Source organism: Loxodonta africana, chromosome X (genome assembly GCF_030014295.1).
Source record: "Loxodonta africana isolate mLoxAfr1 chromosome X, mLoxAfr1.hap2, whole genome shotgun sequence".
NCBI classification, from domain to species: Eukaryota; Metazoa; Chordata; class Mammalia; order Proboscidea; family Elephantidae; genus Loxodonta; species Loxodonta africana.
In genome coordinates this window covers 124,334,718-124,470,437 of record NC_087369.1, presented here as the reverse complement: position 1 = coordinate 124,470,437, position 135,720 = coordinate 124,334,718, and the positions used below count along the sequence as shown (strand labels likewise).

The window sequence follows — 135,720 nt, the reverse complement described above, 5'->3', positions numbered from 1 at the left end:
ACTGCGGGTGCGTGAGAAAGGACCCAGATGCCCTGGTTCCCAGCATACTGGATCACCCTGTGTCAGTTCAACAAGGTATTTATTGAGCTCCTGCAGTGTGTGTGCCCAACACTGTGCAATGAGTTCTTATAGGGAAAATGGGCCAAGTAGGGGACAAAAACAGCCCCTGCTTCGTCATCATCATCACCGAACCCCAAGAACCCTACGCTACAGCCACGAGGCTACTCAGAGCTGCCAGACACGTAGGGCTCTTTTGTGCTCTGTGCTTTCGCTAGCATTATGTGCTCTGCTTGGAACGGACTGCCATTTCTTCTCTGCTAATCCTTAAAGGCCCAGCTCAAAGGTTACCTCCTCTATGAAGCCTTCCCTGACTCCCAAACAAGAGTTAGGCACACTGGCCAGTGGCCCCATAGAAACTGTCATATGGCGCTTAACTTGTTTATTTTGAATCAGTTAACTAGGTGCCACGCACTGTTCTTTCCTCCTATCTCTTCTCCTTTCTCTGTATTCTACACAGGTTGTTCCCAGATCTTGACCACGTAAGATTCTTTTTAAAAACACAAGAGGGCCAACTTTTTTTTTGGCCAAATGAAGAGAATTTTTTTAAAAACTACCTACTACTGTTTCATATATAAGGAAGCATATTTTCATAGAAAAGGATAAAGGCATACTCTTTCAATAAAAAATAATTCTTTACATTAAATAAATTTACCGGTATGGAAAAATTCATTACACTGAACCTTGAGGAAAGCATAGTACCAAAGTAGGTGGAAAGAAGGACGATAGGCATTCCAGGTGAAAGAACGCAGGAAGAAGGAAGGAGAAAGGGGGCAGAGAAAGTGGGGAGTTGTCACGTAAATAAGCCCCATTCAGTCTTAAACTTTGGGACTTGCCCTACCAATGCAACTTTTAATGTGGAAAACAACCCATCAACCACTTCTTTAAAATTTATATATTGTCTTACTTCAGTTACTTAATTACCTAACTGTAAAGCGTGGTTGTCTTCTTTCATTTAGATTGCAAGAAAGGTAGGTTGCATTGTGAATGCGGCTTTCAAAATGTATCCTTTGTCAATATCTAATGGGGCTGACCGATTTAAAAATCAATGAAAGTGAGGGTGGTGGCGGTTTGACTTATGGTCCCCAATGCCTCAATCTCCAAGGGTCTGGGGCTAGTGAGACTGGATGGGCTTGGTTTAGTGCCTACAAACAAGAAACTCAAGTGTCCAAATGCTGCATAATAATGAAGGTACTCAGGTAGTAGCACCAGAAACTGTTAATAGGAAGCTAACAAAAGAGTCTAAACATATTTTTTTTTACATAGAATTGTTGTTAGGTGCCGTCGAGTCGGTTCCTGCTCATACCAACCCTATAGGACAGAGTAGAACTGTCCCATATGGTTTCCAAGGAGCAGCTGGTGGATTCAAACTGCCGACTTTCTGGTTAGCAGCGTGACTCTTAACTACTGCGCCACCAGGACTCCTGGGCTACTATAGGTGAGTGCTTCTTCAAATTGGAGTCTGATGTCACAGTCTTGGTGTTTACTGCAAGTAGGTTGTACTTTTGCATTTAAGGCACGTTGTGGAACATCTGGATGAACACATTATAACTACCCGCTGCTATATAGTTTAGGACCTCATTAAATGAACATTAATTTGTTTTGTTTTGCATACAATTTGTAAATTTGCCTTGGTGCTAAATTTGTATAAGAGCTTTATGAACATACAGACCTTATAGTTTTATGTTTGTTTACATTTAGGAAATATAAAAAATTTAGGCAAATGCGTGGGTCTGAGAGAATGCTTTTCCTTTAAATTAAAGAGGTCCCTCCATATATTTCTCAGTTGAGAAACACTGATATAGATACTGACGGTAATGCAAAGAGTATGTACATTGTATTTATAAAGTTTATTTAAATGTATGGTTGTTAGGTGCCATGAAATTTATTTTCAATGCATAGCAGTGCCCTGTGACAGAGTAGAACTGTCCCATAGGGTTTCTAGACTGTAATCTTTATGCGAGCAGATGGCCAGATCTTTCTCCAGCAGAGCCACTGGGTAGGTTCAAACCTCTGACGGTTCAGTTAGCAGCCAAGCGCTTAACTGTTGCACCACCAAACCCCAAAACCAAACTTATTGCCCATGAGTCAATTCCAACTCATAGAGACCCTATAGGACAGAGTAGAACTGTCCCATAGGGTTTCCAAGGCTGTAAATCTTTAAGGAAGCAGACTGCCGCATCTTTCTCCCGTGCAGTGGCTGGTGGGTTCGAACCCCCAACCTTTCAGTTAGCAGCCAAGCGCTTAACCACTGCACCACCAGGGCTCCTTGTTGCACCACCACCGCACCTTAAATATGTGGTAATAATGCACTAATGCATCTTTACCAAGTTCATAACCTTTAGAAGCTGATGACTGCATGTGCATCCCCCCTTCTTGCTCCGCTTTAATTTGCTTGGTTTGCCCCCTTGGGTGCACCGAGTCTGAATGGATTTGCCCGTTCCACCAAGATCTTTCCTAATTTCTGTTTCTCTGAACATGCATATACAGTAGTTCCATCTTTTCTGAAGGGCTAGGCCTAGGAGGAAATCTGGGGTGATCTGCCTACTTCAAATGCGTAATTTATCTTCCAGAGAGCTGGTAGGCTGTGGGAAAACTGACTGAGATTGACAATTGTCCACCAACCTTTATCATTTTGTTTACTGTTGGATAGATAAATATTGGAATTGACTTAATGATCTATGATCTAACCTTTGTAATTTTTTCATGTGATTGATTGATGGTGGCAAAGTTTTAATTTATATTCTCACCAACATCTATTTATCTATCTATTTATCTGTATAAACTTTGCCCCCATCAGTCACACCAAGTTTCCATCTATGGTTGTTTCAACCTGCAAGTTCCCAGTGGTGGTTGTTTCAGTCTCCCTAAATGTCAGGCTTTTCTGCTCTTTCTGCCGTATGACCATTTGTTGGATCATTTGACAAGACACAGCACTGCGAAGCAAATATTAAAAGAAGGGTTATGATCAGAATTACCTTTCAGCCCGGAGCCAAGAGCAACCATATTACACCAAGACAATAGATTCCATCCCCAGTCTGTAAAGTGCACAGAACTAGCTATGGGGTCTTTTGCCAAATTACCCGGTTTTCTTGTTTTTTTTATTTACTTCCTGGGTCTTTTGAGTAATTTTTTTTATTTTGTTTTGTTTTAACTTTATTGTGCTTTAGGTGAAAGTGTTACCGAGGGCCCCTTCCTTGGCTGAACCCAACTGGTTTTGTGCCACTCAATAAGACTATTGAGGCATCCCGAAGTCACACAAGCAAATTTATTTTGCCAGCAGCGAACAAAAGGAAACAATAAGGGCTAGAACCTTCAGAGAGACTGTCTCTCCGATTTGCCTAAGAGCCAAGTGTTTAAGGGTTTCAACAAGGAGGGGTCTTGATGTTTATTAATTAGGTTCTTGGGGGAAGGGTGGGGATTCCTGAGAAGGGGTTGGGTTATGCAAATGAAGGTGCACACACAGAACTTCTTCAAGATGGAAGTCCTTTGGTTCCCCTTGACATAACTCATTATGGGATGTGACGCAGGTGTGCTGGTTCCCTTTGTCACGTCTCCCCCTTCAGCAGGCATGGGAAGGACAGTGGTTGCTCTTACTTTTGCAAACACTCTGCACTTGTGGCGTCCTGCAAGCTCTGCCTGAACAGTTTATTTGCAACACCGCACAGACAGAACATTTTGCCCCAGAGGGCCCGTGTGTTCTGTTCTCTCCAGGAGGTAGGTTATGGTTGCACCAGGCTATTTATTCCACTCTCTGTCCTGCTTGCCCTTTTCCCAGCCTATGTGCAAAAAAGGGGAAGGGGGATGGGCCCTGCTCCAGCCTAGCTCTGTCTAAAAGTTTTGTTTTAGTAATATTAAAGATCTCAGAGAGGTCTGCAGCAATGTAAGTACAAAAATCTCCTCCTAAAACGGCCCACACTCCCCCTCAAGAAGCCAGTCTTATATCTATGGCAGCAGTTTTGAACTACTGCGTGTCCAATTTCATTAACTTCTCAGGCAAGAAATTCTATAGCCTTAGTGGCTGTATTGGAGTCGAGTCACTGAGTGGTGCAAACAGTTAACATGCTCAACTGCTAGCCAAAAAGTTAACTGTTCAAGTTTACCATGAGGTGCCTCAGAAGAAAGGCCTGGCAATCTACTTCCCCAAAAATCAGCCATTGAAAACCCTATGGAGCTCAGTTCTACTCTGACCTGCATGGGGTTGCCACGAGTCAGAGTCAACTAGATAGCAATTGATTAGTCAGTTGGTGGTTGTATTAGTTTCCTGAGGCTGCCATGGCAAATTACCACAAGCTTAGTGGCTGAAAACAACAGAAATTTATTCTCTCACAATTCTGGGGGCCAGAAGACCAAAATCTTTTGGGGCTGCACTCCCTCCGGGGGCTCTAGGGGAGAATTCATTCTTTGCCTTTTTTAGCTTCTGGTGGTGGCCTAGCATTCCTGGGCTTGTGGTCACATCACTCAAATCTTTGCCTCCATCTCCACATCACTTTCTCTGTGTGTCTGTAAAATATCCCTCTGCCTCATTCTTATAAGGACACTTGCCATTGAGTTTAGGGCCCATCTGGATAATCCAGGATAAACTCCTTCTCTCAAAATCCTTAACTTAATCAATTTTTTTTGCCATATAAGAAAATATTCACTCTTTTACCATATAAGGTAATATTCACGGGTCCCAGGAATTAGGAAATAGACAGATCTTTTGGGAGTCACCATTCAGCCCATTATACTGACATTGTCTAAACTGCTTGCCCTTCTCAGAACCGTAGCATGTAGGATTTGCTCTACTTTCCTGGCCTATTATAAACTTGAAATGCAGAGGCCTGAGGAAAGAAGAAACAAATACAGAATTCCCATAGAGTAGTTGGAGTTTCAGTTCTTGAATCAGGACCTGTTGTTGTTGTTGTTGTTTTCTTTTTAGAATTAAATTATTTACTGATCCACTTTCCTTGAGGACAAACCAATGGCCCAGAATGGACACTGGGTGATGTTGGAAACGATTCCAACGATAAAGCCAAATCACAAAGCTTTAGACAAAATGTCTGTAAGGAAAATGATTAAGCCCATTTTCAACGAGGAAAGTGAATGTTAAATCTGATTTACAAAAAATGAATGAACATAATTTTTATAAAGGAAAAAATCTTGAGATACGACGTAATGATCCAGAGACATAATATATATACTCTACCACAAATATACCAAGCATTCAGGAAAAATACCTACAAAGAGACTATTAAGTAAAGAGATTCAGTAAATTTGGAACAGGTTTTAAACATCTGTATTTTAATAAGACTCCATAAGCAAGTCTGATGTTCACCCCCAGCTGAAAACCAGCGGTCTAGAAGATGCTAGATTAAAATTAAAAAGTAAGGTTGTGGCCAACGTAACAATTAAAATAATTACTGAATTACGACCGATAACACTAGACTATTGTTGCCTAATATCATTAGGCAAAGCGCCACCAGGACTCTGATAACTGGAAATATCATGGAGAGTGAGGGCATTGAGAAATCTCTAGGTATTTTCCAAGCAGCATACAATTTGGAAAATAGTTATATTAGTAACATTTTGCCCATACAAATTCCATCTACCTTAGGCTGAGTATCTCTTCTGATTTGACCACTCTTCCCATGCAGCTCATCAATAGTAGCGAATCAAATAAATAATCATTTCTAGCACTTTTCTTTTTATAAGCTGAAAGAATGTCTTTGTGATTTTCCAGGGGCCCACTGGAAAATCTCAGAGATGGTTTTAACTGCAAAAGATATACTGAAAGTTATTTATTTCACTTCAGATTTAGGACTCAATCTTAGGAAGGAAAAGAAATCAAAAGTTGTCAAGAGGAAAAAAAAAGTTGTCAGGAGATCTGGACACAAGATACGATTATGGGTGACTGAGAAACGATATGTGGCTACTCATTTGAAAGTGACAATAAAGCTTTAAAAATACACCTGTAGGGTAACATGATCATCAAGAACCTTAGCTTTTCACATGAGAAAGCTTCGCTTCCTTACATAATCGGCATAATCAATTCTGGTAAAACATGCCATCTTTTCTATCTAAGCAGATTATACAAAATAACCCTTCATATTGTAGGTGAAGGAATAAGCGGTAAACCAAGGAAACAAACTCATCAAAATTGAGTATACTTTGCTAAGATTGTGGCATATTTCCTAGCTTCTCAGACTCCGTATTTGTACATACTATAATATTAAGTACATAACATTCCCGTTTCCACTACTTTGGAAACCACGGTGCCGTAGTGGTTAAAAGCTACAGCTGCTAATCAAAAGGTCGGCAGTTCGAATCCTCCAGGCGCTCCTTGGACACCCTAGGGGCAGTTCTACTCTGTCTTATAGGGTCGCTATGAGTCGGAATCGACTCGACAGCAATGGGTTTGGTTCCCCCCGCCCCCCCCCCCACTTCATACATCCTTTCAGGTTTTGTCCTTTGCCATTCTGTATTCTGGAACAACTCATCCTTTCACATTAGGAGAAATCTATTATCTTTTTCCCTTAGCAAAAATATATTTCATTACCTTGCTTATGAAGTTGTACCTCTTTCCCAAGATTCCTCATGTTATTGTTGTTAGTTGTTGTCCAATCGATTCTGACTTATGGCGACCCCATGTGTTGCAGAATAGAACTACCCCATAGGATTTTCTTGGCTGTAAATGGAAACAAATCTCCAGGCCTTTTCTTCTACAGTACCATTGGGTGGTACTTTAGGTTAACAGTGGAGTGCAAACCGTTTGCACCACCTAGGGACCTTTAGATTCCTCATAAACCAAACCAAAACCCATTGCCGTCAAGTTGATTCCAACTCACAGTGACCCTATAGTACAGAGTAGAACTGCCCCATAGGGTTTCCAAGGCTGTAAATCTTTACAGAAGCAGACTGCCACATCTTTCTCCCACAGAGTGGCTGGTGCGTTTGAACCCCTGACCTTTTGGTTAGCAGCCTAGCATTTTAACAACTGTGCCACCAGGGCTCAGATCGCTCATAGTAGGTGTGTGTTTGCATATATTATTTATAACTTTTAACCAAAGGAACTTTCTTTTACAGAGAAAACTGAGAGGATGGGTAATTGTCAACTGTCATACAACAGCATTTTAGCAGACTAGCAGAACTCATGAATACATGTAACAATGCTCTACATACTACAATCACTGTTACACTTAATCTGAATAATGATTTAATTTGGTTAAACACAAATTTACATTCTTCATAAAGAAATGATCCACCAGTCGCATGGTTTGTGGAAATAATAAGAGCTTAAATATAGTATACAGTACATAGTATGTGCATAGTAAATATTGTGTGCCATCGAATCGATTCCAACGTACAGTGATCCAACGTGACAGAATAGAACTGCCCCGGAGGGTTTCCTAGGCTGTAATCTTTATGGAGGAGCCCTGGTGACATAGTGGTTAAGAGCTCGGCTGCTAACCAAAAGGTCGGCAGTTCAAATCCACCAGCTGCTCCTTGGAAATGCTATCGGGCAGTTCTGCTGTGTTCTGTGGGGTCGCTATGAGTCTGAACTGACTCAACAGCACCTTACAATAACAACAGTCTTTGTGGGAGCAGATTGCCAGATATGCAGTTTCTCCCTGGGTGGGTTCAAACTGCTGACCTTTCAGCTAGCAGCCAAGCTGCTTAACCACTGTGCTACCAGGGCTTCTGCTTAGAAAGTATTTCTTATATTTTTTATTGCAGAGAGATCAAGTCAGACATAGTCTGACGTGGTCTCAGTGGAAAGGGAAGAAGTGTATTCTGGATTGTTGGGGGGCATTTTTTAGCTATCTAAATATGACTTGATTGAATAGGCCACAATATAGTTGTTTCGGGGGAAGAGATGAGAGATTATCATCATTAATTGGGATAACTGCACCACCAACCTGATTTGATGCTTAAGATTGTCTGAGCTATACCCATAAAACTAGGTTTCTGGGTGGCGGCAGTTCGGACTAACTCAGGTTGGCTGTTTGAACTCACTCAGCAGCGGCAAGGAAGAAAACCCTGCTGGTCTGCTTCCGTAAGGATTACAGCCAAGAAAACCCTATGGAGCAGTTCTACACTGCAACACATGGGGTGGCCCAAGAAAACTCTATGGAGCAGTTCTACTCTGTAATATATGGGGTCGCCATTAGTCAGAATTGACACCACAGCAACAGTGTGGTTTTGTTTTTAACCCATACAGCTGCAACCTAATTTGTTAGTGTACTGGGAAACTATGGTTTCCATTAATAATACACTTGAAACTTCCTAGCCTCACAAAAGTGGAGTGAAGGCCCTTTTTCTGTGCTCCTATACCATTTTCCTGAAGTTGCCTGCTTACCTGTACAGGTAGTCCCCGACTTAGGACAGGGTTCCGTTCCAACAACTCCGACGTCAGTCAGTTCTAACGTACATTGAATACCTCATTTCTTTTTTTTTAGTTTTCATTATTATTGCCTTTTATTATCAGTATCTTTATAAATACGATCTTTATTTGTCTTTGGGGGTTGGATATATTACATATAAACCTAAAGATATATTTCAATACATGTTGTATTATTGTTAGGTGCCATCAAGTCCGTTCTGACTCTTAGCGACCCTGTGTACGACAGAACAAAATCCATACATACGTAGAAAATACACGAATCATAAAAATTCACTCCGATGATGAAGAAGAGTTACGCAACATTGGCATTTTGCCAGTTGCAATAAAAACTCCACTTGTGGAAGGTTCTGGATCATCTGGATTATCCCTGGGAATGGGGGTGGCATTTCTAGTCAGAAAATTAGTGAAAGTTGCCTGTATGGTCCTTTCCCTTTTTTCTTCATATATTTCATGGTAACATCTCTCTGCTTCCCGAATCTGCCTATTGACTTTAGCAAAGCGATCAGCATTTGGATCCATGTTTCCAAGCAACTGAATTGAAGTCCCTGATTTATTTAGAAAAAACTCCAGCTAATCCCTCCACTGTAAAGTTACTGATGATAAGATGTACAAAACCAAAAACAAACGGTCATAAGTGTGGTTTGCCATAACTCAAATACATCATAAGTCGGGGACTACCTGTATATGCCATTCTGTCATCTCCCAGCCTCACTCCACCTCCTTCTTCAAGCCAGGGACCATCAATTATTCAGCTCTTACTGGTCAGTGCTAGCATAGGCCTTGGTACAGACTTGGGTGATCAATTAATTTGGGTTGAAATAAATAAATGAGTAATAATGTTCACCACTTCAGGCCTTTCTTAGACTTTCCTCCTCGTAACCTATCATCAGCTGAGATTTCCATTCATTCTTCCTTCAGGAAATAAACATCCGTTGCGTGTATACTCTTGTACTGTATAAGGCCCTGGAAATACAAAAAAGATGTGACATACTATAAAATTTACAATCTAGGTAAGGATACAGATATGTTTTAAAAAATGTGGCAGAGTCTACTAGTTGCCTATTCCATACCTTTTCTTCTAAGTAATAAAATATTAATTTTGTTGGGGGATGCCCATGTGCCTAGCTGAAAAAACTTAATTTCCCATCCTCCTCTGCAGATAGGAGTGCTCATATGATTAATAAGGCCAGTGGTTTGTGAGTAGAAGTTGTGAGGCTTCCTAGAAAGCCCCATAATTTCACATGTGAGTGTGCACATGCATGCATGGGGTGCTGGAGGGGAGGTGTGTTGTGTATAAGGCTATCTCAAGCTGGAAGGCCATTTTACATTGCCTTCTTTCTTATTATCCTTGCCTGGGATATGGATGTGATGGCTGGAGCTACAGCAACTGACTCGTCACACTGAGGCAACTTTGAGTTTGGAAGGCGGAGCTTGGGCTTGGAAGACATAGCAGAAAGATGAAAGTAACCACCATAACGATATGGAACTGCCTACCTTTGGCAGTTTTCTTTTATGTGATAGAAACATAATGGGTTTCCTAATAACAGCTGTAAAAATAGTGTGGTAGAGGCCTTTGACCTCCTCATCTAATTTCACAAGGGGAAGGAGGGAGAATCATCACCAGCATCAGCCCAAGGTTGACATACCTCCTCTCTCCAAACTTTTTAGCAAATCTGGCACCAGCTATCCCTCCCATGGTACGCTCTACTTCTCTGCTGGGTTCAATAATTCGTTGCAATGGCCACATAGAACTCACAGACAATACTCACAGTTACGAGGTTTATTAGGGAAGTAACAGGTTACAATTCAGGATCAGGAACAATTCATGATATAGCTCTTCAATCAAGACAGCCTCTTCTCAGCTGTGCTTGCAGGCAGGCCTCTCTCTGGCCCTCAGTCCTTCAGCCCCTGGACCGGCCTTTGCCCTGCTCAGGCAAATGTTACAAAGGTTTTGATTATTAATAGATGTTTGCAGTTGTTTCTTCTCATTTTGAGTCATGCCACATCAGCAAATGAAGGTCCCAAAAGGTCAGCTCCACTTGGAGGAGGCAGCTCTTCTGCAGTCGTCTTTTGAGTGCCTTCCAACCTAGGGGGCTCGTCTTCCTGCACTATATCAGACAGTGTTCTGCTGCCATTCGTAAGGTTTTCACTGGCTAATTCTTTTCACAAGTAGACCTCCGGGTCCTTCTTCCAAGTCTGTCTTAGCCTGGAAGCTCAGCTGAAACCTGTCCTCCATGGGTGACCCTGCTGGTATCTGAATACCGGTGGCACAGCTTCCAGCATCACAGCCACACACAAGCTCCCTGTACAAACTGACAGACATGTGGGGGCAATGAGGATTATGTTGTGGTTATTATGCTAATGAGGCAGGATTAGGGTGTATCTTGAGTCAATCTCTTTTGAGATATAAAAGAGATTAAACAAGCAAGCTAGAGAAGCAGAGATGGGGGAAGAGAGATGCCAAGCCACATGAAGATCGCCCAGGAGCAGAAGCTGAAGGGACAAGGACCTTCCTCCAGAACCAGCAGAGAAAGCCTTCCCCTAGAGCTGGCACCCTGAATTCTGACTTCTAGCCTCCTAAACTGTGAGAAAATACATTTCTGTTTGTTAAAGCTACCCACTTATGGTATTTCTGTTATAGCAGCACTAGATAACTAAGACACTCAGCCTCATTTTTTTTAAATAATATTTTATTGTGTTTTCAGTGAAGGTTTACACAACAGTTTAGGTTCCTGTTCAACAGTTTCTACACAAATTTTTCAGTGACATTGGTTGCCTTCTTCACAATGTGTGAACATTCTCATCATTTCTGTTCTGCTTGTTCCGTTTCCATTAATCTAGTTTCCCTGCCCCCTTACATTCTCATCTTTGTTTTTAATCATTGGCCATTTGGTTTCATATAGGTGATTTTTTAAAGGAGCACAGAATCAGCCTCATTTCAATTTGTGTTAGGTCATATGTCCCAGTTTGGTTTGAGGAGCCCTGTCCAGTTGCATCTTAATTCACCCCCAGCTTTCTCATAGATGGATATGACTGCTTTGTCTACAACGAGGAATCAACACCCACAGCTACTGAGGGATGGACGTATCTGCCTCATAAAGGAGGCCTGATGGTATATAGTACGGAAACACTGTCATATATGTGTTAGGGCCCAGATGTAAAAATGGCATGAGGCAGCATCTGACGTCCTCTATCTTCACAAGGAGGAAGGAGAATCAAGATCAATAGCCCAAGGCTGATTCCTATGCAGAGGAGGTCAGACATGACTTCTCTCTCCACCATCTTTACTAATTCTGACACCAACCATCCATCCCACAGTACTCTTTACTTCTCTGCTGGGTTCAATAACTCATTATAATGGCCACACAGAACTCACAGACAATACTCATGATTATGGGGTTTATTTGGGAAGTAACAGTTTACAGTTCAGGCTCAGGAAAACTCAGGATACAGTTCTCCCATCAGGACAGCATCTTTTCAGCTGCGCCCACAGGCACACCCCTCTCTGGCCCTAGTCCTTTGCCCTGCTCAGGCAAGTGTTACAAAGCTCTTTTAGCTCTGCCAACAAATGCCCAGAGGCACCCCACTCCATCAATAAGCCTTGGCCCAAAGTCACTCACCTTTCTTGCTCTGTGAGGCAGGGAGCCCACCACACCATCTCCTGCCAGTCTTTCCTGCTGTCGTTTCTCTGCCACTGCTTCTCGCCATCTTCAGTGTTATAGCTCTCTCTCTCCGTCTCCTGGTTTCAGGAGGGATCCCGGGTCCAAAGGTCATGCTCTTCTCTTGGTTCTCCTTCCTTGATGATGGTGGGATCCTCTCTTTGCTCTGGAATTGGCTCTCATTTAAGCTTAGCAGGATGGCAAAACTGATCACTCCCTTTGGTGGGCCACAATTACAATGTCTACACAGCCCTGCCCAATCACCTGGGTGGGAGTTACAAGACCATGACGAGAAAGGCCACACAAAAGCGATCCACTGCAAGACACTAGATCAACCCTTCAGAAACCTACACTATAACTGAAACATACTACTGAAAACACTGCAGAAACCTGAATACCTAAACCATGCATGACACTGGTTCTAAAATAATATGTTCAGAGGACAACTAGTGTTGCTAGGAACACATCTCCCTTTCTGGCACTGGGTTTAGGAACACCCTCTCCCTCACATACCCCCTTTGCTAAGCAGCAGCAGCTGGTGGTGGCTGCTGTGATCAGGGCAAGGTGCCCGGTGGTGAAGGAACTGGGTTGGCTAGAAGAATTGAAGGCAGATGAAGTCTCTGGCATGGCGATATGGGGTTTGGGGTGAAAGGAGCTGTAAGAGCCAGGGTCAATAGTTTGTGTCTGAGACCCACTTCTCAATCTTTCTCTTTCTTTACTTCTACTGGCTCTAGAGACACCCTTTTTGTTTGTCGTTCCCCTGCCAACACTTTTTGTTTTGTTCCAGAATTTCTATCTTTCCTGGCATCTGTAACTGGACTTTTTGTAACTTTACCCCTGCGCTAAACATTTTCTAACAGGTTGACAGCTAGAAAAGATGGAGATAATTCAGTAAAAAGCTTTCCCATGCTATCCTGCTCCTTTTTATTTTTAAATTTCGCCACGTTAAGTAGATCAAACTCAGATACCGGTGTTATTGTTGGATAATGGAGAAAAAAAAAAGGCAAGAAATTGATTCATCTGCAACTGAAGCCCAAGTTCTAAAGTACCAAGTGGGAGTGAAGGAGAGCATCAGGGAACTACAAAAGCGGTACTGGGGTGAGGACAAGGCAGTCCTAGATTTACTGCAGCAAACAGGAGGATTTTCCTCCTCCTCCCTCCCCTGTTCCTTCATCATCACCAGTCCTTCCTCTGAAAACACCATTGTTGACTGGCTGAGGATAAAGTGAGAAGTACTGGGTGTGGAGCAAGATCCTGGGTACTATAGGCTCTGAGGGAAGGAAGGGAATTCCTTTTTTGTTTTCATCTTGGAAAGAGGGAATTCCCCTGTGCCCTTGGGCTGAGGTAGTAATACCTGGTTCCAGGGACTGCTAATATGGAAGTCATAAATATTACCACTTTGGCTGAAGTCAGAATAGTACTATTAAAGTGTTTTTTGGTACAGTTAAAGAAAATGCCCCCTCCCCTGTTTAAACTTAACTCTTAACCCTTCATAGAAACTAAAAACTTGTAATAAAGACAGTTCTGGGAAATCTTTAAATAATTAGATAAGCCATAGCTAGTCTATAGAATACGGACGCGAAGACTTAATAAGTCAATCCAAGCCACTTCCTGCCTATTAAGTGACTGACAACTAATTACACTAAAATCTGCGAAAACCAGAACCTGTGTAAGGCAGAAACCTGTTAGAGGAGGAAAACGTGAATATTTTCCATTAAAATGGGCGATAGAAAAGTGGTAAGACCATACCCTGTCAAAGGCCAAAAACTTGCAAGACCTGGAAAAACAAGGTGGTTCCCTCCAGTTCCGGCTCTCACAGCTTTCACTGTATTGTAAATTTCCCTTCTGGGAAACCTCCTAACAGTTTATACTGTATATAAGCTAATTAAAATTGGAATGTGACGAGCTCATCTCTTTGGAGGAGTGCTCCCTGTTCACAAAATTTTTTTTCTGCCCAGTAAAACCTTTTAACTCTAATTGACTTATTGATCAGATTTTTTTTCTTTTGACAGTACCGTCCTCAAATAGGCACAAAATCTTTTATAATATCCAAGCTTTACAGACTGGAGGGGTGAGGTAACGATCCTGCATCTTTATTCCCTGTGGCCTCGGGCAGTACAGGCAGTAATGGGGTCTATGTGGCACAGTGGGGGCAGTAAGTGAGCTGATTATGACCATTGATATTTTAGTCATCCCCCTTGCTGCCAGCCTTCAGGGGAGAGATCCTTGCTTTATTACCTGCTGCCCTTCTGCCTCTGAGGAGAACCCAACCTTCTTGACCTGCATGGATATTGGAGCAACTCTTAGAAAAAAAAGAACACTTGAAAAGAATTTAGGGCCTTTTTCCTCAGTGATATTTGAAAGGCAACAAGACAGATCTAAGTTGAAATCTTGGTTCCATTTCTTACTAGCTCTGTGACCATCAGGAAGTTATTGAGTTAATCTCTTATCTGACTGACCTGAGCTTTCTTAGCTCCTTTAAAAAATAAAATAAAAAAAGAAGGGAGGAAGGTATCTTAGTCATCTAGTGCTGCTATAACAGAAATACCACAAGTGGATGGCTTTAACAAAGAGGAATTTATTCTCTCACAGTCTAGGAGGCTAGAAGTGCAAATTCAGGGTGCCAGCTCCAGGGGAAGGCTTTCTTTCTTTGTTGACTCTGGGGGGAGGTCCTTGTCATCAGTCTTCCCCAGTCAAGGAGCTTCTCCTGGCTCTTGTTTCTTGGTGGTATGAGGTCCCCATGTCTCTCTGCTCGCTTCTCTCTTTTATATCTCAAAAGAGATTGGCTTAAGACACAACCTAATCTTGTAGATTGAGTCCTGCCTCATCAACATAACTGCCACTGATCCCACCTCATTAACATCATAGACGTAAGATTTGCAACACATAGGAAAAATCCTCAGAAGACAAAATGGACAATCACAGAATACTGGGAATCACGGCCTAGACAAGTTGACGGATATTTGGGAGGGACACACTTCAGCCCATGACAGGAGGACAATACTTGTAACTATCACCAAAGAGTTATTGTGAGGATTAAACAAGCAAACAAAAAATGGGTTTAAAACACTTAGCAAAGTGTCTGGTAAATAGATATGCAAATGTTAGCCATTATTATTATTTACTACTTACTAGCCAGAGGTTTTACATGAGAAGGAATTAACATTCAAGCCAATAATTATAATTTCTATTTCAATATACTGCTTAATTCTGTGCCAGGCAATGTTTTTGGTGCTTCTCACATATGAACTTTTAAAATGCTAACTGCAACCCTAGAGGTAGGTACTCTTTTTATATCCATTCTATACATGAGAAGGACAAGGAATAGAGTGCTCAAATACTTTGTCCAGTGTTACGAATTGATTTGTGTCTCCCCCCAAATATGTGCTGGAATCCTAACCCCTATACCTGTGCATACTGTGCTGGAATACTCGTTCGTTAGAAGCAACGATGATGAGACTTCATCTTATGTACTTTGGACATGTTAGGAGGGACCAGTCCCTGGAGGACATCATGCTTGGTACAGTAGAGGGCCAGCAAAAGAGAGGAAGACCCTCAATGAGATGGATTGACACAGTGGCTGCAACAGTGGGCTCAGGCATAACAACGATTGTGAGGATGGTGCAGGACCGGGCTGTGTTTCGTTCTGTGGTACATAGGGTCACTATGAGTCAGAACTGACTTGATGACACCTAATAACAATGAATAAAAAAAAATTTTTTTTTCCCTGTGGATGTAATTCCACTTGGGAATAGGGTTTTCTTTGTTATGTTATCAGTGTAGGGTGTTTCCTAAACCTAACCACTACTGAGTTTTAAAAAGAGCAGATTAGACACAGGAGAAATCACATGCAGAAGGAAGGAGACTGATGCTGTCTGAAGACAAAGGAGGCAGACGAATCTGCAAGCCCAGGATCTCTGGCTACTAGAGGCTGAAATAGACAAGGCAGTACCTCCTCCTAGATCCTCATGTTGAATTTGGACTTCTAGCTTCCTAAACTGTGAGAAAATAGATTTCTGTTTGTCATGGATTGAATCGTGTCCCCCAAAAATACGTGTATCAATTTGGCTAGGCCATGATTCCCAGTACTGTGTGATCCTCCACCATTTTGTCATCTGATGTGATTTTCCTGTGTTGTAAATCCTGTCTTTTGTGTGGTTAAATCCTGTCTTTATGATGTTGATGAGATACGATTAGCAGCAGTTATGTTAATGAGGCAGGACTCAATCTACAAGATTGGATTGTGTCTTGAGCCAATCTCTTTTGAGATGTAAAAGAGAGACCCGAGCAGAGAGACATGGGGGCCCAAGTCCTGATCAAGGCCGATACCTCAGATCATACGTGGTGACCCGCTGAATTTAATCTTTTTTTTTTTTTAGTCAGTGGAGGAAAAGAAACTAACCATGATTCCCTCAGTAAGGGCGAGTGAACAGGGAAGAGCCCAGCGCCGAATCCCCAGCCCAAGGTGGGGCACAGGAAATGTAGCACAGGGAAGACCCACTCCCTGTCACCACTTGTAGGGGACCTCATACCAGCAAGAAAGCAGCGCTGAGAGCAGAGCATGACCTTCGGACCGGAGACTCCTGCACAGAGAGCTCTTAGACTGGGGAAGATTGATGACAAGGACCTTCCTCCAGAGCCAACAGAGAGGAAACCTTCCCCTGGAGCTGGCACAATGAATTTGGAGTTCTAGCCTCCTAGATTGTGAGAGAGTAAGTTTCTTTTTGTTAAACCCATTCACTTGTGGTATTTCTGTTATAGCAGTACTAGATAACTAAGACACTATTCTTTAAAGTGACAAAATCGTTTTGATTCTCCTGGAATCCAGATTTCTAGGTTCATGGAATTGGGGTGACCCACATAGTCTATCCACCGTTAGGTGTCTTTTTTGGACCTTGAAGGAACTGGTTCCCTGGAGTTACCTTCAGGTCAAACCAATAGCTTTGTAAGCAGCTTAGCAGAGAGCGTTTTGCCTTAGGCATTGAGTTCTTTTGGAAAATTATGTGCAGCCAGCTTTGAGAATCAGGAACGTCAGGGTCTGACTAGAGGCTGTTTTAGGATGCATGGCATGTCCTTGGTGACTGTTTCTATAACCTGCCCTGCACTTTGATGCTATCTTTTTGAGAAATCAATGTAACAATGACCTATAAGACCTGTTTTCACTGTCCCCTCTTAGGACAGCCTTCTCTGATTCATATCTACTCACAATATATTCCTTTACACTAATTTTTGGTGTTTCTCTAAGCAATTTAGGTTTTTGACAAATATACCCAATTGTGGCAAGTGGGGATTCAAACCCAGAAAGTTCAGGTTTTCAAAGTCTGTGCTCTTTACCATTGCAGTATGCAGATAAAGAGTGAGACTAGAACCAAAAGGAGATGGGGAATGCAGAGTAGAGAATGGACACAGGTTCAAGGTGAACAGGTCAGAAACTGCAAACTGAGAGTTTGGGTTGGTCCAGCATCATCATGGACTGTTTACCTAAATAAGTTAGCTCCTATTTTAAGTGACTGATAAGCTTGCAAGTCAACTTACAATCAAATTGAGAAAATGTTCAATATACGACTATGACTATAGGGTTGCTATGAGCCTGAACTGACTCGACGACAATGGGTTTTGGATTGAAGAGGACAGGTTTGGTCTTGTCTTTTACCAGAGAAATGACAATTCTGGGCAATAACTTAAACTGATATCTTTCTTTTGTTGTTGCAGTTGTTAGTCCACTAAATCTTTTGCCCTTATGCTGAAAGCCTACTTGAGCATAAAGTGCTATCTTTCAGACCTGAGGGTGATCTCCTATTTCTCTAAAAATATTCAGGAAACTGAGGCTAATATTAGCCACCTGGGGTCCGTGCCCTGGAGCAGTCGAGCCATTGAAATGTACTCCAAGTTAGAAAGAGTGCGAAAGTTTATTCAAGAGATGTATATATATATATATCACTGGGGACCCGGCAGCAACACAGGCTGCTCTCTATGGAGTCCCAAAGAGCAATTTTTACACCAGCTTATATATAATTTTGGCCAGGATTACCTAATGTTTTTAAGCACATGGCCCACAGATGGTCATATACATCACAAAACAACTACAAGAAACGATTAAACTAAAGATATGCATGTCAGACATCTGCACTCTGTATGTTTGTAACAGGCTGAAAAAAACTTACATAAGAATCTCTTGGCTAGTGGAACTGGCCTGCCAAGTCCACTCTGACTTAGACAAGGAGCAAGAAAGAAAGATGCAGATCAAAAGCCCCAGGCAGCCTTCCTGGCTGCCATCTTGCAGGCTGAAGGCCATTTCTCAGAACAAAGAAGAGGAGAGAGACCAAGGCCACAGGAGCCAAGAGGGCTCTGCACCCCTTTGGAAGAGACCAGTGCAACTGGTGCAATAAAAAATGCTAATAGATGACTTAGAGTATCATTATGGCATTAGTTATATCAAGGTTTCAATCGCCCATTTTGAGTAGGAGAAAACATGTTGCAAAGTATTAGGGTCACACTAACATGAGATGGGGGGCGGGGAAAACTTGTAGTTTCCAAGGGTGATGAAAGCCAGACACCTGTTTGACTACGTGCCCGTTAAAACCAACCAACCAACCCGTTGCGTTTGAGTCAGTTCTGACTCATAACGACCCTGTAAGGACAGAGTAGAGCTGCCCCACTGGGTTTCATGGAGCGCCTGGTGAATTCGAACTGCCGACCTTTTGGTTAGCAGCTGTAGCTCCTAACCACTATGCCACCAGGGTTTCATGACTACGTGCATTTGGGGAAATAACTACCTGGAGCTCCCAACCAAGCAGTCAGTGTGCAAGAGGGCGGCGATGGTCAACGAACGCGAAAGGGTTAATACGGGAGTTGTGGCGGGGGGGGAGAGAGCAGAGGCGAAGGGGACTGTGGGAGCTCCGTTGTACGTCACTCCGTGGGCACCTGGGAAATGTGCAGTGTTCGTCTCTATAATGGCCGCCCTTTGGTAAGCGAGATGGGCGGGGGAGGGTCGGGCCCCCACCACGGCCGCTGCTCTCGGAAGCCGTCGGCCTCCGCCGGGAGAGCGGAGGAGGCGGAGGTGTGTAGCAGGTCTTACGGGCTGAGAGCGAAGGAACTGCACGTAGGCATGTCCTGCCCCCTGCCTTGCAGGGGTAGGGGAACGGAAGTGAGAGGACGGGGGGAACGGAGAGACTGATGGACCTGGTGGCGAGAATTGATGACGTCGTCTAGGATTAAGGGGATACGCAACTTTGTTGTGTGTGTGTATGTTGACGTTGAGATGTGTGAATCTTCTAGTTATTTGGTGTTGGGAACAGGCTGAGGCTAAGGGAGAGGCGGCGACAGATGAAAGTAAAATCAGCAGGACGAAAACGTGTCATCAGCCAGACACCAGCACATCTGAGTTGTTCCTACAAGGGATGATTTTCTTGTAGCGACCTGGGCCCCTGGTTTCAGATTTTGCTTTTAATGAGTTGGTTGATTTTCTTTAACAAATGAGCAAGTACTTGCTCTTCGTCGATACTGCATAGAGGCTCTAGATGAGGAGAGGAATTAGTCAGCCTTCATTCTAGACATTTTCAGCCTGGCACTTGCTACCCGGAGTCCCTGGGTGGTGCAAACGTGTTAACACCTTGGCTGCTAACCAAAAGGTTGGAGGTTTGAGCCCACCCAGAGGAGCCTTAGAAAATGGGCCTGGCGATCTACTTCTGAAAAATTAGCCATTGAAGCCCCCCTGTGGAGCACAGTTCTACTCTGACACACTTGGGGTCGCTTGAGTCAGAGTTGACTCAATGGCAACTGCTATCTGCATTTGGAGATGGGCGATTACAATATAAGGAGATAGAAGATGTACTAGGGTGCCATCAAACTCACTTGGGGGTGGGGTATGGGATGATTCTTTTTTTTCAATAATTTTTATTGTGCTTTAAGTGAAAGTTTACAAATCAAGTCAGTCTGTCACATATAAGCTTATATGCACCTTACTACATACTCCCATTTACTCTCCCCCTAATGAGTCAGCCTGCTCCCTCCTTCCAGTCTCTCCTTTCATGACCGCTTTGCCAGCTTCTAACCCCCTCTACCCTGCCATTGGGATAATTCTTTGTTGTGATTTTACATATATTTTCAATATAAAATAAGGACAAGACTATGTGCAATGTTTTTCCATGCACATTCCCGTTTAGCACAGGTGCAGCTGCCTGGAGAACTGAGTAGTACTTAAGGCCTAAACTAGTTTATTTCTGGTGAGAGCTTTTGCCTATCACACTGGCACTTCCAGGATCTCGGTGGGACAGTTTCACCCGAGCGCAAGGCCTCTCCTGGCAAATAGACCATCAAGCTCTGGGTAGGACTATAGTGCCAGACTCGCAGGCTCTCTGGCCTAAGCATTTGAACCATTTCTGTGCCAGGACTTTGGTTTTCCAGTAAACTCAGTTCACAGGAGGGAATTGTGCACCCACCAGAAATCCTAAGCAAACTTTTTTTAAAGCTTCTGGATCATCAAACATGCTGCTATGGTCACTAGTTTACCAGAGAAACAACAGTGTGGTAAACCAAAACCAAACCAAAACCCACTGCCATCGATTCCAACTCACAGAGACCCTATAGGACAGAGCAGAACTGTCCCGTAGGGTTTCCAAGGAGCGCCTGGCAGATTCAAACTTCTGACCTTTTGGTTAGCAGCCATAGCACTTAACCACTGCGCCACCAGGTGTGGTAGACAATCTGAATCAGTGGTTCTTAAACTGTAGTGTCATTTTGCTGGGTCACCCACAGAGTTGCTGATTCAGTTGGTCTAGGGTGGGCCCTGGAATTTACATTTCTAACAAGTTACCAGGAGACTCTGATGCCTCTGGTCCTGGAAAACTACTAGTCTAAACACAACTAACAATAGCAAACCTGAAAGGACATCTATAGGGAAGGCTAGGCACACACTTCTAAAGGTCAAGGGCGTCTGAATTAAGCCTCCATAGATATGGAAAGGAGCCCTGGTGGCACAGTGGTTAAACGTTCAGCTACTAACCAAAAGGTTGGCAGTTCGAATCCACCAGCTGCTCCTTTGAAACTCTATGGGGGCAGTTCTACTCTGTCCTATAGGGTGTGCTATGAGTCAGAATCAACTCAATGGCAATGGGTTTGGTTTTCTTTTTAGATATGGAATGGAGTCCTTGGGTGGTGCAAACGGTTATTGTGCTCAGGCTAATGTGCTTAGCTGCTAACTGAAAGGTTGAAGGTTCGAGTCCACCTAGAAGCACCTGGGAGAAAGGCCTGGCAATCTACTTCCAAAAAAATCAACCATTGGAAACCCTATAGAGCGCAGTTCTACTCTGACACACATGGGGTCCCATGAGTCAGAATTAACTTTACAGCAACTGATAGATATGAAATAAAATGGCTTTGTTTTTGTTGCTTGTACGTTTTAGATGGTTATGCAAAGGTGAATCTTCCTGAACTAAACAAAGCAAGGTTTGCATCAGCTTTTTCTTGAACAGTAGGTGTTGGAGTGCCTTGTACCATAAATTTTTTAAAAAAACACAAACTGGCTATTTTCTATTCCAGTTCTTTGCTGAGTTATATCCAAGTAGCTCATATCCCCACTTTTTTTTTATTGTGTTCTCACCAGAAAAAAGATGGGAGTGCTCCTAATTTCTAGTAATAAAATTATATTTGAAGTTTAAAAAAATAAATAAGCAGTTGTGACAATCTGATCCAGAAAAATTAGTATAAGGAGCCAGAATTGAGAAGGTGTGATTGAAACCTCCTCCCTCCTCATAGGAATAATCAGTTTATTCACTCTAGAACACAGAGAATCAAAAATCCTACTGTGTCAGTGCTTATCTTGAAGCCTTCCTTTAAGAATTGGCCCTAAACAGTCTCCTGGAGGGTAGCAGTCCATGGTTTAAGGTGCCCTCAGCCCCTTCCAGGAACTTGAAAAAGACCAGGACACATTTTCAGAAATGTCAATGCTGGATCCCAAATCTCTCCCCCAGGCCAGTTACAAACAAAACAAATGAAACCCCAAAACCAAACACACAGACACTGCAAACAACAAAAAAAAATCCAAACTGGCCTGGGACTGTTGTGAGTCTCTGCAGGGGCCAGCAAATGCTAGAATGGCCAGTGCCGTGAATGTTTCAGAAATATTAAGAATCTAATCATGCCTACATTCTGAGAGAGTCAGTAGGATACTCACACACATGACTCTTGAAAATTAACTTTTGCACATGGTTGGTGAGCCTCTCACTTGCACTTGTGCACTGATCCCGCCACCTTGATTTAGGAAATAATATTGAAATCATTATTCCCTGTCCTTGAGCATAGAGCATATGACCCAGCTGGAGCTGTGCTCACAGGGACACATCAACTGGGCCCTGAGGTATAAAGACAATACCAAACCAAAAACCAAACCTGCTGCCATTGAGTCCATTCTGACTCATAGCAACCGTAGAGGACAGAATAGAACTGCCCCATAGGGTTCCCAAGGAGAGCCTGGTGGATCTGAACATTGCCAACTTTTTGGTTAGCAGCCATAGCTCTTAGCCACTACGGCCACCAGGGTTTCCATAAAGACAATAGCTAGGATAATCTTGGAAAATATCTTTTAGGGAACGTTTCATATAAGCCAATCAAACAGAACACAAAAGACTTTCCACTCTTATCTTTTTCCATTAGCATTTAGTGAATAGATTTGTTAGACCAGTGAAGACCCTCCTGACATTACTGAAACCTGTACCAATGATTGTTAAGAAATACTTCAAAATGCAGGATCACAGTTCTAGCCAATCTGTGAAAAGGTGAAGCTTTCAGTGGTTTTGCCCATTTGTAATGTTAATATATACGGATGATTCTGTACGGATTCCTCGGACTCGGGCACATGGGGTTGTGGCAGCGTGCTTGTCCGTTTTCCCACTTTTGTCTGTTCTGTAATATTTCCTTGGACTCGGGCAGACATAGCTCTGGCGGCATGCTTGTCCGCTTCCCACTTTTGCCTTTTTGAATATGTGCCAAATAAAACTTTTTTTTGCTTTACTAAAATTTGTGATGTTTTTACCCTACAGCACCCTCCATGCTACTTCTCATCTCTACCTAATCCACACCTGGTCTTACAGGTGGCACAACTTTCTATAAAATGTGGGGAGAGAAAAAGAAATATAACAAACCTACGTTGGTTTGACTATGCAGCATGATTTCCTAAATAGGAATGATTTAATTTTGTTGCATGAACACTCAGTATCTCAGGGACCCGGAGAGTGAACAGATACTAAAGAGAATTGTGGACGTGTGTGTCAGAGCAACAAATAACAGGATTACACCAAAGTTCAAGTTCAGGTGGGATTGTTTTCAACCCAATTTCTCGCTAGTTACAGCTGGCTCCCTGAAAAACTTTAAATTAGTGTATCTCTAAGCTGAAGTGGAAGGAGCCCTGGAGGTGCAGTTGTTAAAAAGCTCAACTGCTAACCAAAAGTTTGGTGGTTCTGTTACTAGAGAATGGCCTCTGTTTTTGTCTTTGGTGTAGGAAAGAAATCAAACACTGAGACAGATAGTGCCAAACGAGCAGAGGTTTATTAGCAATCACAGGATTAGTAGTAAAAGTACACTTGACTAGGAGGTGTCAAGCGGACTACTCAGGTAAAGAGAGAATCTGAGAGCCCCATAGTCCTTTTCTTAGGGTTTTATACCCTTCTTGTCTCTTAATCTGTCTCTGTTAACATTGAAAGGCCAGGACAGGACTGTCTATGGAGACTGTTTCTTTAGTTTAAGGTTTAACTATGTAGGGACCATCTCATTGAGGAATGTCACCACCCCCTGCCACTTCCTCTTCCCAAGTGCAAGCTCTCCCCCGCCCTTACATCTTTCCCCCCTCAAGTGCCATTCTCCTAAATCTTTGGGGTTGTTGAAGGGGGGTGGTCTGTCTTCTGTAGCTACTTCTTGCTGTCACTGGGGCGTAGAGCTGGCCCTAGGAGAGGCACTTGTTCCCTAATGGGGGATTTGCTTGACTCCGGGAGCCGAGGATGGAAGCGCTGGGCAGCTCGATCCAAAGGGCTTTCAGGACTTGTATTATTTGATGAAGTCTGAATTACAGCCATTTGTAATTGAAACTTTTGTAACCTGGAGGATACAAAACAAGTTAGTATTTTAAAGAGGCAGGGCCCAAATAGTAAAAGAAGAGTCAAAGACATTAAAGGGCCAAAGAATGGTGTTTTCTTGGGGCCCTTGGTCTACAGTAGCCAGTTTATTGAAATTGGTAGGTTTTATTTTGTAGGCTTTTATTATCTCAACCAGGCACACTAACATGTGGTCTCTCGCCTGTCTCCCTCCTTGGGTATTATAATCCCATCACGGGTCTATGCCTGGGACTGCAGCGGCACCCTTGGGGTAGGCCTGTTGGTTTTGTATATATAGCCCATCTGCAAATTGTCTGGCTGTCTCGGTGAGATTTAATCTTTCTCCCTGGGTGATTGAGTGGTTGCAGATTATCTTATGTCTTTCCAACCCAAATCAAAGGTGTTAAGTTCTTAAATTTTTCTATATAGTTGTTAGGGTCGTCAGAGAAACTTCTTAGCTCTGTTTTTAGTTTTCTTAAGTCTTGTATTGAAAGAGGAACCTGCACCCTGACTCATCTATTAGGGCCAGCCACTTCTTGAAGGGGGCACAGGTAAGGTGGTGAAGGTGCTGTGGGCGAGGAATTGGAGTAGGGAGGAGTAGAAGGAACAGACATTTCTTTAGTATTTAAGGATGGGGTTGCAGGGTTGGTAGGGTTTGGGTCTAAGGTGTCTATTGTTTGGTTTGTAACGATGGCGAGAACTGCAGGGTCTATCTTACACTTTTTACACAATTCTGGATTTTCCCTTAAGGCCATAAAAACCTGGACATCAGGGACCACTGTCCATTTGCCTTGTGTCCGGCAAAACAGATCTAGCTGAAGGATCGTATGATAATTCAAACTTCCCTGTTGTGGCCAAATCTATTTCCCAGTTTGTTTTGAGGCCACGTAGTGTTACAAAAGAAGACTAATCTCCTTCTCTTCAGGGTTTGAGGGTCAAACCTGTCCCGATTTTTGAGGATACATCCCAGAGGCAAGGCTGGTGGTACTGAGTTTTGGTTTCCCATCTGGAAAGAAACAGAGTGAGTCATGGGGGTAGGACATCTCCTGTGCCCCCTGTGTTAAATCACTGCCCAGAGAAGGCGTCCCTTCTCACGCCTGGGCTTCCAGAATTAACTAGTCTTACTGTGTAGCCTGCACCTGAAGTTTCTTGCCTAGAAACTTCCTACTGCCTCCGTCCTAGGGGTCTTTGCTTACATTTGGGCTTCCAGAATTAACTTGTCTTACTGTGTTTTTTTTTTTTTACTGTGTAGCCTGCCCTGAAGTTTCTTGCTTAGAAACTTCCTACTGTGTTGGGCTTCCAGAAGTAACTAGTCTTACTGTGTAGCCCGCACCTGAAGTTTCTTGCCTAGAAACTTCTACTGCCTCTGTCTCAGGGGCCCTTGTTCTTGCCTATGTCTGCCGTCTTGGCGGGACATGAACCTATGTATTTGTTGATGTCCTTGTTCTGCCAAGAAAATAATTATCGCATACCCTGCTAGCCATTTTAGGGTGGGGGTCCTTTGTGCCGCTGTCTGGGAAGCCTTCATTTTATTGGCAAACTTTACTATCCATTGAAGCTGATACCTTGATTGTCTCGCCCCCTGACACACTGCATAATCTTGGGGGTCCCTTGGAATTGGGCGGAGGAGATGATTTAGCATTTGTGGGAACCCCTCTTCTGTCCATACCCAAGAAGGGGTAATCTTATTATTTTCTGGGTCCCTCCCTTCCTTTTCTCTGCAGAGCCAGCAAACCCATTCCTCATGTCTGCCCCTCTCTGTATACTTTATGAATTGTTCTTGCACGCTGAAAGAGGGAATCAGGGCACGGAGGGCTGTCATAAAGTAGACTCCTGTAGCCCACTTCTTTGTATACTCTCGGACATTCAAATTCTTTGTGAGGGGGGTAACAGATATAGCTTTAGTTAGTCTAATGAATAACCTTAAGATTCTTGATTCAATGAGGCAGACCAGAGTGTCCCTATTCATTCTTTTATAACATGAAAGCAGGAGGAGCTGATCAAGGAAAGGCCGCCTGTGTTTAGCTTCACAATGGCGGTATAAACAGGAAAGGGACAGAGGTTCTTCACTGGAAAAATTATCCCTTAGCCTATCACAAATACAGCACTGATCCCTTTTGCAAAGCACACACGGAGGATATAGATGTAAGTAGGTTAGCCAGAAGTTGGGTGGGGCTGAGAGGTGCAAAAGGTAGGTGGATGACTGGTCCCTTAAAGAGACTCGCCGACTTGGCATGACTATTGCTGAGGTTAGCAGGGGACAGGTGTTCTGGGTCAAAAATGTGCTACTTTGTGAGCGGGACTCCTAGAGGCTGTGACCCCTCTAGTCAGCCAGCGCTTCTCTAACGTGTTTCAGGTTCTCTTCTGGTTGTCTAAGACAGGGCACTCAGAGCACTGGATGACCAATCCTTATGCGTGCTCCCCGGACGAACCTGATTGTTAATTAAGTGAAGTTGGAAGTCCCTGTGAGGCCTCTGCATGTCTCGGGTTTCCTCCTCGAAGCGGAGCGAGGAAGTGTCTCTTTTCTTCAGAGTCTTAAAGAATTAGACACTCACTATTACCGTATTCTTGTTAATAGTCAGACCAAGTACAGGCAAATCTTTCTAGACTTCTCAGACCTCTCTCTCAAGAAGAAACAAAACACACACACACAGAGGTAGGGATACCTTGGTGCTGGGCTGGAAAGAAAGAGAGCCTGTGCTCTGAGGCGGACTCACCACTTCCCGGACGAAAGGGTAGGAAGCTTGTGATCCAAGTCACGGCACCAGAATATGTTACCGGAGAATGGCCTCGGTTCTTGTCTTCGGTGTAGGAAAGAATTCAAACACTGAGACAAATAGTGCCAAGTGAGCAGAGGTATATTAGCAAGCAGAGGGTTAGTAGTAAAAGTACACTTGACTAGGAAGGGTTTTCAAGGCTGCAATCTTCACAGAAGCAGACTGCCACATCTTTCTCCCTCGGAGTGGCTAGTGGGTTCAAACTGCTGACCTTTTGGTTAGCAGCCTACCGCTTAACCACTGAACCTCCAGGGCTCCTTGAGAAGTGTAAAAGGGCAGGAAAAAAAGGGTAATTGTCATAATTAATGTTACATTTTATCTTTGCACAATAAGATTAGAAGAAAAATGAAGAACTCCTTGGCAAGAGGAGGAGGAGGCAGAAATGTTCTGGAATCCAGTATTTGCTACTGAAGAGCCAGTTATCCTGTGTATCCCTATTGTTTTCCCACAGCAGAGGCTTAGGCACCATTATGCCTGAAGCCATGTTGCCCTTAGGTCCTGTGACTGTTGCCGGCAGGAGAGTTCTTGCCGCTGCTGTAGGGATAATCTTTCTGCACTTGATTAGGGGATTTGGAGGAAACCTGGAGGATTTACCTAATTTGATACATATTTTAACTATAGGGCCATTTAATAGCTTCTCGAACTCTAAGGAATTAATATAATTGTCTTCTAAATCCAAAGTCTGACTGAAAGCTGAGGTTCAGGGGATCAGAAATGACCTTGGCAAGAAATGTGTTCTCTGATGTTAAGATCTTTAGAGGAGCCATCAATGCCCTCTAGCCAAAGAACACCAGGAACCCACCTGTGGTTGAACAAGTTGGGTTTTTTACGCATTGCACCAAGGGAGAATGCACACCATGGGAAGCCCCGGGGGCATCTCAGTAGAAGGGGTTAGAAAAGATTTATTACAGCATTTGTTCTCGTGTCAGGTGATTTGGGGAAGGATTTAAAGAACTGGAGTTTTGCTATGGATTTGGATTTTGTCAGGAAGTGGGGTGATTCTATGATTGGGTATCTTAATGAGCCTTATTTAGAAGGACAATAGACTAGAATGAGGATAATTCATAAGGAAGTGGTAGTCACTCATATTAGCCAGAATTAGCCAGAATGGGAGGATGTTTGACAATTTTTGTGGTTTGACCAAAGTTCATGTTTTGTCTCTTTTCAGATAGGGTTACTGCAGTGGTTTTGATTTTTGTCTTGATCCAGCATGGTCACAGAGTGGCCTTGACCGATGTTGATGTCCTGTGAGATTATGTTCATCAGGAGAACCCCAAAGTCTAGCTGTTAAGGACAGGCCAGTTGCTAGCCACACCAAGGCATAGCTGATAGTACCAGGCCAGCTCAGGGGCTGCTTTTACCCTCAGAGTGATCATTTCTAGGTTCAGCAGCCTGTAGAAGATCAAACTCTCTCGCTGCCGAAAGAAGCCAAACCCACTGCTGTCGAGTCGATTCCGACTCATAGCAACTCTATAGGACAGAGTAGAACTGCCCCATAGAGTTTCCAAGGAGTGCCTGGCAGATTTCAACTGCCAGCCTCTTGCCTAGCAGCCGTAGCACTTAACCACTACACCACCAGAGTTTCCATTCATAAATAGTAGAGAAATGGTCTGATGTGATGAACAAGAAAGGTTTGAGGTTGAATGTGGATGGAGGTATTTGATTCCCCTCTAACAGAGCTCAGGAGCCTTAGGTAAAATAGTAGTCCCCTGGGATTATTTCTTCTTTAAAAAAAAAAATCACATCAGAGTATACTTAAGCAAGGTAAGTAGATGGGAGAATGTGACCGATTATATTTTTCAAAGATGACCACAACATTGTCTCTCATCCCGCACTCTCTTCTACAGTGTGACCTTGCCATCCTTCCATTGACAAGTAGGGTAAATGTCCTGACTGCTTTGCCTCTGTCCAGGCAGGCTTTGACTGTATTGACCAACCAAATAGGGAGAAATAAGATGATGTGGCTTCTGAGGCTAGGCCATAAGAGGTGATGCAGCTTTTCTGCCCTTTTCTTAGGGACATTCATTTGTAGAGTCCTGGTTAACATGCTCAGCTGCTAAACCAAAAGGTTGGAGGTTCAAGACCTCCCAGAAGTACCTCAGAAGAAAGACCTGACTATCTACTTCTGAAAAATCAAGCCATTGAAAACCCTACGGAGCACAGTTCTACTCTGACACACATGGGGTCGCCATGAGTTGGAATCACCTCAGTGGCAACTGGTGGTGGTGGTGAGCCTCCAGGTGAGGAGCCCAATTACCCCGAGGCTGCCACGCCGTTAGAGATTTCGGGCCTGTGAGGTGAGGCGACCTACAGATCCTCTGATCAGCAGCCCCAGCTGAGGTTTCAGCCAACAGCCGACACCACCCAGCAGACCTGTCAATGAAGACATCTCTAGATGATTAACGCGCCCAACCATTGAGTCTTCCCACCTGATGAAGCAGAAACAATTTCTGTTGCAATTCCTGAACCACAGAATCCAAGAGCAAAATAAAAAGATTGTTTCATGCCATTGAGTTTTGATGTGGTATATTATGAAGCAATAGTAACCTCATCAGAGGTAGCAAGTTTGGTTAACTTAAAGGGAGCAAAGAGGGCAAGGATGTGGTAGAGAGGAAATTGGCTAGTTGCCAAAGCATTTAGCTTTGCTTATCTGTGACAAGCTGGGAACCCTGAGCATCAAAGGCAAGCTTAGACAAGAACTGAGGGGCAGGGGGAGGAAGAGACCATTCACAAGTGAAGAGGAGTTACCGGACACCCTGAGGCACCATTCCCAGAGCGGCAGTGGTGCCGGGCTGGTACTAGCGTTCAGCCACAGTTTCCTCAGGGAGAAGCAGCCAGCCCCACGGCCTACTCACACCTCTGGAAACTGAGAAGAACAGCGCTCTCAGCAAAAGCTAAGTACTTGCGTATATTTTACCATGCCCACCCCCCACCCCCAAGCCAGCTTCAGCAGCTGAATCCCTGGGCCCGAGATAGGCCCTGTTGAGCACCTAGAGCCATCCTCCCGGCTTTGGGGAAGGAAAAAATTTGCATTTGGGGGAAAAGATAATTTGCTAGCTCCAATAACTGGGGGAGCTCAAGACAGAACTGGCTCCCGTCCAGGCATAAACCATCCATGGACCTTGAGCACCTTTCCCTTCTACATGGACCTGTGTAGGCCTATTTCGGGAGAATAGGCCCTTGTTGGCAAACTCCAACCATTTCAGCTGTGTGGTGGAGAGGTGGGTGTTTGACATTTGACATAGCTTTGCCTATTAAACCAGGTCCTCACCTATCCACATCAGGGACCTAAGGACTGGTAGCTCCACTCAGGTCACCCAGCCACCCGTGACAGGGGTCCAAAGATAACTGGTACCTCCCAGTCCTTACAACCAAAAACTTTGGGTGCCCATGGTCCCTCTGCAGAACCCACCCACCTGCATGCTCTAGGGAAGAGGGACGCGTTTTCCTCAGAGACACCTGGGGGTTGGTTCTCAGCCCCCTGCCTTATTCCAAGCATGACCCCCTGCTGCAATCAGATACCGGTATATACGCCAATCACCCCTGCCCCTCTAAGACTGTAGGACAGAGGACAGAGCCTGTACCACACACTTCATGATCAGCTACCTGGAAACCTGAGCTGAATTCATATAAGAAAACTGAATGGACTCCTAGACTGATATACCTGGTAACAGCTCTAGCCAGCTGGGGACAGGACAACAGAGCTCCAAAGGTGAAAATAATCAAGCTAGCTCACTCAAGCAACCCATAGGGGTATACCAAAACAAAACGAAGCAAGCAGCTACAACACAGTAAGCAAGCATAAACTAATACAATAACTTAGAGATGGCTCGGAGACAACAGTCAATATCAAGTCACATAAAGAAACAGACCATGATCACCTCAACAGGCTCTCAAAACAAAGAATCCACGGATCTTTTAGATGAAAGTGCGTTCCTGGAATTACCAGATGCAGAATACAAAAGTTTAATATACAGAACCCTTCAGGACATGAGGAAAGAAATGAGGCAATATGCAGAACAAGCCATGGAACACACAGATAAAGCAACTGAAGAAATTAGAAAGATTATTCAGGAATATAATGAAAAGTTTAATAAGCTGGAACAATCCATAGACAGCAATCAGAAATTCAGAAGATTAACAATAAAATTACAGAATTAGACAACTCAATAGAAAGTCAGAGGAGCAGAATTGAGCAAGTAGAAGCTAGAATTTCTGAACTCAAAGATAAATCACTTGGCGCTAATATATTTGAAGAAAAATCAGATAAAAGAATTAAAAAAAATGAAGAAACCTTAAGAATCATGTGGGACTCTATCAAGAGAAATAACCTATGAGTGATTGGAGTACCAGAACTGGGAGGGATAACAGAAAATACAGAGAGAATTGTTCAAGATTTGTTGGCAGAAAACTTCCCTGATATTGTGAAAGATGAGAAGATATCTATTCAAGATGCTCATCGAACTCCACATAAGGTAGATGTTAAAAGAAAGTCACCAAGACATATTATAATCAAACTTGCCAAAACCAAAGATAAAGAGAGAATTATAAGAGCAGCGAGGGGTAACCGAAAAGTCACCTACAAAGGAGAGCCAATAAGAATAAGCTCAGACTACTCGGCAGAAACCATGCAGGCAAGAAGGCAATGAGATGACATATTTAAAAAATTGAAGGAAAAAAATTGCCTGCCAAGAATCATATATCCAGCAAAACTGTCTCTTAAATATGAAGGTGAACTTAAGACATTTCCAGATAAACACAAGTTGAGGGAATTCATAAAAATGAAACCAAAACTACAAGAAATACTAAAGAGAGTTCTTTGGTTAGAAAATCAATAATATCAAGTATGAACCCAAGACTAGAACACTGGGCAGAGCAACCAGAAGTCAACACAGACAGGGAAATCCAAAAAAACAAAGCAAGATAATGAAAAAAAGCTCAAAACAGGGTAACAGCGTTGTTATTATATAAAAGAAGACAACATTAAAATAATAAAGAGGGACTAAGAAATGTAATCATACACCTTCCATATGGAGAGGAAGATAACAGCAATACAAAGAAATAAAAGTTGGTTTTAAATTTAGAAAAATAGGGGTAAATAATAAGGTAACCACAGAGGAGACAAACTATCCTACTCAACAAAATAAAATACAAGGGAAAAATAATAAAGACTCAGCAGAAACAAAATCAACAACAATATGAGGAAAGGACAATATATATATATATTTTTTACTCAGCACATAAAATTAAGTGGGAAAAAGAAACTGTCAAAAACACAAAAAAAAGACATCAAAATGATAGCACTAAATTCATACCTATCCGTAATTACCCTGAATGTAAATGGACTAAATGCACCAATAAAGAGACAGAGTGGCAAAATGGATTAAAAAACAAGATCCGTCTATATGCTGCCTACAGGAGACACACCTTAGACTTAGAGACACAAACAAACTAAAACTCAAAGGATGGAAAAAAATATATCAAGCAAACAAAAATCAAAAAAGAGCAGGAGTGGCAATATTAATTTCTGACAAAATAGACTTTAAAGTTAAATGTATCATAAAGGATAAGGAAGGACACTATATAATGATTAAAGGGACAATACACCAAGAAGATATAACCATATTAAATATTTATGCACCCAATGACAGTGCTGCAAGATACATAAAACAAAGTCTATCAGCATTGAAATGTGAGGTACATAGCTCCACAATAATAGTAGGAGACTTCAACACACCACTTTTGGTGAAGGACAGGACCTCCAGAAAGAAGCTCAATAAAGACACGGAATATCTAAATGCCAGCACAGAAAAGCACAGAATATTACCAAACTCATTCTATGAAGCCACCATATCCCTGATACCAAAACCAGGTAAAGACACCACAAGAAAAGAAAATTATAGAGTTACATCCCTCATAAACGTAGATGCAAAAATCCTCCACAAAATTCCAGCCAATAGAATTCAACAACATATCAAAAAAATAATGCACCATGACCAAGTGGGATTCATACCAGGTATGCAGGGGTGGTTCAACATTAGAAAAACAATTAATGTAAACCACCACATAAATAAAACAAAAGACAAGAATCACATGATTTTATCCATCGATGCAGAAAAGGCATTTGACAAAGTTCAACACCCATTCATGATAAAAACTCTCAGCAAAGTAGGAATAGAAGGAAAATTCCTCAACATAGTAAAGGGCATTTATACAAAGCCAAAAGCCAACATCACCCTAAATGGAGAGAGCCTGAAAACATTCCCGTTGAGATTGGGAACCAGACAAGGATGCCCTTTATCACCGCTCTTATTCAACATTGGGCTGGAGGTTCTAGCCAGAGCAATTAGGCTAGATAAAGAAATAAAGGGCATCCAGATTGGCAAGGAAGAAGTCAAAGTATCTCTCTTTGCAGATGACATGATCTTATACACAGAAAACCCTAAGGAATCCTCCAGAAAACTACTGAAACTAATAGAAGAGTTCAGCAGAGTATCGGGATACAAAATGAACGTACAAAAATCAGTTGAATTCCTCTACACCAACAAAAAGAACATCGAAGAGGAAATCACCAAATCAATACCATTCACAGTAGCCCCCAAGAAGATAAAATACTTAGGAATAAATCTTACCAGAGATGTAAAAGACTTACACAAAGAAAACTACAGTACACTTCTGCGAGAAACCAAAAGAGACTTATGTAAGTGGAAAAACATACCTTGCTCGTGGATAGAAAGACTTAACATTATTAAAATGTCTATTCTACCAAAAGCGATCTATACATTTAATGCAATTCCAATCCAAATCCCAAAGACATTCTTTAATAAGATGGAGAAACAAATCACCAACTTCATATGGAAGGGAAAGAGGCCCCGGATAAATAAGGCATTACTGAAAAAGAATAACAAAGTGGGTGACCTTACTTTACCTGATTTTAGAACCTATTATACTGCCACAGTAGTCAAAACAGCCTGGTACTGGTACAACAGATACATGGACGAATGGAACAGAATTGAGAATCCAGACATAAATCCATCCACATATGAGCAGCTGATATTTGACAAGGGCCCCAAAACAGTTAAATGGGGAAAAGACAGTCTTTTTAACAAATGGTGCTGGCATACCTGGATATCCATCTGCAAAAAAATGAAACAAGACCCATACCTCACTCCATGCACAAAAACTAACTCAAAGTGGATCAAAGACCTAAATATAAAATCTAAAACGATAAATATCATGGAAGAAAAAATAGGGTTATTAGGAGCCCTAATACATGGCATAAACAGCATACAAAACATTATTAAGAATGCAGAAGAAAAATTAGATAACTGGGAGCTCCTAAAAATCAAACACCTATGCTCATCCAAAGACTTCACCAAAAGAGTAAAAAGACTACTTACAGACTAGGAAAAAGTTTTCAGCTGTGACATTTCTGATCGGCACCTGATCTCTAAAATCTACATAATACTGCGAAAACTCAACTACAAAAAGACAAATAACCCAATTAAAAAATGGGCAAAAGATATGAACAGACACTTCACTAAAGAAGACATTCGGGTACCTAACAGATACATGAGGAAATGTTCACGATCATTAGCCACTAGAGAAATGCAGATCAAAACTACAACAAGATTTCATCTCACTCCAACAAGGCTGGCATTAATCCAAAAAACACAAAATAATAAATGTTGGAGAGGCTGTGGAGAGATGCAACACTTCTACACTGCTGGTGGGAATGTAAAATGGTACAACCACTTTGGAAATCAATTTGGCACTTCCTTAAAAACCTAGAAATAGAACTACCATATGATCCAGCAATCCCATTCCTGGGAATATATCCTAGAGAAATAAGAGCCTTTACATGAACAGATATATGCACACCCATGTTTATTGCAGCACTGTTGACAGTAGCAAAAAGATGGAAGCAACCAAGATACCCATAAACGGACGAATGGATAAATAAATTACGGTATATTCACACAATGGAATACTACGCATCGATAAAGAACAATGAGGAATCTATGAAACATTTCATGACATGGAGGAACCTGGAAGGCATTATGCTGAATGAAATTAGTTGCAAAAGGACAAATATTGTATAAGACCACTATTATAAGAACTTGAGAAATAGTTTAAACTGAGAAGAAAACATTCTTTTCTGGTTACAAGAGGGGGGAGGGTGCAAGAGGGACATTCACTGATTAGATAGTAGATAAGAACTACTTTAGGTGAAGGGAAAGACAACACACAATACAGGCGAGGTCAGCACAACTAGACTAAACTAAAAGCAAGGAAGTTTCCTGAATAAACTGAATGCTTTGAAGGCCAGCATAGCAGGGGCAGGGGTCTGGGGACCATGGTTTCAGGGGACATCGAAGTCAATTGGCATAATAAAATCTATTAAGCAAACATTCTGCATCCCACTTTGAAGAGTGGCGTCTGGGGTTTTGGATGCTAGCGAGTGGCCATCTAAGATCCATCAATTGGTCTCAACCCACCTGGATCAAGGGAGAATGAAGAACACCAAGACATGAGGCGATTACGAGCCCAAGAGACTGAAAGGGCCACATGAACCAGGGACTTCATCAGCCTGAGACCAGAAGAACTAAATGGTGCCCGGCTACAACCGATGACTGCCCTGACAGGGAACACAACAGAGAACCCCTGAGGGAGCAGGAGAGCAGTGGGATGCAGACCCCAAATTCTCTTAAAAAGACCAGGCTTAATGGTCTGACTGAGACTAGAAGGACCCCGGTGGTCATGCCCCCCAGACCTTCTGTTGGCTCGGGATAGGAACCATTCCTGAAGCCAACTCTTCAGACATGGATTGGACTGGACAATGGGTTGGAGAGGGATGCTGGTGAGGAGTGAGCTTCTTGGATCAGGTGGACACTTGAGACTATGTTGGCGTCTCGTGCCTGGAGGGGAGATAAGAGGGTGGAGGGGGTTAGAAGCTGGCAAAATGGACACAAAAAGAGAGAGTGGAGGGAGGGAGCAGGCTGTCTCATTAGGGGAGAGTAACTGGGAGTGTGTAGCAAGGTGTATATGGGTTTTTGTGTGAGAGACTGACTTGATTTGTAAACTTTCATTTAAAGCACAATAAAAATTATTAAAAAAATTTATTTTGCTGTGGTTATATGAAGGAAACCCTGGTGGCATTGTGGTTAAGTGCTACGGCTGCTAGCCAAGAGGCCGGCAGTTCTGATCCACTCGGTGCTCCTTGGAAACTCTGGGGTGGTTCTACTCTGTCCAGTAGGGTCGCTATGAGTCAGAATGGAGTCAATGGCAGTGGGTTTGGTTTGGGTGGTTATGTGAATGCTTGCCTCAGTGTACCTTATTTGAGGTATTTCCTTAAGATGCTTTCATGGTGTTAGTGTTGAAACTGTTTACTTTTATCTGGTGAAGACTTTTAGCTCTTCGATATTACTTGGTAACAGTATTTAGTTAGGAAAGGGTGAGGAAAGTTTGCTTACCTAGATCTCATTTTATGAGGTTGATGGAAACACAAATAATATTATTTCCAGCGACACGTATGGGAGTTTCATTCTTTAAATTTGGAAGAAACTGGTTCACTTTAAAAGTCTCCGTATGTGTCCACATTTTATATTTTATATACATGAATAGCTCTGGTTGGGTAACTCATTCTATCTGTAAGAATAGAAATCCTAGTGCTATTATTGGAATTCTTTCATTGGTGATCACTCAAAAATATTGGTTATAAATGTTGAGCACAATGAGCAACTAACATTGAGATTATGGGCCAAAGCACAAAGTGTCTCCACCTTTTGTTTCATTGTAAAAATTCACATGAGTTGGGTATTTGTCTCTTTCATTGTGTTCCAGCCACACTGAACTACTCTCTGCTACCCCACAGGAGCCTTGATCATCAATTACTCTCCTGTTGCTGGGTCTGTTTATTCCCTCTCTGCATTCTTCCTTGAAAACTATGTATTTTAGTTATCTAGTGCTGTTATAACAGAAATACCACAAGTGGATGGCTTTAACAAAGAGAAATTTATTCTCTCACAGTGTAGGAGGCTAGAAGTCCAAATTCAGGGTGTCAGCTCTAGAGGAAGGCTTTCTCTCTGTCGGCCTTCTCATCAGTCTTCCCCCGGACTAGGAGCTTCTCCTAGTCCAAAGGATGCTCTCTGCTCCCGCCCCTGCTTTCTTGGTGGTATGAGGTCCCCAACTCTCCGCTTGCTTCCCTTCCCTTTTATCACTTGTAAGATAAAAGTCGGTGCGGGCCACACCCCAGGGAAACTCTCTTTACATTGGATCAGGGATGGGACCTGGGTAAGGGTGGTGTTACAATCCCACCCTAATCCTCTTTAACGTAAAATTACAATCACAAAATGGAAGACAGCCACACAGTAATGGGAATCATGGCCTAACCAAGTTGACACATTTTGTGGGGGGGGACACAATTCAATCCATGATACTACGCCTGTCCGTTCACACTTACCCAACACTCAAGGCCCAAAGCCAGTGCCACTTTTTTGGAAACCTAGATTTCTTGTTCTCTTAATCATCATTGTCTGTTTCTTTTCTCTCTCTCCTTCCACTTTGCATTATAGTTGTCTGGAAGTTTGTCTGGCTTTCCTACTAGTCTGTGAGTCCTGTATTAGAAAACAGAGTCTGTATTGGATTGATCTGAGGGTTCTTCACAGCTCCAAGACAGGTGTTTTACTCATCCTCAGAAGCTACAGAGAGGGCACCTTATCCTGGAGATGTTAGAGAAGGTCACACATCTAATTAGTGGCAGAGCTTGGACCAGAACCCAGGTCTCCTAATTTAGAGCCTGGCCCTGGTGGTGTAGTAGTTAAGAGCTACGGCTGCTAACCAAAAGGTTGGCAGTTTGAATCCACCAGCTACTCCTTCGAAACTCTATGCGGCAGTTCTACTCTGTCCTAAAGGGTCACTATGAGTTGGAATCAACTCAAAGGCAATGGGTTTGGTTTTGTTTCTCTAGATGAAGGAGGAAAAGGAGAGGAGGGAGATTGTTATAGATTGAATTGTGGCCCCCCAAAAATATGTGTAAACTTGGCTAGGCCATGATTTCCAGTATTGTGTGGTTGTCCTCCATTTTGTGATTGATGTAATTTTCCTGTGTGTTATAAATTCTAATCTCTGCCTGTGGTTTAATGAGGCAGGATTGGGTTATATTGAAGAGGAGGATTAGGGTGGAATGTAACACCCTTACTCAGATCACTTCCCTGATCCAATGTAAAGGGAGTTTCCCTGGGGTGTGGCCTGCATCACCTTTTATTTTACAAGAGATAAAAGGAGAGAGAATCGAGAGCAGAGAGTGGGGGACCTCATACCACTAAGAAAGCAGCATGGGGAGCATTGCACATCCTTTGGACCCGGGGTCCCTAAGCCTGAGAAGCCCCTCTACCAAGGGAAGATAGATGATACAGACCTTCCTCTAGAGAAAGAAAGCCTTCCCCTGGAGCTGATGTCCTGAATTTGGACTTCCAGCCTACTAGGCTGTGAGAGAATAAACTTCTGTTTGTTGAAGCCATCCACTTGTGGTATTTCTGTTATGACACCACTAGATAGCTAAGACAGAGATGAAAAGGAAGAAGTACGTAAATGACGGCAGAACTTTTCATCTGTTTTGTTCACTGCTGGATCCTCAGTGCCTAAAAGGATGCCTGGCACATAGTAGGCACTCAGTAAATATTTACTGAAATAATAAATGACGAATGTAAATGTGCATTCATGTATACGGACATGCAGGAGGATAACAACAACAACCACAAACTGAGAAGCATGGTTCTCATCCCTTGGCTTATCACTGGATTCTTATCTCTTACAAAATTGCCTAGTGTGAAAGCAGAAAAACAAAGCCAAAAAACTGCAAGCTTTTTCTGTCCTTGTATTTTTCCACTGCTCTTCTATCACTTATCTTTCCCTGGTAGCAATTCTGAGGACAGTGAGCCACTTTCCACTGAGCTCATGCATTAGTGTTCTGATAAAAGAAAAACGTGATGTGCTGGGAGTGAAATGTCTGGATTTTATGTAAAAAGCTTCTTGGGAAAACTGGTGTTTCACCGAAATGAAAAGCAGAGGCAGAGCTCATTGCTATGGCAGCCTTTTATCAGGCAGATAATGGAGGCCACAAGTGTGACTAAAAACAGACAAATGATCAGACAGACAAAACCGAAGACCCTGCTGGCCCCTGCACTCACTGGCCTCTGGGCATCACCCTGGTAACTCCTATCTGAAGCCTCACTAAGGGAACCTCCCCCACCCCATGTGATTTCTCCTTCCCTTCCATGGTGCTTTTATTTTTTCTTGCCTTTGCTCATTGGGTCATGAAGAAGATATGCTTTCTTTACCCCTAATCCAATTATACTTCTCCCTGATTCCCACCCCCAGGACCAAAGTGTTTTGAACAAACCAAACCAAAAAACCAAACCCAGAGCAGTTGAGTCGATTCCAACTCATAGTGACCCTAGAGGACAGAGTAGAACTGCCCCATAGGGTTTCCAAGGAGTGCCTGGCAGATTCGAACTGCTGACCGTTTGGTTAGCAGCCCTAGCAGTTAACCACTTCGCCACCAGAGAACAAATTTATATAGAAGAATTACTCCCTCTGTTGTCTGTGGTGCCTGAAGGTACAGTTGTTAGGTGCCGTCGAGTCAATTCCAACTCATGGCAAACCTATAAGACAGAGTAAAACTGCCCCATAGTGTTTTCTAGACTGTAATCTTTACAGGAGCAGAATGCCAGGTCTTTCCCCCTGCAAAGCTACTAAGTGGGTTCTAACTGCCAACCTTTCAGTTAGCAGCCTAGTGCTTAACCATTGCACCACCAGGGCTCCTTGAAGGTACAGTTACTAAGATTTAAAATCTGAGGTGGAGGGAGTAGGAAGTAAGAAGCCCCACTTTGACCTCAGTCCTAAGCCATGTTCTCCCATGTGGTTTATAAGAACCCCTCCATCAGAGGAGTTATGGGGGCTTGCCCACATTAAGACTGCAGACTCTGGACCAAGACTGTCTGGGTTGGAATCTGGACTTGACCCTGGGTAAGTTGCTTAACCCCTCTATGCTGTGGCTTCCTCGTTTGTAAAATAGTACGTTGTTAGGGGGATTCGCAGAGCTAATATAGGTAAAGTACTTAGGATGTACCTGGCAAACATTAAGTGCTGTTTAAATGTAAGATATTATTATTATCTGTCATTATTATCATTGAAATTATTAAAACAGACCCTTGTGTGTGTGCTCTATCAAAAGCCTGCAGGAGTGGAGGTGTGAGTGGTATCCCACATCTGTAACAAACAGGAGTTAGGCAAGTAAAACATGGTGACCTGAGTAAGAAATTGTATCTAGTAAAGTGTATTCGGAGCCCTGGTGGTACAGTGGTTAAGAGCTACAGCTGCTAACCAAAGTTTGGCTGTTAGAATCCACCAGCCGCTCCTCGAAAACCCCATGGGGCAGTTCTACTCTGTCCTGTATGGTCACTATGAGTCGGAATTGACTCAGTGGCAATGGGTTTGAAGCGTATTCAGGAGTTTCATTTTGGTCCTTTTAATCTTTTGCTAATAACAAACCTCAGTTAAAAATGAACAGAAGACAATTAGCACGATGAAGTAGGCCCTGGATCAGCTTCCTGGATTGCACTGGTGTCTGTCACATGGAAAATGGGGCTTTTTTACGAGCTCCTCTACATGCTAGGCTGTAAAATTTAGACTGTGGGCTTCCTAGTTGGTCCAAGTGCACCTATTAACCCTTACACATTGTTGTTTGCTTGCGAGGAACCCCTGTAGGTTTTATTTTTTTATTTTCTGTATCAGCTGTACTGAGATAATTCACACACCATAAAATTCACCCTTTTAAAGTGGTTACTAGTATATTCTATTAAGTATCTGGTTAAACCCGTTGCCATCAAGTTGATTCCGACTCATGGCGACCCTACAGGACAGAGTAGAACTGCCCCATAGGGTTTCCAAGGCTGTAAATCTTTACAGGAGCAGACTGCTACACCTTTCTCCTGCAGAGCTGCTGGTTAGCAATCAATTGGCTTTAACTACTGTGCCAGTTATTAGTATATAATATTAGTATTGTGTAACTATTTTAAGTCATTTCCATCACCCCGGAAAGAAACCCTGTGACCATTAACAGTCACTGGCCACCACCACCACTCTCCTTTATCCCCCACCCAGCCCTAGGCAACCACTGATTTGCTTTTCTGTCTCTATGGATCTGCCTACTCTGGGCAATTCATATAAATGAACTCGTACAATACGTGGTTTTCTGTGATTGGCTTCTTTCACTTAGTATGATGTTTTCAAGGTTCCTCCATGTTGTTGTATGTGTCAGTACTTCATTCCTTTTTATGGCTGAATAATACTCTATTGTATGGATATACCACATTTTACTTATCCATTAGTTGATGGACATTTGGATTGTTTCCACTTTTTGGCTTTTATGAATAATGCTGCCATAAACATTCATGTTCTGCCAAAAGAATGAGCAAATCTCTCCTGGAAGAAGTACAGCCAGAATGCTTCTTAAAAACAGGGATGGTGAGACTATGTCTCACATACTTGGAACATGTTATCAGGAGGGACCAGTCCCTGGAGAAGGACATCATGCTTCGTAAAGTAGAGGGTCAGCGAAAATGAGGGAGACCCTCAAGGAAATGGATCGGCGCAGTGGCTGCAACAATGGGCTCAAGCATAACAACAATTGTGAGGATGGCACAGGACTGGGCAGTGTTTCCTTTTGTTGTACATAGGGTTGCTATGAGTCAGAACCGACTTGACGGCACCTCACGACAACAACAACATTCATGTACAAGTTTTTGTGTCGACATGTATTTTCATTTCTCTCATTTGTACACCTAAGAGTGGAATTGCTGGGTCATATGGTAACTACATTAAACTTTTTGAGACACTGCCAAACTGTTTTCCACAGCAGCTGCACCATTTTACATTTCTACCACAGTGTATGGGGGTTCCAATTTCTCCACATCCTCACCAACACTTGTTATTTTTCTGTTTAAAAAATGTTATATCCTTTCTGGTGGGTGTAAGTTGGTATCTAATTGTGGTTTTAATTTGCATTTCCCTAATGACTAATGATACTGAGCATCTTTTCATGTCCTTATTGGCTATTTGTTTATCTTTGGAGAAATGTCTATCCATATATCTTGCCCATTTTTTTAATTGGGTTATCTTTTTGTTGTTGAATTGTAAGAGTTCTTTGTACATTCTGGATACTAGACCTTTGACAGATGTTGTTGTTAGTCGCTGGAGTCTGCTTAGACTCATAACGACCTTATCTATAACTGAATGAAATATTGCCCAATCCTGTGCCATCTTCATAGTCATCGGTATGTTTGAGTCCATTTTTGCAACTATTGTGTCAGTCTGTCTCACTGAGAGTATTCCTGGTTTTTGCTGACCCTCTACTTTATAAAACATGGTGTCCTAGCTGTTGGTCTTTCCTCACCATCCTCGTTACTAAGGTGCATTCTGGTTGTACTTCTTCTAAGACAAATTTGGTTGCCCTTTTGGCAGTCCATTGTATATTCAATATCCTTTGCCAACTCTACAACTCAAATGGATCAATTCTTCTGTCTTCTTTTTTCATTGTCCAGCATTCGCATGCATATTAGGAGACTGAAAGGACGATAGTTTAAGTCAGGTGTACCTTAATCTTCAATGTGACATCTTTGCTTTTTAACAATATAAAGAGGTCTTTTGCAGCAGATTTGCCCAAAACAGTACGTCATTTGATTTCTTGACTGCTGCTTCTGTGGCTGTTGATTGTTGATCCACATGCTTTGCAAAAATTTTCTCCCATTCTGTGGGTTGTCTTCAATTTCTTGATAATGTGCTTTGAAGCACAAAAATGTTCAATTCTGATGAAGTTCAATTTATGTATTTTTTTTTTTGATTTTGCTAGTGGCGTCATATCTAAAAAATCATTGCCTAATCCAGCATCAGAGAGATTTATGCCGGTGTTTCCTCCTAAGAGTTTTACATTTAGGTCTTTGATCTATTTTGATTTATTTTTGACTATGGTATGAGATGGGGATCCAACTTAATTCTTTTACATGTGCCTATCCAGTTGTCCCAGCACCTTTTGTTGAAAAGGCTATTCTTTCTTTATTGAATTGTCTAGGCACCTTTGTTGAAAATCATTTGCCCATGAAAGTCTGGGTTTATTTCTCTCCTTTCTATTCCATTGATCTTTATATCTGTTCTTATGCCAGTCCCACACAGTCTTGATTACTGTATATTTATAGTAAGTTTTGAATTTGAGAAATGTGAGTTTTCCCACTTTGTTTTTTCGTGATTGTTTTGGCTGTTGTGTCTCTTTGCATTTCCATGTAAATTTTAGGTTCATTTTTGTCAACTTCTGCAAAAAAAGAAAGTTGGACTTTTATAAGGGTTGTGCTGATTCTGTAGATCAACTTGGGGAATATTGCCATCTTAACAATACTAAGTCTTCCTATCCATGAACACAGGATGTCTTTCTATTTATTTAGATATTTTCTACTTTCTTTCAAAATTGTTTTATAGTTTTCAGTATACAAGTCTTGCATTTCTTGTGTTAAATTTATTCCTAAGTATTTTATTCTGTTGATGCTATCATAAATGGAATTGTTTTCTTAGTTTTCTTTTTGGAGTGTTCATTGCTAGTGTATAGAAATGCAATTGACTTTTGCATATCGAACCTCTATCTTGCAACCCCACTAATTTTTTTCTAGCCATAATTATTAGTTCTAATAGTAATTTTGTGGGTTCCTTAGGATTTTCTATATTTGTATATATTTTTGTATGTCTTGTATATACAAGATTATACCATCTGAAAATAGAGTTTTACTTCTTTCTTTCAAATATGGATGCCTTTTATTAATTTTTCTTGCCTAATTGCCCTGGCTAGTACCTCCAGTACAAAGTTGATTAGAAGTGGCAAGAGTGGAAATGCTTGTCATGTTCCCAGTGTTATGATGTGTCTAGGTGTGGTTCTCTTTGAGGTTGTCCTATTTAGAATTCATTGAGCTTCATGGATGTGTAGATTAATGTTTTTCTTCAAATTGGAGGAGTTTTGGACATTATTTCTTCAAATACACTTTCTGCCCTTTTCTCTTTCTTCTCTCATTTTGGAACTCTCATTATGTCTGTGTTGATATACTTGATGATGTCCCACAGGTCTCTCAGGCTTTGTTCATGTTTTCTTTCTTCCTATTTCTCAGACTGGGTAATCTCAATTAAACTGTATTTAAATTTGCTGATTTCTTTTTTTTCTGGCAGCTCAGATCCGCTCTTGAACTTCTCTAGTAAATATTTCATTTTAATTTTTGTACTTTTCAACTTGACAATTTCTGTGTGGTTCTTTTTTATAATTTCTATCTCCTTATTGATATTCTGTACATGGTAAGACATCTTTCTCATACTTTCCTTTAATTCTTTACACATGGTTTGATTTAGTTCTCTGAACATATTTATAACACCTTATTTAAAGTCTTTGTCTGCTAAGTCCAATGTCTAGGCTTCCTCAGGGACAGTTTCTATTTATTGCTATTTGTCCCATTGTGTTTGGGCCATACTTTGCTGTTTATTTATGTGTCTTATAAAATTCTGTTTTAAACAATGTGGCAACTCTGGAAATCAGATCCTCCCTGCCCCCCTCCAGGGCTTGTTGTTGCTATTTGTTTGTTTAGTGTCTTTCCTGTAAAGTCTGTGTTTCCTGTTGAATATGGCCACTTAACTCTGCTCAGTTAGTTTAGTTGTCAGCTAATACTTGGTCAGAGATTTCCTAGAATATATTGAACCAGTAAGTATTCCACCTTTTGCAAAGGGGCTGTTGTGTGTTTGTTGGGCTATGCCTTAAAATGCTCTAGTAGGCAGTTTACAACTCGCCTTAGTCTTCACTTCCTGCTTTCACAAACTCTCAAGGTCAACTGGAGGTGAGAGATTAGGGTGTTCTCAGGTCTTGTCCTGGGCACGTGTACAGTCTTCCATATGTGTGTGGACTTTAAATCTTCAGGAATATATTGGAGTTTTTCAAAGACCCCTGTGGAGGACATTTCACTCTCCAGATCTCCCTTTTATGATTTTTGGCCTAACTCTTGTTTTCCTCAGCTGGTATCATGGCCCAAGGTAGCTGCTATGATAAGCAATTGCTTTTGACAAATGCCCTGAGGATAGGGCTTTCCCCACTGAGCCTTTTCAGGGAGCTGCCAAATAGGTTAAATAGTAACAGTGTTAAGAGGATGGGATATTTTTATTATTATTACTATTTTTTAAAATAAGAATATACACCAATTCACCAATTTCTACATGTACAAGTCAGTGGCATTGAATACATTCTTCAAGTTGTGCAACCATCCTTGCTATCCTTTTCCAAATTATTCTTCCACCATTAACATCAATTCACTGCACCCTAAGCTTCTCATCTAACCTTTCAAGTTGCTATTGTCAGTTTGATCACATATAGGTAATTCTCTAAAAGAGCACAATGCTTAAGGCAGACATTCTTTACTGATTAAGTTGGTGGCGCAGTAGTTAAGTGCTTGGCTGCTAACCGAAAGTTTGGCAGTTTGAACCCACCAGCCACTGCACAGGAGAAAGATGTGGCAGTCAGCTTTCATAAAGATATACAGCCTTGGAAACCCTACAGAGCAGTTCTACTCTATCCTATAGGGTCACTGGGAGTCAGAATCAACTCTATGGCAACGGGTTTTTGGTTTATTATTTTAGTTTAATAAAGACTTCAACCACAACTACCACTGCCTCCACCAGACTGAGTCCAGCACAACTAGATGGTGCCTGGCTACTACCACCAACTGCCCTGACAGGGATCACAATAGAGGGTCCTGGACAGAGCTGGAAAAAAATGTAGAGCGAAATTCTAACTCCCAAAAAGGAAAAAAGACCAGACTTACCGGCCTGACAGAAGCTGGAGAAACCCTGAGGGTATGGCTCCCAGACACGCTTATAACCCAGTAATGAAGTCACTCCTGACGTTCACCCTTCAGCCAGAGATTAGACAGGCCCATAAAACAAAATGAGAGAGGGCACAGCAGCCCAGAGGCAAGGATGAGAAGGAAAGAGGAGACAGGAAAGCTGGTAATGGGGAACCCAAAGTCAGGAAGGGGAAAGTGCTAACATGTCCTGGGGTTGGCAACCAATTTCACAAAACAATACATGTATTAATTGTTTAATGAGAAACGAATTTGCTCTGTAAACCTTCTTTAAAGTACAATAAAAAATTTCAATAAAAAAAAGACTTCAGGGGATATTTTTGGTTTAAAGTTTAAAGATATGTCAGGCATTAGTTTTGGGGATTCATCCAGCTTCAGTGGCTCCAGAAAGTCTGGATTCCATGAGATTTTGGAATTCTGTTCTGCATTTTTCCCTTTTGCTCAGGATTTTTCTCTAATACCATATTTTTATGCAAATTATGCAGTGTTACACATTTTTTTGCCAACTGCGCCCACTCCACCCCACCCCGCGAGGTAAAAATTAGCTTAGTGTGCTTATGAAAATGCCTCATAGGGAGAGGGTGCAGTTGTCAAAAAAACGTAGAATATGTGCATTGTTTGCATAAAAATATGGTATCTTTGGTCAAAACATTCATTAATGGTAGCCAGGCACCATCCAGTTCTTCTGGTCTCATGGCAAAGGAGGCAGTTGTTCATGGAGGCAATTAGACACACATTCTGTTTTCTCCTCCTGTTTTTGACTGTCATGGATCGAATTGCATCCCCCAAAAATATGTGTCGACTTGGCTAGGGCATGTTTCCCAGTATTGTGTGATCGGCCACCATTTTGTCATCTAATATTGTAAATCCTACCTCTATGATGTCAATGAGGTAGGATTAGAGGCAGTTATGTTAATGAGGCAGGGCTCAATCTACAGGATTGGGGTATATCTTGAGTAGAACTTCTTTTGAGATATAAAAGAGAGAAGCCAGTAGAGAGACAGGGGGACCTCATACAACAAAGAAAGCAAAGCTGGGAGAAGAGCATGTCATTTGGACCCAAGGTTCCTGCGCTGAGAAGCTCCTTGACCAGGAGAAGATTGATGACAAGGAATTTCCTCCAGAGCTGACAGAGAAAGAAAGCCTTTCCCTGGAGCTGGCATCCTGAATTTGGACTTCTAGCTCCTAGACTGTGAGAGAATAAACTTCTATTTGATAAAGCTATCCACTGGTGGTATTGCTTTTTTTTTTTTAATTGTGCTTTAGGTGAAAGTTTACAGCTCAAGTTAATTTCTCATACAAAAATTTATACACATATTGTTATGCGACCCTAGTTGCAATCCCTATAATGTGACAGCACACTCCCCCTTTCCACCCTGGTATTTCTGTTATAGCAGCACTAGGTAACTAAGACCCTGACATCCTTCCTCTTCTGCTACAGGCAAATAGAGACAAATTGTTGTGCCTTGGATGGCCACTGGCAAGCTTTTAAGATCCCAGGCACTTCGTAAGGAACTAAGAAGTAGAACAGAAGCACAAAAAACAGTATTAGGCCAGTTGACTGGGATGTCCCATGAAACCATGACCCTAAACCTCCAAACCAAGAAAAAAAATCCCATGAGGTGTTTGGTTGTACATAAACAGCTTCAGCAGCTGCACTATTTTGTTGTTGCTATTGTAAAATATAGGTAAAACATTTGCCACTTTCACAGTTTTCACGTGTACAGCTTAGTGATATTAATTACATTAATTGACCGCAAAACCATTGTCCTTAATCAATGCTAAATTTCAGGGATGAGAGTTTTCGAGGAGCTCCAAAACTGTTTACATCCGCCCTGGTGGCTACCAGGCAGCTGGTTTTCACAGCTACCATAGTTGTGAGGCTTCTGGTTTTCAAGGAAAAGGAGGCAGGGATGTGAATAGGATAAGCTAAAAGGTGCATCATTACTATATATTTAAGGTGCCCTGGCGGTACAAGAAGGAGCCCTGGTGGTGCAGTGGTTAAAGGGCTCAGCTCCCAACCAAAAGATCAGCGTTTTGAACCCACCAGCCACTCTGCGGGAGAAAGACGTGGCAGTCTGCTTCTGTAAACATTTACAGCCTTGGAAACCTTATCAGGCAGTTCTCTGTCCTATGGGGTCACTATGAGTCGGAATTGACTCAACGGCACTGGGTAAAATGTCATAAAGCTTGGTATTCTTACCAAGATTCAGAAGTTTTCTTGAATCAAAATTTCTCAGATTGTTGAAAGCTTTCGGATAATTTCCTGAGTTCTGAAAAAGCTGATTTTAACAATTTTTGCCACTGTTCCTGTTGCTTTTTTGGAGGTTTCTACTACATCATTTCAAAAGTCTCTACCCGTACGTTTTAATCCTATTTAGGGTGCAATCAGTGCACATGTTTGAGTGATAACTTCTTAGCAGTGGGCAGGATTCAGACTAACAAAGAGAAGTCTTAAGGTGGTCTCCTGTTTCCAGGGCTCCGAAAGATTGTCCCGGGGCCAAGCTTGGACTGTGCTCTGAGCAGAGATCACCAGGCCTTTCTTCTGAGGCATCTCTGGGTGGACTCAAACTGCCAGCCTTTTTGGTTAGCAGCTGAGCATGTTAACTCTTTGCAGCATCCAGGGTGTAAAGGCCTGACAATCTACTTCTGAAAAATTAGCCATTGAAAACCCTTTGGAGCACAGTTCTGCTCTTACGCACATGGGGTCACCGGAAGTTGGAATTGACTCCGTATCATCTGGTCATCTGTAATATGGGGATAATAATAGTACCTACCTTATAGGGTTGTAGTGAGAGGTAAATAAGTTAATAAATGTATATGCAAGGGTTTAGGTAAGCTCCTGAAACATTTAGTGCTCAACAAATGTTAATTAAATATTATAACTATCATTTTAATAGTGGGCGGGAGGTCGGCTGTTTTAATTCTCTGTTTACAGGTTTTTGCTCCACTAGCGTTTTTCACCATTGTTTCTCCCATGCTTAACTCAGTGTCTGTCCCAGAGAAGGTTGCTTGTGAAGTAAGTTTGTTGAGTGAATGAATGAATGCTGACAGGCAATTATAATACAATGAGAGATGCTATGACAGAGGCTGAGTACAAGGCACTTTGCAGGGCACGAGAGAGGATATAATCAACTTTGCGCAGTTCGGGGAACATTTCGCTAAGAGGCGATGTTCGGTTCCATAACTTTCACAGTGCAGTCGGAGATAGCAGAGCAAACTGCATCCGGGAACTGGGGAAACAGATGCTAGGTAGCCACCAGGTGGCGATATTGCAGAGGCGACTCAAACAGCAGAGGCAAAAGCTGGCCCTTTCCAGCCGAGAGTCCAGTATTTATGCCCAAGTGAGTTTTTCTCTCCTCTCCACAAAAAGTTAAGCCGTGATTTCTTTCCGTTTGCTCCACTGGTGTTGGAGCACTGAGATTCCTGTCCCAGGCTGCTTTGAGCATTCTGGAGCTCTAGCCACTCCGCCGGTATCAGGCAGAGGAGAGAAATGATGCTGAATGTTTCCTGTTCTTGACATGATGAACTTCCAATTCCCACCCCACTGGCCTGCTGTTTTGCCTGCTATGTCCCCATGGAGGGAGTTAAAGGAGCCAGAGGAGAAGTAAAACTAACGTTTTTTGAGAAAGCAGGCATTCTATCATTTATATAATCATTTAATTTGCACAGAACCCTGAAAATTTAATTTTATCATTTGTTTTACCCACCGCCCCACTTCAGCAATTATCATCTGTTGTTAGCTGCCGTTGAGTTTGCCTCCAACTCACGGTGACCCTATGCTCAACCAAAAGGAAAGGCTGCCCAGTCCTGCGATCTCTTCATGATTGGTTGTAGATCAGACCGTTGTGATCCATAGAGTTTTCTTTCTATCTTTTTAGTAATTTATTTTTATTATTATTGTTGTTGAGAATATACATAGTGAAAACATACCCATAGGATTTTCAGTGGCTGAGTTTTGAAAGTAGATCGCCAGGCCTTTCTTCCTAGTCTAGCTTATTCTGGAAGCTCCACTGGAACCTGTTCAGCATCATGGCAACACACAAGCCTCTACTGAAAGACCATGGTGCATTGGCCCAGAATCAAACCCAGGTCTCCTGCATGAAGGTGAGTATTTTACCACTGAACCACCACTGCCCCAATTATTAACATCAGCATGACCAATCTTGTTTTGGCTACACCCTCACGCACTCCCCTATCCAGCACTGCTGGATTATTTTCAGGCAAATCCAGGTAATATTTCATTGCACACTTCATTTGTAAATACTTTTATACATATCTCTAAAATATAAGGACTTAAAAAACACAACCACAGTACTATTATCATACAAAAAAATTAACCAACAAACAATAATTCCAAAATATCGTAAAATAGCTAGTCAATGTTCAAATTTACCTGATTGTCTCATTTTTAAAAAATTATAGTTGATTAGTTGAAATCAGGATCCAAACAAGGTCCATAGATTGCGTTTATTTGATATGTGAGTCTTGAGCCATTTTACAGAGGGAAACTTAGTATCGGAGAGGACCATATGTTCACTATTCAATAAAAATTATACATTGAAGCAGACGTGGCACAGGTGTTGGGGATACAAAGATTATAAAAACACAGCCTCTGCCATCAAGGAATTCACAGGACTTATCACATTATGTTCTTTTTTTTATTATTAACTTTTATTGAGCTTCAAGTGAATGTTTACAAATCAAGTCAGACTGTCACATATAAGTTTATATACACCTTACTCCATACTCCCACTTGCTCTCCCCCTAATGAGTCAGCCCTTCCAGTCTCTCCTTTCGTGACAATTTAGCCAGCTTCCAACTCATTCTATCCTCCCATCCCCCCTCCAGACAGGAGATGCCAACACAGTCTCAAGTGTCCACCTGATACAAGTAGCTCACTCTTCATCAGCATCTCTCTCCTACCCACTGTCCAGTCCCTTTCATGTCTGACGAGTTGTCTTCGGGAATGGTTCCTGTCCTGGGCCAACAGAAGGTTTGGGGACGATGACTGCCGGGATTCCTCTAGCCTCAGTCAGACCATTAAGTCTGGTCTTTTTAGGAGAATTTGGGGTCTGCATCCCACCGATCTCTTGCTCCCTCAGGGGTTCTCTGTTGTGCTCCCTGTCAGGGCAGTCATCGGTTGTGGCCGGGCACCAACTAGTTCTTCTGGTCTCAGGATGATGTAGGTCTCTGGTTCATGTGGCCCTTTCTGTCTCTTGGGCTCTTAGTTATCGTGTGACCTTGGTGTTCTTCATTCTCCTTTGCTCCAGGTGGGTTGAGACCAGTTGATGCATCTTAGATGGCCGCTTGTTAGCATTTAAGACCCCAGACGCCACATTTCACAGTGGGATGCAGAATGTTTTCATAATACAGTTATTTTGCCAATTGACTTAGAAGTCCCCTTAAGCCATAGTCCCCAAACCCCCGCCCTCACTCCACTGACCTTTGAAGCATTTAGTTTATCCCGGAAACTTCTTTGCTTTTGGTCCAGTCCAGTTGAGCTGACCTTCCATGTATTGAGTATTGTCCATCCCTTCACCTAAAGCAGTTCTTATCTACTAATTAATCAGTAAAAAACCCTCTCCCACCCTCCCTCCCTCCCCCCCTCGTAACCACAAAAGTATGTGTTCTTCTCAGTTTATACTATTTCTCAAGATCTTATAATAGTGGTCTTATACAATATTTGTCCTTTTGCCTCTGACTAATTTCGCTCAGCATAATGCCTTCCAGGTTCCTCCATGTTGTGAAATGTTTCACAGATTCGTCACTGTTCTTTATTGATGCGTAGTATTCACATTATGTTCTTAGTGTGTGTTTATATGTCTGCCTTCCCAGGTAGTAAATTCCTTAAAAGACAAGGGTCATTTCATTGTATTCCTTAATACCTGGTGCAGTCCCTGGTACATAAAACAAAAAAAAACCAAACCCATTGCCATTGAGTCTATTCTGACTCATTGAGCAACCCTATAGGACAGAGTAGAACTGCCCCATAGAGTTTCCAAGGAGTGCCTGGTGGATTTGAACTGCTGACCTTTTGATCAGCTCTCAAATACTATGCCACCAGGCTGCCACCTGATACACAATAGGTCTTTAACAACTATGGGGCAGTGAGAAGCAGTGATGAGTTTCAAGCAGGACAGTGACATGATCAGGTTTTCACTGCAGGTAGGTGACTCAGGTTGCCAGTGGTATTGCAGGCATGACAGACTGGAGGCGGTAGATCAAGAAGGAGGCTGTTGCAGAGTCCATGCTGGAGAAGATAAGGGCCAGAAGTGAGACAATAACAGTGAGTATGGGGAGGAGGAAACAGACTGGAGAGTTATTGAGGACATGAATTTAGCAGGATTTGGTAATTTCTTAGATGTGAAAAATGAGAAAAAATGAAGAGTTCTAGATTTTTGGCTTAGGTTATGGTGTGCCACCAACCAAAAACCAAATAACCAAACTCATTGCCATTGAGTTACACAGAGTAGAACTGTGCTCTATAGGGTTTTCAAGAGTAAAGAGGAATAGCAGGTTTGGGGTTGGGAGTTCCATTCTGGACATGCTAAGTTTGAAGTATATGCTTGGATGTTCTGGAGGCATTATCCATCAGGATGTGTGATACTGAAGCTCAGGACAGAGGTCAGAATTGAAGATCTGGGGGTCACGAGCATGCAAGTGGATGTTAAAAATCTGACAGTGTATGCTATCACTGATGGAGAGGACATGCAGTGAAACAGGAAGTGAGCTGAGAATAGAACCCTGGGAACTCTCTGACACTTACGGAGGTGTTGAAGAATGAGAAGCTGGTGAGAAACGTGGAGAAGGAACAGCCAGGGAGATCAGAAGAAAACCAGGAAAGTGTGGTGCCACAGAAGCCAAGGGAGGAAGAATTCAGGACGGAGGGAATGGGAGTGGTTGGCACTTTTGAGGAGGGTAAGGAGGCAGGGTCACCAGGAATTGGAAAGACTTGACGGCAGTGGGTTTGGTTTGGTTTTAGGAGGCAGTGGTGGAGAACAGTTCAGTGTGGCCAAAGTGTGGTCATGATAAGCCAGTAGCAGGAGGGGAGCCTAGAAAGGCTAGTTGCTGAACGTAATACCACTGAATTGTACACACACAAAAAAAATGGTGAAATGGTAAATGTTTTGTTACGTATATATTTACCAAATTTTTAAAAATTACACAATGGAAAATTACTACACTAGGAACGCCTGCTCTGTCTCATATTTGCTGTGTGACTCTGGATGCTTCAGTTTACCAGGGTGAGCCTTTTTGTCCTCTTTTGTGCAACGTAGGTAATGATCACTTTTGTATTCCCGTTTACATGGTTTTAGTAGATAAATTAAATGCCATATGAGAAATAATTTGCAGCATAAAACATTCTGCATAAAGTATGAAAAAGAATGTTTGCAGTTTTTATTGCAGATTAAATATTGTTATTTATTAATAAAGAAGAATGGCTCTATTACCAGAGACACATTCAAAGGAAAAAGTTGACATGGACATCTAAAAAAAAAACCTAGAGTCAAAAACAAAAAAACCCAGAGTCTTCTCATAGGTCAATTATAACAACTCCTGTTATGGTGTCTGCAATTCATTTTAAATATTTCAGCACAGACAGTGCTATACATAGGTGATTAAATGAACTAGAGTGGACTACTAGCATTGGAAGTATTTCTAATTAGAAATCCACTCCCCAGGTGTGGTTAGATAACATTTGAAAGATGGAATTAACGGCAACGGGTCGGGTCACGTCTGCATCCCAGAAGTCCCTGGGTGGCACAAAGGTTAAGCGCTCAACTGCTAGCCTAAAGGTTGGTGGTTCATAGCCACCCAGAGGCACCTCGGAAGACAGGCCTAGAGACCTGCTTCCAAAAGATCACAGCCTTGAAAACCCTGTGGAGCAGCTCTACTCTGCACACATGGGGCCGCCATTCAAAACTCAACAGCAACTAACAACCACAACAAAAATCAATATTCCATAATTTAAAAGTAGTTAACTAGAACAATGACTTCAAATATCGTTGTTTCCATCTGTAATAGAATCCAAGAGGTATTTGAAATACTTTTTCCCATTGTAGAGATGATATGAAAACCTGGTGAGCCAGAGCCCTAATATCCTTCAAAGAGGTGCCCTAGTCCTGGAACCCCTGTTCTTTCCCAAGATGTAATGGAGGACTCTCTTATCTTATTTGAACTAGATGACTAGATTGCACATCAAGATTGGTGTCATGTGGGCCTCCATGAAAGAAAACCTTTTATGTAAGCTAGTGGACAGTGACTGAGGGACAGAGAGCTGAAATTACTCCTAGTTTAAAGAACAGTTTGTTTGAATATTTCTGTATCTACTTGGTAATAAATCTTTATCTGATTTTATCTGAGACTTGCTTTCACTGTGGCCGCTTGGTATGTCAAAGAGGGAACTTAGAGCTCAGACCTACTGCTAATTGTGTATGGGGTGGGGGCGAGGCAGGGACTAGAAAACCAACCAAAAAGAACCTAATAATTGTGAACGGGAAAATTAGCTTAAGTCAGTTCTCCAAAGCTCTCTTGTTAGTTTTAGTTGGAATATCAATCCAAATTATTCTTATAAATATATCAAGCATTTATTACAAACTGCAGACTTGCTGAGGAGATTATTACTTCGTGCCAAACCATAAGTTCCTATTTGAAAACCTTCAAAGAATGTAGTTCTTGAGAGTGTTGCTTCATTTGAGGAACTAATGTGAATCCAACTTTTTTGATAATGAGAGTCATGTAAATACGTTATCTCACTTCTCACTTCAGCTGTCAGAAAACTCTGAAGTTTGATGTTCCACTATACGTCCTCTGGGCTGATCCAAACAGCCTTCATTTTAGTTTTCTTCCTTTATGTGTTTTTTTTTTATTTCAAATTGCTCCATATTTTATTCTTATAGTGGATTTTTTGCTATCTTAAATCCTTTCTAAAACAACAAGAATTAGGGATACAAACATATGCTTACAAATAAACTTACCATATAATGTAGACTTCTGTCAACAGATCTGCTATAGGAGAGTTTTGCAACACAAAAGATTGCCTTTCTCTACAAGCTTATTTTCATAGTAAACAGCTGAGAATTCAGAGAAATTAGTGAGCATTAGAAGCAACAGTATAAAAGTAATAGGAGCTCATTGTAGAAGTCACATAATTTTAATGAGTTGTAAATTATGGAAAAACAGAAAATGTGAACATTTTCAATAAAAAATTTTATTAATGCACCAAACCAAAACTAAACCCATTGCCATTAAGTCTATTCTGACTCATAGCGATGCTATAGGGCAGAGTAGAACCGCCCCATAGAGTTTCCAAGGAGCCGCTGGTGGATTAGACCTGACAACCTTTTGGTTAGCAGCTGTAGCACTTAAGCACTACGCCACCAGGGTTCATTAATGCACATTTATAGTTAATAAATGGTTTCCTCAACAATAAAATTAGAATACATCTTTCACATTAATGTCTCTCATGATACATTGTAATATTCAATTTTTCTAAATTTTGCATGTGTCATGGATTGAATTATGTCCCCCCAAAATTTTGTGTTATCAATTTGGCTGGGCCATGATTCCCAGTATTGTGTGATTTTCTTATATGTTGTAAATCCTGTCTCTATGATGTTAATGAGGGAGGATGGGCAGCAGTTGTGTTAGTGAGGCAGGACCCAACTTACAAGATTGGATTGTGTCTTGAGACAATCTCTTGAGCTATAAAAGAAAGAAGCGAACAAAGAGACAGGGGGACCTCATACCACCAAGAAAGCAGTCCCGGGAGCAGAGTGCATCCTTTGGACTCAGGGTTCCTAATCTGGCGGAAGATTGATGAGAAGGCCCACAGAGAGAGAAAACCTTCCCCTGGAGTTGACGCCTTGAATTTGAACTTTTAACCTACTTTACTGTGAAGAAATAAATTTCTCTTTTTTAAAGCCATCCATGTGTGGTATTTCTGTTACAGCAGCACTAGATGACTAAGACAGTATGCATTAAATAAACTTGCCAAGCATGTTTTTTTTAATCAATAAATTATTCTTCAACTCCCACCACTCCCACCCTTCTGATCTCAAGCTAATGGCAAATTCAGAATCAAGTGTAAGAAAAGGCTTAATGACATTTTAAAACTTAGGCTTTCTCCTTTCGGTGCTGAAATGCTTCCTTGTGGAAAATTGGGAATATGCATTCAAAATGTGCTAAAGCCATTGATTGGTTAGTGCTGCTAACTTTCAACATCTGTGAAGTAGTGGCCTCTTTTTCCCTTTGCATTTATTTCCTTTATATCCCAACATCTTTAAGGTTTAAGTTTAGGATTAATTTCTTTGTTCTCAACCTGTATTATAGTAGAAAAATTGGAAAGAAAAGCGCACAAACAATTATGTCATTTTATTGTCAAGAGAGACAGAAAGCCAGTGGGGCTTCCCTTATCAGGTTAACATCTGCCTGGCTTCAAGATGTTCCAGTGATACAAATAGCAATGGGAGCCATCTCGCATTCCAGTTTCCAACACTCCTTCCCTCAACCCCTTACAATCTGATTCATTCAAAGGTGATGAAAGAAATGTTCTACATGTCAAAATGACAAAGTTCATTACCTGATTTACGTATGGGTGATCGTTGTGAGTGAATTATTGTTTTTACTTTTAAAATAAATCTCTTTTCTTCTCATGTTGTATTAAAATCCCCTCTCAAATCAAAAAAGAAAGAAAAGCCAGTTGAGTCCTCATCTCAAAGAGCCTTCGGCACCAAGCTAAGGAGTTAAGGCATCATTCTGTAGATGATGGGGAGCCATCGAAGAGCTTCAAATAGGAAGTGACCTGGTCAGATCGGGGTGTTTTAGAAAGATCAGGCTGAGGCAGTGTGGAATATGATATAGAGGAATGGGATTGGAGGCAGGAGCTCTTTGGAATGGCACTTGACCTGTGGAGGAAGGAAGAGACTTCCAAGATCTTTAGTAGGTAGATTGGCAGGCTTTGAAAATGGTAGCTAACACTTATTGGCCAGTTCTGTTGTGCCAGCCACTATTCTAAGTGCTTACCCGAATTGTTTTGTTTAATCTTCGCTACCAATTAATGAGGAAACCCTGGTAGTGTAGTGGTTAAGTACGACAGCTGCTAACCAAGAGGTTGGCAGTTGAGATCGCCAGGTGCTCCGTGGAAACCTTATAGGGCAGTTCTACTCTGTCCTATAGGGTCGCTATGAGTTGGAATCAACTCGACGGCAGTGGGTGGGTTTGGGACCAATTAATGAGGTAGATTATATTACATATTATCCTCGTTTTATGTATGAGGAAACTGAGGCGCAGAGCAATAATGTAACTTGCTGAGGATCACAGAGCTGGTAAGTGGCAGCCTAGATTCAAACTTGGGTGTTTCGGCTCTAATTCACACTCTTAACTTATATATTATTTTGCCTTGATTAGATGTGGGGAGTCAGGGGCTTGTCAGTTAGGATTAGATTTGGTTGTGGATTAAACAGGATAGAAATTAATTACTCTTTCATGTGAAAGCCGGGAGGACTTACTGTTTCATCAACTCCAGTGTGACACTTGTCCTCATGGTACAAGATAGAGTTCCAGCTCCATGTTCCAAGCAGCAAAATTCTAGGGGTGGGAAAGGGGAGAACAGATATTGGGGGACAACTAGCAGTCTCTGCTGTAAGAGAAACTCAAAAATTCTGACGTGAGTGGTTGCGTGGATGGTGTTGTCATGAATTGAGATGGAGAATACAGGCAACCTGTTAGAATAGACATTTATTGTTTGAGTGTTAATTTGTCCAGCATCTTCCCTTTCCTCTGGAAATAAAACCCTTGTTTATTGTTGTTGTTTTGTATGCTGCTCCTTATCCTTCCGGCCATGCAGTTCTATTGGGGATTTCTAATCGTTGTACCCTGTCTGCCTGGCCACAGTTGATTTGATTGATGTATGGATATGTGACCTAGGTCAAGACAATATTAATCCTTTCCTTGGAGTTTTTCTAAGTGAAATTTTCTGTCCTAATATTTTTTGTGTGTGTGTATGACAAAGCTGAGAGACACAAGCAGGATGCTTGCCTAAGAGAATTCAACCAGGATGTAGTGATGAGAGATGGAATGAGAGGCTCCTATTGGTGTTTTATAAAACCAGGTCTCTGGTCTTATTTGTCCTCGAGGCCCACCTATATCCTTACCCTTCCTGTGATAATGTCAGACTTCCAATAAATTCCCTCTTTTGCTGAAGTTAAGGTGGGTTAAGGTTGTTTCATCACTTACAATCAGTAAAGTCCTGGCTAAAGCTGTGCTCTAAAAGATAATTCTGGAATCAGTATAAAAGATGTGTTCAGGGCCTGTGTGTATGCATGTGTGTGGGGGGGGTAATCCAGTAAATAGTGACCAGTAGCAGGGAGACCATTTATGAGACTGTTTGGGTAGTCTATATGAGAAACATGAGGAGCCCTGGTGGCACAGTGGTTAAGTGCTCGGCTGCTAACCAAAAGGTTGATGGTTTGAACCCACCAGCCACTCCGTGGAAGAAAGATGTGGCAGTCTGCTTCCGTAAAGATTATAGCCTCAGAAACCCTATGGGGCAGTTTTACTCTGTCCTGTAGGATTGCCATGAGTTGGAATTGACTTGACAGCAACAGCTTTTTTCTTTTTTTGTTTTTTAAGGTGAGAATATGAACTAAGGCAACATCAGTGAGTGCCATAGGCCCTAGTCAGGCTTGCCATATCCATTTTGTCCTAGGCTTTGAACCAGTTGCTCTCACCTACAGGTTAGTCATCGTTACATGGCTGCAATACAGCTGGTCACTATTTATTATGAGAATTTTTCTCTATATCCTTGGGTGTAGTTATAATTATTGTTGTTAGCTGCCATCGAGTTGGCCCTCAACTCATGATGACCCAATGTGTTACAGAGTAGAAGTGCTCCGTAGGATTTTCTTGGCTGTAATCTTTATGAAAGTATATTGCCAGGCCTTTCCTCCACCAATTAGCTGGGTGAGTTCAAACTGCCAACCTTTCAGTTAACAGCCAATTGCAACCTGCTTATGCCACCCAGACTCCTGTATAGCTATAATAAAACCAAAAAAACCCAAACCTGTTGCTGTCAAGTCAATGCCAACTCATAGCAACCCTATAGGACAAAGTAGAACTGCCCCATAGGGTTTCCAAGGAGTGGCTGGTGGATTCGAACTGCTGACCTTTTGGTTAGCAGCCATAGCTCTTAACCACTACACCACCAGGGCCCCCTGCATAGGTATAATAATAGCCACTTAAAAATCCCTGTGTGCTAATTCCAACATCTGGATCATCTCAGAGTCAGTCTTCATTGATTGCCTTTTCTCTTGACTATGGGTGACATTTTTTGGTTTCCCATATGTCTGATCATTTTGGATTGTCTTCTGGACATTGTAAAGGATATTGTAGAGAATCTGAAGTGCATTCTGTTCCTCTAAAGAGTATTGATTTTTTGTTTTAGCAGGCAGTTAACTTGGCTGAACTCAAACTCCATGCTTTTTTTCTCCACTGTGGTGTGGGCAGTGGCAGAAATCACTATTCAGTTCTTACAGCCATATCTAGGCAGGTTAGAGTCTGCCCCACAAATGCATAGTTCAGAAGTCAGCCAGAGAGTTGGGTAAAGTTTATAAACAGACTTTAGGGTTCTCCCTGTCCTGCTCTCTCCATTCCAGGATATTACTACCACACTTTCCAGCTGCTATGGAAACCTCGAACTCTGTCAACTTTTGCTACCCTTCAGGGCACTGAATGTGGCCTGCCCTGTGGCTAAACGTCTTTAAAAATTGGAAGCTCATCTAGTTCTGGTCCCTTCTTTCAAGCGTAGACTCCATTCCAGTTTTTGCCTGCTTTAGGTTGCTTTTAAGTATTTTCAAGTAGTTGTTTCTTTTTTGTATTTTGTTCAGAGTATAAATTGTTATCTGATGGAGGATGGGTCTGATAGAAGTTACTTGCTCATTTACCAGAAGCCAGAACCTGTCTGGCCACTATTATATAACTTGTGGCCAATGTAGCAAGAATGTTCCTGTGGTGTAGTAGAAATTGTACCTGAGTGCCTCTCCCCATGAGGAGCTTCACTCATGAAATATCCCCCACCCTGATATCTCCTAGTCACCTCTGTTTAAAAAAAAAATTCTTTGACTTTATTTCAGTGAACTAATTTCTATACAATTTATAGATCAGAATGTTAGGCTAAGACCCCCACCCAGTCCTTTACCAGACCTAGTATCTAGAATGGAAAGGAGTAGATAAATTGAATAACTTTTTAGCAGGTTGAATGGTCAGGAATTAGTGATAAAGTAGATGAAGGGTAGAATTGAGGATGACTTCTAGATTTCTGGAAACTCTATGGGGCAGTTCTACTCTGTCCTATAGGGTCGCTATGAGTTGGAATCGACTTGGTGGCAGTGGGTTTCATTTTTTTTCCCCCAGGTTTCTGGCTGGGTGAATGGTAAATACAGAATAGAGAAGAGAGAGAGCAAGAGACAGAGAGCTCACGTTTCAGAGAGAAGATGAATTCAGCTTTGGCCATGTTTGAAGTACCTGTAGGATTGTTGTTGTTGGGTGCCATCAAGTTGATTTTCGACTTGAATAAAACTGCCCCATAGAGTTTTCTGGAAACCCTGGTGGCGTAGTGGTTAAGTGCTATGGTTGCTAACCCCAAGGTCAGCAGTTGTTCAAATCCAACAGGCACTCCTTGGAAACTCTATGGGAAAGTTATACTCTATCCTATAGGGTTGCTATGAGTTGGAATCGACTTGACAGCAACAGGTATAGGGTTTTCTAGGCTGCAGTTTTTACGGAGGCAGATTGCCAGGTCTTTCTGCTGTGGAGTCACTGGGTGGTTTCCAACAGCCAATCTTTCAGTTACTAGCCAAGTGCTACCAGGGTTCCACCTGTAGGATATCCAGATAGAAATGTGTGGTAGGCAGAGCACATATGAGTCTAGAGGACTGGAGGAGGATCTCGGATGGAAATTATATTGAGGAATCACCAGTAGATATGTGATAGATGAGGCCATAGGTGTAGATGATATGATGATATAGCATATGCAGAATGTGAAGAAAACTGATAAACAAAGCCTAGTACTTAAGGGATGAGCATAAGAGATGAGTCACTTCAGGAGACTGAGAAGCAGCTTAGGAAAGTAAAAAGAAAGTAGTACACAGAAGCTGCGGGGGAGGACAGTTTCAATATGGAACTAGTGGTCAGTTGGATCTGATTTAGCAGAAAAAGTAAGCAAATCGAGTACTGAAAGTTATCTATTGACTAAGACTGTTTTCTTTACCCTAGATTGCAACTTCAATGGTATGGTGAAGAATGTGGCCAGATTGCAGTGACGAGAAGAGTGCATGGGTGTGGTATACTGTAACATGTGGCTCGTATTAACCATTCCTCCCAATAAGCATGCCCATATGTAGCCCCCTACCCTTGAATCTGGGTAGGGCCTGTAAATAAGTTTTATCAATAGAATGCAGGGAAGTGATGCTGCCTGACTTCCAAGAGCAGATTGTGAGAAATCTTGCTACTTTTGCCTTGATCTTTTGGAGCTCTGAGGTACCATGTAAGAAGTCTAACCACCAAGCTAGACAGACCGAGAGGTCCTGAGATGACATGGAGAGGGAAAGCAGTCCAGCTGAGCCCAGCCTTCCAGATATCCTCATCAAGGTGTGAAGCATGTAAGTGAAACTATCTTGGACCCTCCAGACCATCCTAGCAACTGACTAGATACCACTGAATCACCACAGCAGATGCTAGGTAGAACAGAAGAATCGTCCATTGAACCTTACCCAGATTTCTTACACAAAAGCATGACTGTAAATGATTATTTTTTAAGCAAGCCCCAAGTTTTGGGACGGTTTGTCACACAGCAATGTATAACTGGAACATTGGACAAGGTGGTCAAAAAAACTCACTGTCATCAATTCCAACTCACAGAGACCCTTTAGGACAGAGCAGAACTGCCCCATAGAGTTTCCAAGGGGTGCCTGGTGGATTTGAACTGCCAACCCCTTGGTTAGCAGCCGTAGCAGTTAACCACTATGCCACCAGGGTTTCTGCATATTGTGCTTCCAATAAGTTTGGAAGGAGAAGGGTCATATGGCAGCTGGAGGGACACATAAGATTGAAGGAGGTTTGGTTTGGTTTGGTTTGGTTTTTAAAGATGGCAGACACTTGAGAATATTCATATGCTAATAGGAAAAGGTTCAAAAGATTTGGGAGAAGGAGAAGGTTGAAGAGACAGAATATGGCTGCTGCACGAGATTTCTGAGAAGGCAAGGGATAATATACATGAGGGGAGAGGGGGCACTTCAGCCTCTAAAAGAGAAGGTATCTGTCCTCCCCTGAATCTTACATATGTTGAACCTTCTTACATACTGGACTCAAGAGAATATATGAAGATTAGCTGAACAGTAATGGCTTGCCCAAGAATTGATTGACGTAGGCCCTTCCTCTGGCTTACTTATTCAACCCATACTAAGAAGTGACTGGAATTCAACCCTTGGCCTCTGTTTTCTCTGTTAACTAGGGGCTGATTCTGTCTACTGAAAATGTTGGGAGCAGGGTTAGGTATAGGGCTTAAGGATAATGATGGTTTGGAAGAGCTATTGTGAGAAATGAGACCAGAAACTGACTAAGTTATGTGGGAGGATTTCCAGGCAGTGTTATTAGATTGAAACCATAATAATTGGATGGCATCAATCTTCATACTATGGTATTTTCTTAATCAGTGCTTAGAAGCCATGGTAAAGGATAGAGAAGGCCAGTGCTTGGGTAGATTCAAAGATGATGTCTTGGACTTGCATAGCTGAGGGACATGGGAGCAAGGTTTGATGAGAATATTGTTCAGAGAGGTTGAAGTAATCGACCACAAAATCTAGACTAAACAAGGTGTGAAGCCATAGCGGGAGAAAAGTAGCAGGATCAAAGGAGGTATTAAGGTTGAAGAGCTGGTGCAATGGGAATAAGACAAAGAATAAGCTAGAGAGACAGCAGTAGATTAAAGTTCATTGTTTCAAGGCTGAAGAATTCCAGGTATCACAAAGTTTAAGGTATGATCATGGAAGAGGGTGATTGGAAATAAAGCAATTGCGGGAATGAGAGGTCAGAGTGTTGAGTCAGTAAAAATGTGGAACTTGAAGTCACTTCGGATAATAACAGACTTGGGGATGAAAAAGAAACATACTGAGTTCCTCAATGAATGTAAGAGTGAACAGGAGGTTAGTAGCTTACACCACTGTAGAAGAATGTTATCAACAAAAGGCAGAAGCCTCAGAAGGACAGCGCGTGTGACACTGCAAGCAGCAATGGGGAGCAAGAAGGGTATGACTCCATTTCCATGGCATCTGAGTGAAAGGGCAGCCTGCCCAGGACAGGGCTGCAGAGTATGCAGTATCCCCAGGGGAGAGCTAGGTTTTGATTAAGCAGTAGAGGATATCAGCAACTTTTCTCCTTTGAAATGGGGATTCTAGGGGGCACATGGAAAGGTTCAAATTAAGGGAAATAGTGAGAGGGTTAGTCATGAGGGAGGACATGCTGAACAGCATGGAGCTACAAGTATAGAAGAGCAAGTGACCACAGTGGCTTTCACTTTGGGTAATATCCCAGGATAAGTCATTACCCAGTGACATACACCTGATAAGTGGCAGCACAGGTACTAGAATTTGTCTTGCCTTCTACCAAAGTTATACATGCTCCATTGCACCATACTTCTACAGTGACAGCTAGTCTAGGCTTCATGGGCTCTCAGAACAATACAAGGTTTAGTGCCTGTTTCCCTTGTCTCTGAAAGTTATCCAAGAAACTCTCAACAAGAGAAAGAGCTGCAGACTTTCCAGCTCTACCTGTCACTGTCCCACCTCCAGCAGGGAGTAAGTACTGGATCTGTATCCCTCAGGAGGATGTGTGGAGGATTGGGCTGGTGGTGGGTGGCTGTTTGAGCCATAGAATCACTTTGACTTCACCTTTGACAGGTGTAGATATTCACATGCTGATCAGGGAAAGTGGAAATGCAATCCAATGCAACAATAAGCCATTAAAAAAAAAACTTTTTATTATTGAAAATTAGAAACATACACAAAATTAGAGAGACTAGTGTGATGAATTCCCATATACCCATCATCCAACTTCAACAATTAGCAGTGTTTGTGTGTGTGTTTGTCTACATGTATATGTGTGTGTGTGTATTTCTTTTTGCTGGAGTACGTATTTTAAAGGAAATCGTAGACATTGTAACATTTCATTTGCGAATATTTCAGTATGTAGCTCCAACACATTGGTTCTCAAAGTGTGGTCTGAGGACCCCTGAGACCCTTTCAAAGGGTCTGGGGAATCTTCCGTTTTCCAGCTACATATCTGTATGATGTTAGATTTTCTTCATATATTTCAGCCAAAGCAACATAGATTAAATGCAGAAGCAGATATGAGAATCCAGCCGTCTTGTATTAAGACAGGCATTAAAGAGATTTGGAAAAATGTAAAACATTTCTAACTAGTTTTTGTTTTAGAAAATAGTTATTTTTATATGACATATATTTATGTTAATAGGTAATAAGTTTTTTTTATGAATTAACATTTTTTTGCTTTGATTTCCAACACAGTAAATATTGATAGATCTATGACCTACATAAACGAATGCTCTTTAGGGTCACCAATAATTTTCTTTACCTTGTACATGTAATTTTATTTTAAAGGATATCACAAAAATGACAGCATTTTTTTAAAAAGCTGTTCCCCTTAACATACCTGTTTGCAAAACTCACCAAGGGGGAGGAGGAATTTTTCAAATACTCTAGCTGTGCATGGAAAGCAACTAACAGAAAGAACAATTCTAGTTATTAAACTCACCAAGGCAATTTTCTGTGACTCCAGAATACCACACTAACTTCTGTAAACCTTTATTTTTATATACTCATGAACCCCCAGGAAGGTGCAAAAGTATTACTTAAGTCCCATGTACCCTCCCCCAATGGTGGTATCTTATGTAATTGTAGTATGATATCAAATCCAGGAAATTGACATTGGCACAATATTGTTGACAATTCTACAGACCTTATTCAGCTTTTTACCATTTTTTGCATGCATTCGTTTGTGTGTGTGTGTGTGTTTGTGTGTGTGTAGTTCCACGCAGTTTTATCCCATGTATGGATTCCTGTAACAACCACTACATCAAGATACAAAACTGTTCCATCACCTCAGCGAACTCCCTAATGCTATTCCTTTGTATTTGCTACCTCTCTATACCCCTCTCTATACTCCCCCAGCCTTATACCTGGGCAATCATTAACCTGTTCTCCATCTCTATAGCTTTGTCATTTCAAGAATGTTATGTAACCTTTTGAGATTGACTTTTTTCACTAAGTGTAATGCTCTTGAGGTCCATCTAGGTTGTTGCCTGTACCAATAGTTTGTCACTTTTTATTGCTGAGTAGTAGTCAATTAGGTGGATGTACCAGAGTTTGTTTACCCATTCACTAATTGAAGTACATTTGGATTGTTTATAGTTTTTGTTATTACAGTAAAGCTTCTATGAACATTTGTGTTACAGGTTTTTGTGTGAATGTAAGTTCTCATTTCTCTGGGATGAATACCCAAGAGTGTACTTGCTGGATCGTATGATAGCTGCATATTTAGTTTTATAAAAAACTGCTAGAATGATTTCCAGAGCTGTACCATTTTACACCCTCAACAGCAATTAATGAAAGATCCAGTTTCTCCACATTCTTACCAACATTTAGTATTATTATTTTTTATTTTAGCTGTTATAATAGGTGGTATCTCATTGTGTTTTAAATTTACATTTCCCTAATGGCAAATGATACAATGATACTGAACATCTTTTCATTTGCTTCTTCAGGGACTGTATATCTTCTGTGGTGAAATGTCTGTTCATGTCCTTTGCTCATTTTTTAATTGGATTGTTTGTTTTTTTAATGTTGAGTTACGAGAGTTCTTCATGTATTCTAGATATCAATTCTTGGTTGGGTTGTGGCTTGCAGATATTTTCTCCCAGTGTGTAGCTTGTCTTTTCATCCTCTTAACAGTGTCTTTTATAGCACAAGAGTTTTTAATTTGGTGAAGTCGAGTTCATAATTTTTTTCTTTTATGTATGCCACGTCTTTTGGTAACCTATCTAGGAACTTTTCGGTAAGACTTAGGTCCCAAAGATTTTCTCTTATGTTTTCTTCTAAAAATTAAATAGTTTTATATTTTACATTTGCATCCGTGTTCCATTTTGAGCTGATATTGTTTACTGCGTGAAGTTTAGGTTGAAGTTCATTTTTTTGCCTATAGATATTCAATTGTTCTGGCATTGTTTTTTGAAAAAGCTATCCTTCCTCCATTGTGTTGTTTTTATACCTCTGTCAAAAATCTGTTGGACATATTTGTGTTGATCTATTTCTGGGTTCTCTATTGTTTTCCACTGGTCTATGTCTATCATTCTTCTATCAGCACAATGTTTCAATTTACTATAGCTATATAATGTATCTTATCATCAGATAGAGTGATTCCTTCCATTTTATTCTTCTTTTTCAATACTGTTTTAGCTATTCTAGTTCCTTTGTTTTTCCTCAGAAATTTTAGAATAAGCTTGTCTATATCAATGAAAAATCTTGCTGAGATTTTGATAGTAATTGTATTAAACCTCTCACTTTGGGGAGAATTGACATCTTTACTATATTGAATCTTCCAATCTATGAACATGTTTTATCTCTTCATTTATTTAGATCTTTGTTTTCTTTCATCAGCATTTTGTAGGAAGGGCTATACCTATGAAATGAGAGGTCTGGTAGATTCTCAGTGGCTTCATCCCAGAAGAGGGCAGGAAGTCTGCTTGCTTTGTAAATTCTGCAGCCTCAGTTTCCTCACTTGTGGTGACAGCTCCCTCATAAGGTCATTGTGAAGACCTAAAGAGACTGCAGGTCTGAGTCCTGCCTCTGACACATCTAATTCCACCTTTGACCTTTTAACTTTCAGTCCGTTCTGTGTCCTCATCTATGACACTGCATGCAATAATAGTGAGACTGACTTCAAAAGACTTGTGAGGAATGGATGTGAGAATTCGAGTAAAGCACCAAGGAGACTGCCTGTCACAATGGAGGTACCATAAGCAGTGGCTGTTATTAATGTTATGTAAATATAGTAAGGCATCTTCTGAGGTGGAACTATAATTTATTTACTTAGAGAAACTTGAGAGAAATCAAGGAGCTAGTCCAAAGACCCACCAGCACAGGGTGGGTAGCAGGCTCTTGCTTAAGGTTTAGGGCAGTGGAGGGGGTTCATCCCAGCACAATACAGCAGACAACGTGAAATAGAAGCTCAGAACCATGTGCCGTGACCCAATTCTTGTAGGAAAAGAACAAGAATAAATATGTTTAAAAGATAAATATATAAACAGTTAATATTCTCACACAAGAATCCTGAATAAAATATGAGCAAATTCATTCCAGGGACATATAAAAATTATAATAAATCATGACCAAACTGGATTTATTCTATGAATGTCTCGTTGGCTTATCATCAGAAAACCAAACAATGTAATATGTCATATTAACAGTAAATGGAGAAAAAGTTTATGATCATCTTCATAGATGCAGAAAAAAAGCATTAAGTAAAATTCAGCATCCACTCGTGATTAAGAAAAAAAAACCTTTAGTAAATTAGGAATGGAAGGAAACAGTTTTAATATGATAAATGATACCTACCAAAAACTTGCAGCAAACATCATATTTAATGTTGAATTGTTGAGAGTGGTTTTCTTTCCATTTCAATTCCTATTCAGCCCTGTACTCTAGGCCCTGGCCAGTGCAGTGAGGAAAGAAAAAGAAACAAAATGTATATGAACTTGGAAAGAAAACTAAAACTGTCATTATTTTCAGATGATACGCTTATGTAATTTTTTACAGAAAATTGTAAAGAAGCTAGAGATAAAATTTTAGATTAAGAGAAATTAGCAAAATCAAAGATCAATTATATTTCTGTATACCATCAACAGGCACTCAGAAAATGAAACGTAAACGAAATTTACATTCACAATACCAAAGTCAAGTAAGTACCTTGAAATAAATTTAATAAAAGGTGTGCTAAAACGCAAGCAAAAGGTAGAAATCTTTACTGGCAATGCCAGGTGTTTGTGAAGATGTGGGGCAACAGGAGCTCTAAAACACAAATGGTGGAAGGGGAGTTGGTAAAACTCTGGTATGAAATTTGGTAGTCTCTAGAAAAGTTGAAAATACACATAGTCTATGAGTCAGCAATTCCACTCCTAGATATATACCCTATAGATCTGCACCAGGAGACATAAAGAACATGTTCATAGCACCATTTTCCATAACTGCCCCAAACTGAAAACAACCCAAATGTCCTTCAGTGATAGAAAGGGTAAGTGATTTCTAGTAAATTCAGAGAATGCAACACTATACTATAGCACAGCACTGAAAATGAATGGACTACAGCTACATGCAACAAGGACGAATCTCAAAGATGTAACTGTAAGGGAAACGAGCCAGATACAGAAGGATACATATATTACAGTTCTATTTCTATAAAGTTCACAACTGAACCAAACTATAGTGTTTGGGGATTCATATTTGAGTGGTAAAACTATAAAGAAAAGCAAGGAATTAATAGCCATAACTGCCATGAGAGCATTTGCCTTAGGGGAAAGAGGCCATGACAGAGCAATGGTGCACAAGGATTTCTGGAGTCTTGGCAGTGTTCTATTTCTTGTGGTGGTTTGCTGTATAATAACTTGTTAAGCTGCATAGTTACATTTTAGGTACTTTTCTCTCTTTTTTTTTTTTTTTTTACAATAAGATTGTTTTATAATAATGGCAACAATATTGGGATGTATCTCAGGGTTTACTGTGAGAATGAAATGAAAAGCCACATAGAGCTCTTAGAATACACCTGGCACTTTGTTAGACCTTAAGAAATGGTAGCTATCTAAACACAATAAAAGTTTGCTGTTATGACTGTTTTTCTTATTTGTTGCCACCCCCTTTATGTCATTTTTTTTGTTTTGCAATGATATCTCACCTTGCTGTTGTTTGTCTTTTATTTCTGTTAATGTTGTCTTCTGAATGATCAGTCTTTTCCTGTATAATTTCTTTTATCACTCTGAGCCACAGAAAGCCCTCCCCACTCCAGAGATTTAATAAATATTTATTTTGTTTTGTTGCCCTTCAAATATGGGTTGCTTTTGAATGTTGGTTCTTTTTTATCCCTTTCATAATAACAAAAGATATTATGAAATTAATACATACTTGCATAAAATCTACATTTATTCCTCAAATTGATCTGGATTTCATATTTAGCCCTGTGGGAGAAAGTAAACTGTTTTCCCAATCAGGTAATGAAGCTCCCCCCAGCACCACTAATGGAACAATCTATCCCTCCGCCACTGACTTCTGCAGCTGTCTCCTATTGCATACATTAAATTCATAACTATTTGCACGGAAAGCATAGGCAGGAAACATGATACTTGAACTGAATGTGATGAAGAAACTCCAACTGGGTATGAGGATGATTGCCAGGCAGCAGGAGGGATAGCTGCAACTGGGAAGGAAGGGGCGGGAAGGGCTCTTCTCTGCCACACAAATGTTCCTTAGAGACTCCATCCTAGTGTGTGGCACATAAACCAGTTGCTCTTAGGACATTTGACAAATCACTTCATGTCTGTAGGCCTCTGTTTCCATGTACAGATAATATCTACCCACTGCATCAAGTAGATTCCAACTCATAGCGACCCCATAGGGCTTCCAAGGCTGTAAATCTCTAGAGGCAGACTGCCACATTTTTATTCCACGGAGCTGCTGATGGTTTTGAACCACTGACCTTTCAGTTAGCAGTCAATCACTTTAAACACTGCAACACCAGGAATAATAACACCTAAATCATAGAGTGCGGTACACATGAGAGCTAACACAAATAGGGAACACAGGCTTCAGCATCAGTCAGCCTGGTGTCTGATACCTGATTCCACCTCTAATTAGCTGCATCACCGTGGACAAGTCTTCTACCTTTCCAATCTGTTTACCTGTCGGAAATATGTGATAAGAGGAATAGCAATCTTATGGGGTTGATATGAGGATTAAGGAGTCCCTGGGTGGTACAAATGGTTAAAGTGCTCAGCTCCTAACTGAAAGGTTGGAGGTTTGAGTTGGGTGCTTGTTTGAGTCAGAGTGGAATTAATGGCAAGTGTGTGTATGTTTTTTGTTTTTAATGAGGATGAAAGGAACTAGTGCATTTAAAGAGACCAGCACAAGGTGCCTGGCACCCAATAAGCTTTCAATAAACCACATGTGTAGTGGTTTTTATTTTTATAGCTGTTATGGAAGGATCAGGAAGAGAAAGAAGATTCAGCAAAGGAGACTGAGAATTAGGCACCACACAGATCAGGAGAGGGAAACCATGAAACGGATGGCATGGAATCCATGGAAAAATAATGTATCAAGAAGGAAGGAGATAATGCAAAAGAAGGGCATTCAGAGGCTAGTTTCTTCTAACAGGACAAAAGAGTAATTTTCCTCTCAGGGACTAATGAGAATGAAGGGAGAAAGGGAGGGGGAAAAGCCCCATAATTGTAAGTCAGGGATATCAGACACGAATTTCTCTAAAAGCCTTCTTTTAGCTAACCCTGTTAGTCTGATCTGAATGCCCAGGGCTTGGTCACATCTTCCAGTTAGGGAGAATAACTATCTTTTGAATGAAGGAAAAGCCAATGTTACATAAAGTGAAATAAAAAAGAGGTGTCAGGTTTACCTGAGGTTGGTGAAATAAATATGTAGACAATCTCAAGGTTACACAACACAGAAGAGGATGAGGGAGGAAAGAAAAGATGAATCACATAACAGGTTTTCAAAGCAATGGTCTACACTGAACCTCCAAGCTAACTCCAGTGAAAAAAAGGAGGGCAGTGGTAAACGCAGCATTTTTCTCTTTACTCTTCCTGGTGCTAGAATTCAATTATGACAGGATAAAGTGTGTATCTGGGTAAATCATTCACCAAGTGTTTATAGAAGAAAATTGAGAAAAATTGAGCAGGAAGTAGAATTACAATCTGGGATAGATGAATGAGTCTATGCTCTCCAAAGGCAGATTTAGGGGAGGGGGAGGGAGGAATAAAGTGTTATAAACCTAAGAGAGCTGGGGTATGTTGAGCTCGCTGTGGCTTTCGGGGCCTGAGTACAGCTGCCTCCTGCCTGGGGATCAGGAGGTCCCTTTTGGCTCTGGAGAGGTGGACGTTGCTGTCAGGGGCCCAGAGATGCCCCAGAGGGATGCAGGGAGTGGGCCTCTTGAGCCTTTGCTCCTGGCCAGCTCTCAGCTAAAAGGCCAGAGGCAGAGGGGCCCTCTCAGTCTCCTGCCTACCATGAGGGTTAAGGAGGCTGAGGCTTAAAGCAAACATTGAATGCTGCGGGGCCAAGATAAGCTTGGAGTCTGAGCTGCCTGTGCCCTCTAGTGTGTACTTAGGAACAGGCTTGGGGGGCATGGAGCCTCCCTGTGCTGAACTTTCATGAGTAGCTGCGCTCTCCTTAAATGGGGAGGGGAAGAGGGTAGCGTCAGCCCAAAGGACATACTGGCTATTGAGACCAGGTGTTATTCAGAAGCAGCAGCAATCTAAGGAATCCATCCAGAGAAGGGACAGCTACTCCTCCCCAAAGTGAACAGGAATGGAGCCCCCTGGAATTCTTATTTTTGGGCTGTAGTATAACTTCTCCTTCCCCTACCACCACCCAGTCATCATACTTACATTGGGACATTATGACCTAGGTAGGCGACAGGTAAGCTGTCATAAGGGGCTCTTTGGGAGATAGTCAGCTGTGATGGTTAAGGTTGTGTGTCAACTTGGCTGTACCATGATTCTCAGTGATTTGGCAGTTATGATGTAGTCTGGCAGTTGTGTAATGATGTAATCACCTCCATGATGAGATCTGCTGTGAGTAGCTAATCAGTTGAGGGAGTTTCCTTGGGGGTGTGGCCTGCATGCAATATATGTGGACTTTCCAGCAAAGTTTGCTGGCTTTTTTTCTGCTCTGGATCCTGCATTTGACTTGTTATCTATCATCTGACCTCCAGTTCTTGGGACTTGAGCCAGCAGCATGCTGTCTGACCTGTAGATCTTGGGCCCTTCAGCCCCTGCAGCTTTGTGAGTCAGCAAAAGCCTCCAACCTGATGCCTGACCCATAGACTTGGGACTTGCCAGCCTCTATAACCATAAGCCATTTCCTTGAAATAAATCTTTCTCTCTCTCTCTATAAATATATACACATGCTCTACTGGTTTTGCTTCTCTAGAGAATCCAGCCTGAGACATTGTCCCATTTCAGCTTCCCTTTTCCTCATCTGTAAAATGAAGTTGATAAAATGAGGTTGATACCCACACCGCATGGGAAAACCCGATGCCACGGAGTAGATTCTGACTCATAGCGACCCTATAGGGCAGTAGAACTGCTTCATAGAGTTTCCAAGGAGCAGCTGGTGGATTTGAACTGCGGACCTTTTTGGTTAGCAGCCGAGCTCTTAACTGCGCCACCAGGGCTCCCACCCCATGATAAAAAAAAAAAAAACCCATTGCCATGGAGTCGATTCTGACTCATAGCGGCCCTACAGGACAGAGTAGAACTGCCCCATAGGGTTTCCAAGGAGCAGATGGTGGATTCAAACTGCCGACCTATTGGTCAGGAGCTGTAGCTCTTAACCACTACACCACCAGGGTTTCCTACCCCATGATAAAACCAAACCCAGTGCCGACTCATAGTGACCCCATGATCAGACCCCCAATTATAGCTTTTATTTATTTTCCTTTATTTCTTCCTAAAAGTACTATAACACAGAGACATTATAGATGCTAATATATATTCATTGACATAAAAGAAGTCCACACATTATTTGGTAAAAAGAACAAAAAAGAAAATACAGAGTGTAGAACACCACCACTTTAATTTGATCACGTGGCCTATCTGAGTACAAAGGTTAGGTAAATATCTAGGCCATTCATCAAAGGGTTGACAATGGTTATATATGTGTGGAGGGTTTCAGGTAGTTGGTACTTAAGTTTTTGTGTTTTAGGTTTTCAAGGTTTAACAAACAGCTATACTCCTTTCTTCAAGAGAGTAAAGTCATCAGGGAAACAAACACACAGAGAATAAATAGACTCTTAGGCAGGCGGGGGAGAGAGCAGGGACAGAAGTCAGGCCATCCTCCTCCACTGTGCTGGTATCCAAGACCTATTCTCATCCTCCCCCAAAGAAAAATGCTTTGTGGATTAATTCAAACCCACCCCCAGTTCCACTGGACTCTATGAACAATTAAGGGTTCATTTAGGGTTGGGGTCTAGCACCTCACTGTGGCTCAAGGGCTTATTGTCTTCTCCGGGGACTTCTTTTCTCAGCTCCTGCACAGTGATGATCAGATTCTCAAACACCTAGGCCGTATTCCTCTCACTGACACATGTTTCTTTTGTATGGTCCTCCTTGCTACAATATGAACAGTGGGTTGTGTATTTTCACTTCCTGGCTCTACACTTATCCCCAGGACCATCATTCTTATGCCCAGAACTACCACTGGTGGAAGAAGACTAGGCCCAGGAACTGTTGGGGGAATCACTGACCAGCACCTCATCCTGAGGTCTGGCCCTGCATCTAGGGGGAGGAGCAGCTGTGGATGAAAGTGGAGGGTCCTGAGGCTCCACCAGGATCACATCCTTACCTGAGTCATGGAGGGTATCTTCTATCTGTATCATGTTGCAGTTAACATTGCCAATTGCTATCAACTGGGGGGCCTGAAATGCCACAGGGTTGGATGCCCTCTCCAGGATTGGCTCAGATCTTTTGGGCCGCTTCTGTTTAAAAAGTGTCATCCCAATCCTCTTCTGTCTTTATCACCCTGATTAATTCGGCAGCTGCCCTTGCTCATTCGCATACATCCTGAGAAGATCCTTAAGCCTAAAGGCAGATCCCTGTTTAGCTCAGCCCCTCAAAGGAGCTGGGGCAGGAGAGTCTGATTTGCATCTTTCTCAGATATGCTCCCTGCTTGAATAGCATTCTGGAGTTGCACCTCTAAAGGGATCACATAAAGGGATGCTTTCTCCCCTTGCAACTGCCAGGTGTTAAAAAACTTACCATGGGGCTTCAGGGGACATCTAAGTCAATTGGCAAAATAAATTCTATTAAGAAAACATTCTGCATCCCACTTTGAAGTGTGGCGTCCGGGGTCTTAAATGCTAACAAGCGACCATCTAAGATGCATCAATTGGTCTCAACCCACCTGGAGCAAAGGAGAATGAAGAACACCAAGGTCACACGACAGCTAAGAGCCCAAGAGACAGAAAGGGCCACATGAACCAGAGACCTACATCATCCTGAGACTAGAAGAACTAGTTGGTGCCCGGCCACAATCAATGACTGCCCTCACAGGGAGCAAAACAGAGAACCCCTGAGGGAGCAGGAGAACAGTGGGATGCAGACCCCAAATTCTCATAAAAAGATCAGACTTAATGCTCTGACTGAGACTAGAAGAATCCTGGTGGTCATGGTCCCCAAACCTTCTGTTGGCCCAGGATAGGAACCATTCCCGAAGAAAACTCATCAGACGTGGAATGCACTGGACAATGGGTTGGAGAGAGATGCTGATGAGGAGTGAGCTACTTGTATCAGGTGGACACTTGAGACTGTGTTGGCATCTCCTGTCTAGAGGGGAGATGGGAGGGTAGAGAGGGTTAGAAACTGGCAAAACAGTCATGAAAGGAGAGACTGGAAGGAGGGAGCGGGCTGACATATTAGGGGGAGAGTAAATGGGAGTATGTAGTAAAGTGTATATAAGTTTATATGTGACAGACTGACTTGATTTGTAAACTTTCACTTAAAGCACAATAAAAATTATTAAAAAAAAAACTTACTATGGGTGGTCACACTGCTTTTAGACTCCCCAAACACCAGTTTCATGGCCTGCAAGGAACCTGCCACACTTAGGCTGGAGTTGGCTGCCTGGAGCAAACCCATGGCCTCCCTGGCAGGGCCCTAAGTAAGGGTTTTCATCAAGCGCTTGAGCTTTTCCTCCTCAGAGGTATTCCAATCTGGCAAAACCCCATTGACTTGGATCAGCCAGTTTTCAAAGGTTTCTTCCACCTGGTCTGGCACCACCCTCCCTGAAAACAACTTCAGGTTCCTCTCTGCCAAGTTGGCCGTTAAAGGACCGAGGCTTTTCCCCAGGGACTTCAGCATGGAATGGACCCAAGGCATTAAAGGTGTGTTCTGCTGCTGGCTATTACCCATATGTGCAATGATGCTAGCCATAAAAACCAAAAAACCAAACCTGTTGCCTTCAAGTTGATTCCGACTCATAGCGACTCTATAGGACAAAGTAAAACTGTCCCATAGAGTTTCCAGGAGCACCTGGTGGATTCCAACTGCTGACCTTTTGGGTAGCAGCCATAGCACTTAACCAGTATGCTACCAGGATTTCCGACGCTAGCCATAACTGACAATAATCGTCTATCTAGCAAGATGCTCTGGCTCTTCAAAAAAGCTAATCTGCAGAAGGAATCCCCAAAGCATTGTTCCTGGACTCTGCCTTCCTTGTATCTCAAATAGGGACTAATGGAAAAAAAAAAAAAAAACCAGTAAGCAGGCTGCAGGAAAGCAGTCTGCAGCCACATCCTCTTTCTGAATACGCTACAGTATATTTTATAACTGCCTAAAGTCCTAAAGGAAACCCTGCTGGCGTAGTGATTAAGAGCTACAGCTACTAACAAAAAGGCTGGGAGTTGGAATCCACCAGGTGCTCCTTGGAAACCCTATGGGGCAGTTCTACTCTGTCTTCTATAGGGTTGCTATGAGTCAGAATCGACTCAATGGCAATGGGTTTTGTTTGTTTGTTTTACTCTCCTAAAAAAATACCCTGCAGGAGAACAGCAATTACAACTTCAAGGAGCTGGTGGGTGTCCCTGCACCAGCAGGGTACTTTTGGAGCCAGCCACATACAGCCCTTCCTGCCAGTCTTCCAGAAAAGGACGACTACTGTTGCTTGACTTCTGGGTGAAATATTGTGCGGAGCTGATATTGGGCTTTCAAAATAGAGCTCAATGGTCTAAAGTTCACAGATTCATGGGAATAAATAAGATCTCATCAATGTCATGGTCTCACGTCTTAACCACACCCCCTTCGCAAAGTTTCCACATTATCTCTCAGATTCTTTACATGATCTTGGGAACAAGCACAAGCCTTCATTTCACTTCCGGCCTCTGTAACTGGCACCCTTCCTAAGAACGGTCGCCTCTAGGGTATGGTAAGCCTCTGTCCATCGACGGTTGCCAATCCGGGTCCTCAGGGCGTCAAGGCTGCGCCGCCAGCAGGGAAGGGTCACAAGCAGACTCATCCCTTATCCCCACAACCAACCCCCTACTCCGCTGTCGTCAAGAGGAAAACTTCCTCTTCCACCTTCTGAATACCAGCCAAAGTGACGCCCCCTCAATTACATTCCCCCGGGAAACCGTGGGCCTACCAGCTCTGCAATCAGCCACACAGAATTCAAGTTCGGATTCGGCTCTGATGGCCTGCCAGGGAGAAAGGGAACTGAAGTTGGACACGCACACCCGCATATTCCTCCCCAGGAAGGCAAAGGGGGACAGCTTGCAGTTCCTCTTGCCCCAATCCTCCCTGAAAATGCTCCCCACTCATCAATCCAAGTAAATCCTACCCATTCGGCAGCATCTAGTTGTATTTCACCTCCTCCCTGGATGCAGCCCTGCCTCAGGGTTATCAATCCCGCAGTACTGGCGGGGCGCCCCGCTCCTCTCTGGGCGCCGGGCAGTCGCGCCCCTTTACCTGTGATCCGCGGGTGGGCAGCGGATGCGCAGGCGTCGACAGCTATGCAGTCCACCTTCCGGCCTCCGCCGCCCTGCACGGGATAAGGCCTGGCACCTCATCGGCCGACCGCTAAGCTACCCGAGGCTGCCTGACCGAGCGGCTCCGCGCGGCCGCCCAGCGAGAGGAGCCGAGTGGAGGCGGCGAGGTGCCCTGGACAGCGAGGCGGGCTCTGCCCGCCTGTTCCGCCCTCCCAGGGCCCCGGCTGCTTTGATTCTTTGGTCATTGAGACAGGAGAGCGCGACGAGCCGGGCGCGCAGCCAATCAGCGGGACGCGGGGGCGGGCTCCTCGCGGGCCTCCGGCCTCCAGAAAGCTAGCAAAAAGGAGGGAGCGAGCGGCCGGGGCTGTGCTGCAGACCCGTGCAGGAGTCGGTGCGGCGTCTAGTTCAGCTGAGAAGCACGGACCGGACCGATCTGCATTTTATCCGTGAGTGTGCTGCTTCCCCTTCGTTTCCTTTCTCCCTCTCTCCTTCTTCCTCGGCTCTCCTCCGCGCTTTGAGACCATGTGCCTTCAACACGAGGTGGGTCAGAAATCAAGTGAACAATAAGAGTTCCTCACCTTTGTATAGGGAGAAGGGAGGAAGAAGCATTTACTGAGCACTTTTGTGCGCAGATGCGCTTCCAGGGACGTCTCATTTCTTTTCAGCAGTCTTGTGAAGGCGGTACCAGCCTGACCATTTAACAGAGAGGAAACTTAAGCATCCAGGCAGTACGGTTAGGAAGTCCAGAGCTGAGAGCTCAAACCCAAGTCGACATGTCTGACTTCAAAGGCTGCCCCTTGTAAACACTCCTCACTACTGCCAGGTTGAGGGTGAGTGGAGAAAAGCCAAAGCGGGGATGGGAGGGCCCACTTGGGGCTATGTAGAAGTAGTGAACTAGGAAAATTATGTCCATTATACAGATGAGGAAACAGACACAGAGGTTACCCGTCTTGTCCTACATCATACAGTATATAAATACCACCATTTGATTTTACACGCAAGTCTGTTCTCCAAATGCAAACTCTGCCTAGAAAACTTTTTTTTTATGTATGTGACATCAAACGATTTCAGTGGCTGCCTAGTGCTGTGAAGTAGAGTGTCACTGAAAAAGAGGAAGATTCTCAATGAGTGGCTGCAACAATGGACTCAAACATAGCAAAGATTGTGAGGATGGCTCAAGACCCGGCAGTGTTTTGTTCTGTCGTACATAGGGTTGCTATAAGTCGGAATCGACTCAACAGCAACGGGTTTGGTTTTTGATTTGGTTATGATATTTCTGATTATGACCCCAAAGGAAACAGGGTTCAGGGAGGTGAAATGACTTGCCTGAAGTTACAAGGTGAAGCCAAAATTTGGACCAAGTCTCTCTGACCCCAAAACCCTTGTTATTAACCAGTACTCACCAAAGTATGGGTGCAAGGCTGGCTGCATCAGAATAATTTTGGAGAGCTTCTTAGATATGCAGATTCCTGGGCCCCACCTCTGGGGGGTTCTGATTTTACTTGGACTGTGTGCACATGGTAGTTTGATTTTGTATTTTTAACCACCGTTGTAATTGATTCTGAGCCCTGGTGGTGCGGTAGTTAAGAGCTCAGCTGCTAACCAAAAGGTTGGCAGTTTGAATCCAGGCACTCCTTGGAAAAGCTGTGGGACAGTTCTACTGTGTCCTATAGGGCCGCTATGAGTCGAAATCAACTCAGTGGCAACGGGTTTGGTTTTTTTCTTTTTTGGTTTGGTAGTTTATACTGAGGTGTGGAGAGGTTTGTGAACCACTGTTCGAAGCACACATCTTGCTGAGAGGAATAAGTAAATGGGCCTGCCACCAATATATCTGTCCATAGCAAATCTGTCTTGAATGCCACTACACAGTAGAGGTTCCTTCCTATCTGGGGTCTATGAACTTCTGGAAATTGTATGCAGATTTTGGACTGTTTATATTCCTGAGCCCACAGCTTTGTAGATTTTCAAATGGGTCTGCGGCCCAGAAAGCATTAAGAATCACTCCTCTACGACCGTTCTTCAAAACACTAACTTCCTTCAACTTGTACTTAAGAAGTGTGAGAAATGAAACTCAGTTCGACTAGACCCTCAAACCACAGCTCTCTGCTGCTTATACAGCACTTCTGTTTCCTGGCTGGGGGATAGGTTGCTAGGTTGCCCTTCTGTGAGCTCTTGAGGGGACTTCTCCGTTGCTGGATTTGCCATCACTGGGCCCAGAGAAGGAGCAACTCCATGGAAACGGCATGCAGAGCAGTCTGGAGTGAATGGGCTGTGAAGCCAGTGGCTTGGAAGTCTACCCCATTTTCCCTTACTTCTGGTTCTTGGAGAGCAGGTCTTTCCTTTATGTAGAGCGTGGCTAGGAGGCTCCTCTGGGGTTTTTGGGGGGGGTCTGTGGGGGGGGTGGTGGTATGCACCGCCTGAGTGGACTGCCCAAGTGCAATGGAGTTGCCGTTGCTTGTACTTGACTACTGATGCTTGGAAGCCTAACACCTTTTGGTTGTCCTCAGCCTGCCAAGGTACTGCATCTGCTCCTTTCTGCTTTCTAAATTCCAACTCCAGTATCTAGAATTCCTTGATGTAAGCAATCCAAATTTGGAGATGAAGCACCTTCCATCTCAGGATTGTGGCCTTTCTCTTTTGGATAGGACACTGAGGTGGTGGTGGTGAAGGAGGGGAGTGGGGGGTGGAGGTAGAGAGAAGGCAGGGTGCTCGCGTCACAGTCAGGGGTGAGATGCTGGCAGTAGGTCTCGGGTTTCATCCAGAGTTTTGCAACCCCTCCCCAGCACAGTGACCTCTGATCCTGGCCTGCAGGCAGACTCTTGTTCTGCATTTAAATTGGTTTCGTCACCAAATCGGATGATCTGCGTTTACACCTGGTGGGGGGGGGGGATCAAACAGCACAAAGAAAAGATCTCAGAGCTTTGACAAAAATAGCGAAAGGAAATGGGTTCTGTAAAGGTGCCTGGTTTGGGCCATTAGAACTAAGTGATGGTCTCTTCCTGCAGAGCTGGGATTAGAACTAAGTGATGGTCTCTTCCTGCAGAGCTGGGAGGAGCATCTGCTAAGCTGGGATACGGAGCATCACTGATCTCTTGCCTCCTGTGTGGGAGGGGCTTCGATTTGATGGCTCTAATGAGGCCACATTGTCCAGTCTTAACAAATGAACTTTAAAAGCCTGAAAGTTAGGAGTTAAAGCTTTTAGTTGAAAAGTTAATAGCTACCTTGGCTCCCTGCCTCTTCTGTGCCAGGAAATTTCCATCTGTTACTTCATTTAAGCTTCTCAGCAACTCTGTTGAGACAGGCATTGTTATCCCATTTTGCAGACAGGGAAAACAGGGAGGTTAGGTAACTTGTGTAAGGTCACAGACTTGTAAGTGGAGGCACTGGGACTCCAGCCTAGGGCTGTCAGACTCCCCAACCCATGACCAACAATTCTCTGCTATCTTCCAGACAAGCAAATTCAAAAGCATTCTGCAGATGATCCAGTGCATTGGACCAATTTCAGCCTTTAGAACAACTTAGTTGTAATCTTACCTTCATTCTCATTATCCTATTTTTAAATGGAACTACTATTATAATTCATGGATCAAATTACATACTGGGTTCTGTGCTAACCACTTAATATACTTTATCTCATGCAATCTTCATGACACTCCTTTTACAGATAAAGATACTGAGGGTCAGAGAAGTGAACAGACTTGGCCGAGGTCATAAAGCTAGGAAGTGGCAGAGTGGGATTCAAACCCAAGGCTTTATGATTCCAGAGCCCGTGTCCTTGCCCTACAACGCACTGCAGTGGGGGGAAAAATATGGCCCTCATTCTACTCAGCTTCTCCCTATCAGCCTCAGCTCTCCCTATCGCCTCTCCACAACCTGCATCCAGCCTCCACTTGCACTTTTAAGCCTCTGTGCCTTGGTCAGGGCTCTTTCTCAGCCTAGAATGCCTGCCCTCACTCCTCCACCTCACAGAAGCCTACTTATGGGCAATTTTTTGAGTGCTCCCTGTCTTGGATAAAGTAAATTGCTCTTGTGTTTCTCCTTCCAGCTTGATTGTTGTTATTGTTGTTGCATGTGATATTAATAATATTGTTCAACAACAATATTGTTGTTGCTGTCCAGTAGATTCCAACTCATAGCGACCCCATGTCACAGCGTAGAACTGACCTATAGGGTTTTCTTGGTTGGTGGTGCAGTGGTTAAAGTGCTCGATGCTAAGCAAAAGGTCTGTAGTTCAAACCCACCAGCTTCTCCATAGGAGAAAGACATGGAAGTCAGCTTCTGTAAAAGAATTACTGCCGTGGAAATCCTATGGGGCAGTTCTAGTCTGTACTGTGGGGTTGCTATGAGTCAGAATTGACTCAATGGGAGCAGACTGCCAGCTTTTTCTTCCACGGAGCCACTGCTTGGGTTCAAACCGCCAACCTTCCAGTTAGCAGCCAAGTGCTTAACCATTGCACAACCAGGGCTTCTCCACCTTTACTGTTGTTAGGTGCTGGCAAGTCGCTTCCAGCTCGTAGCGACCCTGTGTATGAAACACTGCTTGGTCCTGTGCCATCCTCACGATTGTCACCATGCTTGAGCCCATTGTTGGAGCCACTGTGTCAATCCACCTCATTGAGGGTCTTCCTCTTTTCTGCTGACCCTGTACTCTGCCAAGCATGATGTCCCTCTGTAGAGACTGATCCCTCCTAACAACATGTCCAAAGTATGTAAGATGCAGTCTCGCCATCCTTGCTTCTAAGGAGCATTCTGGTTGTACTTCTTCCAAGACAGATTTGTTCGTTCTTTTGGCAGTCCATGGTATATTCAATACTCTTCGCCAGTACCACAATTCAAAGGCATCAATTCTTCTTCCATCTCCCTTATTGTCCAGCTTTGGCATGCATATGAGGTAATTGAAAATACCATGGCTTGGGTCAGGCACGCCATAGTCCTCAAGGTGACATCTTTGCTTTTGAACACTTTACAGAGGTCTTTTGCAGCATATTTGCCCAACGCAAATCTTGACTGCTGCTTCCACGGGTGTGGATTGTAGGTCTAAGTAAAACGATCATCCTTGACAGCTTCAATCTTTTCTCCATTTATCATGACGTTGCCTACTGGTCCAGTTGTGAGGATTTTTGTTTTCTTTATGTTGAGGTGTAATCCATACTGAAGGCTGTGGTCTTTGATCTTCACCAGTAAATGCTCCAAGTCCTCTTCACTTTCAGCAAGCAAGGTTGTGTCATCTGCATAACGCAGGTTGTTAATGAGTCTTCCTCCAGTCCTGATGCCCCGTTCTTCTTCATGTAGTCCAGCTTCTCGGATTATTTGTTCAGCATACAGATTGAATAGGTATGGTGAAAGGATACAACCCTGATGCACACCTTTCCTGACTTTAAACCAATCAGTATCCCCTTGTTCTGTCTGAACAACTGCCTCTTGATCTATGTAAAGGTTCCTCATGAGCACAATTAAGTGTTCTGGAATTCCCATTCTTTGCAATGTTATCCATAATTTGTTATGATTCACACAGTTGAATGCCTTTGCATAGTCAATAAAACACAGGTAAACATCTTTCTGGTATTCTCTGCTTTCAGCCAGGATCCATATGACATCAGCAATGATATCCCTGGTTCCACGTCCTCTTCTGAAACTGGCCTGAATTTCTGGCAGTTCCCTGTCAATATACTGCTGCAGCCATTTTTGAATGATCTTCAGCAAAATTTTGCTTGTGTATGATATTAATGATGATATTGTTCTATAATTTCCATTCCATTGGATCACCTTTCTTTGGAATGGACACATATATGGATCTCTTTCAGTTGGTTGACCAGGTAGCTAGCTGTCTTCCAAATTTCTTGGCATAGACGAGTGAGCAAAATTTTTCTTTGTGTGTGATATTAATGACAACGTTCAATAATTTCCACATTCAGTTGGATCACCTTTCTTTGGAATAGGCATAAATATGGATCTCTTCTGGTTGGCCGGCCAGGTACCTGTCTTCCAAATTTCTTGGCATAGATAAATGAGCACTTTCAGTGCTGAATCCATTTATTGAAACATCTCAATTGTTATTTCCTCAATTTCTGCAGCCTTGTTTTTCACCAATACCTTCAGTACAGCTTAGACTTCTTCCTTCAGTACTGTCAGTTCGTGATCACATGCTACTTCTTGAAATGGTTGAATGTCAACCAATTCATTTTGGTACAGTGAGTCTGTGTATTCCTTCCATCTTTTGTTGCTTCCTGAGTCAATTTTTTGCCCATAGCATCCTTCAATATTGCAACTCTAGGTTTGCATTTTTTCTTGAGCTCTTTCAGTTTGAGAAATGCTGAGCGTATTCTTCCCTTTTGGCTTTCTAACTCCAGGTCTTTGCACATGTCATTATAATACTTATTCATCTCTAGCTCCACAGTGATTTACCCACAATGATTTAGTAGATGATCAATACACATTTCTGAGCTGACCGAAGGACTGGCCGAGGGATGCCCTAAATGCCTTGAATGTAGGGTTGGATCTTGAGGCAGCCACACAGGATCCATCTGGACTAGACTGGCCAGAGGGGTCTGGAACCCCTTGGGCCCATTTGACTAGATTGTTAAAAAATAGGAGTTAGATCATAGGGCACAGGTGACATCTCAAGGCAGAGTCCAGGCCCATTCTATGTTATCTACTTTTGAATTCATGTTAAGGGGTCAGGTTCTCCGGGGATTGTTTATATAGCACCTTTGCATCAGGGAAGAAAGGTCTTCCCTCCCTCCTGCGTGAACACAGAACTTGTTCTAACATAGCCACTTCATCTGGTTCGGGCTGGCCTGAGAGTGTCCCGCAGGAACCAGGAGCATGTGCTCTGTGGAGACAGATGTGAGGTTGGGAAGCATCTCGTGTTGTTGTTGTTGTTTTAGTATATTTTTTTTATCCAGAACATCATGCCAGGGACGCTGAACCACTTTATATCATTTACTTTATTAATCTTTGCAACAATCTTTTCAGGTAGGTTTTATTGTCTCCATTTTGTAGCTGAAGAAACAAAACTGAAACTGAATAAGGTTAAGTGTCTTGCCCAGGGTCACAGAGCTAAGTTAGTAAGGAAGCTAAGTGGTGGAGACAGAATCCAATCTCAGGTCTGTCTGCCCCCAAAGCCCGGCATCTTAAAACACCAGAAAAATACATAGGAGAAAAATGTCCCCTCCGCCAATAAAATAGGAATAATTAGATTTATAAAATGTACCTTTAGAATGATGACTTAAATATTTATGGTAAAACAAACAAAGAAAAAAAACCAAGCCTGTTGCCATCAAGTTGATTCCAACTCATAGCAGCCCTGTAGGACAGAGTAGAACTGCCCCATAGGGTTTCCAAGGAGCGGATGGTGGATTTGAACTGCCGACCTTTTGGTTAGCAGCCTGAGCTCTTAACCACTGTGTCACCAGAGTGCTTATAAATTATTGCTCACTTTTAACCCCTAAAAATGATTTGCAGAGATGGCAGAAGGAATCGGGGTATGTAAAAGTTCTACCAAATATTGGCCCAAAGTAGAAGGGGTTGCAAGCTGTCAGTGACTTGCCAAAGGCCACAGGGGATGTTGATAAGCAGAACTGGTGCTTAGAATGCTAGTCTCCCAAATGCTAGCCCTGCTTTATGCAGTCACTGAACACATGTTCGTAGGTCACTCAGGATAAAGTGGGGAGGAGGTGGAGCATTAATGCATTCTAAGAAGAGGGAACAAATATTTACCTCACCAAAAAAAAAAAAATTTCCCTTGAGTCGCCAACAGGACAGAGTAGAACTGCCCCTTAGGATCTCCAAGGAGCAGCTGATGGATTCGAACTGCCGACCTTTTGGTTAGCAACCATAGCTCTTAACCACTACACCACCAGGGTTTCCATTTACCTCACCAGCTGCCCTTATTCACTTGTAGGTAAGCCTTGGGAAAGAAGATTCCTGAAAAGGAGAGCTGGGGGATGTTGAGCTCGCTGTGGCTTTTGGGGCTTGAGTGGAGTTGTCTCCTGCCTGGGGGTCAGGAGGTCCCTTTTGGCTCTGGAGAGGTGGACGTTGCTCTCAGGGGCCCAGAGATGCCCCAGAGGGATGCAGGGAGTGGGCCTCTTGAGCCTTTGCTCCTGTCCAGCTCTCAGCTAAAGGGCCAGAGGCAGAGGGGCCCTCTTCAGTCTCCTGCCTGCCATGAGGGTAAGGAGGCTGAGGCTTAAAGCAAACATTGAATACTGGGGGTGGGATGGAGATTGTGTCAGCCAAGCAGAGAAGGCTGAGCCTCCACCCCCTCCATCAAGTGCGGCTCCAGGGGAGGGGAGTGGTTCTAAGGTCAGATTTAGGGGCTTTGAATGGAGTGAGAGCCAGAAGCCTGGGAGGAGCCGATTGGAAGATTGTGGAAGGCAAAGCACCTCAAGCCTAGAAGTGGCAGCCTGGGGGAGGCTGCAGTGGACTTCGTGCAGCTCCTGATTTCTACCTATCCCTCAGGCCTCAGCTGTACCCTGTTTGTCCCTACTGAGTGGACCATCAACACCTAACATAATTAGAACCCCAGCACCGCTCCCTGGGACCTCAACCTGTGCTATCCCTGAGACAGCATAGCCCAGGTTTCTTTGTGAAACCTCTGGGTCTGCAGTTCCCACTGGGCTTCCTGTCCCTGTCAATCCAGATACGAATCCCCCGGTCATCATGCCCTCCCCCATGCCCGTACACCTGTCTGCTTCCTATCCCCTAGCATATCGTCTCCCACTGCTGCGCACCCTTCCTCTGCCCTGTGGAGCCCCTGTTTCCTTTGTAACAAGCTACCTCAGGTCCTCAGGTCTGCACTGAGCATTTTTCTCTTCCTGATCTCAAAGTTCCTTCATGTGCTCTGGCTCCCAAGTTGCTTCTGATACCACCCCACCTGTTCCCAGGCCTTTCCGGGGTGGGAGCAATAGCTTAGGGTCTTTGGGCTGCCTATTCCCTCTAGTACAGGGGGTGATTTTTCCATCAGGGCACATATGACAATGTCTGGAGATATTTTTTGGTTGTCACAATTGGGGGGGATGCTACTGACATCTAGTGGGTAGAGTCAAGGGTGCGCAGGAAAGTCCCCCACAGCAAAAAATTATCTGGCCCCAAATGTGAGCAGTGCCAACACTGAGAAACCCAGCTCTGTCATATAGCTACAAGTCTACAAGGTTAGACTTGGAGATTGCCAGGTGTGGAGCCTCTTGGGGAGCCCTGGTGGAGCAGTGGTTAAACATTCGGCTACTAACCAAAAGGTTGGCAGTTGGAATCCACCAGCTGCTTCTTGGAAACCCTGTGGGGCAGTTCTGCTCTGTCCTATAAGGCCGCTATGAGTCGGAATCAACTCGACAGCAATGGGTTTTGGAGCCTCTTGGTGCCGAACTTCCAGGAACAGCGGCTCCCTCTTTTCAGTTGGCAGGGAAGGCACGGAAAGCATTGCCATGAAACAGCTGCAACTTCAGCAGGAATCCACAGGGATGGGGGAGAGGTAGGAGGTTCTCCCCTCCCCCAAATTATTACCAACTTTTTAGGGAAAGCATCGTACTACAACTTATGAACACCTTTCTGCCTCTACAAGGTAGTGCCACACTTCTGGGAAAGGGAATATCAAATCTAACCAAACCTGCTGCTGTCGAGTTGATTCCGACTCATAGCGACCCTATAGGACAGAGTAGGACTGCCCCATAGGGTTTCCAAGGAGCGCCTTGTGGATTCGAACTGCTGACCTTTTGGTTAGCAGCTCAACTCTTAACCACTATGCCACCAGGGCTCTGGGAAAGGGAGTAGCAACTGATCATTCTCGTAGTTTATCAAATGTGACTGATTAAGCAAAGTTTCATGTGCTGACAGTTGAATGCAGTAGGTTCTGGAGTGTCCCCCTCCCCTTTTAACTTTATTTAATCTTAATCCGCCTTTGAATGCTGGAACCTTTTGTGTCTGCAAAACACTGTAGAGATGACTCTGTCTGGAAAAACTAATTGCCTTTATTTTAAGTTTGATGAATTCTTTAGTTCTTAAGGGTGGGTGGATTTCTCAGAAACTGCCCCAAAGAGTTGCTTGTTTCCTTAGAACTGAGTTTATTGGGGTTCTGTTTCTAACTAAGCAATGAAAATGCTCACCAACAGAATTAAATGGTCAGCCTAACCTCTCTTTTTCCACTCTTGCCAGTTTCTTCCATCTGCTCCCAGTTGTCTTCAGCATGGGGGAACAGAACCACTCTTCTGGGAAAGAGCTTCAGCAAAGGACGCGAGCAGAAGCTCCAGGAAAGAAAAGCTGGCACTCTCAGGCCTACACACTTGGGGCCATTTCCAACTTTATGTCAACTTTTCTGACCTTTCCTATTTATAAGGTTGTGTTCCGGCAACAGATCCATGCTGTGGCAGTGTCCGAGGCTGTGAGACAGCTTTGGCATGAAGGCCCTCAATACTTCTACCGGGGAATTTACCCCCCTCTTCTCTCCAAGACATTGCAAGGGACTCTACTGTTTGGGACCTATGATACCCTGCTGGGCTCTCTTTCCCCTGTCGGGCCACACTCCCTGGGACACCGCTGGGCAGCAGGGTTCATGTCTGGTGTGGTGGAGGCAGTGGCACTCAGTCCTTTTGAAAGGGTGCAGAATGTGCTCCAGGATGGTCGCAAGCAAGCCCGCTTCCCTAGCACCTTCAGCATCCTCAAGGAATTCAACTCTTACGGGCCTTGGGGGCGGGTGTCGCGGGGCTACTATCGGGGTTTCTGGCCTGTCCTCGTCAGGAACAGCCTGGGGAGTGCTCTGTACTTCTCCTTCAAGGATCCCATCCAGGATGGCCTGGCAGCACAAGGCCTGCCCCATTGGGTTCCTGCCTTGGTGTCTGGTGGCATCAATGGAACAGTCACCTGCCTAATCCTGTATCCTCTGATTGTGCTGGTTGCCAATATGCAGTCCCATATTGGCTGGCACAGCATGCCTAGCCTGTGGGCCTCTGCCCAGGATGTGTGGGACACTAGGGGCCGAAAGGTGTTCCTGATCTACCGTGGGGGCTCCCTGGTCATCTTAAGGTCCAGTGTGACATGGGGCCTCACGACTGCTATCCATGACTTCCTGCAAAGGAGGTCTCACTCCAGGAAAGAGCTGAAAGACTGATCAGCTGCAGAAAGTGTGGCCAGGGCATCTTTGTTGTTCTAAGCCCTCCCACATTGGTTCTATGTAGCTTACTTTTTTGGCTTGGTTACCTAATACAGCCATTCCATCACAATAATACCCATCATTGCATGGGTGAAGTTTCCAACTGTCAGCCTGGTGGGCTTAGACAAAACCCAACAAGTTTCCTTGGACCGAAAGAGAAACTCACCCCAGTCTATCCACAGCTCCAGACCCAACAAGCCTTCAGATAACTTATAACCCAGATGAAATGTCATTCCTTTAAGAAATTCCTTGAAAATAAGAGGTAACTTATAAGGATGACCTTAATCAGGCACTGTGAGTACTGAGGCCTCTCCAGTTGTCCTCCAGGCTAAACTGAATGGGGAACCAGGAACTCCAGTTTCAAAGAACTACCCTTGACTCTTCAGATGAGGATTCCATAGAACTTCTCAGATGGGACCATTTCAATGACATTGTTCACTACCCCTACCACTACCACTCTCACTTTTCATGGTCGTGGATCCTAGTTTCAGAGCAATGGCTGTGGCTGGAAATCCCAAATTGAACTTGCCTAGACTGATCAGGTGTCACAAAATCTGGTGGGACTGGAGATGGGAGTGGAAAGAGGTGTGGTCCCTGGATGGAAAGACTAAAGACCTTGAGGAAAGTGATTTAATTGCACGCAAAAGAGGAAAAATCTCCTATAGGTTGCTTGGTGTTATCTGCTGGGACATTTGTTATAGGAGGGTGATAACACTGCCTAGAAACCACTTGCTTTTCCCTGATAAATCTGGAAATGAAGTGATCATATCTCTTTGCAAATAATTGCATATTTTGTTGACTAGGTAAATATAGTTACCATGATACAGATTACAGATAAGAAATCTTAGCGTATCATTCAAAACCATTAAAAAAAAATAGTTCCTATATAACTCAGCATTTTACCGCACCATTTCCACTTACACAAACCCCACCCACCAAGCCAAATTGGATTATTGTTCTCCCCCTAAGCATGCCATGAAGTCTCCCATGACCATGCCTTGGCCCACACTATTCACCCTGCCTACAGTGTCCCTCCTCCACATGCCAGTCTGCCAAAATCCATCCAGGTCTTCAAGGCCCAGCTCAGATGCCACGTCGTCTATGGAACCTCTTGATTCTCCCAGGTGAATGTGATATTAGTTTCCTGTGATGCCCCTCTCCAATAATACTTCTAACATCTCTATGGTACTGATCCCATGTGGTCCCGTATTCTTTTTGGAATTTTCGAATACCTCCTACTATTAGACTATAAAACTCCTTGAAAGCAGGGACTCTTGTATGTATCTTTAAATCCCTCCATTGTGCCTAGGTGCTCAATAAATGTTGACTGAATTATTGAATTGAGTATTAAACTGTGATATGGTCTATATCCTCAGGGTGCTGTCCCTTGTACATGAAGATGATGTTATTGACACACTGTCAGTAAGTCCCATGCCTTAGGGTATGTTTTTTGTTTTCTTTTAGTAGTGGATTTAGTTTTGTGCTGCTAATGATGATGATAATAATAAATTACTTTCTTTCAAATGGAACATTTGATGAGTTTGTGTTATTGATGGCATGTTTGTGATTAGCACCACTTCAGGAACTGGAATTTCATAAACAGAATTACACTGTGTAACTATGCTGTTTGTTTCAACTCTGGAATTTTGAGGAGTTCCAATATGATGTCTGTTGCGATTTTCCTTATAGATGATGATGACCTCCGCTTGCACCTCCTTACCAAAGAAATTTGTCATTTATAATGACCTGATTGTACATCCTAGTATTGAGAATCCCTCAACTGAGTAGCACAGATATTAAAGACACAGCTATTGGTGATACGAGATCAGAGAGCATTTGCTAGCAAGGTCAACAGAAAATGGCTGGGCCAGAACAGGTGCAGATGAGTTCCCACATCTGATCCTTGTGCAGAAGTGGGTGGCTTGGGACAGTCCTACACTTGTAGATTCAATTTGGAGGAATCCAGAGACTAAAACTGGATTGGAGGTGGAACACAGAGTCTGCACAAGGAAAGGAAAAATAGAACAGCAGCTAGTTCTAGTTCAAGGCTAAATATCAGAAGGAAGAAAATATTCATTACAAAAACTCATAGCTTATGATCTTGATTTTTATGCCATAAAGAAGGGGCTAACCCATCACTACTCCCCTCTTTTCTTCACTTTAACTTTTTATTTAGAAATAATTTCAAACTTACAGAAAAGTTAGAAGCATAAGAAAGGTACAAAGAACACCTGTATACCATTTGCCCAAATTCACTTACTGTTAACATTTTGTCCCATTTGCTTTTGCTATTTGCTGCTAACCGGAAAGTCTGTGGTTTGAACCGACTAGCCGCTCTGTGGGAGGAAGAGACAGCAGTCTGCTTCTGTAAAGATTCGCAGCCTTAGAAACCTTGTGGGGCAGCTCTACTCTGTCCTACAGGGCTGCTATGGGTTGGAATTGACTTGACGGCAGCAGATGTTGGGCTTGGCTTTGTCATTTGAGTGTGCACTCTTTCTGTACACACGCACAAGATGATATTTTTCCCTGAACTCTCTGAGAGCTGCAGACATCAAATTTTGATATTTCTCGATTCAATATTTGTAGATTCGAATTCTTTAAAAAAGACTGTCTTGTCTCTGACAATGTTACAATTGTTACAGAATATTACAAAATGAAAACTCATGGCATATTTTAAAGCTAGATTGGTGGCAGTTGTTTGACTTTACTATATTTGCCTTGTAAAAACTAAATTAATATTATGTAAGTTGGTACTTGAACCTATGTAATTATCAACATGGATTTACAAGTAAAATTTGTAATAATTGAAATAATTATTTTTACGAATTGGTACAACCCAGGCAATATTGTAAAATTATATAGGCCTATCCACTTTTTTTCCATGAAAATTTTCTGAGTAAAGTTTAAAAGTGCAGTGTAATAGTTTCTAATAATCTTAAATATCATTATTAATATTTAGCTTTGTGATGTTAATATGATTCCATTTTCTGACATTTAAAAATTACTTTTAGGACTTGAGATCATTACAACAAGGAGGTAATAAATATCTATCTGTTTGAAGACCTACGTAGAATTTAACAACTAAAAGTTGAAAGAAAAAGGATGAAAGGATAAGAAGTCACACAATCCCTGTATGAGCTCTATGTATTTTTGTCTAAATGTAAACTACATCGGCTTTTCTAAAGCTCAGGGTAAAATAATAAATAACTAATGTATTATGACTATTATCTTTAATTGTATGGTTTATTAAGACTTAATTTTGCTTTAAAATTTTATTTTTAGACAGTAAATGGCATTATAATTTTAAGCAGGATAACTGCATATAGTGCAGTATATTAAAATTAATAAAATAATGTTATATATGAGAGAAAAAGCATAACCAAGAAAAAATAAAAAGCTTTCATAAAAGAATAAGTTAAAAATATATTTCCTCATCACAGGATAGGGAACATCACTCTCCAACATCTCTGCTTCTTTTATACCATCTTCTTTTTCCTCAAATCTTCAACACCTCCTTTCCCATCCTCTTTCCCAGCTGGTGACCTTGCTTTCTATTTCATTAAGAGGAGCATTCAGAAGAGAGCTGCCAGTTAAAAGAACTTTTATAAAGCCGTTTTCCATGTAATGACCACTCAGGACAAGAAATAGACGACCTGGATAACGCCCACCCTCCCTCATCTCTCTCCATTCTAGAGGTAACCTCTATCCTGAGTTTTGCAATAATCATTTTGTTGATTTCTTTATACGTTTATCTTCTCTGTAAGCATCCCAGAACAACAGTTTTGTTTTACAGATGTGAGCCCTGTTGGCGCAGTGGTTAAAGTCCTCAGCTGCTAACTGGACAGGTTGGTTATTTGAACCCACCCAGCAGCTCCTAGGTAGATAGACCTGGCAACATGCTTCCATAAAGATTACAGCCAAGGAAGCCCTATGCGGCAGTTCTACTCTATCACATGGGGTCTCCATGAGTTGGAATCTACTAGAAGGCATTCAACAACAGCTAACATTATATATTTGAAAATATCTATCCACCAGGCGCTCCTTGGAAACTCTACGGGGCAGTTCTACTCTGTCCTATAGGGTCGCTGAGTCGGAATCAACTCGACAGCACTGGGTTTCGTTTTTTTTTTTATATGTACTATTTTCTAACAATCTTAATATTCACTCCACATTGTGAGATTCGTCTGTGTTTTTTCAGGTAGCTGTAGTTGGCTCCTTTTATTTCTGTAATGAATACTGTTGTACGAATATGCTACAATTCATCCATTCTAACTGGGAGAGACATTCTGATGGTTTTCAGATTTTGACTGTTACAGAAGGGTGCTATCACAAATATTCTTAGTAGTGTACATAAACACAAGTGTCTCTAGGATATTTATCCAAGAGTGGAATTGCTGGTTTTTAGGGTACCAGGACCTTCAACTTTGCTAGGTGATGCCTAACTTTTCCTGAATTCCTGGACCAGTTTACATCCTTACCAGCAGTGCTGGACAGTTCTCATTGCTCCACCTGCTGGCCAATGCTTGGTATCAGCAGATTTAAACATTTTCACAAACCTGTTGTTTGCTGCAGCAGAGTAGATTCTGACTCGTGGTGATCCCATGTGTTACAGAGTAGAAGTGCTCCACAGGTTTTCTTGGCTGTAATTTTAACAGAAGCAGATTGCCAGGCCTTTTCTTCCACAGTACCACTAATGAAAACCAAAACAAAACCCAAACCCGTTGCTGTTGAGTCGATTCCGACTCCTAGCGACCCTATATGACGGAGTAGAACTGCCCCATAGGGTTTCCAAGGAGCAGCTGGTGGATTTGAACTGCCGACCTTTTGGTTAGCAGCTGAGCTCTTAACCACTGCGCCACCAGTAGGTGTGAAATGGCATCTTATAATTTAATTTTCCTGGTTACTAATGTTGAACTTTTTTGTGTGCTTTAAGTGAAAGTTTACAAATCAAGTCTGTTTCTCATATAAAAACGTATACACACCTTGCTATGTACTCCTAGCTGCTCTCCCCCTAATGAGACAGCACACTCCTCCTCTCCACCCCGTATTCCCCGTGTCCATTCAACCAGTTCCTGTCCCCCTCTGCCTTCTCATCTCGCCTCTAGACCCCGTGTCCATTCAACCAGTTCCTGTCCCCCTCTGCCTTCTCATCTCGCCTCTAGACAGCAGCTGCCCACATAGTCTCATGTGTCTACTTGAGCCAAGAAGCTCACTCCTCAACAGTATCATTTTCTGTCTTATAGTCCAGTCCAATCCCTGTCTGAAGAGTTGGCTTCAAGAAAGTTTCCAGTCTTGGGCTAACAGAGGGTCCCTCTAGTCTCAGTCAGACCATTAAGTCTGGTCTTTTTCCGAGAATTTAAGGTGTGCATCCACCGTTCTTCTGCTCCATCAGGGGTTTTCTGTTGTGTTCCCTGTCAGGGCAGTCACCTGTTGTAGCCACGCACCATCTAGTTCTTCCAGTCTCAGGCTGATTTAGTCTCTGGTTTATGTGGCCATTTCTGTCTCTTGGGCTCATCTTTACCTTATGTCTTTGGTGTTCTTCATTCTCCTTTGCTCCAGGTGGGTTGAGACCAATTGATGCATCTTAGGTGGCCACTTGCTAGCCTTTAAGACCCCGGATGCCACTCACCAAAGTGGGACGCAGAATGTTTTCGTAATACATTTTGTTATGCCAATTGACCTAGATGTCCCCTGAAACCATGGTCTCCAAACTCCAGTCCCTTCTATGCTGGCCTTCGAAGTGTTTGGTTGTATTCAGGAAACCTTCTTTGCTTTTGGTTTAGTCCAGTTGTGCTAACCTCTCCTGTATTGCGTGTTGTCTTTCCCTTCACCTATAAGAGTTCTTATCTACTATCTACTATCTGAACACCCCTCTCCCTCCCTCCCTCCCCACTTTTGTAACCATCAAAGAATATTTTCTTCTCTGTTTAAACTATTTCTCGAGTTCTTATAATAGTGGTCTTATACAATATTTTCCCTTTTGCAACTGATTAGTTTCACTCAGCATAATGTCTTCCAGATTCCTCCATGTTATGAAATGTTTCATGGATTCATCATTGTTCTTTATCGATGCATAATATTCCACTGTGTGAATATACCATAACTTATTTATCCATTCATCCATTGATGGGCACCTTGGTTGCTTCCATCTTTTTGCTGTTGTAAACAGTGCTGCAATGAACGTGGGTGTGCATATATTTGTGATGTTGAACATCTTTTAATGTGCCTACAGACTCTGGGGAGCCCAGTGGCACAGTGGTTAAGAGCTCAGCTGCTAACCAAGAGGTTGACAGTTCGAATCCACCAGTTGCTCTTTGGAAACCCTATGGGGCAGTTCTACTCTATCTTATAGGGTCCCCATGAGTCAGAATCAACTTGATAGCAATGGTTAGAGACCCTGGGTGGTGCAAATGGTTAAGCATTTGACTACTAGTGGTGCAGTGGTTAAAGCAATCGACTGCTAACCGAAAGGTCGGTGATTCAAAACCACCCAGTGGCTCCACAGGACAAAGATGTGGCTGTCTGCTTCTGTGGGGATTTACAGTCTTAGAAACACTATGAGTCGGAATTGACTGGACGGCAGAGGGTTTGTTTTTTTGGTACTAACTGAAAGCTTGGCAGTTCAAACCCACCCAGGGATGCCTTCGAAGCCAGGACTAGCGATCTGGTTCCAAAAGGTCACAGTTCTACTCTGCACACATGGGATCGCTATGGGTTGGAATCGGCTTGATGGCAATGTACAACAACGTGGGACATTAGGATTTCCATGTTTGTGAAGCACCTATTCAAGACATTTACCCATTTTTATGTTGAGTGAAGTGATTTTTTCAAATTACTTTAAGGAGTTATTTATATACATTCGAACTTCTAGTCCTTTGACTTTTATCTGTGTTGCACATAACCATTCCCCACTTTGTGGCGTGTTTTTTTTCCCCATTCTCTTAATGTTTTCTTTTTTATGTAATTTATTTTTGTTGTTGTAGAGAATATACACAGCAGAACATACACCAATTCAACCATTTTTACGTGTACAATTCATTGACATTGATTACATTCTTCAAGTTGTGCAACCATTCGCACCCTCCTTATCCGAGTTGTTCATCCCCAATTAACATAACCTCACTGCCCCCTAAAGTTCCTGTCTAATCTTTCGAGTTGCTGCTGTCAAGTTGATCCCATATAGATGGATCTTAAAAAGCACAATGCTCAAGACAGACATTCTTTACCAGGTAACCTAAACTGTTGTTCAGTTTTAAGATGACTTCAGGGGGTATTTTTGGTTTAAGGTTTAGAGATTATCTCAGGACAATAGTTTCAGGCGTTCATCCAGCCTCCATGGCTCTGGAAAATCTGGATTCCTTAGTGGTTTCTTTTGATAAACGGAAATTTTTAATTTTAATATAGTCAATGTTATCGAGCTTTTTTCTTCATGGCTACTGCTTTTTGTCTTTTTAAAGGAATCCTTCTCTACCACAGCATCATCAAGACATTCCCCTAAATGAACTTTTAAATTTATACAGTTTCGACTTTTAAATTTAGAACTTTAATATACCTGGAATTAATGTTTGTGTAGAATGTGTCAAAGAGAAAAATGAATAACAGACATCTTACTTTGATTTTGGGGTTTTTCTCACCCACAAAACCAAATATTCACTGTAAAGAAATTTCTGACCAAAATTAATCCTGCCAGAGGCTTTTCTTTCACCCAAAGTTGCAATTCATTTCTTTCCTTTTTGAAGCCAGGCTTACTAAATTTGAATTTCAAAAATATGGCTGGGTAGAGAGCCAGAGGCCATATTGCCACCTGATATCAGTTTGATTTCAGTGAAGGGGGGAGCGCAGGGTTCAATCAATCATGTTAAGATTAGCCAATGGTTGGTCTTCTATATTTCTCCCTCCGCTTCTCTTTATAAGCCCCAGCGTACCTAGCTTCTCCAAGCCATTTGCTTTTTCTAGAATTGATATAATCTCCCTATATCCATGTAGAATAACTGCTCAGAATAAACCTTATGTGAAATTTCAATGAGTTTTGATTATTTTTAACAAATGTGATAACAGTTACAATTTCGCTTCTGTCCTTATAAATACTGAATTACACAAATATCATTGAAAAGTCTTTCCTTTCTTCACTCGTTCACGATACCAATTCTGTTCAATATCAAGTATTCAAATATACTTGGGCCTGTTTTGGGCCTCTCTGCTCTGTACTATTTGTCTATTTCTCTAACCTGGTGCCAATATATCATACTCATCATGTAGGATTGCTATGAGTTGGAATCGACTCGACGGCAATGGGTTTGGTTTGGTGCCAGTATGGCTTTGCCTTAATTACTGTAGCTTTGTAATAAGCCTTGATATCTGATAGGAAAGTCTTCCCACCTCGTTCTTTTTTTCCAAAAGAGTTTAACTCCTCTTCTCAATACCTGCAAAAATAAATCCTGAGATTTTATTTTCTACAAAAAGTACTGTTGAGATATTTATTTCCACAAAAGTGACTTTTGAGTTTTAATGCAAACAAATAATGGTTGAAACTCTCATTTTAATGTTTCTCAATAAGTTTCATAATATTCTTTATAGTATCTAACATATCTTTTGTTAGATCTTTATTAGTTACATACTTTTTAAAAAATTCTAACAAAGAGAAGTCTCAGATATGGGATTATTGTGAATTTCTTATAAGTAATGCTTTTCTGTTTTATGAGAAAATAGATGTTGTCGTTAGGTGCTGTTGAGTCGGCTCTGACTCATAGCGACCCTATGCACAACAGAACGGTAGGTACACTGCCTGGTCCTGTGCCATCCTCACAATCGTAGTTATGCTTGAGCTCATTGTTGCAGCCACTGTGTCAATCCACCTTCTTAAGAAATCAGTTTATATATTTTGATCCCTCATGTTGACATATTATTGAACGAGCAGGGACACCCAGGGCCCATGGTGAATTGCCGATCTCAACAATACCCCATTCATATATGGGGAGATTTGATGTCATAAAATGCCAATTCTTCTCAAATTAATTCAATAAATCCAATATTCAATTTAGTACATAAATTCAAATTCCACAGGCCCATTATTCTGTGGCCCTTGACAAATTGATTATAAAATTGGAAAAAAAATGAGAAATTGATATATGAAAAATGTGACATTGCAAAAGAGTGGAGAAACAATGGATAATTTAATAAATGTGATTGGTACCATTGATTTTCCTTATGGGAAAAATTCAGATCCATGCCTTACACAAAAATAAAATCTAGATGTAAAAAAAGACTCAAAGAACGTGACCAAAATACAAAAACCAATTAAAAATATAGATAAAAATCATAATATCCTCAGAGTAGGGAAGCATATCCTGGAACAAAACCCAAAGACACAACTTTTGAAGTAAAAATTGGTACATTTGATTCCATAAAAAATTGTATAATAAAAGACACAAGAAACAAAATTGAAGTTTAAAGACAAACAACAATTGCTAGTGCCTGGGATCTTAAAGGAACCGCTGGTGGCATGGTGGTTAAGTGCTAAGGCTGATAACCAAAAGGTTGGCAGTTCAAATCCACCAGGCGCTCCTTGGAAACTCTACGGGGCAGTTCTACTCCGTCCTATGGGGTCGCTATGAGTCAGAATCAACTCCACGGCAACGGGGGTGGGGGTGGATCATAAAAGATTGCAAGGGACCATCCAAGACACAACAATTGGTCTGTATTTGCCTGGAGCAACAGAGGAAGAAGGAAAGTCAGGATAGGAGGAGGATATGGAACATGTGGCTGATTGCCTCCATTAACACCCGCCTCTCTTGCCATGAGGCCAGAAGAACTGGATGGTACCCAGCTACCATTACTGTATATTTTGGTCAAAGATTCTATGGAAGAATCCTGATCAAAAGGAGGAAAACGCAGAGCAGAATTTAAATTCTCATAGGCTCCAGACCTTCCAGAGCCACGGGAGCTGGATGAACCCCTGACACTATTGCCCTGAGATAATCTTTAAAACCTAAACCAAAAATACCCCCTGAAGTCTACTTAAAAACAAACAATAGCTAACTGGTTAAAAATGTCTTCCCTGAGCATTATGCTCTACTAAGAACTACCTATATGGGATCAAAGTGACAAAAGGAACTCAAAAGGTTAGATAGGAACTTTAGGGGGCAGTGAATTTATGTTAATGGAGGAGGAACAACTCAGAAAAGGAGGATGAGAACGGTTGCACGACTTGAAGAACGTAATCAATGTCACTGAATTGTGCATGTAGAAATGGGTGAATTGGTGTATGTTCTCCTGTGTATATTCTCAACAACAAAATAAATAAAAAACTAAATTAAGTTGTACTTAAAAAAAAAAAAAAGACAAGCAATAATTGGTGCGAGCTTTTTGGAAATCTAGTTGGCTATCTCTACTAAAACTGAATATATGCATACCCAGTGACCAGCAATCTCACTCCTAGGCGTCAATTCTTCAGCCTTCCTTATTCATTGTCCAGCTTTCGCATGCATATGAGGTGATTGAAAACACCATGGCTTGGGTCAGGTGCACCATAATCCTCAGACTGACATCTTTGCTCTTCAACACTTTAAAGAGGTCTTTTGCAGCCCATTTGCCCAATGCAATGCGTCTTTCAATTTCCTGACTGCTGCTTCCACGGGCGTTGTTTGTGGATCCAAGTAAAATGAAATCCTTGACAACTTCGATCTTTTCTCCATTTATCATGATGTTGCTTATTGGTCCAGTTGTGAGGATTTTTGTTTTCTTTATGTTGAGGTGTAATCCATAGCGAAGGCGCTGGTCTTTGATCTTCATCAGTAAGTGCTTCAAGTCCTCTTCACTTTCAGTGAGCAAGGTTCTGTCATCTGCATAACACAAGTTGTTAATGAGTCTTCCTCCAATCCTGATGCCGCATTCTTCTTCGTATAGAATGGACCTGCAAATTGTGATACGTTCATACAATGAAATGAGATGCAGAAAGGAGAACAAATGAACTATAAATATATATGGCAAGATGGATGATTCTCACAAACCTCATGCTGAGCAGAAGAATCCAGGCGCTACAGAGTCTATGTTGAATGATTTCATTTATATGAAGTACAGAAGAGGCAAAACTAATCAACGCTGTGAGAAGTGAGGAGAGTGGTTACTGTGTGCCTGGGCATAGCTACTGGAATAGGGCACAGGAGAGGCTTCTGGGGGACTGGTTGTGTTCTCTGTCTTAATCGGGAGGGGGGTTACACACGTGTCTTCACTTTGTGAACATTCATCAAGATATGTCTACTTTCCTGTATGTACGTTGTCCTTAAATAAGACATTTTGAAAACTAGCCTAATAGGATACTACTTTCTTACGTACGGGTTCTCTAACCAATCTAATTATATGTTACCAAAAGTCATTTTTTACTTCACAAAGATTTAGTCTAAATTCACTTCTTAATCAACAAAATGTGAGTGCAAAATAATAATAATCAACAACAGATTCAGAATTTTTTTGTAAAATATATTACAGAGCAATAATTAGAATACAGAGTATGTAAGGAACCCATAAAGAACAATACTAAAAAGACAAATGAAAAGGAATTGGGGCCAAGGATATGAAAAGGCAATTCACAGAAGAGGAAATAAGTATGGCTAGAAAAACCTATAAATCGATGTTCACCCTCATGAAATAATCTAGGAAATACAGGTTTAAACACTAGGGAGATGCTAATTTTCACCCATTAGATTGGCAAAAAGAAGACTGAAAATACTAAACATAGGCAAGAAATGTGGGGGAAATGTGAAACCTTCTACACTGCCAATATGAGTGTTGTTGTTAGGTGCAGTCGAGTCAGTTCTGACTCATAGTGACCGTATGTACCACAGAATGAAACACTGCCAGTCCTGCGCCATCCTTAAAATCAGTGCTATGCTTGAGCTCATTGTTGCAGCCACTGTGTCAATCTACCTCCTTGAGGGTCTTCCTCTTTTCCACTGACTCTGCAAGCATAATGTCCTTTTCCAAGGACTGATCCCTCCTGACAACATGTCCAAAGTATATAAGATGCAGTCCTGCCCTCCCTGCTTCTAAGGAGCATTCTGGTTGTACTTCTTCCAAGACAGATTTGTTCCTTCTTTTGGCAGTCCCTGGTATGTTCAATATTCTTCGACAACCCCACAATTCAAAGGATTCAATTCTACTTTGATCTTCATTATTCATTGTCCAGCTTTCATATGCATATGATGCAATTGAAAATACAATGGCTCCGGTCAGGCGCACCTTAGTCTTCAAGGTGACATCTTTGCTTTTCAACCCTACAAAGAGTTCTTTGCAGCAGATTTGCCCAATGCAATGTGTCTTTTGATTTTTTTTTAATAATTTTTATTGTGCTTTAACTGAAAGTTTACAAATCAAGTCAGTCTGTCACATATAAGCTTCTATACACGTTACTCCATACTCCCACTTACTCTCCCCCTAATGAGTCAGCCTGCTCCCTCCTTCCAGTCTCTCCTTTCGTGACAATTTTGCCAGTTTCTAATCCTCTCTACCCTCCTATCTCCCCTCCAGACAGGAGATGCCAACACAGTCTCAAGTGTCCACCTGATACAAGTAGCTCACTCTTCATCAGCATCTCTCTCCAACCCATTGTCCAGTCCCTTCCATGTCTGATGGGTTGTCTTCGAGAATGGTTCCTATCCTGGGCCAACAGAAGGTTTGGGGACCATGACCACCGGGATTCCTCTAGTCTCAGTTAGACCATTAAGTCTGGTCTTTTTATGAGAATTTGGGGCCTGCATCCCACTCTTCTCCTGCTCCCTCAGGGGTTCTCTGTTGTGCTCCCTGTCAGGACAGTCATCAGTTGTGGCCAGGCACCATCTAGTTCTTCTGGTCTCAGGATGATGTAAGTCTCTGGTTCATGTGGCCCTTTCTGTCTCTTGGGCTCACAGTTACCGTGTGACCTTGATGTTCTTCATTCTCCTTTGATCCAGGTGGGTTGAGACCAATGCATGCATCTTAGATGACCGCGTGTTAGCATTTAAGACCCCAGACGCCACACTTCAAAGTGGGATGCAGGATGTTTTCATAAGAGAATTATTTTGTCAATTGACTTAGAAGTCCCCTTAAGCCATAGTCCCCAAACCCCCGCCCTCGCTCCACTGACCTTTGAAGCATTCAGTTTATCCGGGAAACTTCTTTGCTTTTGGTCCAGTCCAGTTGAGCTGACCTTCCGTGTATTGAGTATTGTCCTTCCCTTCACCTAAAGTAGTTCTTATCTACTAACTAATCCATAAATAACCCTCTCCCACCCTCCCTCCCTCCCCACCTCATAACCACAAAAGTATGTGTTCTTCTCAGTTTATACTATTTCTCAAGATCTTATAATAGTGGTCTTATACAATATTTGTCCTTTTGCCTCTGACTAATTTCACTCAGCATAATGCCTTCCAGGTTCCTCCATGTTATGAAATGTTTCACAGATTCCTCACTGTTCTTTATCGATGGGTAGTATTCCATTGTGTGAATATACCATAATTTATTTACCCATTCATCCGTTGATGGACACCTTGGTTGCTTCCAGCTTTTTGCTAGCTATTGTAAACAGAGCTGCAATAAACATGGGTGTGCATATATCTGTTGGTGTAAAGGCTCTTATTTCTCTAGGGTATATTCCAAGGAGTGGGATTTCTGGGTTGTATGGTAGTTCTATTTCTAACTTTTTAAGAAAACGCCAGATACATTTCCAAAGTGGTTGTACCATTTTACATTCCCACCAGCAGTGTATAAGAGTTCCAATCTCTCCACAGCCTCTCCAACATTTATTCTTTTGTGTTTTTTGGATTAATGCCAGCCTTGTTGGAGTGAGATGGAATCTCATCGTAGTTTTAATTTGCATTTCTCTCATGGCTAATGATCGAGAGCATTTTCTCATGTATCTGTTAGCTGCCTGAATATCTTCTTTAGTGAAGTGCGTGTTCATATCCTTTGCCCACTTTTTGATTGGGTTGTTTGTCTTTTTGTGGTTGAGTTTTGACAGAATCATATAGATTTTAGAGATCAGGCGCTGGTCGGAGATGTCATAGCTGAAAATTCTTTCCCAGTCTGTAGGTGGTCTTTTTACTCTTTTGGTGAAGTCTTTAGATGAGCATAGGTGTTTGATTTCTAGGAGCTCCCAGTTATCTGGTTTCTCTTCGTCATCTTTGGTAATGTTTTGTATTCTGTTCATGCCTTGTATCAGGGCTCCTAACGTTGCCCCTATTTTTTCTTCGGTGATCTTTATTGTTTTAGTCTTTATGTTTAGGTCTTTGATCCACTTGGAGTTAGTTTTTGTGCTTGGTGTGAGGTAAGGGTCCTGTTTCATTTTTTTGCAAATGGATATCCAGTTATGCCAGCACCATTTGTTAAAAAGACTATCTTTTCCCCAATTAACTGACACTGGGCCTTTGTCAAATATCAGGTGCTCATATATGGATGGATTTATATCTGGGTTCTCAATTCTGTTCCATTGGTCTATGTGTCTGTTGTTGTACCAGTACCAGGCTGTTTTAACTACTGTGGTGGTATAATAGCTTCTAAAATCAGGTAGAGTGAGGCCTCCCACTTTCTTCTTCTTTTTCAGTAATGCTTTACTTATCCGGGGCTTCTTTCCCTTCCATATGAAGTTGGTGATTTGTTTCTCCATCACATTAAAAAATGTCATTAAAATTTGGATCGGAAGTGCATTGTATGTATAGATGGCCTTTGATAGAATAGACATTTTTACTATGTTAAGTCTTCCTACCATGAGCAAGGTATGTTTTTCCACTTATGTAGGTCCTTTTTAGTTTCTTGCACTAGTACTTTGTAGTTTTCTTTATATAGGTCTTTTACATCTTTGGTAAGATTTATTCCTAAGTATTTTATCTTCTTGGGGGCTACTGTGAATGGTATTGATTTGGTGATTTACTCTTTGATGTTCTTTTTGTTGATATAGAGGAATCCAAGTGGTTTTTGTATGTTTATCTTGTAACCTGAGACTCTGCCAAAATCTTCTATTAGTTTCAGTAGTTTTCTGGAGGATCCCTTAGGGTTTTCTGTGTATAAGATCATGTCATCTGCAAATAGAGATAATTTTACTTCCTCCTTGCCAATCCGGATGCCCTTTATTTCTTTGTCTAGCCTAATTGCTCTGGCTAGGACCTCTAGCACAATGTTGAATAAGAGCGGTGATAAAGGGCATCCTTGTCTGGTTCCCGTTCTCAAGGGAAATGCTTTCAGGCTCTCTCCATTTGGAGTGATGTTGGCTGTTGGCTTTGTATAGATGCCCTTTATTATGTTGAGGAATTTTCCTTCTATTCCTAATTTGCTGAGAGTTTTTATCATGAATGGGTGTTGGACTTTGCCAAATGCCTTTTCTGCATCAATTGATAAGATCATGTGGTTTTTGTCTTTTGTTTTATTTATATGGTGGATTACATTAATGGTTTTTCTAATATTAAACCAGCCTTGCATACCTGGTATAAATCCTACTTGGTCGTGGTGGATTTTTTTTTGATATGTTGTTGAATTCTATTGGCTAGAATTTTGTTGAAGATTTTTGCATCTATGTTCATGAGGGAGATAGGTCTGTAATTTTCTTTTTCTGTGGTGTCTTTACCTGGTTTTGGTATCAGGGATATGGTGGATTCATAGAGTGAGTTAGGTAGTATTCCATAATTTTCTATGCTTTGAAATACCTTTAGTAGTAGTGGTGTTAATTCTTCTCTGAAAGTTTGGTAGAACTCTGCAGTGAAGCCGTCCGGGCCAGGACTTTTTTTTGTTGGGAATTTTTTGATTACTGTTTCAATCTCTTTTTTTGTTATGGGGCTATTTAGTTGTTCTACTTCTGATTGTGTTAGTTTAGGTAGGTAGTGTTTTTCTAGGAATTCATCCATTTCTTCTAGGTTTGCAAATTTGTTAGAGTACAATTTTTCGTAAGAATCTGATATGATTCTTTTAATTTCAGTTGGGTCTGTTGTGATGTGGCCCATCTCGTTTCTTATTCAGTTTATCTGTTTCCTTTCCTGTATTTCTTTAGTCAGTCTGGCCAATGGTTTATCAATTTTGTTAATTTTTTCAAAGAACCAGGTTTTGGCTTTGTTAATTCTTTCAATTGTTTTTCTGTTCTCTGATTTATTTAGTTCAGCTCTAATTTTTATTATTTGTTTTCTTCTGGTGCCTGATGGATTCTTTTGTTGCTCACTTTCTATTTGTTCAAGTTGTCGGGACAGTTCTCTGATTTTGGCTCTTTCTTCTTTATGTATGTGTGCATTTATTGATATAAATTGACCTCTGAGCACTGCTTTTGCTGTGTCCCAGAGGTTTTGATATGAAGTGTTTTCATTCTTGTTGCATTCTATGAATTTCTTTATTCCCTCCTTAATGTCCTCTATAACCCAGTCTTTTTTGAGCAGGGTATTGTTCAGGTTCCAAGTATTTGATTTCTTTTCCCTAATTTTTCTGTTATTGATTTCCACTTTTTTGGCCTTGTGGTCTGAGAAGATGCTTTGTAATATTTCAATGTTTTGGATTCTGCAAAGGTTTGTTTTATGACCTAATATGTCATCTATTCTAGAGAATGTTCCATGTGCACTAGAAAAAAAAAGTATACTTTGCAGCTTTTGGGTGGAGTGTTCTGTATAAGTCTATGAGGTCAAGTTGGTTGATTGTAGCAATTAGGTCTTCCGTGTCTCTATTGAGCTTCTTACTGGAAGTCCTGTCCTTCTCCGAAAGTGGTGTGTTGAAGTCTCCTAGTATAATTGTGGAGGTGTCTATCTCACTTTTCAGTTCTGTTAAAGTTTGTTTTACGTATCTTGAAGCCCTGTCATTGGTGCATAAATATTTAATATGGTTATATCTTCCTGATCTATCGTCCCTTTAATCATTATGTAGTGTCTTTCTTTATCCTTTGTGGTGGATTTAACTTTAAAGTCTATCTTGTCAGAAACTAATATTGCTACTCCTGCTCTTTTTTCTTCTTGTTTGCTTGATATATTTTTTCCATCCTTTGAGTTTTAGTTTGTTTGTGTCTCTAAGTCTAAGGTGTGTCTCTTGTAGGCAGCATATAGACAGATCGTGGTTCTTTATCCAGTCTGAGACTCTCTGTCTCTTTATTGGTGCATTTAGTCCATTTACATTCAGCCTAATTATAGATAAGTATGTGTTTAGTGCTGTCATTTTGATACCTTTTTGTGTGTGTTGTTGACAATTTCATTTTTCCACTTACTTTTTTGTGCTGAGACGTTTTTCTTTGTAAATTGTGTGTTCTTCATTTTCATAGTAGTTGAATTTATGTTTGCTGAGTCATTATGTTTTTCTTGGTTTTTATTTTGAGTTATGGAGTTGTTATACCTCTTTGTGGTTACCTTAATATTTACCCCTATTTTTCTAAGTAAAAACCTAACTTGTATTGTCCTATATCGCCTTGTTTCCCTCTCCATATGGCAGTTCTATGCCACCTGTATTTAGTCCCTCTTTTTGATTATTGTGATCTTTTACATATTGACTTCAATGATTCCCTGCTTTGAGCATTTTTTTCTTTTTTAAAATTAATCTTAATTTGTTTTTGTGATTTCCCTATTTGAGTTGATATCAGGATGTTCTGTTCTGTGACCTTGTGTTGTGCTGGTATCTGATATTATTGATTTTCTGACCAATTTCCTTTAGTATTTCTTGTAGCTTTGGTTTGGTTTTTGCAAATTCTCTAAGCTTGTGTTTATCTGTAAATGTTTTAATTTCACCTTCATATTTGAGAGAAAGTTTTGCTGGATATATGATCCTTGTCTGGCAGGTTTTCTCCTTCAGTGCTCTGTATATGTCATCCCATTGCCTTCTTGACTGCCTGGTTTCTGCTGAGTAGTCTGAACTTATTCTTATTGATTCTCCTTTGTAGGAGACCTTTCTTTTCTCCCTGGCTGCTTTTAAAATTTTCTCTTTATCTTTGGTTTTGGCAAGTTTGATGATAATATGTCTTGGTGATTTTCTTTTTGGATCAATCTTATATGGGGTTCGATGAGCATCTTGGATAGATATCCTTTCGTCTTTCATAATGTCAGGGAAGTTTTCTGCCAACAGATCTTCAACTATTCTCTCTGTATTTTCTGTTGTCCCTCCCTGTTCTGGGACTCCAATCACACTCAAGTTATTCTTCTTGATAGAGTCCCACATGATTGTTAGGGTTTCTTCATTTTTTTTAATTCTTTTATCTGATTTTTTTTTTCAGCTATATTGGTGTCAATTCCCTTGTCCTCCAGGTCCCCCACTCTGCATTCCAATTGCTCGAGTCTGCTCCTTTGACTTCCTATTGAGTTGTCTAATTCTGTAATTTTACTGTTAATCTTTTGGATTTCTGAATGCTCTCTTTCTATGGATTCTTGCAGCTTATTAATTTTTTCACTATGTTCTTGAATAATCTTTTGATTTCTTCAACTGCTTTATCAGTGTGTTCCTTGTCTTTTTCTGTAGATTGCCTTATTTCATTTATGAGGTCATCCCTGATGTCTTGAAGCATTCTGTAAATTAGTTTTTTATATTCTGCATCTGACAATTCCAGGATTGTATCTTCATTTGGGAACGATTTTGATTCTTTATTTTGTGGAGTTTTAGAAGCAATCATGGTCTGCTTCTTTATGTGGTTTGATGTCGACTGCTGTCTCCGAGCCATCTATAAGATATTGTAGTGATTTATTTTATATTTGCTCACTGAGTCTTATCTTGTTTTGTTATCTTTCAATATATGTAGATGGGCTACTAGATTGCACTGTCTTGATTGTTGTAGCCCTTGAATCACTTATGTCCTATTACCAGCTGGTTTGGGCTGTTACCAGATATATAAGTCTAAGAGTCCGTTCACTATTCTTGAGTAGAATCTGATTTTCGGTCACCAAGTGTGTGGTGCAGACTGTCACCTATCCACCTAGAGGAGTAGTGGTGATAGTTGTGTGCACCAGATTCTAGTAGCAGCAGGGGGTCACACTCCAGGGGGGCAGGATGCTGACAGGCTTCCCCCAAGTGCCAGCGAGGTAGGTGTGTCTCTATTCCTAAAGCACTTCGGTGGGTGGGCTCTGCAGCTGTATCTTAGGCCCCCAATGCAAGTACCTCTACAGATTGGTAGGTGTCACCATCCTTAGACCCCTAAGGCAGGAGGCTAGGTGGTCTGGGGGGAGCTTCAGCCCTCAGTTCCCTGTTGTGGGTCAGTGAGGGCTCTGTTGATTACACAGAGATATCAGACCTGGTAAACTTGTCTTTCCAGTAATCTGCTAAAACAATCACAGTCAGATCCCTATCAGAATTGCCTTTGCATTATAATACCTACCTTGTTCCCTGTAGGGATGAAAGCCCAAGACTGTGGATCTCATATGCTTGGCTGGAGCTGGTTCTGTATTTTTAGTCCAATTAGGGAAGGATATTTGGTCCCTGGGTTTTTTTGTAGCTGCTTCTCTCAGGCCAGGAGAATGGGTTAGGAAAAGACCAAAATAGAAAAAAGAAAAACCGCAGAGCAGTTCACTCTCTGGCCCAGGAAATTCCAATGTTAATGAAGCCTCCTGGGAAGAGGAGAGGAGGGATCAGATACACAGCACCCCGGAATATAGACAAAGTTACTTATCTTGTTTGGTGGTGACTGTTTTATCTGAGATTCCTGAGGGGTGTGTAGGCTGTGTGCATTGGCTGGGTCGAGATTGCCCCCGAGGGTCAGGCCTGCGTCCTGTGCTTGTGCTGTCTCAGAAGCCATGGTCAGTTCCTCCGCTCCCAGTGCAAAGCCCAGTGCCAACGTTCCCTGGCTGGGACGCCACACTCCAGGCTCCAAAATCAGTCACTGTCTCCCGGTGACTTCTCCTCCTGTCAGCCGCGTCGCTGCACTGCCTGTGTGCACTGGCTGGGCTTCCCCTGAGGTCACTTCTGGGGGCTAGTGCTGCCTCCCATGTTTGGCCCATCTCAGGATGCTGTGCTCAGCTCCCCTGTGCCCAGTCTGAAGCCCGGCGCCAAGGTTTTGTAACTGGGACGCTGGCTCCAGGCTCCGAAAGCAGTCGTTCATTCCCCGTGGTTGTTCATTCTCAGTCTCTGTCACTCAGGTCAACTCTTTAGATCTGTGTTTGATGGTCAGGGTTAGTAGATTGTTATGTATGTGATCGATTCACTTGTTTTTCCAAGTCTTTTTTGCAAGAGGGATCCGAGGTAGCTTCTACCTAGTCAGCCATCTTGGCCCCCTCTTTTGATTTCTTGAGTACTGTTTCCATGGGTGTTGATTCTGGATCCAAGTAAAATGAAATCCTTGACAACTTCAATCTTTTCTCCATTTATCATGATGTTGCTTATTGGTACAGTTGTGAGGAATTTTGTTTTCTTTATGCTGAGCTGCAATCCATAACGAAGGTTGAAGTCTTTGATCTTCATCAGTAAGTGCTTCAAGTCCTCTTCACTTTCAGCAAGCAAAGTTGTGTCATCTGCGCAACTCAGGTTTTAATGAGTCTTCCTCCAATCCTGATGCCCCCTTCTTCTTCATATAGTCCATCTTCTCGTATTATTTGCTCAGCATACACATTGAATAGGTATGGTGAAAGGATACAACTCTGACACACACCTTTCCTGACTTTAAACCATACGGTATCCCCTTGTTCTGTTCCAACAGCTGCCTCTTGAGCCATGTACAGATTCCTCATGAGGACGATTAAGTGTTCTGGAATTCCCATTCTTCACAATGTTATCCATAATTTGTTATGATCCACACAGTTAAATGTCTTTGTGTAGTGAATAAAACACAGGTAAATATCCTTCTGGTAGTCTCTGCTTTCAGCCAGGATCCATCTGACATCAGCAATGATATCCCTGGTTCCACGTCCTCTTCTGAATCTGGCGTGAATTACTGGAAGTTCTCTGTTGATATACTGCTGCAGCCGCTTTTGAATGATCTTCAGCAAAATTTTGCTTGCATGTGATATTAATGATATTGTTCGATAATTTCCACATTTGGTTGGATTGCCTGTCTTGGGAATAGGCATAAATATGGATCTTTTCCTGTCAATTGGCCAGGGAGCCGTCTTCCAAATTTCTTGGCATAGACAAGTGAGCACTTCCAGTGCTGCATCCATTTGTTGAAAGATCTTAACTGATACTCTGTCAATACCTGGAGCCTTGTTTTTTGCCAATGCCTTCAATGTAGCTTGGACTTCTTACTTCCGTACCATCGGTTCCTGATCGTATGCTACCTCTTGAAATGGATGAACGTCAAGTAATTCTCTTTAGTATAAAATGACTCTGTGTTTTCCTGCCATCTACTTTTGATGCTTCCTGCATCATTTAATATTTTCCCTATAGAATCCTTCAGTATTACAACTCGAGGCTTGAATTTTTCCTTCAGTTATTTCAGCTTGAGAAACGCCGAGCGTGTTCTTCCCTTTTGGTTTTCCATCTCCAGCTCTTTGCACATGTCATTATAATACTTTACTTTGTCTTCTCGAGACACCCTTTGAAATCTTCAGTTCTTTTACTTCATCAATTCTTCCTTTTGCTTTAGCTGCTCGACACTCAAGAGCAAGTTTCAGAGTCTCCTCTGACATCCATCTTGGTCTTTTCTTTCTTTCCTGTCTTTCAGTGACCTCTTGCTTTCTTCATGGATGATGTCCTTGATGTCATTCCACCACTCCTCTGGTCTGCGGTCACTAGTGTTCAATGCATCAAATCTATTCTTGAGATGGTCTCCAAATTCAGGTGGGATTTATACTCAAGGTCATATTTTGGCTCTCGTGGACTTGCTCTGATTTTCTTCAGTTTCAGCTTGAACTTGCAAATGAGCAATTGATGATCTGTTCCACAGTCGGCTCCTGGCCTTGTTCTGACTGATGATATCGAGCTTTTCCATCATCTCTTTCCACAGATGTAGTCAATTTGATTTCTGTGTGTTCCATCTGGCGAGGTCCATGTGTATAGTCGCCGTTTATGTTGGTGAAAGAAGGTATTTGCAGTGAAGAAGTCATTGGTCTTGAAAATTCTATCATTTGATCTCCAGCATTGTTTCCATCACCAAGGCCATATTTTCCAACTACTGATCCTTCTTCTTTGTTTCCAACTTTTGCATTCCAATCGCCAGTAATTATTAATGCATCTTGATTGCATGTTCGATCAATTTCAGACTGTAGCAGCTGATAAAAATCTTCTATTTCTTTATCTTTGGCCCTAGAGGTTGGTGCATAAATTTGAATAATAGTCGCATTAACTGGTCTTCCTTGTAGGTGTATGGATATTATCCTTTCACTGACAGCGTTGTACTTCAGGATAGATCTTGAAACATTGTTTTTGATGATGAATGCAGCACCATTCCTCTTCGAGTTGTCATTCCCAGCGTAGTAGTCTACATGATTGTTTGATTCAAAATGGCTAATACCAGTCCATTTCAGCTCACTGATGCATAGGATATCAATGTTTATGCATTCTATTTCATTTTTGATGATTTCCAATTTTCCTAGATTCATACTTTGTACATTCCAGGTTCCGATTATTAATGAATGTTTGCAGCTGTTTCTTCTCATTTTGAGTCTTGCCACATCAGCAAATGAAGGTCCCGAAAGCTTTACTCCTTTCGAGTCATTAAGGTCGACTCTACTTTGAGGAGGTACCTCTTCCCCAGTCGTCTTTTGAGTGCCTTCCAACCTGAGGGGCTCATCTTCTGGCAGTATATCAGACAATGTTCTGCTGCTATTCATAAGGTTTTCACTGGCTAATGCTTTTCAGAAGTAGACTGCCAGGTCCTTCTTCCTAGTCTGTCTTAGTCTGGAAGCTCAGCTGAAACCTGTCCTCCATAGGTGACCCTGCTGGTATCTGAATACCGATGGCATAGCTTCCAACATCACAGCAACATGCAAGCCCCTTCAATATGACAAAATGATAGATCCTGTAGCTCTCCCAATTTAAGAGGTCTGAGAGAAGAGGAGGAGCCAGCAAAGGAGACTTAGAAGGAGCACCCAGTGAGGTGGGAGTAAGCCAGGAGAGGGTGGTGTCTTAGAAGTCAAGTGAAGACAGTGAAGTAGGGAGGAAGGATTCATCAGCTGTGCCAGAAGTTGCTGATATAGGTCAAGTAAGGTGAGGACTGAGAATTGACCATTGCATTGAATGATGTGGAAGTCATTCATGACCTTGACAAGAGCAATTTTAGTGGAGTAGTAGAGATGAAACCCTGAGTGGAATGGATTTAGGAGAGAATAGGAAGAGAAAATTTAGCAACAGTGAATAAAGACAACTGTTACAAGGGACAATAAATTAGTCTAAGTAGATATCTGGGCGAAGAACTTTCCTGACAGATGGAACAGACACTGCAAAGGCCCTAAGACAATAGTGAGCATGGCTTGTTTGAGGAATAGCAGGGAGAACCCAACTGGGCAGAGTGAGTAAGGAAGAGAGTAGGCAGAGAGGGTAAGAGTAGTAAAAGATGGTTGTCTAGGGCTCCCTCTTGACACTAGATTGATGTAGGTAGAAGGTCGGGGGAGCGTGGTCTTAGACAGGAACACTGGTTCAAATAATGCTTTATATTGCACATGAAAACATATATGACATATATCTATGAAAGAAATATTTATCAAAGGTTAGTGTCTTAGCTAGTGCTGCTATAACACTAATACTACAAGCGGGTGGCTTTGAAGAACAGAAATTTATTTTCTCACAATTCTGTAGGCTAAAAGTCCAAATCAGGGTCTCTGCTGTGTAGAGTCTTTCTGTGACCCTAATACCTTGCAACACATTTTCTCCTACTCAAAATGGGTGATTGAGACCTTGACAAAACTAACGCCATAATGATGCTCTAAGTAATCTATAAGCATTTTTTATTGCACCAGCTGCACCGGTCTCTTCCAAAGGGGTGCGGAGCCCTCTCAGCTCCTGTGGCCTTGATCTCTCTCCTCTTCTTTGTTCTCTTGAGAAATTGCTTTCAGCCTGCAAGATGGCAGCTAGGAAGGCTGCCCGGGGCTTTTGATCTGCAACTTTCTTTTTTGCTCCTTATCTCAGTCAGCGTGGACTTGGCAGGCCAGTTCCACTAGCTGGGAGATTCTTATGTAAGCATTTTTCAGCCTGTTACAAACATACAGATTAGAGTCCAGATGTCCAACATGCATATCTTTAGTTTAATAAAGAGTTTCTTGTAGTTGTTTGGTGATGCATACGACCATCTGTGGGCTACGTGCTTAAAAACATTAGGTAATCCTAGCCAAAATGATACATAAACTCTGATGTAAAAATTGCTCTTTGGGACTCCATAGAGGCAGCCTGTGTTGCTGCTGGGTCCCCAATGATGTATACATCTCCTGAATAAGCTTTCTCTCTCTTTCTGACTTGGAGTACGTTTCATTGGCTCGACTGCTTCAGGGCATGGACCCCGATCCAGTAACACTGACCCAGTAGCACTTCCCTGTTGATAGCCCCCTACCTTCCTTGGCTCTTGGCAATCCTCACATAGCATGTGTCTTCCCCAGTGTATGTGCATCTCTGTGTGTATGCTGCTTTTTATGTAACTCAGAAGTGATTAGGTTCAGGACACACACTGGTATGACCTCATCTGATTTATTACGTTATATTAAATTTCATCATGAAAGTGATTAGATTAGATCTACAGACATAGTGGTTAGAATTCCAACACATATTTGGGGGAGGGTGGGAATACAACTCAATCCCACAACAGGGAGCAAGGATATGAAGTAATAGCAGGTGGGGGAAAGTGGGATCAAGAGAATATACGTACAAAGATAATGCATATATAATGATTAGAATGTATATGGATGAGGATGAAAAATAACAGCATTATTGTATCCTGATAGAAATGATCCAGTAGACAGTATAGCATTGATGATGTGGGAGATAGAGGGCAGAGAGATGGTAGCGGTATCACTGAGTCAGTATGAGAGAGTGAGACCTGGTGGGCAAGTAGAGGGGCTGGCTTTAGAGGGGAGTCTGGAAATTTCCTGTATGATATCAACAGGAAGGCCTTGTGTACAGATGCAGGTGCAGGTAGGTGAAACTGTGGTGGTGGAAGTTTGTGAAAGTTCTCTTCTGGTGGTTTCAATATTCTAGCAAAACAGGAAGAAAGCTAAGAATTGGAATGGGTAGATGGTGTTGGGTGTTTGAGGAAAGAGAAGTTGTGAAATGGTAATTTAGAATAGTTAGAAAGTTAAGGGACAGGAGGCCTATAGGATGATTGCCTGGCAGGATTAAGCTCCCAATTGAGGTTTATGGTCATGAATTTAAACTGATAGTAGACGTGTGGCTGTGTGTTTTCCTCCAGTCATGTTTAGCTATGTTGGTGCAGCCTCGTTAAGGCACAATTGGGTTTAACCAGAGTTACAATTTTGGCAAGAAAGTAACACAAAGTGAGGGAGGGGTAGGATAGTGGAATGTATATGATATGTAAAGGGGGATTATAAAGATTGAGCATGATATTTGAAATAGGGAAGGAGGGGAGAGAGGACAGTAAGGGAGCAAGAGATGGTGAAAATCTGGTAGGCTCAGTGATTTGGAGATACTGGTGAAGTTGAAGGATAGTGAGGTTAGAGTACCAAAGAGAGGAGATGATGGTCATTCAGAGGGATGTTTGAAACTGAGATTATGGAGGGGTTGCCATGGTTGCAATGGCAAGGTCTAGGGTATGGCCATGTGAGTGAGTAGTTGAGGTGGGGATAAATGTCATCATTAGATGAGTTTTGATGGATTTGAGTAGGATAGGGCTGGGGTAGCAGAGTTTTTAAGTGTTGGAGTAGGAAGAGGTGAGTGTCTGGGGCTTGCTGTCAACCCCAGGTGATATGGGCAGCTCAGTCTTAGGCCCAGAATACTGGTTCAAACAATGCTTCATACTGCTTCTGGAAAGCGAGATGTGTAATATCTGTACGGGTAATGATAAGAAAATGAGCTGGAAGGCTATGCATGACATTCAGGAAAGAGCTACCCCTGGGGAAGTAAGAAGGTGAATGGAAATGGGGTGAGGGTCACTTAAACCTCAATTTTTCCATAATGTTTTCATTCCTTAGGCAGGAAAAAGATAAATATAACTAAATGTTAACAACATTCAAATTTCAGAGGCCGAAACACTGGTGTTCATTATATTTAACGCCTGCAACATCATCATAGGTACTCAATAAGTATTATCTGTTGAATGAGTGTACCTTTGTGTTTTAAAAGTTTCTCCAACAAATATATAAAATTCTCAAATCGACACAAAATGCTACAGGAGCATAGAAAAAGGAATGGAGTGAGGTAGGGTGAATTGTGAGGAAGGTTTGAGAAATCCTTGATCTATGTAGATTTATGCTACCGCAGATAAACCATATGGAAGATATGGGGTGCAAGCTTAAAACATAGTCTTACTTCCATTTTATCTTAAGATCTAAGGTTCTGGGTGAGTAATCAGAAGATGACCTTGAACTATCGGATTCTCATTTTATCCCCCACTAGTAGACACTATTTTTTTTTTTTTTAGTAGACACTATTAGTGTCTACTACAGCGCTAGCTAGGGCTGCTAACCAAATGGTCGGCAGTTCAAATCCACCAGGTGCTCCTTGGAAACTCTGTGGGGCAATTGTACTCTGTCCTATAGGGTCGCTATGAGTCTCAATGACTCGACGGCATCGGGTTTGGTTTTTTTGGTTTTTTTAATATACACTAGGTGGTGCTGCTACTCCAAAATTCTGCTATCCTGGATTTATTACCTCAATCAACAAAAAAGATCACACTCATTGCCGTCGAGTGGATTCTGACTCGTTGTGACCCTACAATACAGAATAAAATTGCTCCATAGGGCTTCCAAGGAGTGGCTGGTGGGTTCGAACTGTCACCCCCTACAAGACAGAGTAAAATTGTCCCATAGGGTTTTCAAGGCTATAATCTTTTCCGAAGCCGACTGTCACATCTTTCTGCTGCGGAGCAGTTGGTGGGTTCGATCCGCTGACCTTTTGGTTAGCAGCCAAGCACTTTAACCACTGCGCCAGGTTAAACCACTGCGCCAGGTTAAACCACTGCCAGGGCTTTTCTAGTGTCTACTGGCAACCCTGGTGGTGTAGTGGTTAAGAGTTTGGCTGCTAACCAAAATGTTAGCAGTTTAAATCCACCAGCTGCTCCTTGGAAACCCGATGGGGGCAGTTCTACTCTGTCCTATAGGGTCGCTATGATTTGGAATCGACTCTATGGCAATGGTTTTTTAAATATACTGTGCTCCAACCAAAGTGCTAGGGATTGCGGATATAAAGATGTAAAGCCTCAGATTCCTCTGACTGCTATCATGTTCACTGGATGAGAAAATCGGAAATGTGTCTTTCACATGGGAGAGCACCACTGTCATAGAAATGTGGAAGTGAATGACCCTGAACAACCCACCCTCACCACGAGCATGCCTCCTCCACGACCTGGACAAACATCAGAAGACACTGAGCACGGTTTCCAAACCACTGTTTGGTCATCACTTCGTACTCCCACTTATAAAAAAAAAAAAATTGCCGTCGAGTCGATACCGATTAATAGCGACCGTATAGGACAGTGTAGAACTGCCCCATAGGGTTTCCAAGGAGCGCCTGGTGGATTTGAACTGCCAGCCTTTTGGCTAGCAGCTGTAGCACTTAACCACTATGCCACCAGGGTTTCCACTCCCACTTATATGCTTGTAAAAAATCCAGAGAGCCTGATTTAGGCTGATTCAGCTTGGATCTCGTAGTTTGCAGACGTTCCAAGTTAACTGGAACCAAAACCAAACCCGTAGCAGTCGAGCCTGACTCATAGCGACCTTATAGGACAGAGTAGAACTGCCCCATAGGGTTTCCAAAGATCACCGGATGGATTCGAACTGCCGACCTTTTGGTTAGCAGCCAAACTCTTAACAACTATGCCACCAGGATTTCCTTTTTATTGTAGAGGTTACTATTATCGTGGATGAGGATTGAAGGCAAAGCGGACCCTCAAGGCTAAAGCAGGGAGGGCCGGGAGCGGCGAGCCAGAGATCTCTTGGCCAACCAGAGGGCTGGAGCGGGGCCCGGAAAGGCGGGATCCGGTGTGACTTCAGGAGACACTGTTGCAGCAGGTAAGGTCCTAAGTAGAGGGGAGACCGTGGGCGGAGGTCTGCGAAGCTAAAACGGGAGGGGTGGGGAGGCGAGCCCAAGATGCCTCGACCAGTCAGAGAAGACTGGGGCGGGCGTGGGGCGGGGCCTGCTACCGGCTTATAATTGCAGGGTTGTGCGCGGGAACACTAACCTCGCCCTGAGTGAGAGATAGTTCATCCTAGGGTTTGGCCTTTAACGGATCTTCAAGCCTTCAGGTGAGGACGTGAGGGCTCCTGGGGCCAGAGGACGTTGGAGACCGGAGGGCGTGGGGGCTCTGGGGCTGGGCGTGTGGGGCTTTAGGAAGTTGGAGGGGCCGGGGTCGGGGCTGGCGTTTAGTGTCTGCGCCGCTGGGCGAGTCAGTGCCTTTGTCTTCTGAGGCGGCACCTTCTGCTCGAGTTGCCGAGTCCACCCCACCCCCCGACTCCGGGGATGGGAGGGATGGGACTCCGCGGTAGAGGCCGGTCCGAGGCTACTAGCAGGGCCGCTCTGGAGTGGCTAGGCACCCAGCTCTGTTACTATTTATATATTAAGTCTTGGTTTCCCCAATTTTGGAGATTGGCATTTGATCGCTGGGCAAAGGATGTCTTAGGGTGACTTCGACTGGATGGAGGCATATTCGGGACTTCTGGTTGATTGGGGGCCTCTGCATTCTGCCCTGGGCACTAGACGTGTCTGTACCCCACCGGGGTGGGGCCAGGCACGCGCATGAGAGCTCTGCTTTCCAGTTCCTGGAGTCCCCTATTGTCTCTTCTGGACAAACTCGAATGTTCCCAGGGCACCAGGCATTCCGTCTTGTCCACAGCCAAATTTCCTCGCCTCTTCCTTTGCGGAAAAAAATAGTGAAATAAGATTCAACTCTTTTTTTTTTGGTTTATCCTGTTCTGCTCAAGCCCTGGATCTAATTAGCTGCCCCTTTCTTACAACGTTTACAAACCAGTGCCTCCAGGAGATGTTGTGAGACGAGTAATTAGTTATGACCAGATTAAATCTCCTCCTTCTCTTACTGTTTTATTGTAGCTCCTTAATCTACCTTTGAGCAGGTAAAAACGGAAATAAACTAGTGCAACTTATGCCACACTTTTTGTGTGTTACTTTCTATCCCCAAGTAAAAACATCAAAAAAATTGAATAGAAACTAAAGGCGCTCAAATACTATCATCTCCTGTTAAACCCAGTCCTTATTTTTTCTTCTATCCCTCTCAGCTCTTGTGCTTCTATCACCACCATTTTACCTTTGCTGTGATTTTAAAGGAGTCAGACATATTGGCTCCTGGTTTCTAGTGCATCTTGATCCAAAAGGCATTTGCTGTATTTTTACGCAATAAAAATACCGCTGCGTTGTAGGCGCGCTATGGTAATTTTTTTTTACAGCAACATGTAGAGAAGAATTGGCACGGCAGAGCTTGTGAGAATGCCTCACAGGGGAGGGTGTGGTTGGCAAGCAAATGTGGAAGATGCCCGTTGTTTGCGTAAAAATATGGTATTGCCTATCAGAAGTGGAGTAGTGATGTGGAATTGAAAATATTCTAATAAAAACATGGAAGACTTGTTGCTGTTTTCCTTTTGGAAATCATCAGGTAAAATACACATTGATACTAAGTGGCTGTAGTAAGAGTTGGCTCTGATAATAATTTGGCTCTAATAATAGTTCTGCCAGTTAGGTTTTTTTTTTTTTTTAATGTTTTTTGTTGTGGTTGTCGTTGTTGTTCTAGGCAAGATGAGTGATAAACCAGACTTGTCCGAAGTGGAGAAGTTTGACAAGTCAAAACTGAAGAAAACTAATACTGAAGAAAAAAATACTCTTCCCTCCAAGGAAAGTAAGTCATGGGGGGTTTCTAGTGGGGATGAACAATGGTAAGAGTAAATAGGTTCAGTAAATAAACTCTTCTAAGTAAAATTACCACAAAGTAAGCAATAGAGTCTTGTATTTAACAACAGTTAAAAATACCAAATAGTTGTCTTCTTATTTTTTTTTTTACTTGGGTTATGTAAGTGGTTCTCACCTGATAGTCCCTGCTAGTAAGGGGGGAAATAAAAACTAGTTTCTTGCTGGAGAATTACTAAAACCTACATTAAAACCAATCTTGAAATAGTGGCCATAAAAAAAAAAAAACCAAACCCACTGCCCTCGAGTCGATTCCGACTCATAGCGACCCTATAGGACAGAGTAGAACTGCCCCACAGGGTTTCCAAGGAGCACCTGGCGGATTTGAACTGCCGACCTTTTGGTTAGCAGCTGAATTCTTAACTACTATGCCATCAAGGTTTCCATAGTGGACATAACACTCAGAAAATCTTAGTTTCGCCAACTTTATGATTACTTGGCATTTTTCTATGTCTAGCAATTTGGGTCCTTGATCTCATACTGAAAGAAGTGGAAAAACTCTGAGGTTTTGGTCTCCTCTGATGGCAACATAAGGCAGAAGAACAAGTTAAGATTTTGGAGATACTCAAAGCTCCCAGACTTAAGGGATCAGTTTTGCCCTCCAGAGTTAAGCCTGTTGGTGAAACTCTTAAGCGTATCCACAAAAGATGAGGGGACCTTTTTGTCATGTTACCATTATTTGAGAGTTCCAAAGTTAGTTAAAATTATCTGAATGGGTGTATTTTCCTAAATGTATAGCGATAGAGAAATCTGAAGCAAATGCTATAGTTGCTCCTCAGTCTTAGAATCATCTATGGGAAAAATGACAACAGCATAAATCTACGTTTCGAATGGAAAAAAAAAGAAGAAAAAACGGTTGACGTAGAGTTTCATGAGTGTCAGGTGGTTAATACACACATGCAAGCACACACATGCTTGCACACCTACTGGGAAGATTTGTGACCAAGTGCCTTGTCATTCTAACTTTAAAGCATGTGTGGCAGTCTTCCATGGCTTGGCAAAGAGCTCTTTTGGAAGAAACTAGGTAATCTTAAGAAAACACTCTCTTAATAAACTTTTTTTTTTCCAGCTATCCAGCAGGAGAAAGAATGTGTTCAAACATCATAAAATGGAGACCTCCTCCCAAGAGAAAATTTCAACGTTGCTTGAGTGTCTTGTTTTATAGGCTTGAGCTTTGTAAACCTATGTGTTTGTAGAGATTTTAGGCGTTTTCTGATGTCTTCTCATCCACTCTCTGGCTAAGAGGTCAGAGGTAGCCAATGCTCCATTACCTTTGTTTTTAAACTTCCCATTGGTATATAAATTCCACATGGCAAATGATCTCACCACGGAAGATCTTTGGGTGTGTAGTCCTTGCCCTCCCTACGGGGTAAGCCATTTTTAACCTTCTCCAATGGGCACCTCCATTACTCTATAATCTTCATGAAGTTCCATGTTTTTTCTGCTTCTCACAACTTATTTTCATTTCTAATGTAGCAGTAAAATTATAAAATCAGTATCTTGAGACTCCTGTGGTTCATTCTTGTTGGTCTTCTAAGGAGTGACAGCACATAAGGGTACTGTTTTCAGCCAAACAAAATGGTTGAGAGATAGCTGCTTTAGCAGCTTATTCACATGGGCAATGCTCTCCTCTGTCCAGTTCAGTGGGTTCAGCCTTGGGGATCCTAGGTGCTTTTTCCCTAGAGTTGGAATCATAGAGTTAGAGAGCCTTGGAAGTAGGTGGATCAACACCAGTCAAGTGTCAATGAGGTGGCACAATAACAAGGCTTAGTCTAACCAGAGGATTTGAGCCTTAGAAATGGCTATGCTGATCACCAATACCTTACCTCCTGCTTGAAACCATTGTCCAATAGTCACTCAGCCCCTTTCAGCCAGAGACATGTTGCTTACACACTGCCCACCCCTGCCTCCTTGCAGCTTGTATTTGATAGTTCTAGGACTGGAGCCCCACACAGTGTAGTTAATCCCTCCTCCAGTATTTGAAGTCAGTTGTTTGCCTGCCAACCATAACCCCACATTTTCTCCAGCTAAAACTTCTCAGGTCTTTTGGACCCAGGTTACACAGATGGGAAACCACCGCGGTTGCACCATAGATACATTCAGTTAACCCATTACCAGATCTCTTTGGATCCTGATTCTATCAGCCAACACATTTGCCCTCCTTTCAGGGTTGCTATCTGCAAATTTGATAAAGATGCTATACATCCATGATAGATTTAGCCACCTCTGCATTTGCATATTAATCCAGCACAAGATTAGGCCCATTTAAAAGGGCTTTAAAAGTGCACAAATATTGGCAGTTGAGCTGGGTCTGAACAATAACTCCAAATGTTCAGTTGCGTCTAATATCCATCCTTTTCACTAAAGTCTTGACTCCACCCTGGGCAGTGTAAGTGTTAAAATGAGTGGGAGCAGATGAGAGGTACATGGCAGGAGGTGAAAGACATGTAGCTGCTAAGTGAATACTCATGCAAATGTGAGTGGTAAAAAGAATTTCTTGCCTGGAGTAGTTTTGCCCTGCATTTCTTAAATATATAATGTGAGGCTACTTTTCTAGTTATTAGCCTTTCTGGCCAAACCAAACCTGTTGCTGTAGAGTCGATTCTGACTCATAACGACCCTACAGGACAGAGTAAAAGTGCCTCATAGTGTTTCCAAGGAGCGCCTGGTGGGTTTGAACTGCCGACCTTTTGGTTAGCAGCCAAATGCTTAACCACTGCGCCACCAGGGCCCCCCTTTCTAACCAGGGGGAGATTATTTTTCCCCTAATAAGCCCATTATAAGCAGGAATGTGATTTGAGATTTAGGGCCCCAAACTCACTTATTAAGGTCTTGCTGTAGCAGCTACATTTATGGAGAAAGGAAAAAGAGGTGATTTGATGGCAGGGCCTAGAGCATGTTGCTTGGCAGAGCTGCATCTGGTAAGTGAAGAAACCAAGGCCCAGAGAGGGAAAGACATGTTCTTGAGGTCACATAGGATAAGGTGACACTCAATAAAGGAGGTAACTGAGGACAATGTACAGGACTTCGCTCAGGTGTCAGCTCGAATCCACCAGCTGCTCCTTGAAAACCCTATGGGGCAGCTCTACTCTGTACTACAGAGTTGCTATGAGTCCGAATGGATTCGTCAGCAATGGGTTATTTTCATGGTTATATCTCTCAGAACTTCTTAAAGGGTGGTCCCTGAGTTGTGAGCATCAGAATCACCCTTGGTTGGTCAGTGGGTATTCCTGGGCCCCACCCCCAGAGATTCCAATTCAGTGAAGAAAATGGATGCTGTCTTGTCATAGTCTTATAAAATGATAGTGTGTGTATATATATACATATATATATACTTCCCTGTTTATGATGTGTGACTGAATGTTTTGTTTCTAATATCTGTCTTCTGGGTCTCTCATGTAGAATGTTTCTTTTCTGAAACTTAGTAGAGTAAAACCTGCGAATGCCAGAACCTGTATAAGGTGGCAACCTGTCAGAGAAGGAAACTGCAAATATTTCCCACGAATAGGAGTGACAGAAAAGTGGTAAGAGTGCACCCCGTCAAAGGCAGAAAACATGTGAGACCCAGAAAAACAAGGCAGTCTCATCGAGTTCCGGTTCTCACAGGTTTCAGTATTGACCTCGAGACAGGAAACAGATGGGGTAATTAGACTACAGGATTTTTACTTTAGATTATTGGTTCTCCAAGTGTGGTCCCTGGACCAGAAACATCAGCATCAACTGGTAGCTTGTTAGAAATGCAAACTCTCAGACTCACTCCAGAGCCACTGAATCTGAAACTGGAGGAGGGACCCAACAATCTGTGGTTTAACACACCCTCCGGGTGACTCTGATGCACACTTGAGTCTAAGAACCACTGCTTGAGATAAACAGTGCACCACTAAAAGCGTTTTTAGGCCTGGGCTGTAATGGCTAGCCAGGATAGACACTGGGGAAGGAGAAAACATTTTTGCAATTCAGCAGGCATTTGTCAAGAGCCTTTTCGTGGGTTGAATTATGTCTCCCCAAAAATGTGTGTATCAATTGGGCTGGGCCATGATTCCCAGTATTGTGTGATTTTCCTGTATGTTGTAAATCCTGCCTCCATGATGTTAATGAGGGAGGATGGGCAGCAGTTGTGTTAGTGAGGCAGGACTCAATCTACAAGATTGGATTGTGTCTTGAGGCAATCTCTTGAGATTTAAAGGAAAGAAGCGACGCAGCGCTGTCCTTTGGACCTGGGGTCCCTGCGCCTGAGAAGCCCTCGACAAGGGTAATATTGATGATCAGGAATCTTTCCCCAGAGCTGACACAGAGAGAGATGTCCCCTGGAGCTGACACCCTGAATTTCGACTTGTAACCTAGTAGACTGTGAGAGAATAAATATCTCTTTGCTAAAGCCATCCACTTGTATTTCTATTATAGCAGCACTAGATGACTAAGACAAGCCTATTATGTCTAAAGGGTTGTGTAGGGAATACAGAGATAAGTAAGAGAAAGTTCTTATCCTACAGGGACTTACAGTATCATAGAAAGAATAAGGTAAGAAATACAGATGACTGACTCTGTGCCCAAATAGAGTATGTAGAGAGTCCTAGGTAAAATGCGGGTATGTATTAAGCCTTGGCATGTTCCTGGAACAGTCTGCTGCTCCTTCAAGGTATAGTGACCTACAATGAGTAGCACTGTTAGAGGTAGGAAATCGAGTCAAAAGTAATAAACTCTGTTTAGTAAGGGAATGTATATATTGCACAGACTCCAGCCATCACACATTTCTGTGCAGCTAGGTTTTAGAGCTCGGATGTATTTTCACAGAGGCCGGACCTGAATTATAAGGAGACAAGCAATTAGTAAGCAGAGACCTAGTGAAGGCAGGGATAGATGAGGGGGGCATATTATTATAATTATTATTACCACGTAGACAAAGAGAATACAAAAGGTCCTTCCTCTGGTCTCCTTGCTTTGCATAAGGAAAAAAGACGTAGTCCTGTCTTCTGAATCAAGCCCTGAGCTTTTCCACCTGCTTCAGAGCACATCTCCCACCCTGAAATAAGTTTTCTTAGAAGAGGACTGCCCACCGAGGTGAAGGCTTTTTCTTGGCACTTGGCTGTCCCAGTGTCCCTACTTCATTCTGATCCAGTAGCCATCATGACAGTTTAGGTCTAGCTTTCTATAATCCTAGACACATCACTGGGAGCAATGATTGGAATCCAGCATCTTCTTCCCTTGGCCCCAGCTCAGGCTGTACCTGTACATGGCAAGATAGCCAGGTTTTGGCTCAGCTCACCTGTTTCTGTGGTTGGCCTTTGTAATGAATAGCAACTTCCACTAAGGCTACATGGTTGTCTTCTCATCCACATCCTTTACGAGGTAGCTGAATTACCTGGGCAATGATTTACACATTTATCTCATCACTGTACACAGGGAGACATGACTTTTGTTACCAAGAACAGAAAAGAGCAAAAGGTCAGAAAGGAATAATATGCTGAGAACTAATTACAAGAAACAGCCAAATAGAATTTCATGTCTGCATCATCTTTTCCAAAGATCAAAAATCTAACTTAGTATCATGACTTAAAATCTTTATGAAAAGGCACAGCCAAACGAGTTTTATAAATGCCCTAGAACTTAAAGTAATGCATATTCACATCTAATAAGAATGTGTTGCTCTGGTCTCTTAAATGCATTGAAAAATGTTTTATTCTTGGCTTGGCAACTTCCTACCTATATGATAGTGGGAAAGTGACTTAATCTTTTATGTTTCAGTTTCTTTACCCATAAAAATGGAGGTATAATTCACAGTAGCCCCCAAGAAGATAAAATACTTAGGAATAAATCTTACCAAAGATGTAAAAGACCAATACAAAGAAAACTACAAGACACTACTGCAAGAAACCAAGAGAGACCACGTAAGTGGAAAAACATACCCTGCTCATGGATAGGAAGACTTAACATAGTAAAAATGTCTATTCTACCAAAAGCCATCTATACATACAATGCACTTCCGATCCAAATTCCAATGACATTTTTTAATGTGATGGAGAAACAAATCACCAACTACATATGGAAGGGAAAGAAGCCCCGGTTAAGTAAAGCATTTACTGAAAAAGAAGAAAGTGGGAGGCCTCACTCTACCTGATTTTAGAAGCTATTATACCACCACAGTAGTTAAAACAGCCTGGTACTGGTACAACAACAGACACATAGACCAATGGAACAGAATTGAGAATCCAGATATAAATCCATCCACATATGAGCAGCTGATATTTGACAAAGGCCCAGTGTCAGTTAATTGGGGAAAAGATAGTCTTTTTAACAAATGGTGCTGGCATAACTGGATATCCATTTGCAAAAAAATGCAACAGGACCCATACCTCACACCATGCACAAAAACTAACTCCAAGTGGATCAAAGACCTAAACATAAAGACTAAAACGGTAAAGATCGTGGAAGAAAAAATAGGGACAACCTTAGGAGCCCTAATACAAGGCATAAACAGAATACAAAACATTACCAAAAATGACGAAGAGAAACCAGATAACTGGGAGCTCCTAAAAATCAAACACCTATGCTCATCTAAAGACTTCACCAAAAGAGTAAAAAGACCACCTACAGATTGGGAAAGAATTTTCAGCTATGACATCTCCGACCAGCGCCTGATCTCTAAAATCTATATAAGTCTGTTAAAACTCAACCACAAAAAGACAATCAACCCAATCAAAAAGTGGGCAAAGGATATGAACACGCACTTCACTGAAGAAGATATTCAGGCAGCTAACAGATACATGAGAAAATGCTCTCGATCATTAGCCATGAGAGAAATGCAAATTAAAACTACGATGAGATTCCATCTCACTCCAACAAGGCTGGCATTAATCCAAAAAACACAAAAGAATAAATGTTGGAGAGGCTGTGGAGAGATTGGAACTCTCATACACTGCTGGTGGGAAAGTAAAATGGTACAACCACTTTGGAAATGTATCTGGCGTTTTCTTAAACAGTTAGAAATAGAACTACCATACAACCCAGAAATCCCACTCCTCGGAATATACCCCAGAGAAATAAGAGCCTTTACATGAACAGATATATGCACACCCACGTTTATTGCAGCTCTGTTTACAATAGCAAAAAGCTGGAAGCAACCAAGGTGACCATCAGCAGATGAATGGATAAATAAATTATGGTATATTCACACAATGGAATACTACCCATCGATAAAGAACAGTGAGGAATCTGTGAAACATTTCATAACGTGGGGGAACCTGGAAGGCATTATGCTGAGTGAAATTAGTTAGAGGCAAAAGGACAAATATTGTAGAAGACCACTATTACAAGATCTTGAGAAAAAGTATAAACTGAGAAGAACACATACTTTTGTGGTTACGAGGCGGGGAGGGAGGAAGGGTGGGAGAGGGTTATTTATGGATTAGTTAGTAGATAAGAACTACTTTAGGTGAAGGGAAGGACAATACTCAATACACGGAAGGTCAGCTCAACTGGACTGGACCAAAAGCAAAGAAGTTTCCGGGATAAACTGAATGCTTCAAAGGTCAGTGGAGCAAGGGTGGGGGTTTGGGGACTATGGCTTAAGGGGACTTCTAAGTCAATTGGCAAAATTATTCTCTTATGAAAACATTCTGCATCCCACTTTGAAGTGTGGCGTCTGGGGTCTTAAATGCTAACAAGCGGCCATCTAAGATGCATCAATTGGTCTCAACCCACCTGGATCAAAGGAGAATGAAGAACATCAAGGTCACATGATAACTATGAGCCCGAGACAGAAAGGGCCGCATGAACCAGAGACTTACATCATCCTGAGACCAGAAGAACTAGATGATGTCCGGCCACAACCGATGACTGCCCTGACAGGGAGCACAGCAGAGAACCCCTGAGAGAGTAGGAGAAGAGTGGGATGCAGGCCCCAAGTTCTCATAAAAAGACCAGACTTAATGGTCTGACTGAGACTAGAAGAATCCCGGTGGTCATGGTCCCCAAACCTTCTGTTGGCCCAGGACAGGAACCATTCCCGAAGACAACTCATCAGACATGGAAGGGACTGGACAATGGGTTGGAGAGAGATGCTGATGAAGAGTGAGCTACTTGTATCAGGTGGACACTTGAGACTGTGTTGGCATCTCCTGTCTGGAGGGGAGATGGGAGGGTAGAGAGGGTTAGAAACTGGCAAAATTGTCACGAAAGGAGAGACTGGAAGGAGGGAGCGGGCTGACTCATTAGGGGAGAGTAAGTGGGAGTACAGAGTAAGGTGTATATAAGCTTATATGTGACAGACTGACTTGACTTGTAAACTTTCACTTAAAGCACAATAAAAATTATTTTAAAAAATGGAGGTATAACACTATTTACTTCATGGGGATGTCATGAAAGGTAACTGAGGTATTCTACATAGAGTGCTTAGTATAGAGTTTGGAACCATTGCTGTCCAGTCAATGGTGACTCTTCTTAGTACTATTGCAATGTCTGGTCTAAACAACACAAACCAACATAGGAGTGTTGGCTATAAGGGTGATAAAGAAGGAGAGTGCAGTAAACTGGTAAGGTCAAAAGAACGGTAAATTCTGTTCACTCAATAATCTGGCTAATAGGTGCTAGGAATCACTGTTTTAAATAGTAACAATTATAATCAAGCCATTGATTTTACTACTGTACCGTATATTTTGTTTTCCCCAGGCATATCAAATGGCAAGGAAACATCTCTAAAGAACCATGTAAGGGAAATCAGATAGTAGATAAGTATTAACTTCGTGAAGGGAAAGACAACACACAAAGTAGGGTAAGTCAGCACAACTTGACCAAGGCAAAATCAAAGAAGCTTCCTAGACACATCCAAACACCTTGAGGGACCTAGTTACTGGGGCTAAGGGCTGGGAACCATGGTCTCGGGGAACATCTAGGTCAGCTGTCATAACACAGTTCATAAAGAAAATATCCTACATCCTACTTTGGTGAGTAGTGTCTGAGGTCTTAAAAGCTTGCGAGTGGCCATCTAAGATACATCTATTGGTCCCATCCCATCCAGATCAAAGGAGAATGAACAAAACCAAAGGCACAAGAAAACATTAGTCCAAAGGACCACATGAACCACAGCCTCCACCAGCCTCAGCCTAGAAGAAATAGATGGTGCCCAGCTACCACCACCTACCGCTCTGTCAGGGATCATAATAGACAGTTGTGGACAGAGTGGGGGGAAAATGTAAGACAAAATCCAAATTCACCAACAAAAAGACCAGACTTACTTGTCTGACAGAGAGTGGAGGAACCCCCGAGACTATGGCCTCTGGACACCCTGCTAGCTCAGAACTGAATCTACTCCCAAAATCCACCTTCCAGCCAAAGATTAGGCAGGCCTATAAAACAAACAATAATACACATGAGGAATGTGCTTCTTAATACAATCAAGTATATGAGAACAAGTGGGCAACACCTGCTCAAAAGAAAAGATGAGATGGCAAGAAGGGACAGGAAAACTGGATAAATGGACACAGGGAACCTGGGGTGAAAAGGAAAAGAGAGAGAGTGCTGACACAATGCAAGGGACTGCAGCCAATGTCACAAAACAATTTGTATAAATTTTTGAAAGAGAAACTAATTTGCATTGTAAACTTTCACCTAAAGCATAATAATATTAAAAAAAAAAAGAGCCAGGTAAGGACACTGACATAACTGTGTGGCTAGTAATTAAAGGCAAGCGCATTGATTGAACGGATCACCAATACATCTGATGGTATAACTGGATATTCTTCATGTGGAAACAACAGTCATGTTTCTGCAGCAACGTTGGGGTGTAGAAGGCTGAGTGTGGATCATCAAGTAATTGCTGTTTTATCCCAACTTGAAATATTTTCTTATGCCTTGCTTTCCACCCTTTCCCCTGCTAATTTGCAACATGGTATATTGGCCACATTGATGGAAAGCGGAATGGCTTATATATGCTTAAGACAGCTATTGCAACTCGGAATTAACCATAGAAGTGTTGAACTAAGTGCTGCTTGAAGAACTTCTGTGGTTGCACAAACAAATCAGATTCATTGTATAGCTTTGCAGGAAGGCTAACTTGATGCTTTTGCTTTTATAACTCTGAGCTCATCACAACGCCTTCAAGAAAAAGATCTATGAAGAGGCTTGCTGCAAAGGGAGGCCCACCTCAGACTGCCTGCGTATCCACACCTTGAAGGCAGGCACCATATCCACAGTCTGAGATGAGTCTGAGATGAGAGAAGATGTTTAAGTGCCTGGGCTCTGGACTCAGATGGACCTGGGTTTGTACCTCTGCTTTTCTTTTAGCATTTGTGGGATCTTTGGACAAGTTTTTTTTTTTTTTTGGACAAGTTACTTAGACTCTCTGTGCCTTGTCTGCTTTCTCTTCCTCCCCCTCCCCCCCCCGCCAAAAAAAATGAGGATAAAAAGAGTCTATATTACAAAGGGTTATTAATCAAAAAAAAAAAAAAAAAACAAATCCAGTGCCGTGGAGTCGTTTCCGACTCATAGCGACCCTATAGGACAGAGTAGAACTGCCCCGTAGAGTTTCCAAGGAGCGCCTGGCGGATTTGAGCTGCCGACCTTTGGGCTGTAGCACTTAACCACTACGCCACCAGGGTTTCCAAAGGGTTATTGGAAGGAGTCCATGAGATAAGCAGACTACAGAAAACACTCACTCCCATTCTCGTGGGGTTAATACTGGGAATCAGACAGCTACTAGCAGGACTTCGAACTGGTTTGTTCCAATTCAGACCCCTGCTGAGAATTTGCATTTCCACCCCAGAAATACTGAATCAGAAACTACAATTTAACAAAACCCCCAGGTGATTCTTATGTATAATAAATTTTTGAGAACCACTGCTCTACTAGTGGTTCTCAGAATGGGTCCCTAGCCAGTAGCAGTAGCATCACCTGGGAACTTGTTAGAAATGCAAATTCTCAGCAGGGGTTTGAAATGGATCAAACCAGTTCCAAGCCCTGCTTTATAGACAGATAGGAAAGAAAAGTTCAGTGCAGGGGAGTATGGTATATATGTTGCTGTGTGGAAACCCCAAGTTCTGCTCAGCTCGACTTGTTACCACCAATAAACAACAGGCCGAGTTGGGAGATCAGAAAGGCCCCTTCATTTCATTGGCCAAGGAAAGGAGGCAGTGGGGGCTCCTGCCTCCAAGACTGCTCGCAGGCAGCTTGGGGAGGTAGGTTTCACAGAGAGTGGATGATGCAATGTAAATTCATCATGAATATTCAGGATTGACCTTAATGCAGGCACTCAGGGCTTGGGGATGACTATGCATTTTCTCTAGACACGGGTTCCATTCTCCAGGGTGGAGGAAGAGGTTGATTTTTCTTCATTAGCATGTGAAATCTCCACGCAGAGGCAGAGTGCTTATATGTATTTTGCACTTAATGAGCTAATAGGTCACTTGAAGTGTTAAGATGGCATAGAAAACCTGCTAAAAACCGGGTGAGGCCCACTATGGCTGTCCTGTGGTTATCTTGTCAAGGACAATTTCTGGCCCGTTCTATGGTTATCTTGTCAAGGTCAGTTTCAGAAGAATGTACAGGGTATTCTACTCGGAAACAGCACGGCAGGTGTCTCTTAGAAGTGCTGAGCTCTGAGGCTGCCTGTCTCATATACATCCAAGAGGGCCGAGTGGACTAGCCATGCAATGCAAGTGGTCTTACCAGTAGTCGGGGAAGGGGGGGAGGATCACTCTCCTGTCTAACACATGTTCGTTCACTTATACATTAATTTATCTGTCCATTCAACAAAGATCTTAGAGGTACAATGCTCACAACATTTTACCTGATCTGGAAACCTTGGGAAGTACAGAGTGGAAAATTGGGATGTGTTTGAGAGTGGAAGGGATGTTACTAAGAATTACAGGGACAACAGGCAAAATTAGGACATTGCTTGGAAAAAGCTTTGGGAATAAGACAAAGAATAAATAGCCGCTTTTCAAGCTTCCTCTGAACTCCACCCCCGCCACCCCGCACCCTTATTCTCCTCTTACCTCCAAATGACAGTCCCTGATTAAAGAGGCAGAGTTTGATGATGAGTCAAGAATCAGGACCAATCCCATTTGGGGTGGAGCATTGGACTGGGGGAGGTGTCTTCATCCTCCAAAGTTAAGGCAGTGAGCTTAATTTTGTCAAAACACGTGTTTAAACGTGGGGGGAAAAAAGTTCAACATTCAAATAGCTTGAGGAAAAAGAAGGGGGGAGGCAACTTAATTCTCTGAATTGGTCAGCATCATTCTCATAATTTGATACAAGAGGTAGGAGACATGGCCATTACCAGCTCTGAATTCATATTCTTAAATGTCCATGAATAAAAACAGACAAACAAACAACGCGCAAAGAATCACATCAATTTCCTCCTCAATCTCCATGGCTGGACACCCCAGGAATGCTCCTATTGGCTCAACTCAGGTCATCGCCCCACAATTTAAACCAATGGCTGTGGCTCAGAGGCTGCAGGGCTTTCATTGGCTGAGCCAATGGAGCGTGGGGTTGGGCTGCACTGTTTGGACACTCCCATCAACCGTGTTATGTGTAATTGCCGGTCAGGAAGGTTTGTGTTTTTAAAAAACCAAAGAGTCCAGCCTGGAAAAGAATAGAATTACATAAATTTGAATGCACTAGAATAATAATTTCAGTCTAGGGAGCTTAAAAGGGTACTTTTTTTCTTGAAAATGTTGATTTTTTGTTCTGTACCCCCCTTTGATTATATATTAAAATAAATTCCTTAATATGAGTCGTGTTAAAAAAAAGTTTGATGGGATATTTCCGTTCTATTAAAACTTTTCCCTATATTCGTGCGTATAGGGAAACTCTGGTGGCATAGCAGTTAAGGGCTACGGCTGCTAACCAAAAGGGTCGGCAGTTCGAATCTGCCAGGCGCTCCTTGGAAACCCTATGGGGCAGTTCTACTCTGCCTTATAGGGTCGCTATGAGTCGGAATCGTGCATATAATTTGTTGTTTATAGCAGTAAAGCCATTTCCCTTACTTCATTTTTCTTCTGTGAAACACCGCATTAGATGATTGCTCACTTAGTTCTTTTGCTCCTCATTCACCCACTGAATTAATAACAAGATGAACTTTTATTTCCCCCATCAGAATGCTAGAAACTAGTCAAAGGGTTACAACAACTAAGCAAACACTAAATCAAGAAAAAGATAACTGCTAAATGAAAGGAAAGTTTTGGTTTTCTACTTGACTGTGCCGCACCCACACCTTGGCTTGGTATGGTCATCTTAAAGAGGCAACAGCCCGATTTCCTGGAGAGGGAGGCTGGTCTCTGGCTCTAGAGGGAGCTGACTTTATTCCCAAATTATCGTGTATGTCAGTACTAACCTGCTTGGGAGCTGCCTGAAGGACTGAAGCAAGGCACTTGTCTCAGTTTGTCCTGTCTTGGGGCTCCTGCAGGGCTGAGGGACAGTGGAAAATGACCTGTAAGGCTGTAACTCTCTGGGGCTAAAGAGTGCCATTAAGGCATAATATAGGTGCCTAAAGAGTGGGAGAGAGTTTCTTTTGGAAATTAAGGCTTCCAAAATCACCGTGCATATGGAGGACTTGAGAAAGCCAAGTATATGCCCAAGGAAAGACGCATGCTCAGAAATTACCTAAGAATACCCTATACTTTTGCCTCAGGGTGATCCCTAGCTTCCATGCAAGCCTGGCTAAGTGTTGAAGGAGGGTCCTGCACAGAACCGATTTGGGAAGACTGGGGGACTACAAATCAATAACAGAAGAAAACTGGAAATTTCACAAATATGTGGAACTTAAACGTCACACTATTAAACAACCAATGGATCAAGCACAACATACCAGAATTTATGGGTGACAGCAAAGGCAGAGCTCAGAAGGAAATTTAAAGCCATACATGCTTACATTAGAAAAGAAAGATCCCAAATCAATAACCTAACTTTATACATTGAGAAACTAGAAAAAGAGGGGCAAACTAAGCCAAAAGCTACCACAAGGAAGAAAATAATGAAGATTAGAGAACAGATAAATGAAATAGAGAATAGAAAAACAATACTCAATGAAACCAAAAGTTGATTCTTTGAAAAAATCAATAAAATCAGCAAAACTTTAGCTAGACTGATAAGGAAAAAAAGAGAGAAGATAAAAAAAAAAGGTAAAATCGGAAATAAGAGTAAAGATATTACTATTGACCTTACAGAAATAAAAAGGATTATAAGAGAATACTATGAACAATTGTACGCCAACAAATTAGATAACCTAGATGAAATGGAAAAACTCCTAGAAACACATAAAACATTTAAATCTCCTCAAGAAGAAAATCTCAACAGACCTATAACAGGTGAAGAGACTGAATAAGTATTCAAAAATTTCCCGACAAAGAAAATACAAGACTAGGGAATTCTATCAGACATTTAAAGAAGAATTAGCATCAGTCCTTCTCAAACTCTCTCAAAAAATGGAAGAGGAGGGAACACTTTCTAAACCATTTTATGAGACCAGCATTACTTTGATACCAAAGCCAGATAAAGAAACTACAGGCCAATATTCCTCATGAATATATAGCTATAAAAATCCTCAGCTGGTGGGGATGCAAAATGGTGCAGCTTCTGTGGAAAACAGTTTGACAGTTCGTCAACAATCTGACCATAGAATTACCATATAACCCAACAATTCCAACCCAAAAGACTTGAAAGCAGGGACTCAAATGGATACTTGTACACTCATATTCATTGCAGCATTAGTCACAATAGCCAAAAAGGTGGAAACAACCCAAGTGCCCATCAACAGACGAATGGATAAATAAAAGTGGCATATACATACAGTGGAATATCGTTTTTATGTGCCCTAGAGTCAATTCTGACTTACAGTGACCCTGTAGGACAGTGTAGAACAGCCCTATAGGGTTTCCTTGGCTGTGAATCTTTATGAGATCAGATTGCCAGGTCTTTTCTCCCCTGGAGTGGCTGGCTGATGGGTTCGAACCACTGACCTTTCGTTTAGCTGCCAAGCTTTTAGCCATTTTGCTGCCTGGGCTCCTTCATGTAATATGACTCAGTGATACTGCTTTGTATTCCCAGTGCCTGGAACAGATTAAGTCCACAATCAGTGTTTGATTATGAAGTAGTGTTTGATTGCTCAGCACACATGGAGCATCAACAGAGCTCAGCACTTATCTGCTTTCGAAATCAAAACACAGGCCACATAGAATTTGGGCCTTCTTGGTGGACTGCCAAGGGTGGAGTGGGAGAGAGCCCATACTCACTTTCTCTTTCCTGTTCAAATAAATGCAGATCACTTCAATTTACATATGAGGAAATTAAGCTTCAGAGAAATTAAGCAAGCTGCCTAATGCCACAAAGGCTATAAAGTATAAGCTAAATGGAGTGGTATTTTGGAATCTTTATATCTCAAGCTGAGGAATACGGAATTGACCCAGTGAAGCGGAGTGATGAAAGGGTATATTATGGGAAGTAGTGTGCTAGAAGTATGGTGATGATGCTATTAATATAACAGCAATACCATTTGTTGAGATTCTACCACTATTATAGAGTAGCTCTAAACATTCTCAGCTCTCTCTAATCCTTAAAAAAAAAACAAAAACAAACCCTCGTGGGATATCACACCTCTCTTTTCTACTTACTGACCAGTATCCCTTCTCTCTGCCACTTGTCTGTCAGTTTGTTATACTGTCATTGCTTGCATGTTGTTGTGATGCTAGAAGCTATGCCACTGGTATTCCAAATACCAGCAGAATCACCCATGGTGAACAGGTTTCAGCAAAGCTTCAAGACTAAAACAGACTAGGAAGAAGGACCTGGGGATCTACTTCTAAAAAATTGGCCAGTGAAAACCTTATGAATAGCTGTAGAACACTGTCTGATATAGTGCCAGAAGATGAGCCCCTCAGGTTGGAAGGCACTTAAAATACGACTGGGGAAGAGCTGCCTCCTCAATGTAGAGTCGACCTTAATGACATCCATTAATAATCAGAATATGGAATGTACAAACTATGAATCTAGGAGAATTGGAAGTCATCAAAAATGAAACAGAATGTTTGAAGATAGATACCTTAGATATTAGTGAGCTGAAACGGACTGGTATTGGCCATTTTGAATCAGACAATCACATGGTCTACTATGCAGGGAATGATAAATCGAGGAGGAATGGTGTCACATTCATTGTCAAAAAGAACATTTCAAAATCCATTCCGAAGTACGCTGTCAGTGATAGGATAGTATCCATACGCCTACAAGGAAGACCAGTTAATATGACTATTATTCAAATAGTCTGAACACTAATGCCAAAAATGAAGAAATTGAAGATTTTTACCAACTTCCGCAGTCTGAAACTGATCAAACATACAATCAAGATGCATTGATAATTTCTGGTGATTGGAATGCAAAAGTTGGAAACAAAGAAGGATCAGTAGTTTGAAAGTGTGGCCTTGGGGAGAGAAACAACGCCCAGAGATTGCATGACAGAACTTTACAGGATCAATGACCTATTCATTGGAAATATTTTTTTTTAAACAACATAAATGGCAACTATACACATGGACCTCAGCAAATGGAACACATAGGAATCAAATCGACCACATCTATGGAAGGAGACAATGGAGAAACTCAATAACATCAGTCAGGACAAGGCCATAGGCCGACTCCAGAACAGACCATCAATTGCTCATATGAAAGTTCAAGCTGAAGCTGAAAAATTAGAACAAGTCCATGACAGCCAAAGTACTACCTTGAGTATATCCCACTTGAATTTAGAGACCATCTCAAGGACAGATTTGACACACCGAACACTAATGACTGAAGACCAGACCAGTTGTGGGATGATATCAAGGACATCACACATGAAGAAAGCAAAAGGTCATTAAAAAGACAGGAAAGAAAGAAAAGACCATGGCTTCGGGCAGGTGCACCTTAGTCCTCAAAGTAACATCTTTGCTTCTGAACACTTTCAAGAGGTCTTTTGCAGCAGATTTGCACAACACAACACATCTTTTCATTTCTTGACTGCTCCTTTCATGGGTGTTGATTGTGGATGCAAGTAAAATGAAATCTTTGGCAAATTCAATATTATATCCATTTATCATGATATTGTTTATTGGTTCAGTTGTGAGGCTTTTTGTTTTATGTTGAGGTATAATCTATACTGAAGGCTGTGGTCTTTGATCCTCATCATTAAGTGCTTCAAGTCTTCTTCACTTTCCACAAGCAAGGTTGTGTCATCTACATAACGCAGGTTGTTAATGAATCTTCCTCCAATCCTGATGCCGCACTCTTCTTCATATAGTCAAGATTCTCATCTTATTTACTCAGCATACAGATTGAATAAATATGCTGAAAGGTTATAACCCTGACACACAACTTTCCTGATTTTAAACCATGCAGTATCTCCTTGTTCTACTCGAACAACTGCTTCTTAATCTATGTACAGGTTCCACATTAGCACAATAAAGTGCTCTGGAATCCCCATTCTTCACAACGTTATCCATAATTTCTTATGATCCATAGAGTCAAATGCCTTTGCATAGTCAATAAAACACAGGTAACTATCTTTCTGGTATTCTCTTCTTTCAGCCAAGATCCATCTGACATCAGCAGTGATCTTCCTCCTTCCCTGTCCTCTACTGAATCCAGCTTGAATTTCTGGCACTTTCCTGCCAATGTACTGGGGCAAACATTTTTGAATTATCCTCAGCAAAATTTTACTTGTAGGTGATATGAATGAAACCATTCAACAATTTCGTCATGCCTTTGGATCATCTTTCCTTGGCATGGGCACATAAAAATGGATCTCTTTCAGTCGGTTGGCCAGGTAGGTGTCTTTCAAATTTCTTCCCATAAGCAAGTGTGCGCTTCCAGTTTTTCATCTGTTCGTTGAAACATCTCAATTGATATTCCATCAATTCCTGGAACCTTGCTTTTCACCTATGCCTTCAGTGCAGCTTGGACTT

The 135,720-nt window shown here is 42.1% G+C and overlaps 3 protein-coding genes and 1 long non-coding RNA gene across 8 annotated transcripts; 3 read left to right on the top strand and 1 right to left on the bottom strand.

The window, feature by feature from the left end:
- Positions 1-18,571: 18,571 nt before the first annotated feature.
- On the top strand, positions 18,572-34,516 carry LOC135228975 (uncharacterized). The gene is made up of 2 exons (XR_010319829.1): positions 18,572-19,066; positions 28,979-34,516. It is a non-coding gene; the product is annotated as an uncharacterized LOC135228975 (long non-coding RNA).
- ZCCHC18 (zinc finger CCHC-type containing 18) lies at positions 29,854-76,943 on the bottom strand. The gene is given in 8 exon segments (XM_010594739.3): positions 29,854-35,880; positions 36,436-36,610; positions 57,417-57,495; positions 67,593-73,735; positions 73,737-73,779; positions 73,782-73,838; positions 73,841-74,028; positions 74,781-76,943. Coding segments are annotated over 5 exon segments (1,269 nt in total). The 5' UTR covers positions 75,230-76,943; the 3' UTR covers positions 29,854-35,880; positions 36,436-36,610; positions 57,417-57,495; positions 67,593-73,203.
- Positions 76,944-77,086: 143 nt separating this feature from the next.
- On the top strand, positions 77,087-115,826 carry SLC25A53 (solute carrier family 25 member 53). Of its 4 annotated transcripts, XR_010319827.1 has the most exons (5): positions 77,087-77,177; positions 86,878-88,995; positions 89,248-89,293; positions 90,883-91,566; positions 115,722-115,826. XR_010319827.1 is itself a non-coding variant. In XM_003414822.4 (2 exons), the coding sequence occupies exon 2, from the start codon at positions 86,909-86,911 to the stop codon at positions 87,827-87,829; it is 921 nt and encodes a 306-aa protein (XP_003414870.1). In that variant the 5' UTR covers positions 77,087-77,177; positions 86,878-86,908; the 3' UTR covers positions 87,830-90,840. The 4 variants fall into 4 exon arrangements, 1 of the variants encoding a protein (XP_003414870.1); XR_010319826.1 differs by having other exon boundaries at positions 86,878-89,293; XR_010319828.1 differs by lacking the exons at positions 90,883-91,566; positions 115,722-115,826 and having other exon boundaries at positions 89,248-90,843.
- TMSB15C (thymosin beta 15C) lies at positions 115,780-119,288 on the top strand. 2 transcript variants are annotated; one of them, XM_064278652.1, is made up of 3 exons: positions 115,780-115,887; positions 117,618-117,722; positions 118,860-119,288. In XM_064278652.1, the coding sequence occupies exons 2-3, from the start codon at positions 117,623-117,625 to the stop codon at positions 118,895-118,897; spliced, it is 138 nt and encodes a 45-aa protein (XP_064134722.1). In that variant the 5' UTR covers positions 115,780-115,887; positions 117,618-117,622; the 3' UTR covers positions 118,898-119,288. The 2 variants fall into 2 exon arrangements, with proteins under 2 accessions (XP_064134722.1, XP_010593007.1); XM_010594705.3 differs by lacking the exon at positions 115,780-115,887 and adding an exon at positions 116,014-116,121.
- The last annotated feature ends 16,432 nt before the right edge of the window (positions 119,289-135,720 follow it).

Bases quoted from the DNA above. Each gene is read 5' to 3' on its own strand.
- SLC25A53 (XM_003414822.4), top strand. From the start codon at position 86,909: ATGGGGGAACAGAACCACTCTTCTGGGAAAGAGCTTCAGCAAAGGACG.
- TMSB15C (XM_064278652.1), top strand. From the start codon at position 117,623: ATGAGTGATAAACCAGACTTGTCCGAAGTGGAGAAGTTTGACAAGTCA. The intron at 117,723-118,859 runs GTAAGTCATGGG...TTTTTTTTCCAG, and splicing joins TACTCTTCCCTCCAAGGAAA to CTATCCAGCAGGAGAAAGAA.